Source organism: Poromitra crassiceps, assembly GCF_964638095.1.
Source record: "Poromitra crassiceps genome assembly, chromosome: 9".
NCBI lineage: Eukaryota > Metazoa > Chordata > Actinopteri > Beryciformes > Melamphaidae > Poromitra > Poromitra crassiceps.
In genome coordinates, this window is record NC_139630.1 from 44,010,189 (window position 1) to 44,129,628 (window position 119,440).

Consider the following 119,440-nt stretch of genomic DNA (forward strand, 5'->3'; position numbering starts at 1 on the left):
AGAGGAGAAAAAAGGTAACAGTGGCGGTGCCTTGGTGGTACACTATGTATGTCAGCTGCCTGTTGAGGTAAGGCTCGTGAGTTCAAGCCTGGGATGTGCACACATCCTTAAATCGTAAGGTTTTAGTTTAGGCATACTGTAACAGCATTTTCTTTTACTACACTTCTAATTAATTGAGGATATTAAAGTGTTAAAATAAATGTTCAATAAACTACTGCAAAGGAGGGTTGCCACAGTAGGTTTTGACCCCTGGTCTACCAGAACACAGATGACTGCACTGACCACTCAGCCACACAGACAACCCCACAAACCCACTGTCTGTTTTTGATTGGCTGTTGAATTAAGTAATTACTTTAACATTAAGGTCAGAAGAGGAGTGCATGTGTACCATGTAAGCTATATCCTTAAAATGCCTGAAAAAAATGTCTAAATAAAAAAGCATAAAGCAAAAGCACGTATCTGCACGTAAAAAAAATCTAAACTTTTTTGGGGGTTTTCAGAGACTTTCTGACCCCCGCACAACCACCCCCACCCCACAGATTAATGGTGATTTACAGCTGGATGTAAAAAAAAATTAGCCTGGCTAAACCGGTCTTAAAACGGGTCTCAACACCCCAGTGATTCTTCATTAAAGAAAACACTTGCATGTGTTGAGGAAATTAAATGGCGGTTCACAAACAAGTATAAAAATCAACTTTATTCAAAACAAATGTCCACCAATACAAAAACAAATGAGCATTTTCACAAATGTAAATCATTAGCGCGGTTACATTTTCCTGTAGTGGTAATGACGTGTGCTTTTATAGCTGCAGGGATTCACCAACCATTATATTGTGTGGGTCTTGTTCAGTACACACATTTTAAATGACAACTAGGTGGTGTCTGAGGAGAACGTGCCTACATGTTTATCAGGAATGTGATGGAACACAAAAGCAGGAAAACCTATAGAGAGCCAAAGTCCCTCCCCTTCCGGTCGGGCCCTATGCGAACCAGCCACAAAAAAGAAAAAGGATGGTGGTGAACAGCGAGAAACAATAATTTTTTGATCCCGGTTGAATTGTGCCATGAGGTACACATATTGTAAGTTTGTCAAGTTAAAAGATTAAATTCGCAAGTCAAGAAAGTCACAGTATGTTGTAAAACTGTTGCACTATAACTTATAAATCAGAAAGACTACACGCAGCCAGTGAGTCACATAAGTCTTTCCCACCAGGCCGTGTTGGTGTGATTCAGCGTATTGTGCGAGAAGAGAGATGTAGTTTATCGAGCGTTTTATACATAACTAAACTTAAACAAAATTTAGATGTGGACTTCATGGCACAATTTAAACGGGATCAAAAAAAAACTATCGTCTCTCACCGTTCACCACCATTCATATTGTTTTCGCTGGTGGTTCATAGTTGAAGTAGGAAGTAGGCGGTCACTTTGGCTCTCTATTATCTTGATAGAAATTAATTTTCAATTGGTGTCCAAACACCTGAATAAAATAACTGGGGAAAAACAATCACATCCTATTTTATGGTTGTGACTAACCTAATCATACTCAGTACCTGCAAGTCGGATTCCAAACCTCCAAGGTTTTTCAAGACTAGCTTATTGACTTCATTCAGAGAGGTTTGAAATTATTTAGTGCATGTAGGTAGAACAGCACACTCCACCTGAAAAGGTCATGAAACTGGTGAAATGTTGAGCTGATTACTTAGAGCAACTCTTCAGTCTGTCAAAAGACCTTTTCCTAAAATGCATGTTGGGTCACCATTGGCATGAATATAAACAAGCACAGATCCTGTACAGGCCCACGGCATGTTTTGCCCTCTAGAGGCCATCTGATGAAGTGCGTCACCTCACTAAGCGTTACCTGACTGACAGACCAACCGACGAGAATTTGGCTTGTGATGACCTCGGCTGCACCATGGGAATAAAACTAGAGGCCTAAATTAAAGTGGAGCTGAAACGGCATTTCAAGAGTATGTGACTTCCTTATTGTGCAGGATAGAGTGGCGGGACAAAACGTTTGGAGGAGTTTGATTTGACTGGGACAAAGAACTGACTGAATGCGAGATGAGTTGAGTGCCCTGCAGTGCCTCCGAGCAGAGGAAGACCGCAGTCCCCTAAACAATGTATTTTACCAGATAAATCTGAAACCTCCCAGTCACGTTTCAATAATAGTCTGTCTGAAGATTGATTGACAGCTGTGGATTAGTTGAAATTGGACGTATTTTGTTTTACATGAAGAAAACGTGGTTGAATTTTGATATAAAAATCCAAAGAAATAGAACTTCAGTGAATTTTTGGCATACATTGTTATATACCGTAGGTGCATTCTATGACCAGGGATGTGATCAAAAATAGTTTAAAAGTCATTTTTCATTTCAGCTCGACTTTAAAATGGCTCTCAGCAGCTAATATTGAAATGGTCGAAGAGACCTAATTTGAGACCATAATGGTCCTGGATGTCTGTCAGCAGAGGTTTTCTTGTCAGGATTACACCATCACAATTAAATAGTGACACAAACACAGACACACGGCACCTGCAAACAGAGGCAAGTACAGTCCCGGTCTGTACAGAAAACCACAGACATGAGCTGAACAACTGGTGCAAATGTGAGAATGAGCCTAATCTTCAGTTACAGTCTGCATGGGTGTATGTATGTGTACATACATACATATATATATATATATATATATATATATATATATATATATATATATATATATATATATATATATATATATAATCTTCATTCAGTGCTGGCTTTGCTTATTTCACCAGTCCAATCTTCTTGGCCTCAGTTTCATAAATGAGCAGCCTCCACATCTTCACTATGAACACTTCGGCTTCTTCATCAAGAACCTGGGCAGGGACGAAGCACAGCAGTAATTAGTGCTACATGATGAAGAGCTACAGTACATGAACATGCCAACTATTACATGTTCTACTTTCGTGGACTGGACACAGGGACCATGATGGAATTAAGCGTTTACAGTTTTGCATGTCATGCCTTGGATTTTGTTATTCTTTATCCAAAATAAAATCAATCAATCAGCCCCTTCTAGACATGCAGTGAAGTCCTGAAGACATCCAGACATCACTCGGATGGATGCGTCCACACATTACCCACAATTACCCGTTGTGAGCGCGCTCCTGTGAACACCGATCTGACCTAGCCAAGCTCCTGGTACTCCGTGTCGCTCGCAGAGCGGCTCTTCTTTACAAGGTACAGGCTCATGTCCAGATCATGGACTGAGCGAGTGGGCGTATGCTTACAAGCAAACCATTTGTTGCACTTGTGACAACGAGCATTATCAGCATCAAGTAGGTATAACCATACCGTTTCATTCTCTGGCGTCTCGCTGCGACTTGCTGGCTGTGTGTGTGAGTGTGTGTGTATATGCTGCTGTTTGCCTGCTCTGGGTGAAGCATGTGTCAGTCCCCGCCCCGCCCCCACTTCACTGCGTTCAGAGAAAGAGAGAGAAAGCGAGCGAGACATATATGGATTGGGGGGGCGGGGGGATACTGTATATAGAGGCACGTCTTATGGAGTTGGTAAGACGGGATACAGGATACACCGCAAACAGCTCACTTTTTGGCACATGGCCACCCCACGTTTTCTAACCCGTTATCTAGCCTGGCTAAAACCATCACGGATGCCAATTGCTAGTTTCTATCCCCATCGCCAGACTAATGCATTGAAGGCGTTTTCATGGAGTGGAGAATTGCTTTCTGAAATATATCTCTGATGTCGTCTCCATTGAAAAATGTAATTAAAAGTCGGTCTCGCATTAAGTTAAACACTACGATTCCCGCAGCCCTATGTTATGCGCCCCCTCCCCCCCCCCCCACGTGGGAGATTTTCCCCTCGTGTGGAAACAATGGGAATGCCGGGACCTGATTCAACAGAGACAGAGTTCATGTCTAGAAGTGGCTTATGATTGATTATGATTGGGCTTTTGCATTGAGAATTCTAAAACCCACATTTATCAGAACAAAAACAGAATAGACAGTGTTTCAGTGCACGAAATAAAGCACTGCTGTTATCATTGACAGCCACGGATCAGTGTGGAATTCCAGCAGCCCAAATTGATTTGCAGAAATTACTGTTACTGGCCTGGGCCAATCAGGGACTGCATCGTAGTTGATGGCGTGACCATCCAATCAGGCTGGCAGAACAGTAATGGCTAACGTTACTAAAGCCATAAGTGCAGTTATTGCAGACATAGACTCAATAACAACAATTAAATAAAAACAAGAGTATGTACTAGCGGAGTTTCTCGTCAGAAAATACATTTTCGCCGTTCTTCTGACTGGATTTGGCTACGCTGATTGGCTGAAAGAGTTGTCTGTCAAGGCAAGTAGTCCCGCCCACTGAAATCGATGTGAGCGGCTCAAAGTCCAGACGGATACGTAGAGTGAAACAGAATGTGAGGTCACATGATCAGGATGGTGTTTACCAGGCTAGCAGAAGGCAGCCAATAGTGTGAGGGCTTGTCTGGTTCAAACTCACTCAAGCCAGCATCTAGAGTGTCTCTGCTCTTTGTTACTCACCATAGCAACATCATCCAAGATACCCTGAGCCGTACCGTGAGTCATCACCTGGGGGAAGAAAACAGCTGTTCACATTTCACTGTCTTCCCCTGCGAGGTAAGACTAGAATCCTATCTCCTATCCTAATCTTCACACGATCGATACCTTGGAGCAGACAAAGTCCACTAGTGTCGGCTCTTCCTCTCCGATGTACTCGATGATCTTCTTATTGATCCAGGGGCGGACACGGCGTTCCATTAGTGTCTATGGGACATAGATCAAAGAGAAGACACAGGGTTCTGTTTTAGAAGAGTCACATGACCATTTCTGAATGACAAGCGAGATATAAATGAGACCAGCAGGGAAAATCTAGATGGGAAAAGTGAATGAGTAACTCCTTTTCTCAGAAATACTGTAAAAGAGTAGCCTACGGTCTACGTTGCCTTATTGTCGTGAATGTGCATTTGTTTTCATTCAGCCGGCGTCTCGGCTGGGTGGAGTTTGTTGCGTTTAAGCACTGTGATTGGCACGAAGGTCCAAACAACGCAGCAGTAAAAAAAGACAAAAACCCTGTGAAATACAGCAGAATATGAGCATGTTTTCATTTGGTTCCTCCTCACCGTGTCGACCATGGCCCAGTCCAGCGGGTAGGAGAACAGCTCAGACTTGGCAGTGGGGATCTTCTCGATCAGGCTCTTGATGTGTTTGCGTTTCTCCTCGGTGTTGGCGCCCTTGATGGCCCCATCCACACCCAGGCTCTTGTCGTCGTCATAGTCAAGGGGCACCAGCTTTCTCTTTCGGGGCAGCTCGTCCGCCTCCTCCTCCTCAAACTTGTTGAAGACGCTGTCAACCGTCAGCTTCTTCCGCTTGGTCACGTTGGGTTGGCTGGGGCTGCCTGTGGCACCTAGAGACCAATGGAAATGGCAAGAACATTTTGAGTGTGGAAAGAGAACAATGCTGTGGTGTGTGCCGTCAAGTTGTTAAAACTGGGAGCAAGTGGACAATCTCTGTCTGCAATTTTTGTCCTGGAAGTGATGTCACTCAACTGGAATTGATGTCCTCTGTGATGTCACTTGAGCAATTGTGCAATGTGACATCACTGATGATGTCATAGGCATTGTGACATCCTCAGTGATGTCATAAGAGCAATGGTGATTTCATCAGTGGTGCGAAGTTGTGACATCATCAGTGATGTCATAAGAGCAGGTGAGCCCGCACAGCGGTCGAGCTGCAGGGCGGGGGAATTGAGCGCGCGTAGCGCACGATGTCGAAGTGGGCATTGTATTTCACATGCTACTGATGACAGATCAACAAAGATGCTATTGAAGAGAAGTTGGTCTCTGTGCCTCTTCTAGGATGGATTTCTCCTTGTATGATTGTTGAATGTCAGTGCAGAATAGTGATTAAAAGAAGCTCTTCCTCTTTGAATTGATGGGACTGACACCAAAATCCAGATGTTTACTGTTAATGTTTTAGCTAGATAAATGTTTTCTGCTATTAAATTCCATTATATTGTGGCTGTTAGAAATATCTTGACATGATATCACATCCGTTTGGACATTTATCCCAGAGAATAAGAAAAATACACCAAACCACAACGGGCCCAGACATTGCCAATAGCTAAACTCGTTCTTCGATGGAGATTTTATCCTAAGAAAAACACTCAATCTAAGAATTGAGACATTCAATCTAAGAATTGTGACACCTTGTTTTAGAGCAAACACTGGCAACATCATTCTATTTTAACACATTTTCTCTAGCAGTGGTGGGACTGCTCTTGCTAAGGAACCACTGGATGTAACATAAATGACAACAGTTGCCTGTGAGAGCTGTAGGCATGTATGTCCCTGTTGTAGTGAAAACACTCTCCCGTCACTGACTCACCCAGTTTGAGGCTGAGGCCGATCTTGGGCCGGTGTTCCTCCTGCGGCAGCGCCTCTGGAGGGGAGTTCTCGTGGGGGATGATGATGCCGCAGGGCGAGGCGTCCCCGGGCGTGTTGGGCGAGGCGCCGCCGCTGTCCGACGACACGGAGGGCGCCGTGGTGATGGGTCGCATCATAGGCTTCAGGCTGGGCTTGGCGTCGTGGTCATCTTCGTTGTCATCATAATCCTCCTGCTCGCCCTCCTCCACCTCGTCGTCCGAGGGGGCGCGGCGCGAGCGGGCCTCCGTTCGCTCTCTGTCTCGGTTCCCTCGGTGGTCCCCTCGGTGGTCCCGGGAGCTCCTGTGCCGCTCCCGCTCCACCTCGGGCTCCGGCTCTTGGATGACGACGGGAGGCTGTCTCAGACGCTCCTCCTCCTCCTCCATCTGGACCAATGAGAGGCAGGCGTGCAGAGGATTAACATCCAATCACACAATCTTAGAGAGAAGGCCGACAGACGAGGGACGACAAACACCACAGACGCACAGAGGGGGACTCGGATGATAAAGTGACCTTCATAAAAGACAATAGAAGGCATGCTCACTCACCACAGACACTGGCAAACAACACACCCACTGAAACACAGACACTGAGACACACACACTGAAACACACACACACACACACACACACAGAATCACACGCTGCGTAGTGCGTACCCTGCGTAGCTCAGCGTCGGGGTCTGGATGTCCCTCGTCTAGCAGCCTCTGCCTAATCTCCTCCAGCTCCTCCTTCTCTCTCTTCCTGTCACGCTCGTCCACCTCCACCTCCTTCTCTCGGTCTCTCAGACGCTTCTGCAGTGCACTGCCCCTAGGGGTCACACCAGAAATAACAGCCTTCAGAACAATAGCCATAGCTGCAATATTGCATGCTACAAATAAATCAGATCTGGGTCAAATGGAACTTGCCAGTACTTTGTACTGGTGTTACATATAGAGGTGCAGATGGCAAGGGTTATCAAAATAAAATAAGTGCCAGAAAGTCTAGACATCGAATGTCTGTTATACTCTGAAATTGATAACATTCCTGACACCATCTGAATTCCCTAGATGCAGTAAACCCCACCCATCTGCTATTCCAAGCTGGTCAAAACAAATGCTGAGAATTTTGACGCAAATCCTATTTATTTGCATACTAGCTAAGCATTCTGATTGAGAATATATTTGACCTGCATGAATACATTTGTACTGCAGGAAATATATTGCTGGTGTTCACCTGTAGTATTTGGGGTCATCTCTGTCATCGTCATAGTCTTCAAGAAACTCCTTCAGCCGCTTGGCTTCTTTAGCCTGGAGGACCATAAAGATCAAACCCCACACTGAATTCCCCACAATGTCCATTTCTGTTCACATTGAAGCTTATGAAGGTATTTGTGAAATGTACCTGCCCATTCAGATGTGAAAGCTCTTCCTTGGCAAAACAACATGTGCACATTTGTGGTGCCCTCTAATGGAGAACACTGGTGGCTTGTAAGCTTCAAATCAAATGGGTCCAGCCATGCAGGCTGATGTGCATAGTGGTTTATGGAGAGATGCACCATCTATTTGTGGTCTGTGTAGTTACGCACTGCCCACTACTGGAGGGAGGCACTTTTCATTTCTCACAGCCATGCAGCTACAAGTAAGCTTACGATATTCTATCCACCTCAACAAAATATCCTAGTTCAACGAAAAGTCTTTATTCTGTACATTTATGAGATGCAAAGAACTGTTGGCCCACCCTCTTACCCGAGAGTAAATGCTTTCAGGCAAAGCTTGAATTAATTGTATCTTACCAGTACCACCAAGTTCAAGCTGAAACGTGAAGCTGAAACAGATTTTTGTAGTAGAATGAACACAGATGAATGGACGGGCGCTGCCATCTGATTTGAAGATCAGATGGATTGGCGCTGTGCACTGGCTTGATAAATGAGGAGAGATAGTCGGACACCTCTATGAACATCAGCATGTTCTCCACCTCCTCTCACCGTTTCTCGCCGGCGCTCATCTTCCCTCTCCGCCTCTTTGGTGTAATCCCGTGCCTTCTTCCTCTCCCTGAGCTCCCAGTTTTTCAGACGCTGTAGCCGGGAAAATGCAAATGATAGCCCATCATACCAAGCAAAGAGATCAATTCACATGTTATTTAAATAGAATTTTAATGATGGCTTGGGACTTGATATTTCAGCATTTTTGGCCATTCGGATCCCCCCCACCCCCCACACACATTCAGTCATTTAGGAACCAGGTGCTTTGCCCCCACAGCTAGCAGGAGTTCAGTGTCTCCTGGGTACAGGGCACTCTCCCCCCCTCCTTTCCTACCTCCTGATAGGCTGCCTCTTTGTCTCTGAGCTTCCTCTCCAGTTTCCTGCGTTCGTATGCCTCCTCTTCATCCTCCTGCTCCCGCTTCTTGTCTTTTTCTCGGTCTCGACTCTTCTCCCTGCGCAAACAGTAAAGAAGACATTATTCTTTGATCCGAATCCAAATCAATAAATGTGCAATTATTTGTCTTGAGGACATTGGGGCATGATGACCGGTCCATTTTGCCCACTCTTGCCTTAGACAAGTGGTTCAAAGTGGGGTCTCTGGATTTGAACAGTTCAATACTAAATCAACAGAAACAAAAAATGATATTACATATTTATTACATATTTTCTGGGACAAAAAGCATATATCAAATGGTTTTCCATGGCCTAGTCTGTGACTAGCCTGGTAAAATCATCCTGTTCACAGCAGTTCACATTGCTGTACATATCAGTCTGGACTTGATTTCAGACAAACTCCTTCAGTCAATCAGTGTGGGATCCAGTCAAATCCAAATCCCAGTCGGAAGAGCAGCAAAAACCTCTTTTCCGCTGGGAAACTCCACACGAGCATACTCTTGTTCTGTTTAATTGTTGTTATTGAGTATTTTGTGTTTATGTTAACATTAACCGCTCGTTGCTTTGGGAAACATTACAGTTTTGCCAGCAGCCGGTGTTCCTGATTGGCCGGTTACGTTGTCAACTACGGCGCAGGTCCCTGATTGGCCCAGTTACATTCTCATTTCTGGACATCGCTGGGTGGAAGTCCAGACTGATGCATGTTGGGTGCAGGGGGAAGTCCAGACTGATGCATGTTGGGTGCAGGTGGAAGTCCAGACTGATGCATGCTGTGTGCAGGTGGAAGTCCAGACTGATGCATGCTGTGTGCAGGTGGAAGTCCAGACTGATGCATGCTGGGTGCAGGTGGAAGTCCAGACTGATGCATGCTGTGTGCAGGTGGAAGTCCAGACTGATGCATGCTGTGTGCAGGGGGAAGTCCAGACTGATGCATGCTGTGTGCAGGTGGAAGTCCAGACTGATGCATGCTGGGTGCAGGGGGAAGTCCAGACTGATGCATGTTGGGTGCAGGGGGAAGTCCAGACTGATGCATGCTGTGTGCAGGGAGAAGTCCAGACTGATGCATGCTGTGTGCAGGGGGAAGTCCAGACTGATGCATGCTGTGTGCAGGTGGAAGTCCAGACTGATGCATGCTGTGTGCAGGGGGAAGTCCAGACTGATGCATGCTGGGTGCAGGTGGAAGTCCAGACTGATGCATGCTGGGTGCAGGGGGAAGTCCAGACTGATGCATGTTGGGTGCAGGGGGAAGTCCAGACTGATGCATGCTGTGTGCAGGGAGAAGTCCAGACTGATGCGTGCAGGGGGAAGTCCAGACTGATGCATGCTGGGTGCAGGGGGAAGTCCAGACTGATGCATGCTGGGTGCAGGGGGAAGTCCAGACTGATGCATGCTGTGTGCAGGTGGAAGTCCAGACTGATGCATGCTGGGTGCAGGGGGAAGTCCAGACTGATGCATGCTGTGTGCAGGTGGAAGTCCAGACTGATGCATGCTGGGTGCAGGGGGAAGTCCAGACTGATGCATGCTGGGTGCAGGTGGAAGTCCAGACTGATGCATGTTGGGTGCAGGGGGAAGTCCAGACTGATGCATGCTGGTTGCAGGTGGAAGTCCAGACTGATGCATGCTGGGTGCAGGTGGAAGTCCAGACTGATGCATGCTGAGTGCAGGTGGAGGTCCAGACTGATGCATGCTGTGTGCAGGGGGAAGTCCAGACTGATGCATGCTGTGTGCAGGGGGAAGTCCAGACTGATGCATGCTGTGTGCAGGGGGAAGTCCAGACTGATGCATGCTGGTTGCAGGTGGAAGTCCAGACTGATGCATGCTGGGTGCAGGTGGAAGTCCAGACTGATGCATGCTGGGTGCAGGTGGAAGTCCAGACTGATGCATGCTGTGTGCAGGGGGAAGTCCAGACTGATGCATGCTGGTTGCAGGTGGAAGTCCAGACTGATGCATGCTGGGTGCAGGTGGAAGTCCAGACTGATGCATGCTGAGTGCAGGTGGAAGTCCAGACTGATGCATGCTGGGTGCAGGTGGAAGTCCAGACTGATCCATGCTGAGTGCAGGTGGAGGTCCAGACTGATGCATGCTGGGTGCAGGTGGAAGTCGAGACTGATCCATGGAGCGAAACAGAATGCGAGTTTGTTTCTTTATTTATCGTTTCTGACGCCAAGGCGACAGCTAGTCTTCCTGGGGTCCAAGACAACAATACCTTACATGACAGACAAACAATGAAATAAAATGCAAAAAAACATGTATCACATAAGAATAAAAGAAAAGGAAATATGAAAGCAGAAAAAAATAAAACAAGAGTTCAAAGCAAGTCTAGAACAAGATAAAACATGTAGCATGGTCTGCTAGCCCTCTAGCTGGCCAGTGGACCAAAATGTCAACTTATGATCAGAACATTTTTGTAGTTCACGTGATCAGGATCATTTGACCAGGATAGTATGTGACATGAAACTGTTCGAGACGTCCAGAGACCAGACACTGAGGAGTTTCTCCTTTACCTGGATCGGCTGCGGTCGCTGCTTTTCTCGCGGCTTTTCTCCCTCTCCCTCTCCCTCTCCCAGTCTCTGTCGCGCTCTCGCTCCCTGGTCCTGCTCCGTGGACCGCGCTCTCTCTCACGCTCTCGTTGCGTTCTCGCAACGCTCTCGCGTTCCCGCTCGCGCTCCTTCTCCCTCTCGCGGTCTCGCCGCTCTTTCTCCCGCTCGCGTTCCTTCTCCCTATCCCTCCTCTCCCGCTCAAACTCCGCACGCTCCTTCTCCCGCTTGTCCTTCTCCTCCTCCAGTTTCTGCGGAGGAAAACACAGAGAGGTTGAGCAGGATGGCGCACAGGTCGGGAGCAAAGTGAGTCTTGGCAGACACATTTATAATGTGCACAGATCAAGTGGTTTCCACACTCTTGAGGATAAGCTAAGTCTTATGGTAACATGCTCTAGTTTTCCACATTTTGTGTAAAGCCCGTTAGGGGAAACTGGAATCCTAAAACACAGTTGCGAACAAACAGCTCTCCCTCACATGAAGAGACAGCTTCGTCATGGATCTAAAACAATATTCTGAAGTGACACTTGCAGTAGGGTAACAGAGTTTAGCTAGAGAGTCACTGGAAACCACTTTAACGGTCACAAACATCTCTCAGACATGTTCAAATTGAGGCATTCATAATGAGAAAAAGGCGCTGCTAAAGTCAAGACAATGCTTTTTCTCTCCTTAAGAGTCCTCCTCTCAGTACAAGGAAAACAACAGAAAAAAGGCGTCAGCCTTTTGTTAAACTAGTTATTTGTGACTTACAGGTGTTGAACTACGGATTCAGCCCTTCGCTGCCCCTACAGGCCTTTTAAGTTAGGCCTGGGAGGAAAGCAGGTCACACGGTATACAAGGGAAAAACGTTATGGGATTCTCTCTTTCTTAAGCATCATCATCATCATCAACAACAACAGCAGCAACCTTTACTTCAATGCGTACAGTGGCATTTAGTATAGTGCTAAAACAAGAAAGACATGACATAATGAACATCAGTTACATTTCTGCACAGATAAATTAAATTGTAGAAGCGGTCTTACCCTTGCGGTAGTCTTCAGCAGGTCTTCACGACTCATTACCCAGACACACACACCCACATGCAGCACAACTCTCCCTTCATGGGCACTACACACAAGGCTTTGGCTGTCATTCTGTTACAAAACAGCATCTGACACTGAACACGGGGACCAAGTGAAATGAAATCAAACATCGAGCCCACAGCACTATATTCACTTTAACTGAAGCTTTTATCTAGAGCAATGTAATAAGTAGTGTAATAAGTGCAACCCCCTAATACAAATGGAGAAATTGAATACCCTCATCTGCAGGTAGAGGCAGTCAACAGGCAACACAGACCTTAACCTGAAAGCCTTGGGTTTAATGCAGCTGAAGAAAACAGAAGACGGTGCGATAAAGAGTGAAGAGTGAGATAGAATGAGCAGAAGTCATCAGTGTAGCAGGGCGAGAGTGCCTGTCACATGTTGTTACTAACGGGCAGTGTAGCAGGACGAGGGTGCCTGTCACATGTTGTTACTAACGGGCAGTGTAGCAGGACGAGGGTGCCTGTCACATGTTGTTACTAACGGGCAGTGTAGCAGGGCGAGGGTGTCTGTCACATGTTGTTACTAACGGGCAGTGTAGCAGGGCGAGGGTGCCTGTCACATGTTGTTACTAACGGGCAGTGTAGCAGGGCGAGGGTGTCTGTCACATGTTGTTACTAACGGGCAGTGTAGCAGGACGAGGGTGCCTGTCACATGTTGTTACTAACGGGCAGTGTAGCAGGGCGAGGGTGCCTGTCACATGTTGTTACTAACGGGCAGTGTAGCAGGGCGAGGGTGCCTGTCACATGTTGTTACTAACGGGCAGTGTAGCAGGGCGAGGGTGTCTGTCACATGTTGTTACTAACGGGCAGTGTAGCAGGACGAGGGTGCCTGTCACATGTTGTTACTAACGGGCAGTGTAGCAGGGCGAGGGTGCCTGTCACATGTTGTTACTAACGGGCAGTGTAGCAGGGCGAGGGTGCCGGTCACATGTTGTTACTAACGGGCAGTGTAGCAGGGCGAGGGTGCCTGTCACATGTTGTTACTAACGGGCAGTGTAGCAGGACGAGGGTGCCTGTCACATGTTGTTACTAACGGGCAGTGTAGCAGGACGAGGGTGCCTGTCACATGTTGTTACTAACGGGCAGTGTAGCAGGACGAGGGCGCCTGTCACATGTTGTTACTAACGGGCAGTGTAGCAGGACGAGGGTGCCTGTCACATGTTGTTACTAACGGGCAGTGTAGCAGGACGAGGGTGCCTGTCACATGTTGTTACTAACGGGCAGTGTAACAGGACGAGGGTGCCTGTCACATGTTGTTACTAACGGGCAGTGTAGCAGGGCGAGGGTGCCTGTCACATGTTGTTACTAACGGGCAGTGTAGCAGGGCGAGGGTGCCTGTCACATGTTGTTACTAACGGGCAGTGTAGCAGGACGAGGGTGCCTGTCACATGTTGTTACTAACGGGCAGTGTAGCAGGGCGAGGGTGCCTGTCACATGTTGTTACTAACGGGCAGTGTAGCAGGGCGAGGGTGCCTGTCACATGTTGTTACTAACGGGCAGTGTAGCAGGGCGAGGGTGCCGGTCACATGTTGTTACTAACGGGCAGTGTAGCAGGGCGAGGGTGCCTGTCACATGTTGTTACTAACGGGCAGTGTAACAGGACGAGGGTGCCTGTCACATGTTGTTACTAACGGGCAGTGTAGCAGGACGAGGGTGCCTGTCACATGTTGTTACTAACGGGCAGTGTAGCAGGGCGAGGGTGCCGGTCACATGTTGTTACTAACGGGCAGTGTAGCAGGGCGAGGGTGCCTGTCACATGTTGTTACTAACGGGCAGTGTAGCAGGACGAGGGTGCCTGTCACATGTTGTTACTAACGGGCAGTGTAGCAGGACGAGGGTGCCTGTCACATGTTGTTACTAACGGGCAGTGTAACAGGACGAGGGTGCCTGTCACATGTTGTTACTAACGGGCAGTGTAGCAGGGCGAGGGTGCCTGTCACATGTTGTTACTAACGGGCAGTGTAGCAGGGCGAGGGTGCCTGTCACATGTTGTTACTAACGGGCAGTGTAGCAGGACGAGGGTGCCTGTCACATGTTGTTACTAACGGGCAGTGTAGCAGGGCGAGGGTGCCTGTCACATGTTGTTACTAACGGGCAGTGTAGCAGGGCGAGGGTGCCTGTCACATGTTGTTACTAACGGGCAGTGTAGCAGGACGAGGGTGCCTGTCACATGTTGTTACTAACGGGCAGTGTAGCAGGACGATGGTGCCTGTCACATGTTGTTACTAACGGGCAGTGTAGCAGGGCGAGGGTGCCTGTCACATGTTGTTACTAACGGGCAGTGTAGCAGGGCGAGGGTGCCTGTCACATGTTGTTACTAACGGGCAGTGTAGCAGGACGAGGGTGCCTGTCACATGTTGTTACTAACGGGCAGTGTAGCAGGACGAGGGTGCCTGTCACATGTTGTTACTAACGGGCAGTGTAGCAGGGCGAGGGTGCCTGTCACATGTTGTTACTAACGGGCAGTGTAGCAGGACGAGGGTGCCTGTCACATGTTACTAACGGGCAGTGTAGCAGGGCGAGGGTGCCTGTCACATGTTGTTACTAACGGGCAGTGTAACAGGACGAGGGTGCCTGTCACATATTGTTACTAACGGGCAGTGTAGCAGGACGAGGGTGCCTGTCACATGTTGTTACTAACGGGCAGTGTAGCAGGGCGAGGGTGCCTGTCACATGTTGTTACTAACGGGCAGTGTAGCAGGGCGAGGGTGCCTGTCACATGTTGTTACTAACGGGCAGTGTAACAGGACGAGGGTGCCTGTCACATGTTGTTACTAACGGGCAGTGTAGCAGGGCGAGGGTGCCTGTCACATGTTACTAACGGGCAGTGTAGCAGGGCGAGGGTGCCTGTCACATGTTGTTACTAACGGGCAGTGTAGCAGGACGAGGGTGCCTGTCACATGTTGTTACTAACGGGCAGTGTAGCAGGGCGAGGGTGCCTGTCACATGTTGTTACTAACGGGCAGTGTAGCAGGGCGAGGGTGCCTGTCACATGTTGTTACTAACGGGCAGTGTAGCAGGGCGAGGGTGCCTGTCACATGTTGTTACTTATGGGCAGTGTAGCAGGACGAGGGTGCCTGTCACATGTTGTTACTAACGTGCAGTGTAGCAGGGCGAGGGTGCCTGTCACATGTTGTTACTAACGGGCAGTGTAGCAGGGCGAGGGTGCCGGTCACATGTTACTAACGGCTCAAGTAGCCATCTTTCTTTCTATTATTCAAGTGTTCAATTTCTCGTTGGTCTATGTCCCTTTTTCTTGTCCTTACCTGTGCACAGCATCCAGCGGGGCTTAGTGGTCCGTTCTGAGTTTGAATATGTTTTTGCCTTTCTGTTCTGGCAGTTTATTGAGCAGTCACAACTACCAACTAGACAAATGTATTGTTTGCTGTACTTGATTCTTTTTAAATAGCAGTTGTTCTAACCGCACACCAGAAGACTACAGTACCATTTAGGCAATGAATGGGGACAGGAGAAAAGACATTATTGGTACTACTGACATCATAAAAGATTTTTTTTTTTTTTTTCGATTAAATCGTTATAAATTATCTCCTCATTTATTGCACATGTAAAACTGCTCTTTCAGTTTTTGATTCATTCCTTGAACCGGTTGCAGGCCTTGCTTTCTACAGATATCAGCTCATGTCTTAGATTAAGTGTGTAAATATGAGGCAGAGATAGAGAAAGACACCGATAGAGAGCGAGAGATAGGAGAGAGAGAGAGAGAGACCACCACGACGCATACAGAGAGCACGTACCTTTGCAAGTCTTCAGATCACTGTGCTGCTGTGGAGAGGGCGCCCCCCCACATTACCATGAGAATAGGCTACAGCCAAAGTCACTGCAGTGGTTATTAGAGTCTCAGGCAGCGCATTAACATCAACACCAGTAAGACAGACCATCATTTCTAGAGGACTCGCACAGGTTCACTGACCCCCAGCTTTACCGGGGAGGGGGGGGGGGGGACGGGGGGAGGGGGGGACGGGGACGGGGACGGGGGGGGGGTTCACCAAATGAAGACCACAAGTGTGGGAGGACGCTCTGTAGTGTCAGATGGTTGGCTGAATGAAGAGAGAGCGCCCTAAGAGCCCTGGCCAACATATACCAAAGTGCCTGTTCAGTTGCCCCTATACGAGTCCTCAAGAGGGGGGCGCCCAGTATATGTATATAGTAAATGAAAGCTGATACTTACATCCTATCCTTGCAACTTTTTCCAAAGCTCTGAGATTCATCTTGCTTTAGTCACCATATGATCACTATCATAATGGTGGGGTTTAATGAATAGATTAGCTTTGAAGTAACTTTACATCGTCTCCATGCATTTTTGTGTGATGAATGAAGGATGGATCTATAATATGGTCACACCTAGATAGTGTCACTACGGCGGTCACACGTGTCAAATCAGGGCTGAGAAAGGTGACAGAAATACTAGCTATCAGCCCATTTGTAATGCTGAAACATTGAACATGAAACATTTCAAATATTGTGGGGCGAATTAAGATGTTTGGTGGTGAAAATTTGAAGGATTTCCAATTCATCCAAGGATCCCATTTTGTAGCGCAGTATGCATTTTGAGTGGGATCAACAACAGCTTGGTGTTATGTGTCAACTACTGCTAAATGTGCACAACTATAGGCGTGAACTACTGTGTGTGAGCAGCTGCTGTCCAAAACCTGTAATGTCAGCTACAAGATCAAAGAAGCCACTTTACCTTGTGAGTGTCACGAAATTTACTAATCTCTCTGGAAATCAGGTCTCTCTTGTCATCCTCCATGTCAATGGCGTTGATATCCTCCTATGGAAAAGGGAACACCGACAACAAACTCAATTGGGCTTTTAAAACGAGGCGCCGCTCACTGACGCATTTGAAGTTCCAAGGAAAGAGTTGGAGCAACCAGAATTTGGCATACCTCTTCTTTTTTCTCCTTCCTTCTCCTGCGTCGATGGGAGTCATCATCCTGTGAGGGTGCATTGAGCTCGGAGGCGTGTTCCCGCATCAACCCATCGATAGCACCTTTGACAATCTGATCCTTCTTCTTTGTCTCCTCGTCCAGCACCTCTTCCTCATCCTCTCCTCCATCCTGGGTTTGAGCTGCTTTCTGCAGGAGGGAGAAAAGAATACAAGCTTAGTTTTGAGAGCAACTCGATGAGTCTCACTGCAAATTCTACCAAATATCTCTTATGAGGTGAATTTGAGGCATTTCTGCATTATTAGTAATATAGTGGATAGAGACAGGAAAGCTGGTGGAGAGAATCACTCTCGGGGGTGACATGTGACAAAGGACACCTCCAACAACAGCATCGATCTTACCCCATTAGTCGTCTTCTTCTTGGCCTTCCACTCATCCAGCTGGGCTTTGGTCTTGGCATCTACCTTCACCAGTAGATTCTTCTCTCCAATCTTCAGGTCATGAAGCAGCCGCAGGGCTCGCAGCGTGGAGTCTGGCTCCTTGTACTCACAGAACCCAAAGGCTGCAACAGAAGAAATGGATATTGGGAGCGGTTAATTCAGAGTAATGATTGGGTTGGATGGAGCAGTAAGGAATAGGGATGCACCGATCGATCGGCACGTGACCGGAAATGGCCGATTTTCACGTGATCGGCCTCGATCGGTGATCTGCGCCGGTCACTCTAAATAGCCGATTCTGTGAGCCGATTTTCACATGACGTGCGCGCACCCCAAAGCACCGAGACAGGCACCCAGCCACCACCACACACACGCCAGCATACCTTCCTCGTTGTGGATTTTTTTCACCGTCAGTGAAGTAGACAAATCTCGCAGTTTGTCACACATGCAAGTCGAAAATAAGCCGTGGAGACAGAGATGCGGCCGAGTCCCGCTCGGCTGGAGTCAAGTCTGAGCGGCTCGCTTCGCACCTCACTGGCCCCCCTCTCTCTGCTCTCTCTACCCGGGAAGCAGTGCTGCTGCACCCGGCCACAGTGCACAGCCGACTTGGCGAGGTGAACGCGAGCATTGTGTCCACCATTCCCCGACCTGCCTTTTCCATTCCACATCAGCGCTGGTGCCTCAGCCTGTCAGTCATGTTGTAACGTAGATACAGGAGAGACTATTTGTTTCGTATTGCAAATAGAACGACGGACATAATAATAAAAATGCATCGGACTCACAAGTGTGCAAGGATTTCTGTGCGTGACGAAATTTTTTCGGATGGCAGATAAAAATACGCATATGTGGGATATAGGCTATTGGATTTAATTTAATTTTTGTATTCATTGTATTTGCACAAAAAAGCTCTGTCCAGTAGCCTAACCTGGAACACTTTTATTTTGAGATGTGTTTGAGTGAGATGGTCCTACTTCATGCAAATGATAAGATAAGATAAGATAATTTGGATCCCCATTAGATGTAAGAATTGTTCTATGAATCTTAATTTTCAAACAAAGTTACAAAAACGTTTGTGTAAGCTGTCAATTGTTGTTTTTAGAAAAAAAAATCGGAATCGGCAAAAATCGGTATCGGCAAGTCAGACTATTCAAAAATCGGAAATCGGAATCGGCCAAGAAAATGGCAATCGGTGCATCCCTAGTAAGGAATAAGTACATTTTTCACTTTTTGCAAAAGGCAGGTTGTTCTCCTCTCCCAGACATGATGGCAGGTAACAAGCCATTATCTTTTCTATTGGTCAGCCACTGTGGCTGGTGATTGGTCAGCCACTGTGGCTGCTGGATGCAAGAGTCAGCTGGTCTGGTGGTGATCAATGTGTGTATGTTGTGTGTGATCAATGTGTGTATTTTGTGTTACCTTGAAGCTTGCCAGATGCTCCTTGGACTCTCTTCCAGCTCAGGACAATACCACATTTCTAGAAGAGTACAACAAGAGAAAACAGTTCATGACTCAGGCACAGCTGGTTTGAGTAAGCTGCGACAGTACTACTGCAGTACTGCATACACATGCATACACAGCTGTAACAGGATTTCTTTAACATGACTGTTCTGTTACACAATAGCTCAATTTCCATGGCCAATTTCTGTCAAGAGGATGAAAACATTTCCATGGCCAATGTCTGTTACATTTTCAGTTAGTTTTCAGATGTTATTGTTTTCTGTAGCTTCTAATCTAATATGGATATTGTAATTTGAGTTAGTGTTGCTCTAAGGGAACTAAACTATTAAAAACATTGATTTTAATGATAATTTGACTGCTTGGGGGGAGGATTATGAAAACAAATCTGTCATTGCATAAACCGTTAGATGCATATTATTTAGACATTTACCATAACTGTTATAACTGTTGCAGGTCCAGAAAACAGAATATTCAAATTACATAACTTTTACAAGTTTCATGACTGCAGACACCCTGTGTGAGGTGTTCCACATACAGTATCTGTGCGATCTTCATGAATTTCCCCTTCCCCTTACCGCCAGTAGTTGTCTGACCATCATATCTGAGGCCTTCTCTGAGATGTTCCCCACAAACACTGTGGTGGTAGGGCCACTGCTCTCGTCATTGTCTTTGACTCGCATAAGAATCTCCTTCCTGGGCATTGCAGGCTTACTGACCACTGGCAGAGACGTCTGCAGCAGAACTGGCGCTTGAGTCATGATACCCATGTGAAGTGGAATCATCTGAGCTCCTGCAACAGCCAAATGGAACGTACATCAACCAGCGAACTTATACAGGGAAAGTCAACAGAGTATGCATGTTTTTCAGCATCGCCCTACATACTTTCATACTGACACACAGTCACACTAGGCACTGCCCAGTATGACCAGTCTCCTACTCTTGGCCACTGAGCAGCTCCACTGGTGCAGTAAGAGTAAGGGGTTAATTTCCTTGCTCAACAGTACCTCGGCAGCAGTTGTTTAAGGAGAGGATTTGTCATTCACTTTCCCCACAGATCTGAGTATTTGAACAAGCAACCTTGCGTCTAAACTAAAGGCTACCACAGTGTTGCTCCATTCTGCACACTAGGGTGAATAAACTAAACAAGTGAATGTGTGTGTGATTTGCGTGTGCTTGCCTGAGGGGAAGCCAGCAAACTGATGAGGGGGCATCCCTGGAGCGGGCAACAGTGCCCGGTTTAGATGAGGGGGGAAGGACATCTTGGGTGTGTCGTGTCAGACCAACCTGATGAAGGATTAAGAGCCATTAGCAGACTATGCATATCAGACAGAGCTGAAACAGAGATGCAAACTCGTCTGTCACTGAAACTACAACTGAAGTGCTGGCTACTTCTTTGGCTATATATATATAGTGTGGATAATAAGAATAAGAATCCAAGCTACTTTGGCGTGGAACTTTAGTATTGATTTGTGACTTCTGCTATTCAGATGTAACGGTAACAAAGGGTAACAATGTAACGTTAGTATCATCAGGCTCCATATGATATCACGTACCAACGTTATTCTGCTGCTACATGCATGGTACTTGTTCGCTAGTTCTATACCCCCCAATTAACGTCACGCAAGAACAAGCCACAGCAGCCAGCTAACTCATGGTGGTTAGCTAGTATTAGCTCCTTTTCACCGGTGGGCTACCGTAACGTTAGCTAAGCTAAGCTACCGAACCTTGCCGAACAAGCAACGCTCACATCACATTAGAGTGCAAACCAGGTTTTCGGAACAAATAATTAATTCGTATTTCTTTATATACATACCCCGAAGCAGGTGGTGTATAAATTGATAAAGACCGCTATCAGTGGGTTGCCGTTTTCTGGAACACTTTCTACAACATTAGATTAGCAAGGGCTCACGGGCCTTCATTGACAAAACATTGACGCAGACGTTACGTACTGACGAGTCAACTGCAGTGCTTTGACGTTCGAGGTTCGCTTGTTTTGGATCTCGGACCTGCCCGCCGAAACGGAGGAAACCATCATGATGATGATGATGATGATGATGATGATGATGATGGTGGTGGTGGTTGTTCTTGTTCTTGTTATATTTTAATATTAAATTATTATATAATAACGATTTTTTTTTTTTTTTTTAAATCAAGTACCTCCATTTTATTAGCAACCATTTTATATGATACATACTATTCTTCTTGTCGTTTCCCCATCCCAGTACATTTTGTCATTCTGTATGCCCAGTTGGTCAGTCAAGACTGTAAACAAATACTTGAAACGTTGTTGTCTCAGCAAATGTATTTAAAAGATGATATGTGCTGTCTCTATGACTGTTGTTATTTGACATATAGTCCATGCATAATGCTAGCCTAGAAGATTCTAGAATTATTTCCATCCATCAGTTTATCAGTCCTGACCATAGACTGTATAAATGGTCCTGGCTCCTAATCACACGGATAACACTATGGGTATTCGTATTATAATGACAAAATGTTTGTTTATGTTGGTTTGAAGTTGCCATTGGTGTTTTTGTTGTGGGTACTAGTCTGGGTTTGACAGCTGTGCTGTGCTGCGAGGCCTGCATTTGACAAGTCCGTGACGTCACCTTTAGGCGGGTTTTTCATGGAAAGTGCTGGAAGAAACGAAGCGCACCCAGCTGGCTGAAAATATTCCTCCGTCACGTTAAAAAGACCCACTACTAATTCGTCATAGATTAAACGTGGTTCTTTCAATTCTCATCTTCAGAATGCTCCTTTATTTCTCCATGTTTATAACAAATATCTTGGCTATAAATTAGCGTTGAATTAACAAGTTACACAGAATTCATCGAAATGTGTTAACTATCGCATTTCCTATGCATTTCATTCCTTTGCATTTCCTCACGTATCACGAACTATTTATATGTCGATGATCACGAAAAGATTCATTTGAACACAGCAGTGAATATGTATGCCTAGTTAAAACAGCAATATCTCTTAATACGGGATTGTAAGGGGGCCAGGGTAATTGCAATGCGCGAAACAGACATGTTTTTATATGTAAGCTATATCAATTGTGCAATGTAATGTAAAATATCTAAATAAAACTATATTCCAGAAGTGATGTAGAGTTCTGTCCTCACAGCATGACTGTAGCCATATGGCACTATACTAGTCTGCTACTAAAAACCTAGCCTCTGAGTAAAACATCCCTGTTGCTCAAACTGCCACAAGGTGACAGCACAGCTATGGAGATTGAAGAGAGGTTGTTGTGATGTGATTATTTGTTCTTTTCAGATAATTTCCAATAGCCTATATAAACAAGCCTGAGCTAAACGTGCGTTATGTGATTGTTCGAGTTAACACTGCCTCTGATATTTAGTTAGTGTAATTATTTGCCTATATTCGGTGACAAAAATGTATGTTTAAAGTCCATCCTTTACTCAGAGACTAGTTTTAGTGACAGGCGGGGCTCCGCAGCTGCATCCGAAAACAACCATAGGCTTGTACGGCGGCGGATGGATACAAGCGGACGTTCAGAACGCATGGCTATAAAGATTTCGGTCTTTTAAAAGGAAGTCCCTTTCAATTTCCCCTGCGTCAGAGAGCAGTAGGGACATCAAATTGGTTGCATTTTATTCAAGATAAGTCAACGGAACAAACAAGGTATGTGAATGAATCGCATGCTTGCTCACAGAACAAACGATTCAGCTTCGATATTTGAGTAGGCCTATTTTGTCGGATGCGCACGAAAGTGTTGAATGTTACCCTGATATCGCTGTGGATGAAGACTCACGAGTCACGACGAAAACGTCAGGCTATAGCTAGCTAATGACTTGACGTTATCTACTCTCTATGGGTGCAATTGCACAGAAATTCGGCGAACGGTTAAATTTTCATACATTGACAGAATTGACCGTGTTGTCCGGTGATAATGCGGCACTTTACATAGGCCAGTCTTTGCTTGCGGCAAGGCAGGTGTGGTGAGGACGACAACGCTAACGTTAGCTCGCTTTATTTACCCGTGTTAAATCACATTTGACATGGCTGGCCCACATCACGTTAATGGACGGGGAGCATTCTTGGACGTGTGTTACTACTTATATACTGTTAACGTATTCAGATGATTTGGTTACCGTTTGGTATCGTCTGTAACATTGTTTCTGTCTAGTTTGGGCCTGAGCAGGAGGATGTCCTAGCTGCATTGGTGGTTGTCACCTAGCATGTGCGCATAACATTTGTTTAATAGGTGTCAATCATAATCAGTCTGCGTAATAACATTTCCTCACTGTATTATCGTAATTCGTCGTTAGTCGTTTCCAACACGTGTTTGCAGGATCCATTGTCTGTCGGACGGCGACGCCATGTTGGTTGACTGCTCACTTCCGCCGATATGTGGTGGTTCATAGAGGGCAGATGTACAATGTTACGGAACTGGGTGTGGATGATGTAGCACGTAGAGGTATTATGAATAACGAAACCGACAGGATGAAAGATTTGGAGTAAATGTTTCCCACATTAACAGATGGGCGGGTGGCATTTTACCCCTTTTAAATGCAGATCTATAGTTCTCTGTAGGAGATTTCACTCAGTATCCGCATGTATGATTTATTATAACATCCCCTGTAAATATTGCATACAACATACTGTTGTGAATGTATTATGATTGTATATTTGTACCAAGAAACCCAGACATTTGGCTAACTCGTATCATTTACTTCTCCACAGATGCCTGAAGAAATGCGCCAAGAGGAGGAGGCTGAGACCTTTGCCTTCCAGGCAGAGATTGCTCAGCTCATGTCCCTGATTATCAACACCTTCTATTCCAACAAGGAGATCTTCCTCAGGGAATTGATCTCCAATGCTTCTGATGTAAGTGTAGGGTTTAACATTAAGTGGTTCATCTTCCTGTTCAATTGTTTATGTGTGCATTTTTATTTTGAGAAGGGGGTGTTATGATAGCTGGAATATTAAGAAAATCTAACATGTGAAACATCAGATTTGGAGTAGGGAACAGTGGGTCATTTTGATTTTGTTTATTCATTGAATTCAGGAGCACGTGTTAACATCACCATAAAGTCTTGTCATGTATTCAATCAATAACATTTGATCAATTCAATACATTTTTAGGCTTTGGACAAAATCCGCTATGAAAGCCTGACAGACCCCACCAAACTGGACAATGGCAAGGAGCTGAAGATCGAAATCACCCCCAATGTAGCTGAGCGCACCTTGACCCTCATTGACACCGGAATCGGCATGACCAAAGCCGACCTGATCAACAACCTGGGTACCATCGCTAAGTCTGGCACCAAGGCCTTCATGGAGGCCCTGCAGGTAGTGTCCAGTCTTTGAAAACTAGTTTGCGGCACACATGAAAACCATAGCACACAGTGCATCACGAGACAACCAACTATAGCCTTAAATTACCCTGAGTGAGATGGTTCTGCTGCACTGCATGCATGGACACAGTAAGGCACCAAAGAAGCAATAAATGGAACAAAACTGAACAGATGGTGCGCTGTACAAGCTGGTGTGCACTGTAAGATGAGGAGGCGTTGTACGAGCTCGTGTGCACTGTAAGATGAGGAGGCGTTGTACGAGCTGGTGTGCACTGTAAGATGAGGCGTTGTACGAGCTCGTGTGCACTGTAAGATGAGGAGGCGTTGTACGAGCTCGTGTGCACTGTAAGATGAGGAGGTAGTGTACAAGCTAGTGTGCACTGTAAGATGAGGAGGCGTTGTACAAGCTGGTGTGCACTGTAAGATGAGGAGGCGTTGTACGAGCTCGTGTGCACTGTAAGATGAGGAGGCGTTGTACAAGCTAGTGTGCACTGTAAGATGAGGAGGTAGTGTACAAGCTAGTGTGCACTGTAAGATGAGGAGGCGTTGTACAAGCTGGTGTGCACTGTAAGATGAGGAGGTAGTGTACAAGCTAGTGTGCACTGTAAGATGAGGAGGCGTTGTACAAGCTGGTGTGCACTGTAAGATGAGGAGGCGTTGTACAAGCTGGTGTGCACTGTAAGATGAGGAGGCGTTGTACAAGCTAGTGTGCACTGTAAGATGAGGAGGTAGTGTAAATGGCATCAAATAATTGGGAGACGGAAGCAAACCTGTTGTGCTGCATTGCAACATGGTGTGTAATAACTTGAAGCAATGCCATGTTTGTCTGTTTTAGGCTGGAGCTGACATCTCTATGATCGGTCAGTTTGGTGTGGGGTTCTACTCCGCCTACCTGGTCGCCGAAAGGGTGGTCGTCACCACCAAACACAACGACGACGAGCAGTACATCTGGGAGTCCTCTGCAGGAGGCTCATTCACAGTCAAGGTGGACAGTGGTAGGTGTTCTGCATGAAGGTTTCAAAAAAGCACTTTTCCCTCGTGTGTCAACACAAAATGCAACTTGGTGTCCATGAAGACTACTTTAACCACAAATTGCTGGCTGAGAAGCCATTTTCACAGGATTGACATGGTAGTTCTGTTTGCTGTGTGCTCCCTGTTTGCAACATTCAGCTACTTACAGTGTCTGTTTTGAGAGGCCTTAACACAGGGTCCTACGACATCATCTTTTTCTTTACTCATTCGGTTTTCATGGATTCTAGTTTTCATAATTTAATGCCTTTTTTTTAATGTCGCAATTGCCATATCAAGATGGTGAAATACACATACATTGTTTTTCCTCTCTCCATCATAATGGAAATCAGACCAGGTGTCAAACAATTTGAATAGACGATACTGGGGGGCAATCAGCAGCCGCATGCCTAGTGGAGGGTATTAGAATGACATCCACTGACATGACACAATGTTTTGGACATGGTGTGTTATTGACTGTACAATTTTGATTTCTCAGGGGAACCCATGATCCGTGGAACCAAGGTCGTTCTGCACCTGAAGGAGGACCAGACGGAGTACGTTGAAGAGAAGAGGGTCAAGGAAGTTGTTAAGAAGCACTCCCAGTTCATTGGTTATCCCATCACCCTGTTTGTAAGTATCAACTACTGTACGTGGTGGATTAGCCCTTTCAGTCTTGGCATATCAAACAATTGGCATATCAAAGAATCGATGGAATGTAAAAATCCAGTGATCCTGATGTGTAGGTGGAGAAGGAGCGCGACAAGGAGATCAGCGACGACGAGGCAGAGGAGGAGAAGGCAGAGAAGGAGGAGAAAGAGGAGAAGGAGGAGAAAGAGGAGGCAGAGGACAAGCCAAAGATCGAGGACGTGGGCTCTGACGATGAGGAGGACTCCAAAGATAAGAACGACAAGAAGAAGAAGAAGAAGATCAAGGAGAAGTACATCGACCAGGAGGAGCTGAACAAGACCAAGCCCATCTGGACCAGGAACCCAGATGACATCACAAACGAGGAGTATGGAGAGTTCTACAAGAGTCTGACCAATGACTGGGAGGATCACCTGGCCGTCAAGGTAAACGATGTACACAGGCTGGTGCATGTATGCATCAACTTATCTATAACCAACAAAATGCGTGTGGATGAGGAACTAAAACTGAAGCAAATCATGACTAATAAAATGTGATTCAATGTGTTTTTGAATTAAAAAAAAAATGTAACCACTCCCCTCTGCCCCCTACAGCACTTCTCAGTGGAGGGCCAGCTTGAGTTTAGGGCCTTGCTCTTCATTCCCCGCCGCGCGCCCTTCGACCTCTTTGAGAACAAGAAAAAGAAGAACAACATCAAGCTGTACGTCAGGAGAGTCTTCATCATGGACAGCTGTGAGGAGCTCATCCCAGAGTACCTGAGTAAGTTGACTAGATGGAGGGTGGGGTTCAGCTGCAGGTGGAAACTCCCAAGCCTTTCTGAAATGCTCCTCTCCTAATAAACCATGTTTGGTGTTCCCCACCAGACTTTGTGCGTGGCGTGGTCGACTCTGAGGACCTGCCCCTCAACATCTCCAGAGAGATGCTGCAGCAGAGCAAGATTCTCAAGGTCATCCGCAAGAACATCGTCAAGAAGTGTCTGGAGCTCTTTGCCGAGCTGGCTGAGGACAAGGAGAACTACAAGAAGTTCTACGACGGCTTCTCCAAGAATCTCAAGGTAACCATTGGAAACAAATGAGCGTTGTATTGATGAATATGTCTTTGAAACATACGCTTTTTAATGGAAGCTCTCCTCCCATATTGTCCTCCTTGTCTTCAGTGCATCACTGTGGATACCAAAGGTTTTTTTTTTTAATCTTAGCAGTCCTCCTTACCCCCTTGCTTATAAGGCATATAGCATAGTTTAGATACAAGCCAGTCATACATCTCTACTGTAGTATTGACCCCAATAGCTGAAGAAAATGTATCCTATTGTATTTCATCCTCTTAGTAATATGCTGCACAATCTCTGGCAAATAAATGCTTGCTGTATGAGCTTGCAGAACTGTTTTGCTTATGCTAGGCATTTTAAAATGAATTAGTTGCTGCAGACCAGTCACCTACTGTACTATTGGTAAATATATAAAAAAAAAATGCTTGGAAAGCCAGATAGTATGCCATTACAGAAAGTATTTATATTAATTTCTTAATACCAGTCTGAGGCAACTCTGTCACGCTACCTGCTTTGCCCTGCAGTAGACTCAATCCACCTGATACTCCAAACCAGGTTAAAACTGATGTGAAATTGAAATATTTGCATACAGTAGTAGACTTGGTTGGTGTGTGTATTTTGTGGTTCTGTATGTAACCGTTCCATTATCGGCCGTCTGCAGCTGGGCATCCATGAGGACTCTCAGAACCGTAAGAAGCTGTCTGAGCTGCTGCGCTACCACAGTTCCCAGTCTGGAGACGAGATGACCTCCCTCACAGAGTATCTGACCCGCATGAAGGAAAACCAGAAGTCCATCTACTACATCACTGGTGAGTCACTGCTATGTAAAGAGCGACGCACAATATCGCTTGTAAACATAGTTGTCTCCTCTAATAAATAGCATTTTCTAGTCAATAGTAAATATGTTGAAATTAAGTACAGGATTAATGCGAAGTCCTACTTCCAAAGGCAGCAAATTGTTGCACTGCTCTTTATGGGTGTTGCACTTCTAGCCACATTGTCATGTAAAGATATGTTGCACATTTAAACTGTGATCCTCAACTGTCCCTTTGTTCCCTTCTCAAGGTGAGAGCAAGGATCAGGTGGCCAACTCCGCCTTTGTGGAGCGCGTCCGCAAGCGTGGCTTCGAGGTCCTCTACATGACGGAGCCCATTGACGAGTACTGCGTCCAGCAGCTGAAGGAGTTTGACGGCAAGAGCCTGGTCTCCGTCACCAAAGAGGGCCTGGAGCTCCCTGAGGACGAGGAGGAGAAGAAAAAGATGGAGGAGGACAAGACTAAGTTTGAGAACCTCTGCAAGCTCATGAAGGAGATCCTTGACAAGAAAGTAGAGAAGGTCTGTGATCTGAACCCATTGAAGTCCCTCATCAGGCATTTATTTGTTTTCCTTAATTCCAGCACACATTCTTAGGATTCATCTTCTTGCATTTCAGGACAGCATTTGATGGTTTCATGTTTTTTGGTTTGGTAACAGGTGCCCTAACTGTCCCAAACTTTGTATTCTGGTGAGTTGTAGCCTTAGGGTGGCCCGTTTAGATTCCTGTGGCGTTTTGAGTGTGCCTCGACATTGGTTGTGAATGCCTAACGTGTTGTGACTAGATATTGTTTCCAGCCGGTGGTGTCTCGCACCCAGAGAAGGTGACTGTTTGTGATGCCATTATGCATCGTACTCATTTATCTGTTTTACATTTGGATGGTTTGCAGGATGTGAAACTAATTTGAAATATAAAAAAGGATCTGCATCTTTAGATGCACCTGCCAGGTTCTGGTGGAAACCTAGTGGCTACCAGCATTTATCTGACTTAGCATGTGGCTGGTGTTGACATAACACGTGATGGCGTGTTTAAGAGATGATCTAACATGAGTGCTCTGCATGCTTTAATAACGTGGATTTACACGCCTTGACTAAAATCTTCTTTTTAATACTAGGTCAGCTTGCCTGAAGAATCACTATGCCAAATTGTTTTTTTCCCCCTGTCCTTAACGCGCCCTGCTCGTCTCTCCCCCAGGTGACCGTGTCCAACAGACTGGTGTCCTCCCCCTGCTGCATCGTGACGAGCACTTACGGCTGGACGGCCAACATGGAGAGGATCATGAAGGCCCAAGCACTCAGGGACAACTCCACCATGGGCTACATGATGGCCAAGAAGCACCTGGAGATCAACCCCGACCACCCCATTGTGGAGACGCTCCGACAGAAGGCCGACGTAGACAAGAACGACAAAGCCGTCAAAGACCTGGTCATCCTCCTGTTCGAAACCGCCCTGCTGTCCTCGGGCTTCTCCCTGGACGACCCACAGACCCACTCCAACCGCATCTACAGGATGATCAAACTCGGACTGGGTAAGGCCACATCTGGAGGCGTAGATATTCTAGAAATGTTGAACTTGCAGTAACACTGCGCCAATGAGAGTCCTTCTTCTTCTGTGGTGTTTTATGGCAGTTGGCATCCTTTGTTGCATTACCGCCTCCTGGATTTATCCATCCACGGTTTCCCTACATTCTGTCGCCAATGAGTTTATTTGAGATAAGTTGTGGACCAATGATGTCATTCATGCACAAATTACATCACTGGTCCACAACTCAAATCAACTCTCTTAACTGTCAAACTAACTACAACAAATGTTAAAATTAACTAAATTAATGCGTGCAAAATAAATCAGGATTGTTTTTGATTCTCGTTTAATTATTTGAACTGGAGATACAATGGTATGATTAGCTGAGGAAAGTGTGTAGGCGTCTAACAAATGTCCAAATCCCTCTTGCACCTCAGGTATCGATGATGATGACGTGCCCACAGAGGAGCCTGCCTCCACAGCCGCCCCAGATGTCATTCCTCCACTAGAAGGTGACGATGATGCTTCACGCATGGAAGAAGTGGATTAAAACTCCCTCACATTTAACTCTTTAGCCTAAATTTTTTTCAATTGTACATCTGTAACTAGGGGAACCTGGTCTTGTCATTTGGTTAAGATAAAAAAATAAGTAAGTATAAAATATCCTTCATGTTGTCCGATGGACCAGTGTTGCTCTCGTGTGTAGAGCGTTAACTCTGCAAGGCATAGAGAGAAAAAAGCGGTTTTGATTTTGCTGTATATGATTCAAGATGACCAACACATTTGTTTAAGTACCCTGTTGCACTGAGTTTTAAAAATGTTGGACTGGTAAGATGCGAACACGGGGAATGGTACATTCCATTATCAGATGGTCTGGAGACGGTTTGGGTGGTTCTGCTCATGTGCAACACTGCACGCTGCATGGAGAGGGCTGCAATCCTTTGCCTGAGTCCAGGCTTATCTGTATTCAGTCTTTTGTTTTGCAAAAAATTAAAGATGCAATACCTTAAGTTTGAAGTGGTCTATTTATCAGTGTGACTGTACATGGTTGAGATATTTAGACTAATATCTTCTGGTTTCTTATGGAAGACATTTGAGGATGTGATCTTCGGCTTTGTGGAAAAAGTGACAAGATATTTTTTGATTAGTTGACAATCCAAATAATTATTAGATTAAAATTTGATAGGGTTTTTATGGTAAAATTCGAGGACTATCATGAATCCACATTTAGCATTTGTTTATTGACGTGAATTTATTTTGACGTTAAACCTGCCTCTCACTTGCAGTACCCACACCCAAAAAAGGTAAACCACTGATCTACAGACTGCTGTCAGACAGCCACTAGGTGGAGACATGTTTCATACTAAAGTTACATGTGGTCAAACATTTTTTCATGGAAAGTAGGCCATGGACAAAGCATGTTAATCAGGAGGCCAATAATGTAACTTATATGCACACATACTAATATACATATTGCATAATGTGGCAGGAGGTTGACTGTAGAATGTATTTACAGAAGGCACCAATTGTTGCTTCTGATATTCCCTTTCCTTTAAAAAGCACTTCCACGGCAAGTGACTTAATTTTCTCCGATGTAGGCGCCCCCCTAAAACACCCCAACATATGCATCTGTCTTTTATGAGTTCTCAATATGCAATCCAGCAACACCAAATGTGCTTTGCCTCAGATGAGTGTTATTTAAAATTGGAACACTTACAACAGGATGGAGAGGGGGAGCAGCCGTGCATGTGACCTTTAACCTACTTGCTTTATTTAAATTCAAAATTGCATCGTTTTGCTGTCATGTAGCATAAACGAGACACTGATCTCCAATCAGAAGTGCTTGTTCTTTATGTGTCTGTGATGGTATAGGACCATGTAAAATAGCTTTTGGCACAGAAATGCGCTTTGCATCACTATTTGATCCATTCAACGGCAATGAAAATCATGCACACAGAAGCACGTCACAGTCATGAATTGACTTTGAATGCATGGGCTTGAAAGCATGAGACATCGTCAGCAGAATCCTTTGAAGGAAATGTCAGTATGTGCTCTTCCTTGAAGTCGTGTGTTTTGCTGTAGTTTGAGGGGGCGGCACTTCTGCTCTCGTCAGTCAAAGTAAAATGTGTATTTGTGTGGGCGTCTGTCCCTCCTGCCCACCTCACACACTACACATACATACACAGTACAAAGGCTCGAAGCTGTCATTCAGAAACACTGGAGGCTATTCTTGGAGTGTACAAAATATTACCACCACCTTCCTAACATGACGTTGCACAATCCAAGACTTAAGGCCTTAAAATCCTTTCTTACACTTCAGGCTGGGCGATAAATCAATAGCAATATATATCGACGATAGACAATTCCTCAATACAATAAGGAAATAGTTCAATATATATCGATATGTCCCTTGATAATGGAGCGCTCATTACGTCCAAACAAACAGACAAAGCACCTTGAGATGTCAGTTTTGATTTGAAAGTGTCCTATACAAATAAAATTCATTATTATTAAATCCTAAAGTTTCCACCCGAACATATTCATTATTACATGGCTGCAACACTCAATTTGTGTTTTTAATTGTTGTGTTAACATTAAAAGGATTACCTGTGTGCCTTCATAAATAAGCTGGTTCAAAATAAAGAGGTTAAATTTAACCTTTTTTCTCGTGGTCTTTATTAAAAATAGGCAATTCAAATATCAATAATTACCAATATCGACTGATATGAAATATTTTATATCGATACTTTTTTTGGCTATATCGCCCAGCCCAGCCCTACTTACACTTCAGATAATATTGTTAGAGGTTCACAGTTGGGCTTTTACCTGCTCAGGCTGTTTTAACAGGGTTCCCACAGCCACGGTTCCTTGAAATGCTATAAAGTTTGTGAATTTGAGAAAGGGGGAATCGAGGCCTTGAAAGTATTTGAAAATACAAATAGATATGGGCCATTGAAATGGCTTGAATCTATATTTTGTGCAAGAAATAGAAGTAGATTTTTTTTACAGCATTTAAATGTAAGCGCACAGTTGAGAAGTGTTCACCCTTCATGCCTCTCTTTTTAATTGTCTGTGGGCTTCTGTAAAGCCTGGTACTTCTCATTGTAAAAATTCTCAGTGTTGAAATGAACCTTGATCTGTCTCAAACTGCCATGTTAGGTCTTTGCATTTGAGGGAATTAGGCCTGGGAATTCCTTGAAATGTCCTTGAATTTGATATTTAAGAAGGCGTGGGAACCCGTTTTATGGAAAAAGAAGACACACGTTTGTTTACATCTAACACTATCAGCCCGTGGCAGAGCTCCAGCCGCAGAGTTGAAAGAAAGGTGTATCTGCTCTGGCTTGGCCTTCATTGAACCCATGGCTTCCTGTGGAAACATCTCTGTTATCTCCCTTCTAGCCCACAACACAAGTGTCTTGATTGAGGGTGTTTCCTGGTGGCTCAGTGGGCACAACATGTGCCTTGAGGTTTTCACAGCTTTGAATCTGGCTCGTGACCTTTGGAGCTCGTGACCTTTGAAGCATGTCACCCCCCTTCTTTCAATATTATTTATTGGCCTATCCACTGTGCACTATCTAATAAAACCGAAAGGCCATAAAATAGCCATAAAAAGGGTTGATCGGTACGTGATCCAGGTACAAGGCGTTTGACTCTTCTTCTGCTCCTTGTTCATTTACATCAGTGGTTCTCAACGTGAGGTCCAGGAACCACCAGAGGTCGGTGAGGGAGTTCCAGGGGGTCCCCATCAAAATGATGAATTGTTAAACTTGAATTCAATTGACAAATTATTACAAGTTGAACATGTGGGAGAATGACTTGTGATCACTCTACCTACAGACAGCCATGTAGGATGACTTGTGATCACTCTACCTACAGACAGCCATGTAGGAGAATGACTTGTGATGGCTCTACCTACAGACAGCCATGTAGGAGAATGACTTGTGATGGCTCTACCTACAGACAGCCATGTAGGAGAATGACTTGTGATGGCTCTACCTACAGACAGCCATGTAGGAGAATGACTTGTGATGGCTCTACCTACAGACAGCCATGTAGGAGAATGACTTGTGATGGCTCTACCTACAGACAGACATGTAGGAGAATGACTTGTGATGGCTCTACCTACAGACAGCCATGTAGGAGAATGACTTGTGATGGCTCTACCTACAGACAGCCATGTAGGAGAATGACTTGTGATGGCTCTACCTACAGACAGCCATGTAGGAGAATGACTTGTGATGGCTCTACCTACAGACAGACATGTAGGAGAATGACTTGTGATGGCTCTACCTACAGACAGCCATGTAGGAGAATGACTTGTGATGGCTCTACCTACAGACAGCCATGTAGGAGAATGACTTGTGATGGCTCTACCTACAGACAGACATGTAGGAGAATGACTTGTGATGGCTCTACCTACAGACAGACATGTAGGAGAATGACTTGTGATGGCTCTACCTACAGACAGCCATGTAGGAGAATGACTTGTGATGGCTCTACCTACAGACAGCCATGTAGGAGAATGACTTGTGATGGCTCTACCTACAGACAGCCATGTAGGAGAATGACTTGTGATGGCTCTACCTACAGACAGACATGTAGGAGAATGACTTGTGATGGCTCTACCTACAGACAGACATGTAGGAGAATGACTTGTGATGGCTCTACCTACAGACAGCCATGGGGTTCTGCACAAAATCAAATGGCCTAAATGTGCACTAAAGTAGGGCTGCTTGATGAAAAGGGTTGAGAAACACTATCATTGCACGTGTTCCTTGTGAATATTGGGCAGTTGATCTAATCCAGTTGGATCTGGACCAAGTAAGCCAAATTGTGTGTGTGTGTGTGTGTGTGTGTGTGTGTGTGTGTGTGTGTGTGTGTGTGTGTGTGTGTGTAAATACTTCACAGTGAGTTCACGAAGCACAAATAAAAGGAAGTTCAGAAAATAGCTGCACTTTGACAGGCATCATTTGAGTTTCCATGACATTTGCAAAGTCAGAAAAACGGACTGGTGTGTGCTAATTGCAGTCTGAGACAAGTCGTCAGTACAGGGCAGCCCGTAGCGTTAGTTCTCATATTTGATCATACTGGGTTAAATACTACAGACAGGAACAGGATATCACCCACGCCAAGCAGGGGAGGAAGCTGCAAACTACACTCCACTACAGAAGCATAAGCTACTAGAATGACAAAAGACAGAAAGAAGATCACCATATGACTGGCTGCTATGTTCCACTTGTACAGTAAAGGGGGTGGAGGTGGGTGGCGGTTAAAGGGCAGAGGCGTCCACATCCCAGGAACAAGCTGGGGATGTCTGGGCAGGGACACTATGTTTTTTTTATGAATATCCCACAAAAACCTGATTTCTCTCACATGCTCCGCACAACTCTTTTCTTCCGCCCAGAATTTCTTTCAATTGAATGATTTTCTCATATTCAAATTGTTGCATTTATATTTTCGTTCAGTATACAACGCCCAGGTCTCCTTAGCCCCTTTTCACTCACACACACTCCATTTGCCCTATATTTATGTTAACCCCCTGGGGAATGAGTTGACCCTGGCTTTACTTGATCTTCTCCTCGACATTAAGGCCCCGACTCCCCCAGTTCCTCCAGCAGAGCTGCCCTTTGAGCCACCCAAAAGCATCAAATCTGCACCAGTAAGTTCTCCGCAGCGAATCCCCCGCCACCCTCCCAATCAGAGCGAGAGCCCAGAGTGACTGGTTTGGTCGGGCAGAAAGCGGAGGTCTTCATGTCTGCGGCCTCCATGTCTGACTCCTCACTCCACCTCTCTCCTTCGTCATTTGCATGACGTTGACGAGACGGGCTGTGGGACGTCCTGAGAGGAGAGGCGCGCAGGGAAGTTCCCCCACTGAGCAGCACATCAGTCAAACCCGCGCCCCGGTCTGATGTTGAATCATCTTTAGTGGTCCACTTTATGAATCAGTAGAGAATGGCACTCGGAGAGAAGCTCCTTCCAAGGTATTTTAGAAAGCCTACATGACGTTTGTTAGACTGGACGGACACAGTGAGCGGAGAAAGGAAAGATTGCAACAAAGGGTTTTGCAGATCCAACAATCAATACAGACATGACAGTAAAAGCAACCCACTTCAGTTCATAGTTTTAAGTTAATTTAATGTATTTTATTATTAATCCAGTTGCTAAAGGAAATACTACAATGATAAAAACAAGGTACCAGTTACATCGCATTTCCCTTTTATGCATTCTGTGCTGCACCCACCCCCCAAACAAATATCATTGGCCCGGCTCCAAAGATTCTTATACCAATGAAGCATCAACATAAACCATTCCGTATTCTCCCATACATTCACGTACAACAGTACATGGAACCGATATTTTGCACACACAAAAAAAAACATGCCAGTAAGTAGGTTTGAAAGAACAATGTCTTAAGGTATGATGACATGACTTTTAGCCGCTGATTTTAAAACGAAATAATTAAGATTTGTATGCAATTTGTAGAACAAAGAAAATACAATAAGTTTTCAGTATCTGGTTCTGTGAATAATACATCTTTGTAGTGTCATGTTCTTCCTATTCTAACCATGTCACTAGGTAGCTTTAATGAAGAGCAAAATGCACAGGCTGACCCTGTCAGTTAAATCAAACACTCCCACAGTTCAGATACATCCTGTTCTCTGGGATCCTGCTCTCCAACGTGGAGACTAACATCAGCGCTGTTGAGATGAAAAGGGTATTTGCTTTTCCCTCATAACAAGACAGTCCATTCAGGAGAAACTGTTGTCGTTAGGGGCGGGTGGCAAATAAACGCTTCTTAATTACCGTAATGCAACACGTGTCTCCTCACACGTTTGTGTGAAACAGTGTAGCAGTGAAAACTAAGGGGCGAGTGGATGAGACAGACAATAATATAAGGTCGTGTATTTGTGTCTAAATGTGCTCAATACATTTTATTTGTCAAAATTTAGATTAGTGATTTTAGTCTGTAACTTTTTTTAGACTCTGGAGCATGTATTCGGCTGTGTGGACATTTTAAGGGCCGAAATAGTTTATAATGAATTCTAAATCCTAATAGTGTATAATGCACGTTTGAATTGACAAGATAAAAAATAATATCGCTAAGCTGACGTTAAATGTGGACTAAGTGGATAACTTCCGAGGCTCACTGCTCAGTAACTGTAGCCCTTACAGGAAGTGAACAGAGCATAGATTTGCAATTTAAAACAGTATCGCACAATATTTTACAACACATCAGTTGGCATAACTTAATGCCAAGTGTGTAATAATGAAATAGTAGGAATTGTTCAACTGTGTTTGCTGGTTAACTCTTAGCGCTGGTAAACGGTTTACCCATATACTAAAGCCAACTGTCCCAGTAATCTCTTTTCATCACTTTAAAGACATGGGAAGAAACACAGTAACAAAAATCAGGCTATTGTTGGTCAGTATAACCTGATGGTTAGCTGGTTAATGCATGTATGATGATGCTGGAAATGTATATGCATGTACACACACACACACACACACACACACACACACACACACACACACACACACACACACACACACACACACACACACACTTCACTGTGTGGAGAAACAAGGTTTTAGACAGATGTAGACGGCAATGCTCCTAGTCGACCACAGCTCACTGGGTGTCGAGTCGACAAACGCCAATATTCCATGAATTTCACGGACATCTCTCATTGTCACAGTAACTGTCAATTGGCTGCATAAGCCACATATGGTGCTTTGAGTAAAAATATTCAACTATATGGAGTTGATGGGCAGTTTGCAGAGTTTGTAGTATGGGCCTCATGTGTTAGCCAATTTCACAGCCAGGCACAAAACAAAACAAAAATCCTGTGACCGTTGATCAGAAGAAGTCCCACTTGACCCCTTGGGGGCATCTTGGTGTGATAGCCAAGTCCATGACCTTCAGCAATGCAGAATCTCTTTCCGTACCTTAGTTAAAGAAAATAAAAACCCAAAAACAAGAACGTGTAAAAAAAACAAAAACACGCACACACAAATAGACAAAAAGCACCACAGAAAATGTGGCCTCAGTTCCCAGTTTGGTGCGACGTCTCTCAGGCCCCGCCCCCTACACCTTCTGCGCGAGCGGCAGCCTGGCGCGGCCCTTCATGCGGCTTCGCGCGTACAGCCGCAGGAAGAGTGCCAGGAAGACCACGCCCACGCCCAGGCCGCCCACCATGGTGACGGCGTGGCCGTACAGGAAGCAGCTCAGCAGGATGGCGATGGCCTGCCGCAGGGTCATGATGATGGTGAAGACAGCCGCGCCGAACTGGTTGATGGTGTAGAAGATGAAGAGCTGGCCGCAGGCTGAGCACACCGATAGCAGCACGGCGTGGAAGGCGAACTCCGAGTGGCGCGTCATGAACGCCACCGAGTCGAAGAGGGCGCCCTGCTCCAGCAGGGAGCCCACGGTGAACAGGCAGGAGAACAGGTTGACGCCGAACATCATCTGCACCGATGACATCTTGTACTTGAACAGGTTGTCCTGCCAGTTGGACGTGAAGCTGTCGAAGACGATGTAGCCGACCAAGATGACGACCCCGCTGAACGTGGTGACGGTGGACGGGTGCTTGCCAGCCGCGCTGGACAGCAGGAACATGCTGACGCCCACGGAGATCAGCGCGGCGGTCAGGTACTCCCAGTACTCATAGCTCTTGCGCGACACGATCTTGCCCATGAGCATGACAGGGATGACCTTGGAGTGGAGGTGAAACAGTATGAAAATGTCATATCGTGATTATACAGTAGTAGTGACCAAAATGATCACGGTTATCAGTATTATCGAGGGAATTGTTAAAACGTTCTGAACATTTTCAAAAAGTACTGATCTGATACACTCACTGAAATAATTTCACAAAGTTTTATATTGAAAATGTGCCTGCATCTGGGAGACTGTTGCTAACTTTGGTTGATGATGGACACTGTATTTACAGTGTTTTTTCAAATGGCTGTAATCAAACAGTTTTAATGATGATTCAAATTTGAAATGGTAATACTAACCGAATCAGAATCACTTTTATTGCCACAATATGTAAAGATTACATAAGAGGCAATTGTCTTCGTGTAAGTATGCAGCATAGCTGTCATGTCAATATATTCAGAAGATAAAAGATCAATAAGGAATTGTATCACGGTTTATCATTAAACTGCTAATCGTGTCATCCCTACCTTGGAGGCCTTGGCCAGCACCTGCGTGGGGAAGCTGATGTACTTGAGGGCCTCGTACTGGCACCAGCTGCTCATGATGTTGGAGAGCGAGGCGAAGGAGTACTTGTACATGGGCGCGCCGTGGCGCGGCTGCTTGAACAGCATGCACCACAGGCCCGACACCGTCAGCGCCAGGATGCGGTTCATGAACACCAGGAACTGGGAGTCCTTGAACTTCTCGCCCTCCTCCTCGGGCGTCGAGGCTCCGTAGGATCGCGTCATCACCCTCTCCTGCAGGACGCCCCATGTCAGGTAGGACACCTAAGAATCAAAGAGCACAAGGTTTAAAAGTCTCCATTAAATTAATTCACATGGCTTTGACTTCCTGGGAAACATGATCTTTCATGGGGACCTCATGCTGTACATTAACCCCCCCCCTCCCATTTTTGAACATTCCTCCAGCCCTCCTGTTGCAGAATGGAATTTGTATCAATTACATTCTTCTACCCGCATAACCAGAGCATCTCAAGCCAAAATGAGACGGTGACCAACAGTTAGGCGAGTCACGTATCGCTATTAACCTCGTCCAAATAGGCCAGAAACGGGTCCCAGATAACCGAGAACTTCCCAAGCGAATTGGTCCTCAAGAACCGGAGTCGTATAACCGACGTATAACCGAGACCATGTCCGTCAGCCACATATGAAAGGAGGGTGGGGAGGGGGGGGGTCTTCCACTCCCTCAGAATGAGTCTCTTGGCGACAGTCGTCTCCTGCGTCAGAGACTGTTGAACAGCCGTAGGAAGGAGCAGAGAGGATTCGGAGCAGCTGAAGATGGCGAGTTCGACGGTGACCAACTTTGATAGAAAACCACTTGAGAGATCAAAATAATAATGAAGCCAGGAGTCCAGGAAAGTTTGTCTTATGAAAATGTATTGTAGCCAAACACACTCTGTAAATAGAATGACTGGGAGACTGCATCATCAACATGGATACAGTAAAGATTGAACAGTTGCTCAAAGATCTTATAGGCAGAGGAAGACATCATCAAAGATCTTATAGGCAGAGGAAGACATCACCATGTTTTGTCTAAGAGAGCTGCAGAGAGAGGCTGGAGCCGAGCAAGGTCAGAGAGGGGGCCGTCAGCCACGTGTGAGATGACCCTGTTACTGTAGGCAGAAGGTGGTTGTGTCTGCTTTGACCTATGTGTATGCGATTATGATGAATAACTAATACCAATAACTATGTGTATCTGTTATACCTTATTGTCCAACAACACTTATTGATTATGAAATGAAACCTCAATTTTATATAACACCTCCCAAATAAAACTGTGTTTCTCTCACCCTGACATTAAAGTGCATTTTATTCCCATCTTGTGTTTTTGTAGAGCCTGACAGTTGCATCTTCTAGTACACTGTTATCCAAAGTGGGGGCCACAGGTACTGCAGTCTGCAGGTGGGCCGTGAGGCCCTGCCAACACTCACCATTTTCGCGGGGGCCTCCCTATATTTAAACCTTTCTCCCGAATTCTCCCGTTTGGTAATTTCTCTCGTTACCATCTTGCAGAGGCTTTGAGTGAAGTTTTTCACAGGTGGACGGTTCTTTATATAGAGCGTGATTTCACATGTGGACAGTTCTTTATGTAGAGCATGTCACAGGTGGATGGTTCCTTATGTAGAGCGTGATGTCACATGTGGACAGTTCTTTATGTAGAGCATGATGTCACAGGTGGACGGTTCTTTATGTAGAGCGTGATGTCACAGGTGGACGGTTCTTTATGTAGAGCGTGATGTCACATGTGGACGGTTCTATATGTAGAGCGTGATGTCACAGGTGGACGGTTCTTTATGTAGAGCGTGATGTCACATGTGGACGGTTCTATATGTAGAGCATGATGTCACAGGTGGACGGTTCTTTATGTAGAGCGTGATGTCACAGGTGGACGGTTCCTTATGTAGAGCGTGATGTCACAGGTGGACGGTTCTTTATGTAGAGCGTGATGTCACAGGTGGATGGTTCCTTATGTAGAGCGTGATGTCACGTGGACAGTTCTTTATGTAGAGTGTGATGTCACAGGTGGACGGTTCTTTATGTAGAGCGTGATGTCACAGGTGGACGGTTCCTTATATTGAGTGTGATGTCACAGGTGGACGGGTCTTTATGTAGAGCGTGATGTCACAGGTGGACGGGTCTTTATGTAGAGCGTGATGTCACAGGTGGACGGGTCTTTATGTAGAGCGTGATGTCACAGGTGAACGGTTCCCACCCGGCTCCAGTTAACCGGCTCCTCCCTGCCACTCCCTTTATGCAAACTGCACTGCCATATACTGTATTTTAAAATGGCAGACGAGCAGAAAGCTGCCGCAAACCGCCTCTGTTGCCTTGAACAAACAAAAGTAAAAGCACCCCGCGCTACATCTCATTGAATAGCGGAAACATAATATGGTGGGGCTCAGATGTAGGCTACGTGGATTAAATGACTGTACTTCCTCACCTGAAGCCCCGCAGCACAAAAGACTAACTTGACGGCTTGTCTGACCGGCGATCCCGAATCGGCCTCATTCCTGGGTGCAGTCGACACGTCATCCAACAGGCCCGACTTGGCTTCACTGCCAAACACACAGGACTTAATAATAGGGTAGCAGAACCCATGACCTGAAAGACAGACACACATTAATCAACACCATCATATTCTCTTCTCATTGCTTGGCTTTAATTAGCTTTTGTTTGCCAGCCCGGACCTGTTTCTAGGTAATTGACACGCTTGAAGTAGCTGATGAGGAGGTAGCCAGGGATGATGATGGTGGAGTAGCCCAGCACGTTGACGAAGAAGCGGAACAGCCAGACATCGTGCCAGCCTGCCAGCAGCGACGCCTCGTCATTCGCAGCCACAGCGGAAGGGAAGAGGAGCAGCAGCAGCGCAGGCCAAACCCTACAGAGCAACACAACATGGTTTCAATATCATCACAGACTACATCCTAAGTATGTCAGTAAGACCAGTCATTCTCAACCGGCGGGCTGAGACCTAAAAGCACTGTCGGGTTAACACAGAAAGAACTTAAACAGGTGAATACTGTATCATCAAAATTTGGGTCTTGAAGCAGAGGCCAATTGAGAGGAGTCGCCCTACGACGCCCTAGCAACAAGATACATTTTGCTATAAGCTATCTGATCACTTGGAACTGCACCAATAGACCTTTTTCACAGCAGCCATTTTGACAGTGTTGTAGTCAGGTCAATATATCTCGAGTCCGAGTCAAGTCTCGAGTCCAAGTCAGTCACCAAAAAAAGAGTCAGAGTTGAGTCCCCATTACCTGAGTCCAAGTCCAATTCCAGTACATGAGTGTGAATCCATACGTGCCTGCCCTTGAACAAAATTAAATAATGTCACGGACGGTATGAATATAGCCATCACTATTTTATGCCACATAGGGCCTATTAAAAACAAGGCTAGGTCGGAACCTAGCATATGGCCAGCGCGTATGCATATACCTCAGCACTAGCATTGTGATGATGATGTCATAGGCGCTGTGACAGATATGGGGCCCGCGCTGAAGCTCTTGCCCAAAAAAACTAACAAAAACAAAAATCAGTCTATCAATTAAACAGTCCCAGTCCTCGTCTCCAGGTCAGAATGCATGAGTCCAAGTCAAATTCTGAGTCATCAGTGCTCAAGTCCAACCCGAGTTACAAGTCCTGAAAATGAGTCCAGGTGTAACTAATAACATCAACAATGGTACCATTCCATTTAGGTGTTCCAGTGCCATTCCAATGAATGAGCAAGCATGCGCAACACAGGGCCTTGGCACCTGAACACCTAAATGGAATGGAACCGTCATTAATGTTAGACCTGTGTTTACCCTGCTATGACACATCAAAATGGCTACTGTGAAAAAGGTCTATGTCCGATTAGGCCCTACTACGTATGGCCAGTTTTTCCCTGGTTCTTGTTCACCAGTGGGATGAAGCAATGGGACAGCTTCAACAAGTCCCCCCCCCCACTAATCACTGATGAGTCAAACAGACACCTGTGCTGAAACATACGCTTTCTCTGAAAAGAAAGGTGTGTTCGTTGCTGCCGTGGCACAGTGTGTGTATCCCATCCAGAGGGAGGGCCTCCTCCCAGGGGTCCTGCCTGCCTGCCTCACACACAGAGCCTCTTTTGTGTGGCTCTGTGCTCCGGCCCCGGTCAGCCAGGCCACAGCAGCAGCCCCCTGCAGCAAGACCTGAGCTTTGAACAAGCAGCTTCTTACAAGGAGGAATGCACACAGACTGGCTAGGCAGCCAGCCCACAGGCGTTCACACCACAGACAGTGCTGCCAGTGCCAACATTCACCTGAGGAGAGAATGGCTGCTTATAAAGGACAGCAAAACCATTACAAGACCAAATGAAAAGATGGCACTCCCTTTATTATAACTATTTCCATCCAGTTGCTATGAGTGGCCTAACGTTAGCTAAATTAAGCTTCTTATATTCAGTGAGTGAACATACTGTACTGTACCATTCAATAACCAAGCAAACTGAACAGACAGCTTTTACTTTAACGTTGTTAGCCAGCCTACAGGCTGCAGACTTGAAAATAAATAAATCGGGAAGTGCTGACAACTGTAAGCTAGCGTTACGTGCAGTTTAGCTCACTTGCTCGCACTAAACAGTCGTCTCAAGCACCACAGTAACATAATAATGTGCCAGTTAACGTTAGCTTCTCCTGGTACCTAACATTACCTCCATGAAAAAGATGGCATTTTCTCCACACTGTGGCCCGACACCTGGCGCAGATCCAAACGTGTCCGCTTTAGCAGAGCATGAAGCCGGTCGGCCGGGCGGATCCGACAGACGCAGGACTTTTGACAGAGAGAGCTTGTCTTGTTTGGGCTAGCCGTCTCTCCCGTGTCTTCAACTTATCTTCTATCGCCGATGTGTTCACTTCACTTGAGCAGGAAAGGCCCCCCTCCTCCTCTTCCTCAGACCCCTCACAGACGAAAGGATGTCCACCACCCCCTCCCCCCCAACGACCGTGCCCTCTATCGGTGTGGCAGAACAACTGCACCTTACTGAAACGGGATTCTGCTGCTGCCTTCAAGTGCCTACCTCTCGTAAACTCAAAAGTCGTAATACCAGTTGCCTTGCATTCAATTGCTTTTGACAAAATTGACCCTTTAAGCTAAAATTTAGGTTGTAATTAATTTGTGAACTAAAAGTTGGTGGATATATCTATATGAACAGTGGTGTTAATTTATGATTAGTGTTTTTTTTTGGTCTGTTCAGGAGAAAACTCCCTGTGTGACATTACTGACATGTATGACATCACTGATGAGCAGTGTTGGGCAAGTTACTTTCAAAATGTAATATACTACATATTACTAGTTACTTTAAGTAACACGTTACTTTACAATATTACTTTCTGTGTAGAGTAACTCGTTACTTATTACACTACTTTTGCATTACTTTTACCAAAACAACAGCAGCAGTAGAATGACATCGCCGCCCCGGAACATCCCGAAAAATAATTTCAACCACCTTGAAGTCAGTGTAAACAATCCAAAATTCTAAATGTTATTCTTTTCCTTCGTTATTGTCATCTATAGTGGTTATTTGCATAAAAACACATGGTTTGATTAGGAAATGATTGTATCTTTTTTAAATATGTGCTTTAATTTAATAAAATGTAACTCAATTTGTAACTTGTCTTGAGTTACTTGACAAAGTAACTGGTATAATATTACTGAAATCCTATAAGTAATACGTTATATTACTGAGTTACTGCTAAAAGTAATATATTACATGTAATATGTTACTTTTGTAATGAGTTACCCCCAACACTTTTTTTTTTTTTTTTTTTACCTTTATTTAACCAGGTGAGTCCCGTTGAGATGACAAGATCTCTTTTTCGAGGGAGCCCTGGCCAAGATAGCAGCAATACAGTTTCAACAACACACAATCAAATATTAAAAAGCACATAGGTCAAAGCATACAGTGACAAACTGCAGACTCAAAAGCCTAAAAGGCAGACAGGAACACACAAACAGCACATAAGGAAAGATTAAAACACATAAGTCAAAACATGAAACAAAGCACAATAAAACAAAACAAAAAGTAGCAAAAAGTAGCTTACTTACTTACTTATGCCTGACACCCTTACCAGGGTATAGGCCGTCGACAAGGGACCTCCAGAGTTCTCGGTCACTGGCGTTCTTTTCTATCTGCGACCAGGTGCATCCCAGTCTCTTGTGTCTGCCTGGAGATCCCGCCGCCAGGTGTTTTTAGGCCGACCTCGGTTTCTCTTCCCTTGAGGGTTCCATGTTAGAGCCTGTCTGGTGGTGTTTGCCTGATCCATCTTCATCTTCTTCGTCCAATTTCGTCTGCTGCTGGGAGTTGTTTGGTCTTCATCCATAGGTCCTTATTGCTGATCTTGCAAAAAGTAGCAGCTCGCAGAATCCTATGACTAGAGTTAGAAGGAGACGGGCCTACCTTTGGAAGCACTCACAACCTCCATTTGAATCTATCAAACCCTTCACTAGATTTTTTAAAGTGCTAATGGGGACCAGCTCAGCTAGCTGCAAGTCTCTCTGCAAGTGGTTCCAAGCTGCTGATGGTCACAATTGCTCCCAATTGCTCAAGTGACATCACTGATGACATCACAATTGCTCGAGTGACATCACTGATGACATCACTGATGACATCACTGGTGACATCACTGGTGACATCAAAATTGCTCGAGTGACATCACTGACTGGTGACATCACAACTGCTCAAGTGACAGCTTCATTCACACACCCTTCACACAGGCCTTCAATCACACTGTTTGGGCGGAGCCGATCTTCCCACACAACACACCTGTCAATCAATGTGGGCAGAGCCTCTTCCACACATCACCTGCCAATCACAGTGTGGGCAGGGCCTCTTGCCACACAGCACCTGTCAATCAAACAGTGTAGGCGGAGCCTCTATCAACATGTGGAACTCAGTGAGTGATGTCATCAGTGATGATGTCATGAGTGATGTCACTGTGAAGGCGTAAAATATGTATACTGTAGTATTGCGGCCTTCATTTCGAAGTTGTGAACTTGTGTTTACGAGATCGGAAGTTGTGTGTACGGCATGCTTGACATTCAAGTGGTCACGTCATGAGCATGCACAGTTGACTAGAAGCCACCAAGGCAAACAATTTAGCTAACGCTAGCTAGCGAGTGGCTAACTATGTTAATGCAGGAAATGCAAAGGCATAATGACAGAGGAAAAAGGTTGGGAATATCAAGATGTTCCTCAGACATAATGACTATGAAAAGCTCATATGGCTAAATTTCCATCAATGTCCATGGCATCCGCCATCCCATGACATCATCAGTGTCTATTATGACATGATCAGTGATGTCATAAGATGATTTTGGTCAATAATGATGTCACTGATGACATCACTGATGATGTCACAATATCTATTACATAATCAGTGATGTCATCAGTGACATCATTATTGACCGCACAGCGGCCAAGCTGTGTGCAGCAAGCCCGCGCAGCTCGCGCGGGTGCGGGCCGATACCCTAGTTTTCTGAAAACGTCACAAGTTGTGAACAAGCTTTCAGAAAATGTCCACTTAACATGCAAATTATTTAGCTAAAGCTAATATTTTGAGTTAACCAAACATAGCTACATATTCCTTCACTCTCCTTGTCCTGCAAGGTAGCAATTTTACACTATTATATAGGCTATAGAGAGGATTTAGAAGTGAGTCTCAATGCCAACTGAAAAATTAGTGGGTATACTGCGTATACCTGTGTATACCCTGCACTACACCACTGGATGAGTAAAAAAATAAAGTTAAAGAGGGAATATATAGGCCTATATAAGAATTGTATAGCCTACCAAACAATAACATCAAATATGGCACCTAAAGCACTAAACGTGATCTCTTTCCCTGGTTTGTCTTGTGCTTATGAAGTTTATCTACTCTTGTATATTGTTTCGAATTGTTTGTTTTATTCGACCTGCCATGGGAGCCAGAGGCTTTATTTCCAGATTATTAGCCTCTGGCTCTAATCTGCCATATTTACATGGAAATGTTGTATTGAAAATATGTATTGTCCCTCTTAAATAAATAAATAAATAAATCACTGACTGCGTGTCCTTGCTTCACTGGACATTGTCAATGTGACAATCATCACTGTCCTTCTGTCATGAGTCATGACATCGTATGTGGCTCTGTCCCCACCCCAGTATAATAGATAGGCTACAAAAAATACAAACTAATAAGTCAGTGCAAAGATTTTATTGATGTAGCCTACAGATAATGCTGGGAAAGTGTGTGTGTGTGTGTGTGTGTGTGTGTGTGTGTGTGTGTGTGTGTGTGTGTGTGTGTGTGTGTGTGTGTGTGTGTGTGTGTGTGTGTGTGTGTGTGTGTGTCCTCAAGGTAGCCTAGGTTATCCAGTTTTACGCAAATACACGTCCTTTAATTTTTGGACTTCTTCGCGCAGGCTCTTGTTCTGGTTCTCTACATAGGTCATGTGGACTTCCATGCATTCATAATATTCCTTTTTCTGTCGGTGAGATTCACGGGCTGCTGTGAGGTCTTCACGCAGGGTCTTGTTCTCGTTCTCTACAAAAGCCATGCGGGTTTCCAGACTTGTAACATACTCCTTTTTCTTCTGGCGACAGTCACGGGCTGCCAGTTTGTTTCTTGCCAGCCGGACTTCCCTCATGCTTGGGTCACTCTTGCGAGTCTTGTCCATGGTCGTGTCCCTCTCGCCTTGAGACAGTTCCAGTAGAGTCGCAGAGATCGTCACTCCGGTTTGAGACAGTGAGCTGCATGTGGGCGCTGTGCCGATCATCTGGTACGTTCTCACTTCTCCACCTGCACCAACACCCTGTACGAGCACCTGGTGGCTCTGCTGGCCATCAGACATCTGTTGGGGCAGTTGGGCATGCTGCAGGATGGGGGTGCGTCGCTGACCTGCAGGTTGTGATTTGGCCATGGTGAGAGGTTCTAGTCCCTTAATGCTTTCAGACCCTGGAGTGGCCATTTGGATCGTGTTGGTAATGTACTTGCTGTTGTTGGTCTGGTAGTTTGGGGTGATGGGCACGGTAAAACCTGTCACTCCTTCCATAGTCACTTTCACGTGTTGGATATGGGGGGCAATTGGAGGTGCTCCTAAATGCCCGCCTACTTTAATACTCATATGACGTTATTGGTATGACATCATGTATGATGTCATAGTGGTGTCTGGCCAATATGAAACGGCCGGGCCCCAAGCAGCATTTCCTCGTCCATTTTTTCGCATTGGAAATTGTTATTATTAGCCATAACATTTTTGCAGTAGGCCACCTAAGCCAACCACAAAAAGACTTATTTTGGCAGCCAGCCTTCAAATAAACCAATGAAAGCCCTTAGTTCACCCAAAAATGTACTCACCCCCATGACAGTAGAAATCACATAGCCTAAGTATTAATAATAATAATGATAATAATAATAATAATAATAATAATAATAATAATAATAATAACAATAAAATAATAATAATAACAATAATATACATAAACCTATATATCCTGTCAATCAAATTAGCTATAAGATAACAGTGACTGAAATATGATTTTAATTTCCTGAGTTGTTTTGTAGAATATTACATCAAAGTGTACTTTTACCACTGAGGTTTTGAATCAGATGCCTTCTTTCTGCCTAGCATAAAATTCTCCACTGTTTCTTCTTTCCCACAGTAGTGGCATCTGCCTGTTATGTGAACTAAATTGGGTCCTTGATATGAAAAAGGTTGAGAATCGCTGGTTTAAATATTGCATCTCTGCTACTTTCCCAGATGTATTTCAATTGCGCTCTGGTCTCCCTGCAGCATTTCAATGTAACATTTGATGTAAGCAGCAAATCATAACTTACTTGTAAAAAAAAAAGTGAATATCGATTTGAGATGTTTGAAGATTCCTCATAATGAACATGAATTATGGATGCATATCTATGACTTTAAAGTTCTTATTCCACATATTTATGCCAATAATGAGCAGTTGTATAGGCTCATATTATGGGCCTTAATGTGTAGCCCATCAAGACAATGACTAATTTACAGTAGAAAAGCATAATTCATGCTAGTGTGGACATGAAAAGTGAATTTGGCTTACTTGACTTTTTGACATTTTGTTTTTGACATACAGTAGTAGCCTGTGACAACACCCACATGGCCTGTGCAGAGTTCTCAAGGTTGCATTTGACATTTAGACAAGATATTGTAATTGTCACATGACACAAAGAGCTTTAAAATGGGTCATGGGCTCAATGGGGAAGCAGGCACGGTTTCATACAACACGGTGTCCATGTTGTTGACCACAGAGGTTTGTTGGTTTTAGTCGCTGTCAAATGTATTTGTGCACCTCAGCCTGCCACTGCAGAGCCCAGACTCTTCACAGCACTGTCTAGATAGAGCCTTGTTTACCTGACATAGCCCTTGATGGTTCACCATCTTTCTTTTTTTGTCCCACTGTGTTGGGGGGTCACGGACGACCCTCTGGTGGGGGGTCACGGACGAGTCGACCCTCCTGAGCACATTTGTTGCAGCAAACCTCAACACAGAAGTGCAAAGGTGGGGGAGCTGCGTGGCCTTGCCTGCTCTATTGGCATGCACAGTGCACAATTGATCAACTTCGCATCACTGATGACATCACTGTCACTGATGTCACAATGCCTATGACATCACTGATGTCACAATGTCTATGTGATAAGGGTCAAAGTTTAAATAGATCACCTGGGATGGAAAAACATGGCAATTTGCAGTTTACAGGTGAGAATTATTCTTGTAAATATCCCTTCATGAACATAAAACAAGAACAAGCAATGCATCCCTTGCCAGCTGAAAAGCTTCTTTATTATTCAGCCTGTCTTCACCTTGGCCATGTGCTTATGAGAGGAGGGGGGAGAGAGAGAAAGAGAGATGACTGGAATTTCCAGCCATTCCAGTGTCATTGTAACACAGGGCCATCAGGAAGAAGGTAGTAACTGGAAAACAAAAGATACACCTACAAAAGCAGCTGACGGGAAACGAAAAGAATCAGGTTGTATTCATGAGAATCGTGGAGCCGGCGCGTAACAGTTGTAACTTGTGCGACTTGACTGCACAGTCTGTCCAGCTGAGCAAATCACGTTTATTTATCTGCACATTTCAAATGGAATAAACAGAGGAACATGTACTGGTTGTACACAAGGCAAAAAGATCAATCAAAGAAGCTCATAAAATAATCAGCAGAGAATACTTGTTAGAGAATATTCACTCTATTCACGATACTGGTGTCCATAAACATAAGTCTACATTATCCAAGGATTCCCTCCCCGAAAAAAGACAAGATGCAACCATAATTTATTCATTTTATTACAAAATAAATGAGCTTGGAACCGCTTATATCTAGACAGGCCAGTGTAATTACACACCAAGGAATTTACGGCAGACACAGTTAAGTAGTGAAACATGGTGACATGCTGTGTAGCTGCTGCAGCACGACATTCTACCGCCAATAGACCCATTTCACAGCAACCGTTTTGAGGTGGTAAATCAGGTGTAACCAATACCTAATGATGGTTCCATGTTCCAATGCCAGGGCCCTCGTTAGTTATTCGTTACACCTGCTTTACTTGTTTTACCACCTCAAAACGGTTGCTGTGAAAAGGGCCTATTCAGTTATGCTGGAAGAGCGATGCATCTCAGCTTGAAACCAACAAAACCAACAATCAAAGATCAATCTGCAGGTGTTACATTTGCGGTTTATATCAGATTTCTATATTGACTATCAGTTTACTTGATGTCACCAGTTTTCCATCTCACGGTTTCAGTTTTTGTTTCTAAATGAGAGATTACGGGTTTTCTGCCTTTTTTTGTCTCGCTTATGATCACATCCCTCCAAAAGTATCTCATTGGCCACATTGTGAAAAGAACACGTTTGTAACTTGTGACATGTCAGTTATCTCTTCTTAATGTCCTAATGACTTTGTTAGCCCTTCAAATGTTCACTTGTTATTGTTTCTTGCAGAGTAAAAAGAGTTTCAGAACCTTGCCCTAAAAGGAAAGCTAGAGGTACGGTACAAAATGAAGGCAATCACAGCACTGGTGAGGTTTGGGAAACAGCCAAGCATCTTTAGTTGAAGTTCCATTTCTAACCATCAAAATTGAGTTAATGTGATAAAGAGGTAGATTTCTAGAGCGTTTTTTATGGACATTGAAAACTCTTGACAGAAGTTTGGGTACTCAAGTCAAGTGGATCATGTTGCTAAATGCAAACCCTCTAGACTCGAGGCAACAAGCAGAAAACGAGCAAATAACTTACAAACATTGATTTGTTTTTATCAGTCCAGGTGAGAGTCAATTAAGCAGAATCATATTTGCATTTGTACCTCTTTGTAAGAAGGAAGGAAAATTTACAGAGCGCATATTTGGCCTGGAAAACAGATAAATAACCATAAGGTCAAAACATACTACGAATGGAGAAACTATATCATGGCCTCCTCGGCTGAAGTAAAGCTTTTCTTTTTAAAAAGGTGCCAGCCGCGGCGACGCTCCAGATGAATCCGATTTCATAGTTCAACCTCTGATTCAGCTCAATACTTCACACCCACCACCGACCTCCCCGAAATCTGGATGTCATCAAATGGAAATAGAGCCAGAATCTGAAAGACAAGGATACAATAGAAGGTCACATTTCTGATGACACGTCGGACTCGTTTCTGAATTTACCTCATAGCCTGGTCAAAACCATCCTGATCATGTGACCTCACATTCTGTTTGGCTCTACGTATCAGTCTGGACTTGTGGCCACACATATATATTATATTGCTATAGATGAGTCACCGCAGGCCCCGCTAATTCTAACAAATAGTAGCAGCAAGTCTCCCAAATGGTCACGTGGTCACCTCTTTCCTGAAGTCTTGTGAGAGGACTGTGCCTGGTGACGCGGGGTTTGTGCTGACCTAGCAAGCTAACTTGAAATAGAGATTGTGAGTTCCCAAACTCCACACAAACCACACATATAAACACAAAGCTGCCCCTTGTTAGCTCAATACAGTTGAAACTAAGATATTCCATTAAAAAACAAATTTTTCTATGCACAGATTTAGCTACTACATCAACAAACTTCAGCTTTAGCTTTAGCTAATTGCTCCCTGCTAACATGAGTTCCTGTTGCCAAATCTTGCGAGAGTGTGTTGTCGAGACAGAGACAGGTCTTGAGCAAGTTTAATTTTCTCCTGATCTGTCGGTCTGAAAAATGCCATTTTAGTGTCAGAATATTCAGAAGATATGTGGCTTCGGAGATTGGGCCGAATATTCACTTTAATGAATATGGGGCGAAAGAATCTGTCATAATCTTATATCACGTTGGACTTTTCCCATTGACTCCAATAGTCCCGAAAACCTCCTAAGTGGGCATGTCCGTCGAACACCATGTGCAAAACGCGCGTGCCAAAATGACAGGAAGTGAGTTGAAGTTGGGCCGTCTTGCTTGAAATCCCATCATCTTTGCCGCACATAATTTCAGTGGCAGAAGTCCAGACTGACTAGAACAAAACAGAATGTGAGGTCACATGATCAGGATGGTTTTACCTGGCCACATTCCTCAAGCCAAGCGATGGGAATTGCCAAACATTTGACCCCCAGTATGCATGTGTGGTCGTGTGCATTAAAAACATATGACCCCCCAGTATGCACGCGTGCATTAAAAACATATGACCCCACAGTATGCACGTGTGCATTAAAAACATATGTCCCCACAGTATGCACGTGTGCATTAAAAACATATGTCCCAACAGTATGCACGTGTGCATTAAAAACATATGTCCCCACAGTATGCACATGTGCATTAAAAACATATGTCCCAACAGTATGCACGTGTGCATTAAAAACATATGACCCCCCAGTATGCACGTGTGCATTAAAAACATATGACCCCCCAGTATGCACGCGTGCATTAAAAACATATGACCCCCCAGTATGCACGTGTGCATTAAAAACATAAGACCCTGTCAGAGTAAAATGACTGCATTCTCCTTCCCCACCTTCTACAACAACCCCACAGTATAAAAACGCGTGCATTAAAAACATATGACCCCACAGTATAAAAAGGCATGCATTAAAAACATATGACCCCCCAGTATGCACGCGTGCATTAAAAACATATGACCCCACAGTATGCACGCGTGCATTAAAAACATATGACCCCCCAGTATGCACGCGTGCATTAAAAACATATGATCCCCCAGTATGCACGCGTGCATTAAAAACATGACCCCCCCAGTATGCACGCGTGCAAAAAAATATGACCCCCCCCAGTGTGCATTATTGAAGTTCTGGTACTGCAAGGTGAGCCAAAGCCACTCACATCATCGTTGCCGTCAGCTAGGTCCAGCGCCGTTTCGTCCTCCATGTTTCGCAGCATTTTATCGGCACCCGATTGGCAGAGGAGGTTGGCGGCGTCGGCGTCTTGGCGGCCCACGGCTAGGTGCAGGGGCGTGCAGCCGTTAAACATTGTGCCGTCCACGTCCGCGCCGCTCTTCAGCAGCAGAGTCACCGCCTGGAGGTCGTGCAGCTCGACGGCCAGGTGCAGAGCAGTCTTCCCGCTGGTTCCTTCCTGCCAGGGGGAAAAAGACCAGGTAAGAACAGTCCTTCATGTGTTCGGTACAGTTTGTTTGTTTTTAGCAGGATTATGGAAAAACTACTGGGATGAATTTCATGAAACTTTGTGGAAGGGTGTAGCATGGGCCAAGGGAGAACAGATACAATTTTGGAGCGGATCCGATCCAACTCACGAAATTTGCATATCACTTTCTAACTTAGCTTTAGTTGTACAAGCTTTATTTTTAGAATTTGATTAAGTCTAAAGTTGATGCCTAGTTGTTATTATTATTATTATTATAACAATAAAAACTAAGATTTTCTTCTCAGTTAAAGATGAGCTGAACCCAAAAATGTTTTTTTTATATATATATTTTAGTTCACATACCTGGGTATTCAGTGCACCTATTTAATAATGTATGGCAAAAAAAAAATCACAAAAATCAAATTTCTTTAGTTTTTCACACTTTTTCACATCAAAAGTTCATTTTTCAGGATTTCATTCATAACTGTAATCTACAGTATGCTGACGTAACGAAGAACTATCAAATTTCTACCCCATTTCAACCAATCATATCATGACATGGCAGCTGTCAATCAATCTTCATTTTGAGGAGAAAATTCTGCAGGCAAGATGGCCGCCTAGTGCCTACATGGGCAGACTTTTCTAAGCCCATAAATGTTAATATATTTCGCCAAGAAGTATGTAACATACAAAATAAAACAAACTGTGTCGGCGGTGTGTCACGATTGTGATGTCATCAGTGATGATATCATCAGTGATGTCACTCGAGCAATTGTGATGTCATCAGCCTTCCTGGCTGAGGCTATATAAGCGGTGAGAGTAGACTCATCTCCAGAGTCTCCACCCTAGGAATTGAACACGCATAGCGTGCGAGGTTACTAGTACATACAAAAAATAATAAATAAGGCTGTGGAATAGCAGTGTGATATCTTTGGGGAGTGAGTTAAACTCAGAGGAATGTCTCGGGTAGTTTCGGGACAGACTGGCATGTTCCCTGCCATTGCCATCAATAGCAGGTCAGATGGGCGGGGCTTTTCCCCTGGCAGACAGATGGGCGGGGCTTTTCCCCTGGCAGGCAGATGGGCGGGGCTTTTCCCCTGGCAGACTGGGCACCCAGTGATGGTTGAAAAGCTGCAGCCGGACCGGCCTAATCATATCCCAAATCTAATTACATCTCCATGAATCGTGCAGGAAGCCCTGAGCTCAGCTCGTATCACTGTCAGCATGGCACAGGTGCAGCCAGTGGATAGGCTTACGAGCATTAAACAGAGTTTGGAAGGGATACGTGTCATTATAAATACTGGCACATGATTGGATTGCATCATGTGGTTACACACACTGTGGGGCAGTCCCATTCAGAGACAGACTAAAGCTTGGTTATACATGGGACAAACAAATCCTCTCCATCACCCGCATTTCGTTTTCTTCACATACTCTGAGAAAGACGATACTGTATGTGGGCCAAAGCTTATGATAATGACAATGATAGATTTCAAGCACTTTAAGGACAAATTATTTCAAATTTAAGGGCCAAAGATTCACAGAGATGTTCACATAATATACCAGTCTCGTAAGTAGTCCTCTAATGGAAATTTGTTTCCAGTAATGCTTATACTTCGGAAAGAATTATTAACACTTAACATAAACTCAAAGCAATCTAGACCAGCAATGACACAGCGCAGCACAGAGTGATACTGTAGATAGGACAAAGTGTATCAAAACAAACTCAAACTCAGAGATTCCGGTAGGCTAAATTCAAGCGCTAAGCACTTTCAAGTACTTTTTTTTTTTTTTTTAATTCAAGCACTTTCCAGACTCGTGGCGACCCTGCTTATAAGCGAGTGCAGGTAGATGTTGACGGTCTCTAAATCAAGGACAAATTCAAACCTTTCTTAAAGAGTCTCACTTTGAGCCCGAGTCACACCGTGTTACACTGTGGTCTCTTAACCACAGAGACACCCTCATGTTAAATGTGTGTTTCTCCAATTAAAAGCCATGCAATCCATTGTGCGCTCCATGTCTGGGCTCATCATAATAATTAAATTTGACAGACTAACCTGGATATTCAGGTCTGCTCCCTTTTTCATCAAGACCTTGATAAGATGATGATGCCTGCTCAGTGTCGCCATGTGCAGACAGGTAAGACCTGCAAGTACACATCTTGTTTGTAATGTGGAACGTGATGGTTCATTTTGAGGTAAAAAAAAAAAAAAAAAGAAGAAGAAGAAGCTTTTTTGCATTATAACATTTTTTGGTTTTCCAATAGACAACATCAAACTCTGAGACCAGGGGCCAAATGTATAAATCTCTGTGTATACGGTACTTAGTTAGGTGTGGAAATCTGTGTAGCCCTAAATAAAATGTCACCCAAATTCACACTTACATTATCCTTTTTTGCCACATCATACTAGTGGGACTTGGACATGCATGGTGTGAGAAAGACTGTGTACAGTATGCATGGTGTGAGAAAGACTGTGTACAGTATGCATGGTGTGAGAAAGACTGTGTACAGTATGCATGGTGTGAGAAAGACTGTGTACAGTATGCATGGTGTGAGAAAGACTGTGTACAGTATGCATGGTGTGAGAAAGACTGTACAGTATGCATGGTGTCAGAAAGACTGTGTACAGTATGCATGGTGTGAGAAAGACTGTGTACAGTATGCATGGTGTGAGAAAGACTGTACAGTATGCATGGTGTGAGAAAGACTGTGTACAGTATGCATGGTGTGAGAAAGACTGTGTACAGTATGCATGGTGTGAGAAAGACTGTGTACAGTATGCATGGTGTGAGAAAGACTGTGTACAGTATGCATGGTGTGAGAAAGACTGTGTACAGTATGCATGGTGTCAGAAAGACTGTGTACAGTATGCATGGTGTGAGAAAGACTGTACAGTATGCATGGTGTGAGAAAGACTGTACAGTATGCATGGTGTGAGAAAGACTGTGTACAGTATGCATGGTGTGAGAAAGACTGTGTACAGTATGCATGGTGTGAGAAAGACTGTACAGTATGCATGGTGTGAGAAAGACTGTGTACAGTATGCATGGTGTGAGAAAGACTGTGTACAGTATGCATGGTGTGAGAAAGACTGTGTACAGTATGCATGGTGTCAGAAAGACTGTGTACAGTATGCATGGTGTCAGAAAGACTGTGTACAGTATGCATGGTGTCAGAAAGACTGTGTACAGTATGCATGGTGTGAGAAAGACTGTGTACAGTATGCATGGTGTGAGAAAGACTGTACAGTATGCATGGTGTCAGAAAGACTGTGTACAGTATGCATGGTGTCAGAAAGACTGTGTACAGTATGCATGGTGTCAGAAAGACTGTGTACAGTATGCATGGTGTGAGAAAGACTGTACAGTATGCATGGTGTGAGAAAGACTGTGTACAGTATGCATGGTGTGAGAAAGACTGTGTACAGTATGCATGGTGTCAGAAAGACTGTGTACAGTATGCATGGTGTGAGAAAGACTGTACAGTATGCATGGTGTGAGAAAGACTGTGTACAGTATGCATGATGTGAGAAAGACTGTACAGTATGCATGGTGTGAGAAAGACTGTGTACAGTATGCATGGTGTGAGAAAGACTGTGTACAGTATGCATGGTGTCAGAAAGACTGTGTACAGTATGCATGGTGTGAGAAAGACTGTACAGTATGCATGGTGTGAGAAAGACTGTGTACAGTATGCATGATGTGAGAAAGACTGTACAGTATGCATGGTGTGAGAAAGACTGTGTACAGTATGCATGGTGTGAGAAAGACTGTGTACAGTATGCATGGTGTGAGAAAGACTGTGTACAGTATGCATGTGTGAGAAAGACTGTACAGTATGCATGATGTGAGAAAGACTGTGTACAGTATGCATGATGTGAGAAAGACTGTACAGTATGCATGATGTGAGAAAGACTGTGTACAGTATGCATGGTGTGAGAAAGACTGTACAGTATGCATGATGTGAGAAAGACTGTGTACAGTATGCATGGTGTGAGAGATGTACGCACATTCTCACGGCCGTGGATTTTTATAAATTCAGAAACCTGTGTGGAAAGTGGTGCAGCAGTCTATTCGTGTGTATACATGGTTTATACATTTGGCTCCAGCAGCAAAGATCAACTTAAACAGATTTTTCAAATCAGACAAATGTGCCACCACCTATTTCTGGGGCGAGCAAAATCAAATCTGCCTTAAATCCTGAACTATGCTAAGATTCAGCCTGCATCTCATCCTTACATTTCCATCAACTTTTCCCTAAAGTGATTGAAGCTAGAAGGTCTAGGTCTAAAGTGATTGAAGCTAGAAGGTCTAGGTCTAAAGTGATTGAAGCTAGAAGGTCTAGGTCTATTGTCTATGATTGATCCAGTTCAAATGTGATGTTTCTTTAATGCTGCATGGGAAATGGAAAGCAAGTCAAGTGTTTACTTAAAGGTCCCAATTCGTGCAGCTGTAACCTCTTAAAAACGTGTGTCTCTGGTCCATAAAACATGATTCTGGATTAATTTGTCGAAAATATAGCAACCCCGTTCGTTCTGACGGAGTTCTCACTTCCTCATCTCGTCGCTTCCCAGGAATGGTCTGTTTCTATAATATATTCAGAACTAACAGTTCCCATTGGCCGCTGGGGGAGAGCCCGCCCCAGGCCAATCAGATTAGCGTCCGTGGACCAGCATGCTAGGTTGTGTCCACAACTAACGTTAGCAACGAGCTATCGCTAACTTAACGGTTGCTACGCTAAACAGGACATCTCAAAATGCCTAGACTTACCGAATGCACCTCCGCAGTTGCTGGATCACGTACAGTTGGCGTCGCTCCAGCTAGAAGTGTTCATTTTGTGGCTAAACCTTGATTGTACTGCCCCAGATTGTTGAAACATTCTGGGCTGAAATGGTTAGCACAGACCAACAGGTCATGATGAATCTCGCGCTGAAACAGCTTGCTATGGCAAAGAATAGACAAAATGGCGCAGGTAGGTTGTGTGAGAGACCGCGCGCAGTATGCTTAAGGAGCCGCGTGACGTAACACGAAACCGTCTGGGAGAACAGAGAGTAAGGAGGCGTGGCTTGAAGGAGACAGCAGGAGAGAGCTCGATAGGGACAAATCCAACTCTGGCAGTTCTGAGGTTCTGAGCACTCATTACAGGGAGGGATGACAACAGCATATATGCATTTAGAAGTAAAAACAGCTTTTGCACGGAATGGGACCTTTAAATGTTTTGGCACAGACTCAAGAGCAACTACCAGCTTCATGAAAGGACCAGAAGACACTGAAAAATGTGAGTTGACCAATCTAGGAAATACAATTTCAGACGTAATGCAGACAAGACATCACACCAACGATGCAAACACGTAAACAGGAAATGGCTCTAACAACAACAACAACAAAAAACACCAACACCACATCACTTCTGCAATGGAGACAACAGCACCATGAGAGCTAGTCCATGTTTTCACCTCTCCAGTTCTGGGTCTCGAGGACCGGTGCCAGCTTGCTGGGGGAGATGTCTCTGGTCATCTGGGTGGCACAGTCCATCTGGCCGTGCTGGCAGGCCACGTGCAGTGCCGTGTTCCCATCCTGGTCCTGTAGCTCCAGGCTGACCCCTCTCTCCACCAGGCCATGCACCACGCCGTGCAGGTTCAGGTAGGTGGCCAGGTGCAAAGGAGTCTGGGGATCAACCAAAACAGATAGAACACAGGGGTCAGCAAAGGAGGGTGATGGAATGTGCCATCAAAACTGGATGTCACTAAATTTCAGAACTAAAGTTTTGTCATTTGCTTTTCTGATATACCCACTTCCCTCAATCTTTGTCGTTTACATTTGCTTCAGTTAGTGATTTCCTATATTTCCTAGAATGCTTTTCAACAACAAAGTACGGCTGCACGATTATGGTCAAAATGATAATCACCATTATTTTTGATCAATATTGAGATCACAATTATTCTGACTTTGGGAACATCATGCATTGAACTAAAATAATAATAACACTGGATTTCTTTGAACTGTCATCTTCTACCAAGGAAGGTTTAAAAATAAATGGACAAATGTGCTCTTTGTTTTCGACTGGAGCTGAAACTAAACGCACCACAGCGTGTTTGGGCTTTGGAGGAGGGGCGGGGCTACACGCACCACAGTGTGTTTGGGCTTTGGAGGAGGGGCGGGGCTACACGCACCACAGTGTGTTTGGGCTTTGGAGGAGGGGCGGGGCTACACGCACCACAGCGTTTGGGCTTTGGAGGAGGGGCGGGGCTACACGCACCACAGACCACAGACTGACCTCGCAAGTTCATTCTTCCAAGAACGACTAGCAAGAACGTTCTCCCCAAGAACACAAGAACAAGAATGCATTCTTGGTATTGAGAAACGGCCATGGTCTGCAGCTTGCTGTCAGGTCACATGGTCTGCAGCTTGTCGTCAGGTCACATGGTCTGCAGCTTGTTGTCAGGTCACATGGTGTGCAGCTTGCTGTCAGGTCACATGGTCTGCAGCTTGTTGTCACGTCACATGGTCTGCAGCTTGTTGTCACGTCACATGGTCTGCAGCTTGTTGTCAGGTCACATGGTCTGCAGCTTGTTGTCACGTCACATGGTCTGCAGCTTGCTGTCAGGTCACATGGTCTGCAGCTTGTTGTCACGTCACATGGTCTGTAGCTTGTTGTCACGTCACATGGTCTGCAGCTTGTTGTCACGTCACATGGTCTGCAGCTTGTTGTCACGTCACATGGTCTGCAGCTTGTTGTCACGTCACATGGTCTGCAGCTTGTTGTCACGTCACATGGTCTGCAGCTTGTTGTCACTTCACATGGTCTGCAGCTTGTTGTCACGTCACATGGTCTGCAGCTTGTTGTCACGTCACATGGTCTGCAGCTTGTTGTCACGTCACATGGTCTGCAGCTTGTTGTAAAAAAAGACACCAGCAAACAACACAACGGCTCCGGAAAGGCAACGTGTTGCAAACAGCTGTTGTTCAAGTGTATTTTAGGGTGGATTTAAATCCTATAAAAAACCATAAGGGATAAACAAGGATTATTTGTTAATGTCTCCAAATGTCAGCTCATAGATTGACTGTTGAGGGGAAATGAGCCAATCAAAATGGCCACCGTGTGTGTGGCTTTTTGGTAACCTCTTCTAAGAGAACATGACTGAGTCACTGAGCGAATTGCTGAGTTTCAACTTTGCCTCCTCAGATGTTTCCTCTGAAACAAGGCGGTTGTCATGCAGGCCTGTCTGTCAGCTCACTTTGTCTACACTCAAGTTCTTTACCCTGGCAAGAACCGCGTCTGTCATCTTGAAAGATTTACTCCACAGTTCCCTGTGGTTCTATTTCGACAGGAGGTAGGGGAGGGGAGTTTCCATTCAAAGTCCCTTGTGAGCGAACACTGGAACCACCCACCATGACGTCCCTGAGAGAGGATGTAGTGCAGAGAAAGGGGAACCACATTTCCCTTGAATTCCAGAGGGATATAAATAATAGGGCTTGTTGCCACAATCAAATATTCATTGAGGAAGTAATTGGGTTGAAAAGTTCCAGTAAAACCCTCAAAGAGACGTGTTGCAGTTGCACTTACCTGGTACAAATTGTTTTGGATGTCCAGGACATCTTTTGGGAATAGCTGTATCAACTGGTGAGCGAAGAATTCATCCTCGTGGATGATTGCTAAGTGCAGGATTCTAAAGGAGTGGCAAACAGAAAGGAGACATATTGACTTATGCTTGCCAAAACCTGTGGGCCTACTTTTTCTTATATTGAGCAATCAAGTGTAAGGCAGTGTTCTAGAGAAGTAGGAAAAAAATAACATTTCAGCAAGATACGGAGAAAAAGTTATTGCCACATATGTTTCCTCAGCATTCATCTCAAACTAGCTGGAAATGTCATGCTTAGTGGGCTGAGTGACAAGAATTAATGGTTGAGATATTGAGCAATACAAGACTTTTTCTTTTCTTTTCTTTTCTTAGAAAAGATAGCACGATTCAATGTCAAACTTTTTAAATAGGAAAGATAGCACGATTCAATGTGAAACAATCTGTCAGCAGCTAGAACTTTGTAGGTTTCAGTTAAAATGCTCAAAGGCAAAGCATGTGAAAAAGAACAATAGAGAAACCTCAAAACATGAGTGGGAAGTTGTAGCAAACAAGTGTGCGCAAAAAGCAGGAAATGGAACCAAGTGCTTAATTTTAGACTAACCTATAACACACTGTTGTAAAAAGAAAAAAGATTTTAAGACACTTTTTTTCAGATCAAATCAAAGATAGTTCCAAGTTATGAAAACTGATCTTTATATGTATATTTTCTCCAATTTAAGGTGATACAAGCTGAAACTGATTCCTACCTACACACAAAAAATTAGGTTGAGTGTAAAGCATACATTGTACCAACTACTGTAGGTCACCTAAGAACACTCTACCTTGTTCCCTTTCTTTCCTTGCTTATATACTGTATGATCAGTAGTGAGGTTTGGTGCTTCAGATGACAGCATAAACACTGTTTAACCAAAATGGACCTATTATAAATTGCAGTGCTTAACACACATTTTCTGTCCCCTTGAGTCACATGGGATTTCAGTGTTTGGGCAGTTATGTTATTTTCCATGGGAAAAAGAAAAAAAAAGACATTGAGTACAATAATGATATAAAAATATATCATCACCTATTACCAATATTCTACACAAAAAGACCTGGAATTTCAGCATAATGGATTATTCTTGGACTTTTTAACAGGATAATCAATCAAATGTGCTTTGTCAGAGATTTTCAGTGCGTGTCAAATGCAGTTAACAATGTCTTACTTTGAGCAGACTGGTTGAATGAACTATTCTAATAGTTCTACAAAATGTCGGTTTTATTACATTAACTGGATTCTTTAACTTTTCATAGCCAGATTAATTTAGTCTACAAACAGATATAAATGCAAAATAATCAGATGATTCAGTGATCAGTGATTTATTTAACAAACAGAATCCCTTAAAAATGACTCATCCCTTCACAAAACGTGTTTTTTTGTCCATGCACTGATTTGTATTGCTTTGTCAAGTTGCTTTTGAACGTTTGTAATGAATGACGCAAGCCTTCAGGTCAAACTTGCTGGGGTGTGAAAAGGCCATCGTATCAAAGCGTTTGAATGAAGTCAAATGATGTCATCATCCATTCAAAATGTGTGTGAGAAAACATATTTCGCCGTCTGAGACACAGACGACCTCAATGACCCCGATTCAAATGAGTGCGCTCAGTGCAGACGAATGTCTCCGCCGTGCTGCGAGCAGACAGGGACTTCCTGGTTTGAGTAAGACTTGAATGAATATGAGCTAAAAAAAAAAATCCCACAGAGGGAAAAATTTTGGTTTTTGCATGGTTCTTTCTCAGAGGCTCCGCAGACTTGATGTGGTGTGTTTCAGGTGTTTTCTAGCAGGTATCTAAACTTAGGAGCTAGACATACAAACATGCAGGGAGTGGAAACACAAAGAGGTCAGGGAGACAACAACACAGCCAGGCTCTGACTACATCAGTGGTGTGATTGGCCTGGTAGTCACTGTAGTCATTAGGCTCTGACTACATCAGTGGTGTGATTGGCCTGGTAGTCACTGTAGTCATTAGGCTCTGACTACATCAGTGGTGTGATTGGCCTGGTAGTCACTGTAGTCATTAGGCTCTGACTACATCAGTGGTGTGATTGGCCTGGTAGTCACTGTAGTCATTAGGCTCTGACTACAACAGTGGTGTGATTGGCCTGGTAGTCACAGTAATCAGCAAAATGTCCAAACAGTCTGATGACACAGCAGCACTTGAAAGGATGAGTGGCTGACACAGGGAGGGCTACTGGGGCTGATAACAAGGCTGTGAGAGGCCAGAGTTCCATGCGGACGGAGGAGTCTTTGCCACCAGCCACCAGTCGAAATAGGGCTGCAACGAGCAATTATTTTCATTATGGATGAATCTGTCGATTATTGTTTCTCGACTAATTGATTAGTCGTTTGGTCTATAAAATGTCACAAAGTGGTGAAAAATGTAGATTGCTTTTTCACCAAAGCCCAAGATGACATCCTCAAATGTCTTCTTTTGTCCTGGCCAACAGTCCATAACCCAAAGATAATCAGTTTACTGTCATAGAAGCCTAAAGGAACCAGAACATTTAACACATTTAAGAAGCTGGACTGAGAGAATTTTTGTATTTCTTTCTTAATGTGGTAAAAATGTGTCTAAAAAACGATGAATCGATTGATTTTCTGTCGAATCGTTGCAGGCAGCTCTAGTGGAAAGGCTGAGAGAAACGCTGTCTGCACTACCAAACAACATTTTCTGGGATCATATCTTTCCATTCATCTGGTGAAATAATGAAAGTGGGTGGTGGATGCTGGGTTCCAGCAAACAAAACACACACATTGTCCTAGCCTTACTGGTAAGCTGCTGGCTCAGAAATTAAAGACACCACTGCCTCACAGCATGTGCTTTGTCTGTGCTACATATGGGGAAGTCCAAGCCGATCTCTTTCACTTCTGCTTTCCGACTGAGACGCCCCACAGGAGTCCACACACGGTCACATCTATGACCATGACAAGGCTCATAAATACTCTGCAGTATCGCACCACAATGAAATCCCCTTCAGAACCAATAAAAAAGCAGACACACAGAGACACGCTCTGTATGGCTTCAATCCAGGCTCATTTATACACTCCATAAACAGCACTTTAGTTTCGTCACATCCAATTACCACAGAGTCAAGAAGATGTGTGTGTTGTGGCTGACAGGCAATTAGTTGGTTGAATCATCATGTGATGGCAAGAAAACATCACCTGTGTGCAGAGAGACTGTGTGTAATTTGAGATCATGTTCTCATGACCTGGATGAGCCATTAAAACAATAACATCTTGACTTACACCGACTTCTATCCTGGATTTTATGGAGAGGTGGATTCCACACTATAAGCTGACATTGTGAAAGTCAATTTAATAGAGCGAATATGTATAAAATATTTCCTGGTGTAAATGAAAGAGAAAATGACTTCTTAACCCAAGAGATTATTGAGATAAAGTTACTTTGATCATGCAGGGCAGGCCACTTCATTCAAGACATTAGTGGGGCAAAAGCTGAAATAACAGACTCAAAATACTGAGGGGGTTCCAGGGGGTCCCCAGCAAAAAAGGGGAACAATTGATGTTCACTATAATTCCATCCATAGGTAACACAATGACACAATGTATGACTATTCTGCTCATGGGTCTCATACACTTTCTGTAATAGAACATCTAAAGCAAAAATCTTATAAGATGGGGGACCCTGGGACAAAATCTGATCAAATGGGGGTCTACTTGGTGCCAGTTTAGGGATCCTTGAGGTGGAAAAAGTTTGAGAACCAACTAACTAGCCCAACTAACCATAATAAAACTGCATCAGCTGGCCTTTCAATAAAGCAACTGAATTAATCCAGAACAAGACACAAGACAATACAAATAAATACATACGTGTCTCCATCTTCAGTAATAGTTGTGAGCAGGTTTTCCTCCTGCTCACTGAGTTCTGTGCCCTGTGCTGGCCGCTCCTCTCCGCTGGACAGGCTGACATCTCTGACTATCTCTGACAGGCTCTCCACCGTGAGGGACGACGAGCCATAAGCCGAGTCCAGGCGCTCCTCTACCGAGGAAAACTTGTCCCTGGGCCCGCTGCTGCTGCCCTCAGAGGAGCCACGGGTAGGGTCACTATCCTCGTCCTGCTCCTTCAGTATGGACCTGTACGAGTCGATACCAGAGTCCGTGCGGTTCTCCTCCAGCAAGTCGTCTTTCCTGTAGTCGCCGCTGCTCGCCATGGTGGCCTCCTCCTCGCCGGGCTCTCCACCACCACCTGCGGGTCTAACGCGTGCTGGCTGGTCCCTGATGAGCCAGCCGCTCCTCCACAGAGGAAAGCCCAGAGACACCTGAGGAGGAAACCACCACAGCTCCTTTGTCAAACCCGAGGAATGAGCCGCTGCGTTTCATGCCAACACCAATATACACTAACTTGAATAGCCTTTTTAAGAGTGTTTAAAAATATAGTAAAGTCATTCCAAACTTTATAATACAAATTAAACGAGGCGAAACTGTCCCCCCCCCCCCGTCCGTCGTCTAAATATCCGGTAACAGTGAGCTCCAGGCAGGCTAGGCAGGCAGGCTGGAGGGCATGTGAGCAATGAAAGGCGATAAGGGGGAAGAGCTGACATATGAAATAGCAAGCTGTTTTTGTCTTGGGGAATCCCCAGTGGGCGTGACCCCCTACCCCCCACCCCCTCTGCCCCAGTCCCGCTGCGCTGTAAAGCTAGCCAGGGTTCAACCAAACCAAACAGGGAAGTAGACTGTTTTCAAAATAAAAGTCTACATAATAAAATACATCTACCAATTACTTCATTTACTAATGATTAAGTCTATGATCATTTCATGATTTACTAAAAGTGTATAGATGACTTACAACACATGTGTGATATGTTAACATAACACTTATTAATCATATGATTAGCTCATCATTAACTAAATGCTTATAAATGACAACTGAACATTATAAAGTTTTACAGAAAAGTTTTCATGAGAAATATACTCCTATCTTTTTCTGAATTAGCAAAAATTCAGAATACAGATTTGTTTTCTTGAAAACTTTAACGAGATATCTCGTTAATTCAGAAAAACATCAGCATTTTTGCTTTCATGAGAAAAAATTCTGCTCTGATTTGATTGTTTCAGAAAAACAATTTTTGGGGAATAAGCGTTGTTGGCCGGGTTTCCCAAAAGCTTCTTAGGGCTAAGAAGCTTCTTAAGCAGCCTTAAGAAGGGTCTAAGAAGCTTCTTAGCCTAAGATGATATTTCGTTACGAAGGCATGCGTTTCCCAAAAGCTTCTTAGCGCTAAGAAGCTTCTTTGACCCTTCTTAAGGCTCCCGTAAGAAGCCAACGAAGCCAACACGTTTCCCGATTGCTTCTTAGCCTAAGATGATCTTTCGTTAAGAAGGTTCTTAATGACGAAACACTCGCAGATTCAGCCGCGTCAGGCAAAAGGAAATAATAATAGTGTAGCGGTTCAGGTAATCCAGGTATTACCTGTAATGTGATGTGCAATAGAAGTGTCTAGATTATTAGCTAGGAACTGATGTGTGGGAGTGTTACCGAGGGGGAACACTAGGTTTGTGGGAACGCTTCCGGTGAGAGAGCATGCGGTGGCAGTCTCCGGTTACCACCTAGAGGGAAGCAGCTAGCTAACTATGGCGTAGCAACCGCCTAGAGTTGTAATATGACTAACTATAAATAAAGAACCCTGTACCCGCAAGAAGCCTCTGCCTCTTCAATACCAGGAACGCTACAATTGGTGTCAGAAGTTAAAACGGTGAATATTGCCTCCAGAATCGGCGAGGTGGTGAACAAGTTCCTGAAGAAAAGTGCGGAACGGAGCCGCCGAAGATGAAGAGGGAGATAGGAGAGGCTGAAGCCGCGGTGTGCGCCGAGATGAGGAATACGGTGGAGGGCGTAAGGGGGATATACAGACGGATGAGAGAGGAATACAGACAGATGAGGAAGAGCCTCGGGCGGGAGGAGAACGACGCCGAACAGGACCCCTCTAACAGACAGGGACCCGGGCGCGGAGCAGCGGCAGCCGAACCGGGCCCCGCTAACGGACAGGGACCCGTGAGCGGAGCAGCGAGAGCCGGGGAAGATCCTGTGCAGCTGGCGCCAGTGAGGAGCGGCGGGCGGGGCCCTATCAAGACGCAGAAGTACGACGGTAAACAGAGTTGGGAGGCGTTTCAGGCCCAATTCGAACTGATAGCGGAGAGTGAGGGCTGGACAAAGCAAGAGAAAGGAACAAAGCTAGCTACGTGCCTGGTGGATGACGCGCGGGCATGCTTGCTACTGCTAAGCCCAGGGGAAAGAGGTGACTATGGAGCACTGGTGGGGGCCCTACAGAGGAGATTCGGCCAGTGTGAGCTGCCGAGTATACAACGCGCCGAACTGTGTAACAGGCACCGGCAGCCTGGTGAGTCACTGCGTGTTTTGGCTAATGACATTGAGACTCTATCAAGGAGGGCATATACGGACATGTTGCCAGAGACGCAGAGTGAACTTGCCAGGGATCAGTTTGTTCGAGCTTTGACCCCGTGTTGGCTGCGCAGGCAGACCCAGCTGGCACGCCCAAGGACGCTGCAGGAGGCGCTGGAGCTGGCATCAGAGAGAGAGATCGTGGGGGCGGTGGCCACGGAGGACGGCACGATGGAGGCCGCCCCCGTGGCGAGAATGGCAGGGGAGGCACGGGAGGAGCCAGCGTGGAAGAGTGCGTTGGTGGAGCAAAGCAGCATGGTGCGGGAGCTATCTGAGTCGGTGCGCCAGTTAAAAGAACAGCTGCTCCGAAGCGCGACCCTGCAGCCCACCCTACGAGACAATACCTGGCCCAGGGGGCCCGGGGCCATGCGCTGCTGGACCTGTGGACGCCCCGGACATCGGGCCAGAGAGTGCCGCGGAGGAGCGTGGAACCAGGGAAACGGCGCGGGGCCCGTCTAAGAGGGGCGAGACGGGCCCCCTACGTCATATTCCCTATGGCCACGTCACCGTTGGAGGGGGCCCAGCGGTACAGACGGGGAGGTGGGGCGTCGCCTTCCCCCGAAGCAGACGACATCGCCGGCGCTGTCAACATGCAGAACGGGCCGCACACGATGAACGGCTGCCATGTTCAGGTCCGCCTGCAAGGGAAGCCCTGTGTCGCCCTGGTGGACACGGGGTGTACGGCAACGCTGGTGAACTACAACATGATGCCAGAGGGAGCGCTTCTGGAGCAGCCAGCGGACCAGCTGCTGAGGACAGTATCCGGTGAGTTGATGCCGATGAGGGGAAGGGGGTCCGTGATGATAACTGTGGGGGGACAGACAGTGAACTTTCCGGTATGGGTAGTAGAGATGGCGGGGCCCTGTATCTTGGGGGAGGACTACTTGACGCTAAACCAATGCACAGTAGACCTAGGGAAGAGCACACTGACGTTTGCAGGGGGGCCGGTAGTCCAGATGGGTCACCCTCCCACCGCTCCAGGGGAGCAACCAAACGTCAATAACATCACTGTATACCGCGTCACAGTTGAGCACGGGCCCCACGCGGAGCCGCAAAAGAGACTGTGTTGGACATGTGGAGAGCCGGGCCACGTGGCGAGGTGGTGCAGAAGCGGTCCCGGGAGACGGACCGGGTATGCGGGACAACGACATGGTCAGCAGGGAGCCTGCTGGGCATGCGGCGAGATTGGACACCTGGCTAGAGAGTGTCAAAAGGCTGTCGGGGACCGGAGGGCAGCGGGAGAAGAGAGACGTGCAGGCGGCGGACAGGTGAGACTCTGCTGGACTTGCCGTTCGCCTGGGCACTTAGCCAGAAACTGCACTGCGCCCCCCACGGTTGCTGTGCGGAAAGCCGAGGTGGAGAGCGAGGCCGGTTGTGTTCCCCCTGCTGTCCTGAACACGCCGTCCCCTGGGGAAGGGGGGCGGGAGGACGACCGAGTGCAGGAGGTGGAGGAAGACGAGGAGGACTGTCCAGATGTGGATCTGGAGGACGACAGAGCGACCATCAAGGATGTCGACGTGAGTGAGTGGAAACGCAGGCAGGCGGAGGACGCGGAGATCGGTCCGCTGCTTGCGTGGGTGGCGGCCGGACGCCGGCCCCCTGTGAAGGAGACTCACATGTTTTCCGGTGCCACGAAAGGACTGTGGAACATGTTTTCCGACCTGCGGCTAGATGAAGACGGGCTGTTGGAGAGAACAGAGCACGGGGTAAAAGGGAGGCAGGCGGTTGTACCCGGTTACCTGCGAGAGTTGGCGCTTAAGGGGGCACACAAGGGCCCTGGTTCCAGTCATTTTGGGCCCGAAGAGACACTCACCCGCATCCGTGGACATTTCTACTGGGGCAAACAAAAGGAGGATGTGCGAAGATACTGCGATGCGTGTGAGGACTGTGGGGCACAGAGGGGGGATGGAAATGGGGTTTAAATGAAAAATTAAGAAGTTGCTGGGAAAAGAAAAGTTAAGGAAAATGTGGGGGCTTGTGTTTAATTGAGATGTGGGGGTTATTGTTGAATGGGCTATTGTGTTGAATTGAAATGAATGTGTGAAAAAAGAAGGAAATAATGAAAACTAGACATTACGGAGTGCCTAATGGGAAACTAGACATTATGGGGGTACCTAATGGAAAACTAGACATTACGGAGTACCTAATGCAAAACTAGACATTATGGTGGGTGCTGAAAAGAAAAGACTGTTTGTTGGTGAATTAGAATTTGATGTGGTGATGGGAAAAATGTTGTGTTGGGTGTGTTTTGGTACAGGGGGATATGTGTGTGGGTTGTGCATGTCGCGTGGGAGCGACATTAAAGTTGGGCGGGGAGAATGTAGCGGTTCAGGTAATCCAGGTATTACCTGTAATGTGATGTGCAATAGAAGTGTCTAGATTATTAGCTAGGAACTGATGTGTGGGAGTGTTACCGAGGGGGAACACTAGGTTTGTGGGAACGCTTCCGGTGAGAGAGCATGCGGTGGCAGTCTCCGGTTACCACCTAGAGGGAAGCAGCTAGCTAACTATGGCGTAGCAACCGCCTAGAGTTGTAATATGACTAACTATAAATAAAGAACCCTGTACCCGCAAGAAGCCTCTGCCTCTTCAATACCAGGAACGCTACAATAGGCTATAGTCCACTGTTGTGTTTTTCCCTTTTTCCTTTCTTTCATGCACCCTTTAGTGTTTAAAATTGTGGAACACTTGAAAATCTCTCCTCTATGTAATATGGTTACTTGTGTTTTAAATGTTTTACCGTAGGCTATATTCCTCTAATCAGAATGGATTCCTGGATTCCTTTTATAATAAGAATGTTGTGGATTTATATAGCACCTTTCACAGAACCCTTCTTAAGAACCCTTCTTAAGAGCCTTCTTTAGCTCTTAAGAAGCTCTTAAGAAGGCTGTTAAGAAGGCGTTTGGGAAACACTTCTTTGGAGCCTTCTTAACTCCTTCTTAACTCCTTAAGAAGCTTCTTAACTCCTTAAGAATCTTCTTTGTTGGGAAACGCAGCCGTTATCTGTACTGAGGCTATATAACGTTAGTTATATTTTGAAAGCGATTACCGGAAGTTGATAGTCTTTTATTCTGGTTAGCTTGACACTGATTGTAGCATGAAACTACAGAGGGTGATTATCCAGGGATTTTTCGGCCTTTCCAGAAAGAACCTGCAAAAACTGAAGCTGGAAGATGTTGCTGACCCGCTGAGTTTGACAGCAGCTTCTGAGGAGCTGACATTGAACAAACAGTTAATAGTGCAACGGCAATGGGACGGGACTGTAAAGGCCCACAACTGGAGCACCTACAGCAGTGGTTCTAATCGAGGATCTCCATTTGATCAAATGTTATCCCAGGGTCCCCCACCCATCTGATCAGATTTTTTTCTTTTAGATGTTTTATTACAGAAAGTGTATGAAATCCATGGCCAGAATAGTCATATATTGTCATAAGTTAACACATTGTGTTATTTATGGATTTGCTGGGGACTCCCTGGAACCCCCTCAAGGACCCCTGGGGGTCCCCAGACCACTCCACAGACCCCACTTTTAGAACCACTGGCCTACAGCATAGGCCTATTACATGCATAGTTTGGCAAAGTTCTTCCCAGTGGCACTTTAACCTTTAACATGATTCAATTTGTCTCAGATGTTTTGGTCTGATTCTACATAGAAAAATACACAAAAACAGTATTAAAAGTACCAAATTATTCTATCACCCCCTGTTTGTCTTGTCCACGACTCCAACCTGAACATACTTGTTATACAGCCTTTAGAGGGCACACTTAGACAGCTACTGCTGCTTTTGACTGGACTGCATTCATAGTGCATGCAACACAAACCCTCACCATATAGGCAGTTATAGAGAAGCCCTTACTTCTGCCAAAATCTCTCTCTCTCTTTTTATGTCATCTGCTGTTGTGTTTACTTATTTCATGATGCCTGATTTATGCCCACAGTCCAGTCCAATGTCCATGATATTGTGGGCTATAATCAACACCTTCTGTGCCAACATGACTGTAGGGTCACAAAGAAAATCAGTTATCTCAGGGAAATTAAAACGCAAATGATGTAGGTATAAATTCATTCATTCCACCAGGCAAAGTAGACTCATTCAATTTGTGTTTCTCATAAAAGTTAAGGCAAGTAAATTCAGATTAATAGAATGTGACTACATTTCTGCAGCTTCTTGCATTGAATTAATCTGTGTGAGTCTACTGTTAGTAGGCCTCTTGTGTAGGCCTATTGTGGTGCACAGTGGAATATGGTCAGTTGACTAAATGCCTAAATCAAGCCTTTCTATAAATATGCCCCCCCCCCCCACCCCACAGATGCAAAGAGTGATTATAAAAGGGGACTTCTTGTCTTGTTTTATAGAGGAAAATGAGGTTGTATCTTCTGATGATCTTTTATCAACTTCAGTTGTGGTGGGTGAAAAAAACTTTTGGACTTTTGGATTTTGTTTTGTATCTAATGTGATATCTTCAAAGGAAACTATGAAGTCTGTTGATGGGACACAATCCTAAAGAAGATAAAAACACAAGGGTTGTGTGACAAATTATAAAAAATAAAATAAAAATAAACACACTGATATGGTGAAGCACCTGACAAAACACAGAATCAAAAGCGGTCTAATGACATCTCTCCATATAAAATGCATTTGTAACAATATGAGGTCTGATCTGAAAATCTGTAGCATGTTGATCTTCAACAAGTTTCCCCTAAAGTATCTCAAGAAAAATATGTTTAGCACTGTAACCTGTGACGTAATGCAATGTAAACTGTACTAGGAGCATAACTGAGACCAAAACAAGGAGGACAAATGTGGAAACATAATTAAATTACAGGCACCTCTGCTGCATAGAATTTCAGAGAAAACACTGATTATATGGTTCCTCTTGTTATCTGTCACATATCATGAAAACACTGATTATTCCTCTTGTTATCTGTCACATATCCTGAAAACACTGATTATTCCTCTTGTTATCTGTCACATATCCTGAAAACACTGATTATTCATCTTGTTATCTGTCACATATCCTGAAAACACTGATTATTCCTCTTGTTATCTGTCACATATCATGAAAACACTGATTATTCCTCTTGTTATCTGTCACATATCATGAAAACACTGATTATTCCTCTTGTTATCTGTCACATATCATGAAAACACTGATTATTCCTCTTGTTATCTGTCACATATCCTGAAAACACTGATTATTCCTCTTGTTATCTGTCACATATCCTGAAAACACTGATTATTCCTCTTGTTATCTGTCACATATCATGAAAACACTGATTATTCCTCTTGTTATCTGTCACATATCCTGAAAACACTGATTATTCCTCTTGTTATCTGTCACATATCATGAAAACACTGATTATATGCTTCCTCTTGTTATATCTGTCACATATCATGAAAACACTGATTATTCCTCTTGTTATCTGTCACATATCATGAAAACACTGATTATTCCTCTTGTTATCTGTCACATATCATGAAAACACTGATTATTCCTCTTGTTATCTGTCACATATCATGCACCACAATTCATGGGATGCGGCGACGGTTGTCATGAAATCATTTTTGACTGAGTTAAATATTGAGCACTTCAGAGTTTATTGAGCCTTTTTTCAGTTTTAATACACAGATTTGCTATGCAGTCTCTTCACCTGTATAACATCAAGGCAACATTGTGGTAGTGTTGCTATACAATACAGACTTTTATCTATGTATATTATTTATTTAATAGTAACACCTTTGCTAGGCAGCAACAAAACATTTTCTTGTGTAATTTATGTTACACGATCCCCCCAGCTGCTGATCCTTTTGTAAAGGTCATTAGCTTTTCTTTAGGATCATATGAAAGCACTTGTCATTTGACGGTGGACTAATTGGACTGAAGGTATGTAGGCTACCAGCACTGTACATTATGGAATATTGATTTTTTTTTTAGATGGTAATAATCACTCTTGTCCCATAGAAAGCTGTGTTTGTGTGTCCATTCCTAAATAGATCAACAATTTTTAGTTTAATAAAGGTGTATCAAATATAATCTGAGAAATGTAAAAATGGCTTCAAGGGAAACAAAGACCATTCAAAGTACGGTAGTAAATGTGAAGCAGTGCAAAGCACAAATATGCTGTTGGCTGCATCGCCAATACATTTTCTTTTTCTTTCTTTTTACAAGGGACTGTATTGCCATTTCCTACATATCAAATTTGCCATTTTACATTCGGCACATCAAAAATGTCCCAGTAGTGAAACATTCTACTATTAAAGGACAAAATACACATTGACAGTCATTCTAAGCTCACGCCTCCTCTGCTTTAATTACAGTAGAAAAACGTCCTGACCTACAGTCGTCTAAATCCACAAAATCTGATATTATAAAAAGATGAGCCCCAACCCATTCTTGAGTGAAAGAGTACGACAAGCTAGTCTACTTTGTACACATGGTCATGGGTTCGCTTTTTTGCATGACAAAGCCTCGATGCTTACAGTCACCTAGAAGAAGAATGTCTGGTTATGAACCTTGCGGTCAGTGTCCAGTTCAGTTCATAACCGTTTTGAATACCCCTGGTTGCTTTTTTGACGCTGTTGTTCGGTAAACATTGCACTAGTAAACACGTTTTCCTGCTCTTACACATGATGACGTACATCACAGTGAAGCCACCTGAGTGAGAGGCTTGATCACAATGTACCCATGCTCTCCAAGTAGAAAAGTGATTGTTAATCAGACGAGGCGATGATGACCAAAATCCAGAATTTGTTCATTCAATAGGTTACCTCCTCCTAGACAAACACAGGGCAACTTTTCTTTTTGGCAATGATAATGGGCAACATTGCCCAGTGAGGTGCCTCAGAATTGTTGCATTGATTCCTTAGTTTGGGCTTATCATGCTGCTGGGAAATATTGAATTACATTTTAGCTGAATGTTGAATCTTAGCTCCTCCTGCGTCTCATGTGGTTTCCTGCTGCTGGAAAGATTGCCACTCCATGTTGCCCCAAAAAAGTTGCCTACTGTTCCACCCTTAGACCACAAACACATGTGACTCTCATGAAAGGACAATGAGGACCTTGTGTCCAACATGCATCTGAGTCCTCTCGTCCCCTTCATTCACCATCTCTTATCAGTGAGGTTATGACTTGCATAGATGGACTGAGTTATGACAATGGCTGAAGACGGTCAACAGTCCACAGCTTGTATTCATTTTAAACTGCCATTTGTCATTTGATGAATGAAATGTGAAGTTTGGACAGAATGAGTTTTTCATCATGTCTCGTTCCCTATGAGTATTTTCAATTATCATCATGTCTCGTTCCCTATGAGTATTTTAAATTAATTCTCTGTTATTGCTATCAAGATATACTAACTCTATAGCATACATACACCACACACGGAATGTAATGAGCTTGACTGGTCACAAGCCCATCATTGGTTAAGACAAGTATTAACACAGAGTGTCCTACTATAGATAAGATTGGGATATTTACTGGACATGTAATAGTTCTTGGGGCGTCCCAGTGGCTCACCTGGTAGAGCGTGTACTGTACCACTAAGGCTTAGTCCCTTGCGTGGCCAACCCGGGGTCGAATCCAATCCGTGGTCCCTTGCTGCATGTCATCCTCTCTCTCCCCACCCTCGCTGTCCGTCCACTGTCCTATTCAATAAAGGCAAGAATGTCCCAAAATGCCGCAAAAACAATCTAAAAAAGAAAAGAAAAAAAATACATGTAATGGTTGTGAGGGTGTTACTGTACCTCATGAGATGAAGGTCTGTCCATTGATAACATCTGTCATTATTGTGTAGGGATTATTCACAAATGTTAAGGAATTGTTAGATATTGGAAGATAATTCCTAGTAGTTTCTCAAGTTCAATGAACATTGACTGCACTCAATGTTGATATGTTTATAGCCTTGATTCTCATTGTACTGTTTACAGTACATGTTAGCTATTGTTTATGGCTTGGTTTCAAACAGCAGTAAATCACCTACAACTGGCATGAGGGGTACTCGCTGTATATACTCAGTTGAGAATACGTTTATTTTTTTAGGTCTTTCAAGTAATTCTGTCATATTAAATGTGTCATTATCAGTAGTTGAAACCAGGCCTCTGCCTATTTCTAGTCTCTTTGATGGCCAGCTCTCTGGCTGACTCTCTGATATGCATCAGCAGCAGTAGCAGCAGCACATGGCCGGGTATGTCAGAGCTGTGTTACATTATGAGGAAAAGTCATCTTCAATGTTTTTAGGGCGTGCTTCTTGGAACCTACACCCTAAAATTGAAACCGTGACGAGTAGCACTTTCCACTTGTTTGAATGGGTTGATGCTAAGATGAGATGGCTATACAGTATATTATGCTATTGTAAGTAGCGCTTGACCGTTAGGCACTTAAACAAAGAGGTAGACCGAAGAAATATATTGCCAAATATGAAATAAACTTGATCTTTGAGACTTTGAACTAGCTGTTGACATCGCTATATTAATATTATGGTGAGGTTGTTCATTGTCAGTTGGCTGTTATACAAAATGTCGCCTACAGGCTGGTATTGATTAACAAAGGAAGTGTTGTGGATTCAGTTTGAAGTTGTCCTTTAGTAGCCCTCCTGCACTAAATTATTCATTGAGCATGTTGCTATATTTAGAAATAGAAGGCCAGGGAGTATAATGACATTGCAACCAAGCTGATTTTGAACTAACTGGATATTTCAACCTCTGGATTAGACATTATCTTCACACTATGAAAATGTACTCCATTCTATGAACGGTGAGTTTGAACGAGCAGACTCACATCATATAGCATCAAAATGTTTCAGATGCAAATGTTGAGCTTTTATGATTTACTTCAGCCACACAATCGAGGCATGTTAATGAGACTTTCACAAAGAGGCAGATATCTTCTTACATGTTTCCCTCGTGAATCACATGACTTGTGTGAGTCTATGGTTCCTCATTGTTTGAGAATTTCCCGTTTGGGCATCCACTAGTCTTGGGCTACTGATGAGTCAAACCGCATTTGACACTTCAAATACTATGTTGTGTAGAGAATTTTAGTCATATCCTTGAAAATAGTTTTTCCTGTGACTAAGATCAACAAGCAAATGTAACTACTATGGCATTTACAGTTTCTCCCCTTTGTATTCCCTGGTGAATCCCCTCTGCTCTTTATAGATATTGCAGGACAGAAACATGCCACTTTGGCTACCAAAACTCAAACTGATAAAATATAGAACAGTAGTTTGTCTAGTACATTAAAATAAAGCAACATTGTCCTTGCTGCAAAGTATATTTCAAACAACAGTCCTCAGAGCATCTGTTTTCCCCCGACTTTTTGAGTGTACTAATGATTTTTCCAGACATACTTTAAAATTGTCCCATTATTCACTGTGATACTGAGGTTCTGGAGAATTTGATACTGTTGTGAAGTGAATGAACCACTTTTGATATTAGTTCAGAAATGCTTGTTTGTGATAACTTATGGGTCACTGAGTTATTGTACCTCTGTTGTAAAGGGGCGGGGAACAAGTCCATATTAGCCCAAGCCTGAGGTAAAGAGAAGGTCCCTCTGCCTGTGAGCTTGTTCCAGGGAGAAAGATCATAGGGTACCGCAGGGACAACATTTTTGTAGGCTAACCCAGAAGTTGGCATCACGTTCGGTTCCCTCCTCTGGAAGTCAATGGGATTTTTGTATGTGGATTTTGGTTAGATGCCTGAAATGAGCTCTGTGGTTAACAAAAGTTTATGAAACTGCTAGGTTTGTGTTCAGCGAGATAATCTTCACAAATTAACACCACTTTTATGATTTTTGAAGTGTACATGCGATCGGCAAAAATCGTGATTTTCAGAAAATGATTCCAAAATAATAAAAGTGGTATTAATTTGTGAAGATTATCTTGCTATACATAAAGGTCACAGTTTCAGAAACGTTTGTTAACCACAGACCTTATTTCAGATATCTAACCCAAATCCCCATACAAAAATCCCATTGCCTTCCAGACGAGGGAACCAGGTGATACTGACTTCTTGGTTTTAGGACTCATTCCTGCGGCGCTCTAGTAACATTACATTCCTTGCTCAGGTCAGGGTCTTAGGGAGGTCTCCACGCAAGAGCTGTTTCTGTGTGCAGGGAGCGGTGGTCAGGGTCATAGGGAGGTCCTCACGCAAGAGCCGTTTCTGTGCAGGGAGCGGTGGTCAGGGTCATAGGGAGGTCTCCAGGCAAGAGCCGTTTCTGTGTGCAGGGAGCGGTGGTCAGGGTCTTAGGGAGGTCTCCACGCAAGAGCCGTTTCTGTGTGCAGGGAGCGGTGGTCAGGGTCATAGGGAGGTCTCCACACAAGAGCCGTTTCTGTGTGCAGGGAGCGGTGGTCAGGGTCTTAGGGAGGTCTCCACGCAAGAATCGTTTCTGTGCAGGGAGCGGTGGTCAGGGTCATAGGGAGGTCTCCACACAGGAGCCGTTTCTGTGCAGGGAGCGGTGGTCGTGGTTGAGGCAGCCTTCGTTGCGGTGTACAATGAGCACGGGGAAGTAGCGTGCGTCCTGGTAGTCCGGGGGGTTCTCCTCGCTCGCCTGCTGCTGACCCGACAGACAGCGCGTGCTCTCTGTGGGACAGGACCGCTCGTTCAGGCTCCCGCTGCTCCTCCACAGGCAGCTCCGCCGTGAGCCATACAGGCGGCTCAGGGAGAAGCGGCTGGTGCTGAAGGGGATCCGCGGGTTTGCTCCATTGCAGATGCTGATGGCGCTGCGAGAGAAGATGGAGGAGCTGCTGATGGTGCGGTGGCAGCGCTCACAGTTCTGCCTGTGGCCCCCGTAGCCGCCGCACGCGGAGTAGCTGTTGGGGCTCCCTGAAAGCTGGGCCAGGTCCATGAGAACTGCCTCGGAATAGCTGGGCACCAGCTGTTGGTTGGAGCGGATGTGCCACTCCAGCTCTGTGCTGTCGAAGGTGTTGACCCGCGGGATGTGCCGGCAATAAGGCCGCTCCTCGGATGGCGTTACCGGGGCATAGTCAAAGCCAAATAGCTTCTCGACGTGGTAATGGACGCAGACGGTGCGATACTCTGTCAGCACCCGCAGAGGCCAGGAGAGGGTGAAAGCGGCCGCCACCCAGAACACAGAGTTGGAGGCATACCAGGGAAGGTGAGCAGGGTCAGAAAAGGCAATCATATACTCCTTAAAGTCTACATTCTTGAGGTGCATCCCCTCACGGGCCTCCATGTAGTCGTCCAAGCCCTCGTTCTCTGTGAAGAACCTGGCCCGCTGGGTGAGGTAGGAGTTCTCGGACTCCACGTTGGCAAAGCTGAAGCACTTGGTGAAGCGCAGCCTGGAGATAGGGAAGCCCTCCAGGCCCAGCAGGTTCTTCGAGGCGTCCTTAACCCCACAGTTCCCATAGTCGAACTCCGCCTCGGCCACATGGGTGTTGACTCGCTCGTGGTAGACCTGGGTGGTGCTGTAGGCGTCTCCGTTACGGTAGCGCGTCACCTGCCTTGTCCTCCTGATGTAGTGGTAGCTGATGGCCTTCCACCAGATGCAGGGCGTGGCTTGCTGCATGCGCTGGACGCGCTCCGCCACGCTTTCCGCGTCCACCTTGTACTGCAGCTCGTTCCTGCTGTAGCAGTGCCAGCACTCCACCAGGTGAAGCACATAGAGCATGAGCAGGAAGGCCAGGGGGATGTAGATGTAGCCGTTGGAGCAGGGGCTGTCATGGTACATCATGGACTTGCCCTTGTAGGCGCTGTCGAAGGAGAGGCGTGTGACCGTGGTCACCTGGCACCACGCCATCGCCCCCACACAGCCGCACATGAGCAGGGACAGCAGCAGGCATTTCCAGTGGCTTTCCCGACACAGGGCCTTAGTCAGCGACTGTTTCTGGGGCCGCTGCTGCACAGAACAAGACAAAACACAGGTAAGCCTATGGAGAAGCACCGCAAATTCATTGAGAACAATGATTACGTTCGGGAAGGTCCATGATGACATCTTGATGAGGCAGACTGCACAACTAGCGGCTCCGGCGGGAATCGAACCCAGGACCTTCCCGGGTTGTTGAAAATCAAACATGTACTCCTACCTGGAAGTAATTGCCTGAATGCCTCACACTCAGAGACGCCAGTTATGAGTGGGACAGACTTGTTAAGACAATCCTACTGCACTCTGTTTATTCAAAAACCTGCAAAGACATTTTAGCATTTTGTCTTTTATTCAGTTTTGTGAAGATACATTTTTTTCCCTGTGACAGTGCTTTTATATGAGTATTGACACGAGAATTTCACAGACAAAAATTGTATTATCTTTAGTTTGCTTTATCAGTAACCGCAAAGCAGTTGCTCCACTAGCACTGCAATATTGTGAGTTAATTTCCCAAAACATTGTTACCATAAAATGGTAATTTATTTGACTGATGTGACTGTGGCCTGAATATCGGGTTGGAATATATTTAGAGACGGTATAAAAAAACAGTCACTCTTTGTGGCATATAAAATATTGAGGGAAATATTCAGCGTTCTAAGTGCTTTTACATAGTTTATGCATGAGCTGTAAGCCAATTGCCAAGTCTTGTTATAATCAAAAGACTGACCCATTCCTATCATCAAAAAGTACAATATCAAATATACTGTATACTTACACTATACTAGTCTGTGTAAATTTGAATTTGATGGGGGGGGTTTTTAGGGGGGGGGGTAGAAAATAATAAAAGAACAAAGACAATGAGGGCATAGGAAACCCCACTCTTAATGTCAAACCACCCAGAAAAAAGCAAGCGTTTCCCTGAGGCAGCACAAAGCCGGTGCCATCCTTTATAATTTGTTATAGTGCCTGCATCAAGAGCTAGTCAGGCCTTATGGGAATGCTGCCACACACACTTGGCAGGCATTCAAAAACCCCAGGAAGGATGGATTATAGCCAAATTCATTCAAAAATTAGCATAACAGACATGGCGCAGGGGTGCAGGCTAACATAGACACAAAGCTATAAAACAGGTTACATTCTCTCCTTCTCTCTATTTTCTTCTCAGTCCATAACCGTGCATAGGAAAGGGGGGCGTGACCACAACAATCAAATCAGCCAGCAGACTGCATTGATGTCTTTGACCTAACATGTCTGCTCTGGGCTCTCCGAGCGACACAGGAGAGTAAATAATAGATGTTCTTTCTCCATAATTATCTTCCCCACCTTTGGTCACATGGTCCCCGAGTCCCATACCGACCCAACCCAACCCCCCCCACAGGGCAGAGGGGATTAGCCATGAAATTCCCTATTGAGATGGGCGGGCCCAGTGCAATAGGAATATTTACTGGCTGGTAGCCTGTGCACGCACATCTATAATCAATAGAACATGGCATAATTTCTGGCTCACGTTACACATACTGCCCCCATCTGGCAGTGTCAGGTAAACACATTGTGGCAGCAGAAATAATGATGTGTGGTTGCGCATGGAAGATAATAATGGAATGGACTGGAGAACTGACTACAGTATATGTATCTGAAATCAGTGTTGCCAGATTGGGCGGTTTTCCACCCAGTTGGGCTGTTTTAGATAGCATTGTGCCGGGGTGTAGTGGAGGGTAAACGCAAGTAAACGCAGTTTATCCACCTCTTTGAAATGATGCAGATAGTTTACTCACCTATTTTCAGATCACCTATATAAAACAATGAAGGGACACAAGGTGGGTAAACTACTCACCTGGATAGTTTACCCACCTCTGTATTTACCACTACACCCTGTGCGGGAGGGAAATGGGCTTGGATGGGTTTTGGGAGTCACTTGTTTCCATTGCTTGGGCGGTTTTGTCTGCATTTTGGTGGTTTTTGAACAGTTTTTGGACTGGAAAGAAACCATCAGCTACACTGTCTGTAATGTCTGACTGCCAGTATCTGGTGTAACTATCCTTTATGCCATTATCTAAGCCAGTGGTCCCCAAACTTTGGGTCGCGACCCTAAGTGGGGTCGCCTGGAATTCAAATTGCCTGAAAAAAAAAAAAAAAAAAAAAAAATTACACCACACACAATTTAATATTACCGAAGATGATTAGGGTCACTTGCAATTTTTGTGTGTGATAACGTCTAATATTCCAGTTTTGTTCTCTTGGGTGACACCTATGGCGGTGGGTGGTAATTGCAGGTGAGATCCAAACAGTGTAATGTACTGCAAAGGCTTAATCCAAATGGACATAGCCTCAATCAACATTGTGAGTGTCTTTTTTTTTATGAAAATCTTTTAGATTAAAACTTTAAATCAGGATTCTGAGAATGAAGTCCAAATTTTTAGATTAAAGTCAGAATTCTACGGGGGAAAAGAATCATGATGTGACATCACTGACGATGTCACTGATGATATTATCAATGGTCTACCGGAACTCGGGTCCCTAGATTTTTGTGACGTCAAAATAGGGTCACTAGCCAAAAAAGTTTAGGAACCCCTGATCTAAGCAAACAGTTGAGGGCTTAAAGATGAATATAAATTATGGTGAAGCTCACAAAATACTGTTACAAGCACATTTCACTGCTGACTTAAATGGATCATTTTATATGCGACAGGAAAAAATATATGAGATGGCTCTGTGGTGTGAGCGCAGTCTAAAGAAGCAGGTGAAAGCAGAATACATATATCAGGGCTCAAGGCTGTACAGCTGTGTGCTCACTCTGCTCTTTTGTTGAAATATTTGGGAGTGGGAATTGGCCTATATGTAAATGACTCCCCCCCCCCCCCCTTCCCCCCATATTTAAAAACAGAAACAGACCAAATGAAAACAACAAGATAATGTGTGGGTTTAGAGACAGGAAACCCAGGTGGGCTTATGCAGGGTCTCTACCTCAGAAATAAATTGAATAGGTGCACTCTGCATCCTGCTTTGAATGCCAAGTGGCACATATATGCTCCTTGTCCTTTTCAAATTCAGAGAATTGCCAGTACAGATTCAATTCATAACTGTCCCTTAAAAAGAGAACACAGCTCATTTATTTAAGAATGAGCTTTGTTTTGATTTCTTGCCACAGTCTTATCAGTCTATTTTTAAACATGCATATCAACTCTCTTCCAGAGTTAGAATCCAGAGAATCAGCTCTGATCAGTGATCAGTGTGTACACTACACTAGTATGAAGGGGAGTGACTTTGTGGATTAACTGAACTTCAAAATACAATCTGCAAGTTTTCTATTGGAGATATAAATTATTCTGATACTTTTCCAGAATAAGGGACCTTTCAATTAAAAGGGCCCTGCCTGCCCCAAATCATAGTACAGCTGTCCAATAGGCTTATGGACAGTGTTGGGCAAGTTACTTTCCAAATGTAATATACTACATATTACTAGTTACTTTCATTTGAAAGTAATACTTTACTTTACAAACTTATCTCTGTGTAGAGTAACTCGTTACTTACTTATTACACTACTTTTGCATTACTTTCAACAAAATAAGAGCAGTAGCAGAATGACATTGCCGCCCTGGAACCATCCCGAAAAATAATTGCAACCGTCTTGAAGTCAGTGTAAACCGGCCAAAATTCTAAATGTTATCCTTTTCCTTTGTTATTGTCATCTATAGTGGTTATTTCCATACAAAGTAGAAAGTCAGGTTGCAAGCACACTCGAAAATATTAAAAACTCACTGGGTGCAAGGCAAGCACGAATTATGGACAAGAGAAAAGCCAGCACTCCAAATGTCTTTTTTGTTGATTTATTTCCTCCTCAGTACACCTGGGCAGCAGCAACGAACGTTTCAGTCAGAGACCTTCCTCAGCGTTGGTCAACGCTGAGGAAGGTCTCTGACTGAAACGTTCGTTGCTGCTGCCCAGGTGTACTGAGGAGGAAATAAATCAACAAAAAAGACATTTGGAGTGCTGGCTTTTCTCTTGTCCATATTTCCATACAAACACACAATTTGATTAGGAAATGATTGCAGTATATGTGCTTTGATTTAAAAAAAATGTTTAACTCAATTTATAACTCATGTTACTTGACAAAGTAACTGGTATAATATTACTGAAATCCTATTGGCAATAAGTTATATTACTGAGTTACTGCTAAAAGTAATATATTACATGTAATATGTTACTTTTGTAAAGAGTTACCCCCAACACTGCTTATGGATAGGAGCAATGAAGGAAATTACCCGGAAAATGAAAATAATGCTATTTTCATTTTAGATGCATTTGACAAAACAATTCCTGGCTGACAAGAAGAGCACCTCTACCTGACTTTTTGTATTTGATGATGTATTTTGGTCTGAATCTTGTGAAAAATAGGGGGGGAAATACGGGACACCCAAAATGAGAGGGGAGAATAAGTGAAAACCTAGGAAACCGTGGGTATATTCTAATGACCAACTTGGATTTAATGAAGCATGAAGCAAAATGGAAACTGAGTTACCGGTAATATGAAAGCGTTTTCTTACAGTGTTTGTGATGTTAATGCTGTCCCCATGGATATGATAAGGAACATATAGTAATGAAACGTTATGTAAATTTGGAGCAGCACAGTGTTAATTAAAACAGTTACAGTATATGGTGTCAGGAAAAAAAGCCTCTGAGGTGGAATCAGCTGGAGATATCGGCAATGATGTTTGGTTGAAATTGTGTGGATTTATTTTTCATACTGAAAAAAGTGTTGATTAAACACATAGGGAAGCTGTGAAAGAAGACCCCACTTTCTGCAAATAGCCTAGACTGAATGGTTTTACTGTATCCTGACAAGTAGCCTGGTATCCAGCCCCATATGGATCGCAGTTGGCATCACTCTTCATATGGGTCTAGTCCAGACCCTAATGAAGGATCCATTGGGGCTGGTTACCAGGCTACACAGTTACAGCATCTACTCCAGAATACAAACAACTAATTTAACCATGCAGCATAATAGTAAAAATGTTGAGAATTTAAAACACGTCTAAAATTCAGTGATGAATCAAGTTCAATTATAAACATAATGGTCACTGTATTATGTGAGCAAAATTGTGACATGAAAAATATAATGAATCACAACACATGCATATTTTTGTTTCTGTTGTTTAAAATAGAGGTTAAACATTGATGTCACTACTTTTATGAGATCAATATGGCTTTGATATCACTTTATAGGCTATATGGGCAGTAGGACGACACATTATATAAATCTAAACTCAAAGGGCATTCGGACTCCATTTTGAATGAAGTTGTTTAAAGAGGGGGGAAATCCATAAAATAACAGGATATGGGAAATTCAATCCATAAAGCATTCCAGTCTGAGCCTTCAAGACCTGAGAAGCTGCAGCACTATTAACCAGACTATTATGGTGCCTTTAACTAAGTGCCTTTCACTCATGACACTTTCTCTTGACATCATGAGAGCAGCCAGGTTGTATAAAAGCCTTGTGTAACGGAGATCTCACTTGTCCTGTCCAACATGTGTGGTCATGAAGGTTAGTAGGCTAGCTTTAACTGTAAATTTGAGTATATAAATCAATCACTAAATAAGTGGCAAAGGGCTTATTTCACTCTCTCTCTCTCTGTCTCTCTCTGTCTCTCTCTCTCTCTCTCACACACACACACACACACACACACACACACACACACACACACACACACACACACACACACACACACACACACACACACACACACAATGACTGCTATTAAATTCATCATAGGCAAGGCAATACCTCATCCATAAGGACTTTCCCCATGCAGACACATTTATAGACCTCTCCTGTTTTCAAGTGAGCCTATTTTTAGACCTCTCCTGTTTTCAAGTGAGCTGAAAATCTACACAATCTGTTGTTGGTACCAGTCAACAGTGAGCTGTGCATATTGATATCAGTCCCCACAGCAGCTAATAATAAACTGTCTGGACTGGAGCAAGATTTCCCAGTCATATTCATCAAGAACATTTGCATTTGGAGGATTTTTGTTGGGAGAAATCAGTGAGGAGTGGAAACCTATCACTGTACACTCTGTGCTAATAGTACATACAATAACAGTGCCACTGAAATTAAACTCTCATTTTGCTGATCAGGGCCCGCTTGGACCATTTCCAGGACCCCCTGGTGGGCCCCGGACCCCACTTTGGGAATCACTGTCTAGAAGGGAGTCAGACAGCACACAATATAGTGCATGGTGCATGCAGGCTACTTGGAAGTCCAGGCTGAGCTCATAACAGTAGGATATCATTCGGCCATTTACTATATTAAATCCCATTTATCTGGCGCTCACAGTGATCCGTGTGATGCGTGTATCCAGTGAGTGGCCCTAATTGAGCCCTATAATGACGGACATCTGATTACCGGAGTGTGATTATGGAGATTCCGCTGTGATAGCAGGAATTGTCCCATAAATTAAGAGCAAATAAAATGATCCCAATGGAAAGACTGGTGCTCTGCCGTCTGCTCACCTCTTCTCTGGGGCTCTCCTCTGGGTCCTCATCGGGGACGGTGGTGGCGCTGCTTTCACTGGCCGTTGCAGCCGATGCTGGGGACATATTGACAACAGTGCAAAACACGGGGCATGGATCTCCTGCTGGTAACGGGGGTTTCCAAATCGCGGCGAAAAAACATCAACACACCGACAGAAACGCTCAGATGCCAAAAGACGCATCATCCAACCCACATCTTCCAGGTGAGCTGCAGCCGCGGGGGAAGCCGCTCATTGCATCGGCGCCAGCAGCTCGGAAGACGCACAAATCAAATCAAAAGAGCCCCTTGTCTGCGCGACAGTCATATGTTGAGAGTGCAAAAGGAGACAATAACAGGGACCAGCCAGTCAGCTTCCTGTAGGTGTAGTATCCATGGCAGCCTGGTGCTGAAGCTGAGCAGGAGAGGAGAGGACAGGAGCAGAGCAGAGCAGAGGAGCGGGACAAAGACAGGAGCACGTGTGAACGGCCAGCCCTCCACCACAATGTAAATAACAGACCCATTAAATGTGAGAAACAAACCCACCCCCTGCTTGCAGCCCATGAGGGTGCATGACTGTTTGTGTGGTCCAATCATCACCAGTGTTGGGCAGTAACTTAGTTAGCCTACTGTAATTTTATTAGGCTATTATCACAGTAACTAGTAATGTAAGGGATTACAATGTCCAAAAGGTAATTATATTACAGTTTACCAATGTATAAAGTATAAGTTCAAGTTACTGCATTACTTTCTCTAGCACTGGCACAGCACTCAAACGAAGTTTGCAGATAGGTGACAGGTGTGGCTATGCAAGACTAGCTATATTGTGTCAATAAACTGAATTCAGTCCGAGTAACATCACTAATTACTTTTGCCAAACCAAGTAATAGGCTAATTAAAGTAATTGTATTACTTTTTAAAGGAGTAATCAGTAACTTAGACTTACTGAGTAATTTGCCGTTATATCCCTTAGAAAATAAACTACAACAATTTGGTGTCAAACAAAAAGAAAAGATTCTGCACAAATATCACAGAAAAGCAGGCCCGGTTCTATGAGGGTGCAAGAGCATGCATTGCACCCTCAGTTGAAATTTGAATAATAGTCATCCGCAGCGATATTAGGCTACTGTCTTTCAGTCAGAGGCTGTAGTGGTGCAACCGCTTCTATAGGTAAGGGACTTTGTGCGTCCGTTATAGCTGAAATGTAGCCTGGTAAACCAGCCCATCATGTAACTCACATATCATTTGGTTCTGCGTGACGGTCTGGACCCAAGGCCTGGGAGGGTGTTTAGCAGAAGCTGCAGAGCGGAAGAGCCAATCAGTGACTGCGCTGTGATTGACAGCGCAAGTTGGCCAATCAGGAACGCCACTAACAAAACAATAATGGCCGCCTCCTTCCCTGATCGTCTCGAGGAGTAATGTCAGCGTTTGTCTAGTTTAAACAGCCATAAAGTGCAGTTATTGCAGAAATAGACTCAATAACAACAATTAAACAAGTACAGGAGTATCGCCGCAACCGCAGAGTTTCTCGGCTTTTGTTTTTGCCATTCTCCCGAGTGGATTTGGGTTTGACTGTATCCAACCCTGATTGGCTGAAGGAGTTGTCTGTCAATGTAGTCTGGACACCTTTCACCCCGCTTTTTGTCATGGGGCGTAAACCACGGAACCAGAATGAACACCGGAAGGCAGTGCGCCAAAAAACGTCTTTGTTGCCGTTAGCTTGACGCCTCTTGCCTCGATTAATTGTCTGATGCAAAGCTTCTGTATTGGCTTAAAAGATGTGAGATTGTGAATCCGCAATGTTTCTAAAATAACTTCTTCAAAAACTTTGTTCGGTACGTCCATCTTTTGTTTTGTTGTTTGCCGTTCTGATACTTGTGTCAAATTGTCAAGTTAACGTAAAAGTTGACGAGCTAGAAACGCTGCCCTTCCTGTTTAGGGCGGGCTCTAGGCCGGAACCAGGTAGGGTGACAAAATCAATTGTGAACGGAAGCCAGGCTCTTTCTCGCCGAGAAGAGCCTGGTGACGCGAGGTTACTGTCAAGGCAACTACGCCCGGCCATGCTCGGCCCTGCTAAGGACTGGGTGAAGAGTTGGGGCCAGACCGTCAAGCAGAACCAAATGAAATGTGAGTTCACGTGACGGGCTGGTTTACCAGGCTAATCCATTGGTACCAACAATGTCATTCTATCTCATCAGGAAGGGGGTGAAATAATGCTCCAAATTTAGGCTAAATTTAGGCGAGGGAAAAACTGGCATGGCCATTTTCAAAGGGCTCCCTTGACCTCTCACCTCAAGATATTTGAATGAGAATAGGTTATATGGTTACCCACGACTCTTCCCTTTACAGACATGCGCACCTTATGCTAATCCCATGCCATTTTTGGCAAAAACCATGCAGGTTTTTTTCATGCAGTATAAATTTATTATTTTCGCCTATACCATTTGAATATTTCTGCATACTGAGGTCCCTAAACAGTCTTGGGCTTGCATAAATTGGCTGGAAAGCTGAGACTCTTGTGGATTCAATAAGCCCAATTGTATTCATGTGTTAGTCCTCATAGTAGCATTTCACTGAGACCATTTTCAGAAACTTGACCTCATCTGTTCATCAGGCTCAGTAACACCTACACAAGTTTTCATTGCTGTTGCCAGCCTGAACATTGTTCTGGAACCGGGGTCTGAGGACCACCAGGGGTCCTTGAGGGGGTTCCAGGGGGTCCCCAGCAAATTGATGAATGGACCTTTTTCACAGAGGCCATTTTGTGTCTAAAAGGCAGGAAGTAACACATGTGCAACAAGGCATTAATGAGGGTTTCCAACTTCCAATCCATTTAGGTGTTCCAGTGCTGGGGTCTTCATTAATGTTTTGCTTGCACCTGTATTACTTCCTGCCTTTTAGACACAAAACGGCTGCTGTGAAAAAGGCAGATTGTTAAAGTTGACCGTTATTTAATTTACAAGAAGTTAACACCATTATATAATCAGAATACTCACTGTTATCTCTCTACCTACAATAGGATGCAGAAACATAAATACCTTTAAGTAGAAAAGGTTCCCTGTAAGCTCACTATTGAGTGGAATACCACACTTTAAGTCCCAATGGGAATATTATTGGAATAGTCTACAAATATGATGGTGTTAAGAGACACAAAAATACCACAGATACAGTAGGCCTGGAACACCCAGCACAAAACAATGGTCTACTTTAACAATAACATGGATGTTGTTTCATTTAATAATCAAACAATTGGTCTTTATCCATTCACTCAAGCAAAAACACTTTACATTAAGATCTTCATTGACAAAAATCCACCCTCAGATGCTGTACTGAGATAGTGTATTTTACACTGTTAGATATGATCAATGTGTGATGTTCAATGCATTCCAGGAGTTACAATGTATGTTGTGGTGTGACAGTGAGTGTTGTAAGCTCATCTAAATAGGACTGCATGCAGCATTTTGTCTTTTAGAAGAAATGTGGCTAGTTTAATTTGCCATGTTCTCTTGCTGCAGCGGTAATGCAGCACCGCAGCTGACTGAAGCACTGCAGGAAGCAAGCTGAGGCAGGGAGCAATGACTGATGGCTTTGTATTGGATGCAGGGGTGGAAAGAGTACAGAAATCCTACTCAAGTAGAAGTACTGTTTTGATGAAGTTTTTACTTAAGTAGAAGTACTATTACTGGGTTAAAACATCTTTTAGAGTAAAAGTATATATAAAAAAGTAGCTCAAGAATGTACTTTTTTGTGGGCAGTTGTGGGATCATCTCAAACGAAGTTATTTTTCTCATTTTCTTCAAATTCATCCTCAACTAACCAAATCCGATGGGCTTTCAGTTGGATTTCTGCAAAAGTGTTTTCTAACACATCCGTCATCTCCTTTGTGATTAAGCACCAACAAATTCTCATTGCTGTCTGTCTGTCTGTCTGTCTGCCTGACTGTATCTGTCTGTCTGACTGACCGTCTGTCTGTCTGTCTGTCTGACAGTATCTGTCTGTCTGTCTGACTGTATCTGTCTGTCTGACTGACCGTCTGTCTGTCTGACTGTCTGTCTGTCTGACTGTATCTGTCTGTCTGTCTGACCGTCATGCATCTTCTGGTGAAGTGTTGAATCCCAAAGCATTTGGTTTGTCATCCAGAGAGGTCTGATGATCACAGCGCCTCCCACACACAGCGCAGCCCCCCTCCCTCCGTTGCGAGTGGGGACTGTAGGTTATATAGGTCAGTGGTTCTCAAATGGGGGTCCGGGGACCCCCAGGGGTCCGTGGTACTTTGCAAGGGGGTCCGCGAAAAGTTTTCAGGAAAATAAAAAATAAAAACTTTTTTGTTGTTGCAAAAGCTTCATAGTTCAACAAAAATATTGTATGCTTTAAATGTAAAATGGTTCATGGATTACATTCTAATCTAGCAAACCTATCAATTTAAAAGTCAAGCACGTTACAGTGGTAACGTGCTTTTTACAATTAAGCTTAGCCCAAAATCACAAATCAGAATGAGGGGGTCCCCAGTATATTTTCTGTCTTGTAAGGGGACCTTGGCTGAAAAACATTTGAGAACCTATAGGCTATTGATATGCAAATTAGCATAATTATGATGTCATCTGGCAATGTCTAGAGACTTTTTGAGCAGCCAATAGCTCCTGTCCTTGGCAACAGTTAGCGAGGGCCAATAGATTGGACAGTTTCTGGTGCACATGCAGTTCATAGAAATTGTGTGGAAACTTTGGATTTATTTTACTCTGCAATTGAAGCAATTTAAAATGTAACAAAGTATATTACTTTAAACAAATTTACTTAAGTAAAAGTAAAATTACTGATTTTAAAGTAAGTACACAAAAAAGCTACTCAATTACAATAATTTGAGTACTTAGTGAGTAATTAGTTACTTCCAAATCTGATTAGATGGAGGTGCTGTGGGGTCTATTTGGCGTTACTCTCCTGAGCTGGCTTCTTGCGCGCTCGGCTCTGGTTGTTGCGGACCGCCTGGCTGATGCAGCAGCTGCTCTCCTGACCCACCTCCGTTAGACGCACATCACACTCTGTCACAGTGGTGTTGTGCACCATCCCCTCCACCAGAGCTTTACCTCCATCCTATACACACACACACACACACACACACACACACACACACACATGCGCGCACGTGTGTGCGCACACACACACACACACACACACACACACACACACACACACACACACACACACACACACACACACACACACACACACACACACACACACACACACACACACACACACACACACAGAGGTAGGGAGAAAGAGAGAGAAAATAAGTTAGGGATGCACTAGGGGTGTCACAATATATCGTCCCACGAAATTTCGCGATAGTAAAACGTCACGATATGTATCGTTGAGATGAAATCTCATATTGCAAAAAAAAAAAAAAAAATTTTTTTTTTTTTTTTTTTTTTCAAAAAATAGACTAAGAAACGTCTTTGTTTGTTGAAGTTCAATGTGTGGAAAGTAGTTCAGTTGAACAAGTCTCTGAAGAGACACATGAGAAGTTATACAGGAGAGAAACCATTCAATTGAGTTTCTGGCAAAACTGTTTACTTGACAGGAAAAACTGAAGATGCATAAAAAATAGATTAAGAAAAGTCTTGTTGTTTGAGTTTGAAGAAAAACTGAAGATGCATAATGAGAATTTATACTGCTGAGAAACCTTTTAGTTCAAAGTAAATCTAAGTGATGGTGTAACTCATTCTATTTCAAGATAAGCCTTATCTCCAATCTCATGTTTTTTCTAGTTGTTATTGTAATAACAATTTCCCACAACAGCATGTTTTGTATTTGTGCATTTCAAATAAAATACTACTTTTCCAGTCATATATTGTCATTATTCAAGTTTAAAAAAATATTGTTAAAATCGTATCGTATCGTATCGTTATCGTGAACCCAGTATCGTGATACGTATCGTATCGTGAACTGAGTGTATCGTGACACCCCTAGGATGCACTGATATGAACATTGTGGACGATACCGGTAACCGATATAAACATTGCTGTTATGGCCGAGGCAGCGCTTACTGTACAGTACAATATAGCACTGTGTCCTACACTTTCTACATTGCGTCTTGTCATTGTCAACAGTGTTTTATTGTCATGTCTGAAACAGGCGTTTCTATTTTAGTGAAGATGAGACCAAGGTCAAAGCTATTGATGCCACTGCACATGGCCTTTCTGCTACGTGGGTGATTTTGGATCCTCTGCAGTTAATTCCACACACAGGCAGACAAGGAACTCTCGAAGAGGAGCGAGCAAGAGAAGGGCTACATTCAGATCCACCTCCCATGGGGAAACAACACCTACTCAGCTTTCCATTATTGCATGTTTTCAGCAGATATCTATGAATAATAGAGAATCTGCACGTGTACGTACTTCACGATGCTATGTTTCTATACAGGCAGGAGTGAAATGCACTCTATGCTTCGGCTGTGAAGGGAATACAGTTAGGGATGTCCGATATTATCGGCCTACCGATATTATCGGCCCATATTAGCCTAAAAAATTAATATCGGAAAATATCGGTTTTCATGCTGATATATACTGTATATATATTTTTTTTTATACAGGGGGAGTCTCATTGAGAGCAATGCTGTCTTTTTCAGGAGTGCCCTGTTCACATTCACGCACACATTCATACCTGGAAGCAGACCAGTACAACCACAGTCTGATTAGCCTAGGTAAACCCAGCCACCACGTGACCTGCTCTCTCAGTTCCCAGTCACTAGCGACTGAGAACAGGTCTGAGAGCAGGTCACGTGGGGGATGGGTTTACCCAGGCTACAGTCTGATCTGTTGGCCACTGAGCAGCTCCACTGGAGCGGTTGGGGTTAAGGGCCTTGCTCAAGGGCACCTCAGTGGTGGTAATGAGGGAGGTACAGGCGCTGCCTTTTCACTTTCCCCACCCAGATTTATCCTGCCGGTCCCGGGGATTGAACTGACGACCTTCTGGTCACAAGCTCGCTTCTCTAACCGTTGGGCCACCACTGCCCCAATAACACTTACAACTTTAACACAACATGCATATTATATATTAAACTCTTCAGCTACATTAAGCTACATTATGTAACTTGTTGTTACCTGAAATTTTGGTGAAAAAAAAGCCAGCTTATATCGGTATCGGTTGATATCGGTATCGGAAATTAAGAGTTGGACATTATCGGATATCGGATATCGGTAAAAAAGCCAATATCGAACATCCCTAAATACATTGTTTCAAAATACAGTGCTATCCTCCATAACATTTCACTCAAAGCTTTTACTAAGTTTAATACTGACATTATTACTTGTGTACTAATTGCTGTGTACATTATTAATGTACACAACCATTTTAAAACGATATGCAATAGTTTTTTTTTCTTCCATATTTCACTTTTTCCCCCACATTGAAAATACAAATACAAGGAAGGTCTTACCAAAACGTATGCATTTTTGTAGTAAACTTCTTCAACTTAAGTTCAAGTCATAGCAGTAACAGGCTTGTTTTTCTATTTGTCTAAGGCTAGGCCCAATAGTCCTTTTGCTAACCACAAACAGTGACTTTAGTGCGCAGATAACAGCCTGTCAAACAGCCTGTCAACAGACAGCAACTTATTAAGCAGTTAAAAGAGAAATTCTTACACCATGTACAGGAATGCCATGCTCACCATGCCCAGTCTGTTGCAGGAGAGGTTGATGCTCATCAGGGTGTTGTTCTGACCCAGTACCTTGGACAGGGCAATGGCAGCGGGCTCACCCATCTCGTTGGCTCCCAGATGCAGGTGGAGTAGGGTTCTGTTGTTGAGCAAGGCCCGGCCCACAGCCCGACCCCCCTCGTCTCCCAGGCGGTTGAGACGCAGGTTGAGGGACAACAGGGTGGAGTTCTTGGACAGGGCATGGGCGATAGCCTGTGCTCCCGGGCCTCTGATGCTGTTGTCGTAGAGGTTCAGCGTCTCCAGTTGACTCGTGGTGAGCAGCTTGCCGATGGCGCGGGCTCCTCTGTCTCCTATCACGTTGTGGGAGAGGTCAAGCTGCCTCAGGGAGGGGTGCTCCAGAAGGTGTCTCACCAGCAGACGGCATTTGTCATCATCCACTTTGCTTTGGTGGAGCCTCAGAAGCTGTGGAAACAACACGCTATGGTGGCTTAATACAGACTGTGGTGAGTTAATTCTCCACTCCACAAGTAGCACAGAAAACAGATAGGCTACTTATTCATAATCACTCAGGTAAGAAGTGCAAGAAGAGTATAAAAAAAAATACACAGCAGGTCTTTTTTTTTTTTTAGAAGCAAACAGTAGCACACAACACTGAGGGGCTATATGAGGTCAAATAAAGCGAGAGGAATATCAACTCCATTAACTCTCCTCTCGAAAGTGATGTGTTGTGCCAAGTTCCCATGCAGTAATGAATCCATGTGGCATAACTGTTGCATCAGATAATGACTTATATAGGTTGCAGCCAGCGGCTCTGCTTTGATGTAAGTAGAGCATAGGGTTAATGCTGACTATGCCAACAAGACTATTCCCGTTTCACCACATTTGAAACACTTATATAAAGGATGCTTACTAACTGCAGCGAGGTGTGGAATGCTGAAAAACACGCTCCAGATAATCAAGCTCCTTTCTTTGTGAGAGAGCAGTGCTACAAAGGACAGCACTGAGGAGAGGGGCGTCCAGGTAGATTCCCTGCCTAGCAACACAAGGGTCGCACGTTCGAGGCCTCATGTTACTTTCGGCTTTGTCAGAGGTTCCCAACAGACACAATTGGCCATGTCCGCCTCCTCTGGTCGGTCAGGGCGCCTGTTCGGGGGGAGGGGAACTGGGAGGAATACTGTGATCCTCATATGAGCTACGACCTGCCTTTGAAACTCCTTGCTGTCAGGTGAAAAGAAGCAGCTGGCGACTGCACATGTATCAGAGGAAGCATGTGCTTTTACAACTCTCCCCAGATCGTAGAGGGGGTGGTACAATGACTGGGACAGCAGGGGGAATTGGCCAAGTACAATCGGGAAGAAAATCAGAAAAAGAAAAAAGGCACTGAGGAGAAACCACTATTTACCTTCAAGGTCTTACAGGACTTTAGGGCCTTGGCCAGGGACTCACAGTCTCTGGAGGTGAACTCAAACAGATTCCACTCAAAGTTCATGCCACAGAGCTTGACCCTGTACACCAAATGCAGCTCTTCCAGGTTGGTCAGCTCATTCAGCAGGATGCCGAAGTCAAAGTGGTCCATAGACGGTCCCTCAGAGCCACTGTCACTAACCAAGTCTGAGAGGTCTTCCTCTTCTGTCTTCTGGGGCTCCTTGATGGGCGGCAGCAGCTGGGAGATGTCAAGCCTCTTCACGTCGTTCTTGCAAAACGGGACCATGTCTAGAACCACCTTTGGGTCAGTCACATCTGGGATAAAGAGCTCAATGATGTTCTCCAGGTGCCTCTCAAAGAACATTCGCTTCCAGCTGTGGCCGTACTGAGAGACGTCACAAAGGTCCCACCGCTGGAAGCAGCACCGCTTCCAGTAGCCTTCATCGCTGATCAAGTTGGCTGTGACATGCAGGGGCAGAGCAGGGGACAGTCTCTCCAGCACGTAGTCTTTATCGGCAGGCAGAAGTTCTTCAATTATGGGCTTTTCTGTAACAGGTAGACGTTTTCTGTAATAAATATGCAAGTAAACTCCATGAAATCCAATCAAGACCTTGTTATGTAACTGATGTGTGTATATTGATACCACTGAAAACAACAGTATACCTTCAAAGTTCCTCACAATGGTTTGCAGGCAGAGGTTTGACAAAGGAGGCACTAGAGCAAGGGACCAGTCTGGATCTTCAGCAATGATCCTCCGTATCTTCCTGCACTCGCCAGTCTGGTCGAGTTTTGCCACCGGAGAATGAAGGGACTTGGCCATTGTCCCAGTCGTCATGTAGACATTTTTTGCAGTTTTGATTTTTTTCTGATGAAAGAAAATAAACTTTAAGATAAATATGTTTTTCTTGCCATGTTCCTAGCCATGAAGCATGTAGCGTTATATCTCAGCAATGGTAAATCCTCAATGATTATCTTCATGAACCAGAATAGTATATTTCTGTGTTGATAATTTGTTTATATAACATGTGTTACTGCGGTTACTGCAGATACATCCTACTGTATAATGTAGCAAAATTTGGAAATTTACTGTACATCCTAGCTGTAGGCCAAATTTCTGTGGCAGCTTGCTTACATGAAACAGACATGTTTGGACCCCCCATGTTATGTTAGCTAAACTGCTGCTAGCTTATTGCCACGTTAGCTACACATTTATTTCAAACAATCTTGAAAGTAAACTACACCTATTTATGTTTTATACTAATTTATATACACACAACCAGCTAAATCGCTGTTTTGGGCAAAACTGACTGAGTGCTGTTACTGTACCTGAGGTGCTTGTCTTGGCTCTGTCACCTTGGCAACAGGACGCTTGCTCAGAGTTTTGGTCAAGGGGCAGCACTGCACGCTGCGGGAGGGGCGGTGCCATGGGAAACCTGATCACTCAAATCCGGTCCTTGAGTCCTGCTGGTTTTCTAGTCTGCCAGGAGGAGAGCACCACTGAGCTAACTCCCCACTGTGCACTCTTCAATGTGCCCCAGCCAACACATGACTTCTGAAGAAATGCAGATTCATCGCAAAGTAAAAGCAACATGTACCACGCATTTTTTTTGTTGCTAAAATACCTTAAAGTCGACCTGTACGAAGACTTAACATCCAGCAATGAAAGTAGGCTCCACCATGAAAAACACATGATTTTAGAAGGCTACATAGATCATTTATCATCATATACATGTAAATTAGTATTGTTTGAGTTGAGTATGTAGCCTATCTAGGCCTATATGGTATTAACAATTAACTCTACTCTCTATTAACTGAATAAGTATAACTGTACATTACTTCTTCATTAAATCCTTCTATAAGCATCAAGAAGCTCCTTTTTTCTATTTACTATTAACAATTAACTGACAGGGATATAGCAAGTTATTTATATTTAAATTTATATTGATCATTGGTTACCATTGAGTTGAACTGTAGCCTACTTTTTATTATAATGTCATGCATGAAAAGGAGAGGGCAGAAATTAACAACAGGATCCATTCAAGCCAATTAGCCTACCCTAGTCTATTTCACAACCCACCCAATCAGCAATTTTGTGTCTTAAAAGGCAGGAAGTAAAACAGGTGCAAGCAAGACATTGGTTAGAGCGCCAGGATTGGAACACCTAAATGGGTCCAGACAGTCCCGGGGCTCTAATCATGTCTTGCTTGCACCTGTTTTACTTCCTGCCTTTTAGACACAAAATGGCTGTTTGATTTGGATGGGATGTGAAGTAGGCGGAGCCTACAGTGTTTTTCCAGTCAGATGACACTACTGCATACATGGACATAACATTTGTGTGACCTTGAGTGTGAGTGCTCAATGAGTGTGTTGTGGGCCTGTGTGCATCAGTGTTTAGGAGGCTATATGCCTGGTGCAGCATGGTTAGCGCCTTGATCATGCTGTGAAGAACATTTGGATTGTACAGAGCTGGCAGATGGACCCAGGCCTTTTGGATAAGAGCATTGGAGAGGATCCATCTGCAAGAATGGCACAAACAATGGCACCAAGCAAGCAGTCACAATGTGGAAGCCGGGGAGAAATGAGCAAACACTCAGTGTGCTTTCCTGTGACTGGCAGCAAATGACACAAAATAGCCATGAAAATGAGTCAAATGGCTTCGTCCATCCCCAATCAATCTGCTGTGAACCAATGCTGAGATAAATTCGAATTTTGTATAGAATATTTTGCATAGCAAAAAATTAACTTGAAAGATTTGCACCCAATTTGGGTAAATGGTATATGCCAACTAGGATCATAGATAGCCTACATTAAATGGACACAATAGGCTGGGAAAAACAGTAAAATCCCCCCTAACTACTGTATCTCTGAAATATCTCCTTAATCAAACCACACACATTTATTCTATGTGATCTCATTTTGATAACAAATATCTCTTCACTTCCATTCATTGAGCCTCCCCTGAAACTGCTTGCACCCCCCCCCCCCCCCTCCCCGGGAAGGCACTTATGTAATAAGCTGGGTCACACTTTAATATGAATTTATAGGATCTAGGCAGATGATGCAGCAACAAATTGCTTCTATAGCCCATGCGGAAAGGGAAAGTGAGGTAGAGAGGGAGAGCCCCAAACAATAAATTAAAAGTCAATGAGTGTAATGCAATCACAGTTCACCGTTTATGCAGCATTAACAAAAGGCAGAAATTAGGTGAAAATGCCCACTATCCTTAATTGAATGCCAACAAATAACCAGAACCCGCTGTCCTTTTCATTTATAGTGCACACATCCCCTCTGCAGCTTACAGTGCAGTGGCTATATATCTCTGACTGCCGGCTGTTTTGTACAGATAAGAGATTTGGTATTGGAATATTGAACATATGCCATCATTATTTATGTTAGAATTGAATGTCTTGGAGCGGCGGGCAGAAGCATGTACAGGGAGTTCACACCCGTCTGTCTGTGAGCAGCGTTGTCATATTGCCTGCATCACCATTGGGTATGGTGCTATCACACTTCCATTTGTTCATCAGAGCTCAAGGAGCTGTTGCATTAGTTGCTAGGCGACATTGCCGTATGTGTAAAATCAACAGAAGAAAGATGGATTAAGAGTTTCCTTACTAAATGAAGGCCATTTGAAAAGTGACACCCGCTCTGAAAGTGATGGTTGGCATGGAACTCATTGATTATTCAAATTTTGCACAATTTTAAGATTTCCACTCGCCTGGGTCCAGACTTTAGAATCCGAACACTCCACTGAGTTGGCTGCATCTGAAGGTGGAGATGGAGTGTAAGAAGTTGACAATTGTTTTAAGTGATCAATGAACATTAGTTAGCTAACCTTCCACACCATACATACAACATTTTGGAAGATAACAGTATGCAGTACATTTGTGGATACTTCACATTGGTATTGTTACTGTAGGAAGCAACTGTGACATCAATAACCGGAAAAAAACAAGATATAATTAGACTTTTTCTTCGCATTTTAGTGTAAATGTTTATTCTACCTTGCATATTGTGACAAATTAAAGGCTTGTGGCACAAGTTAAAAGTTCCCAAAATGAATTTGGTGCTTGAAAAAATAGCCTTGCATCACAAAATATTAACAGTACACCATACCTACTAATCTGCTTTTGCTAACTGGCGCCATCTTGTGTCAAACCAACCAAGATCAAATGCGAGAAGAAATCGTTGCATGTTTTTGCTGTAAACTCCATAAACATTACATTTATGTACATTTACTACATTAAACCACCTTAAAGCTACAAGACGAATGCACGCAGGTGCTTGTTAGAACCAACCAGGAGCAAATTAAGTAAGTCAAGTAAAAACGGTAACCTTTGTGGTGATGCATGTGGTTCGATCATGCTTTAGGAATCACAGCATCATCACATCACTGTTTGTTTTAAGTTTCATGCACAAACCCAAAGGTTTTTCACAATTTTTCCACCACAAAAGCCGATAGCTTGTGCCCAGATTAAATGCTCCACCTTTGGAATCCCACCAGAGCATTCTCTTCTGTTTGCCCTCCACTGTCTCTCTGTTGAAAGGTCATTCACATGTCACAACTTGTTATGTCAGCCATCATCAAAGAAAAATGAGGTTACTACTACTAGAAGATGAAGTTTACCAGTTCATAAGAACCAACGTATGAAAGTCAATGTTTGTATCAAAATATGAAGGGAGGTAGTTTGAGTGCGAAAATGCATAGGAAGAAACTTTATTCTCTCTGTTGAAAATGAACAAAAACAATAAGAGAACCAACTTTTAATCATAATAAAATAAAAACATGAATCTTAGCTTGAACGGAGCGCTGGACCAAGCTTTGTCCGCGATTTCTTTACGGAAATACAAACTTAAGACACCAAAATCTTCCACCTCTCACCAATCGTCAAGTTCATCACTACTTGCATCTGAGTATCGCGAAGTGTGGAATGGACTAGGATTGTCCGAGCGGGCGCTGCTGTCTGTGTCCAGAGAGTCCACATCACTATAGTGGCTGCTTATGGACACCATGCTCCCCGCGGTCCCCGCGGTGTCACTGTAGCTTTCCCCGCTGCTGTCATCATCGTGGATCACCATCACCTCTGCGGGGTTTGCTGCTGGTGAAGGCAGACAGACACAGCAGGCAGACAGACTCTTTTTACTACTTTTGGTATGAAATCAGAATGCATTGCAACATGAAGGAAAAAAATATGCCATTTTCCTTTTTCAAACATGTTTCTGAGCAGGCTAAAAATAGATGGATGTGTTATTTTATTTGTTATTTCAACCTTTATTTATCCAGACAAGGGTCATAGCTAAACACATTCTTACCTAAATGTTTTCCTGCTTACCTTGGAGCAGCTTATAATCATATTACGATTATACTGACAGATACTGCGATTGCGATATGCAATACAATTTTAGAGAGAATGGTCATTTTTGTATTACATTTTCACTGAATAAAAATAAAAAAAATATTTTTTTTTACTGGGGTCTGCAACAAACAAGCACCAAACTGCACGAAACACTTACATCTGGAGAATATGATTTGTAGGGCGGGGCATCTCTGTAGCATCACATTGCTTCATTTAATGCTGTGTTGTGACAAATTTAACCTTTATCAAATAATTGCAGGCTCCTGCCATTTGGATTGGATTAATTGTGCAGCCCTACTCAAGACCATCACATCGGGTTGCTATTGAGGGCGGGCTGAACATTACTCATTCATGGTTCCCCTGCTGAAGACTTGTCAAGGCTGTCCCTGACCGTATCAAGTGTGGGATACTAACGAAGGTCCATGGTGACGCACCTCTCACCTTTCCTCTCAGTGATGAGTGTCTGCCGCCTGGCCTTCATATCAAGGCTCAGATTGTCCACCATGCTGTCGATGCAGTTGTCCAGCGCCAGGCAGCGGTTCTGAGACTGAATGACCTGCCGGCAGATGGGACACTCATCTTTCCTTTTACGCCACTCCTTGATGCAGTGAAGGCAGAAGCTGTGAGCGCAGTTCAGGATGACCGCCTGTAGGGAATATCGACTAAGATGAATGCTGCAAAGACGTAAAGGCCTAGGGGAGGGTGAGTGCAGCAGCTGTCACTATTGAGGAGTGCCATGCCCCCCTCCCCGCCAAAAAATAAATAAAAATAAAAAATGTTTTTTTTATCCAAATTAGGCATCCGATTTTTGATGTTACTTTCATTGACAACCTTCAAAAAGTAAACCCAGCCTGACTGCTCACATAGTTGCCCAGAGAAAAGGATTTGTACTTGGGGAAAAAATGCAATAGATGAGAATAACAACAATTTCTAGGTACTACTACTACTACTGTACCTCGATGAAGAGCTCAGAGCAAATGATGCACTGAAGTTCATTCTCCAGCACCTCGGTCACTTGTGTGACTACTTCCTCTTTTTGGGCTCTTGCCTTCTCATTTTCCTCCTACAAACAGCAACAGGGAAATATTTTGGTGTAATTTCCAAGCCTTCAATTATGCTGAGGCCAAAGGTCAAGTTACTGTGAATATAGCAGCATACCTTGGACACTTCCAACTCTTTGTTTTTGGCCAAGAGAATCTCTTCAAAGCCTTTCCGAGAAAGGGCGAGCTCTTCGATAACTTTCTTTTGCTAAGGACATAAACAGATTGACAAAGCAGTCAAATTGACTCATTCACTCACTGATTATCATGCAAAGTTTTGTTATACTTTAGAGCAGTGATACTCAACTTGCAGCCCGCGATGGAATTGCAAAAAAGAAAAAAGAAAAAGAAAATTACAGTGCACCTGAACGCAACATGCTAGATACCCGCTGAATAAGTGTCCAAATGTTCATGTCATTCTGGCCAATACTCCACTTCTGTTATAGCATTTCAGTCTGGAATATGGAATATCTTTCAATAATCTATGATTTAGCTGCTAAATTGTCAAATACCGCCGTCTGCTCGCTACCCAGGCACTTATGTATGTACTTAACCTAACTAGGTGTGCACAACATTGTCAGCCTAAACTCCGGCTGACACCCCAAAAACCCACAATCCACTACAGAAAAATGTATATTGTTTGTTTATTAACTGGCCCCTGGCCTTCTATCATTTCACAAAAGTGGCCCCCGGGCAAAGCAAGTTGAGTATCCCTGCTTTAGAGTCTCATAATTCTAACATATACAAACTATAGCAGAGCAGATTGGCAAATACAGTCAAAATAAACATTCATGTTTGCCATATCCGATCCTGTATATTGATAAATAAAGGCAATGAAGTCAGATCAGATAAATGTGTTGAAAAATGTATATGTTGTACCAAAGTGAAATGTCTGTATATATCCTTATGTAAGACCTACAGCACATATCTGTGCCAGTTACCTCTTGCAAGGCGTCATCCAACTGTTTTTTCAGAAGCTCATCTTGCTGCTGTGTTTTCTGTGCATTTACATGAGAAAAAACATGACATGTTAGTCCCATGTTTAGGAGAGTATTGTGCATATAACACTGACTCACAGAAAGTTATGGTCTTATGGGTTATATGCTTAACTGGCATAACATATTAACAGCAACATTTTCTTAAGACACAACCTGTAAAAAACAAACAAAAGTCAGAGATGTCAATGTGGCAATTAAGATGTGTTTTCCATGTGTGAGATGATCTATTGGGTGTCTCACCTCTTGCTGCGTCTTGGTTTCACTGAAGGACTTTTCTAAAGTTTCCATCCCGTGCATCTTGGCCCTGAGTGTCTCCAGCTGGCTCTGCAGCTCTCGGATGTGCTCCTCTTTGCGCGGGTCAACCTGCATTGGCTCCAGCAACGATACCTGCCTCTGGGTGTCGTGAACCCGCTCCCGCAGCATCAGGATGTTCTGGCTGTACCTGCAAAAAAGCAATGTAATCACAACAGCCGCTCTATGTGGATCTCCAAAAGACTGGGTCTCACTTGCAGTGACACCCCTGAATTAGATGATCTAACATAGCCAATCCCAAAGACGCCCATGAATTAGACGATCTGACATAGCCATTCCCAAAGACGCCCGTGAATTAGATTATCTAACATAGCCATTCCCAAAGACGCCCGTGAATTAGATGATCTAACATAGCCATTCCCAAAGACGCCCGTGAATTAGATTATCTAACATAGCCATTCCCAAAGACGCCCGTGAATTAGATTATCTAACATAGCCATTCCCAAAGACGCCCGTGAATTAGATGATCTAACATAGCCATTCCCAAAGACGCCCGTGAATTAGATTATCTAACATAGCCATTCCCAAAGACGCCCGTGAATTAGATGATCTAACATAGCCATTCCCAAAGACGCCCGTGAATTAGATTATCTAACATAGCCATTCCCAAAGACGCCCGTGAATTAGATTATCTAACATAGCCATTCCCAAAGACGCCCGTGAATTAGATTATCTAACATAGCCATTCCCAAAGACGCCCCTGAATTAGATTATCTAACATAGCCATTCCCAAAGACGCCCGTGAATTAGATTATCTAACATAGCCATTCCCAAAGACGCCCCTGAATTAGATTATCTAACATAGCCATTCCCAAAGACGCCCCTGAATTAGACGATCTAACAGCCATTCCCAAAGACGCCCCTGAATTACATTATCTAGCATAGCCATTCCCAAAGACGCCCCTGAATTAGATTATCTAACATAGCCATTCCCAAAGACGCCCCTGAATTAGATTATCTAACATAGCCATTCCCAAAGACGCCCTGAATTAGATTATCTAACATAGCCATTCCCAAAGACGCCCCTGAATTAGATTATCTAACATAGCCATTCCCAAAGACGCCCCTGAATTAGATTATCTAACATAGCCATTCCCAAAGACGCCCCTGAATTAGATTATCTAACATAGCCATTCCCAAAGACGCCCCTGAATTAGATTATCTAACATAGCCATTCCCAAAGACGCCCGTGAATTAGATTATCTAACATAGCCATTCCCAAAGACGCCCCTGAATTACATTATCTAGCATAGCCATTCCCAAAGACGCCCCTGAATTAGATTATCTAACATAGCCATTCCCAAAGACGCCCTGAATTAGATTATCTAACATAGCCATTCCCAAAGACGCCCCTGAATTAGATTATCTAACATAGCCATTCCCAAAGACGCCCCTGAATTAGATTATCTAACATAGCCATTCCCAAAGACGCCCCTGAATTAGATTATCTAACATAGCCATTCCCAAAGACGCCCCTGAATTAGATTATCTAACATAGCCATTCCCAAAGACGCCCGTGAATTAGATTATCTAACATAGCCATTCCCAAAGACGCCCCTGAATTAGATTATCTAGCATAGCCAATCCCAAAGACGCCCCTGAATTAGACGATCTAACATAGCCAATCCCAAAGACGCCCCTGAATTAGACGATCTAACAGCCATTCCCAAAGATGCCCCTGAATTAGACGATCTAACATAGCCATTCCCAAAGACGCCCCTGAATTAGACGATCTAACAGCCATTCCCAAAGATGCCCCTGAATTAGACGATCTAACATAGCCATTCCCAAAGACGCCCCTGAATTAGACGATCTAACAGCCATTCCCAAAGATGCCCCTGAATTAGATGATCTAACATAGCCATTCCCAAAGATGCCCCTGAATTAGACGATCTAACATAGCCATTCCCAAAGATGCCCCTGAATTAGATTATCTAGCATAGCCATTCCCAAAGACGCCCCTGAATTAGATTATCTAGCATAGCCATTCCCAAAGACGCCCCTGAATTAGATTATCTAACATAGCCATTCCCAAAGATGCCCCTGAATTAGACGATCTAACATAGCCATTCCCAAAGATGCCCCTGAATTAGACGATCTAACATAGCCATTCCCAAAGATGCCCCTGAATTAGATGATCTAACATAGCCATTCCCAAAGATGCCCCTGAATTAGATGATCTAACATAGCCATTCCCAAAGATGCCCCTGAATTAGACGATCTAACAGCCATTCCCAAAGATGCCCCTGAATTAAATGATCTAACAGCCATTCCCAAAGAGATGCCCCTGAATTAGATGATCTAACATAGCCATTCCCAAAGATGCCCCTGAATTAGATGATCTAACATAGCCATTCCCAAAGACACCCCTGAATTAGACGATCTAACAGCCATTCCCAAAGACTGTGCAGGAGATTTTATTTGGGTCACCAGATAAATGTGCAGAATTTCTTCCATAGTCTTATTTAAAATTAGTAGTTTTATTGATGACCGAGAGCCTGTTAACTCCACCAAAATGCACTTATTTATGAAGTTAAAATATGTATATTGTTTTACTGATGAGAGGAAATAAAAACAATGTGATTATTTTACTAGATTAGTATGTGATTTATCAAACGTCTCTTTGGGGTGGTTTACCTAATTCAAGAAAATATAAGGTGATGGGGAAATGGCAATAAAAACAGTCAGGAACGTTCATTTATGTACAAATTTGCTCTTGTCCCGATTTTTTAGATAAGGCCTGTTGTGAATTGGGTCGTGATGGTTTGTCATTTTTTAAAAGTGGGTCCCCAGAAAAAAGTGTGGGAAACACTGGTCTAACATACATCTGCAAGTTGTCCAGGTCTGTGGAACTGCCACAGCCATCTGAGGGGTGGTCTTGGTCTACTCCTTGGATTCGTGCACTAGGACCAGTTTCTTCTGGTTGGCTGGTTCTGGGCCTCAGCTGATGTTCAACTGGGGGGCAAGGCTGTGTAAGGTACTTGTCTGAAGAAGTGCGGCAAAACAGCTTGGGCTTCGATGAGGTAGAAGGCTCAACTTCATCCGTGTTGAATTTCCTCTTTGTCCTTTTGGTTATAACGGCTGTCTTGGCATTCTCACAATATAGGTAGGGTTTAATGTCTTTGAGGGGCCGCTGGACGAGTATGTACTCATACTCAACTTTGTTTCCATCTAAAGGAACCCCAAGTTGTACCGTGTCCCCAAACTTTAGGCGTTTAACGGTATTAACAGGTATGCGCTGTCCATTCACCGACACACCATTGAGACTCTGAGAACAAAAAGAAGTAGTCATCTTTATTAGCTGCACTTGATAATGCCATATTTAAATTTGAGCACACAGAAACTGGGCTAACTGGGTTACCTTATGTCTGTCACACTGACACTGGGTGTCTGTCACACAGAAACTGGGCTAACGTTACTTACCTTTGTGTCTGTCACTGTCCACTGCCCATTTTTAATTTGCTTGAAAATGCAGTGTAGCCTGGAGATCATTAGGGGACAGCTTGGAGACACGAGCTGGTAAGTGACGTCTAAACCACGTCCAATCGTTATCTAGACAATACACAACAAAAACACAACAATGGTAACCAATCAATAAGATTAACCTAATGTTAGCTAGGTTAACATTAATTATCTACATTTTGGTTTGAGCTACTATAGTCTATGGAGGGTAACGTCAATTGGGCACAGACACCCAACCCCCAGGCCAACTTCCATTCACTGAGCCTCCCCTGAAACTGCTTGGAGCCCCCTGGGGAGGCCAGGTCCGCCTCCCACTTTGAAAACCCCTGAATTAGCTTAAATTAACGTTACCACTCTTCGACAAACGAGTAATGACAACAAAAACAAATACAATGGAGTGGCTCATGTAAAATGTCAGGTAACGTAACTAAGTTTAATTTAACGCTATCTTTACTAGCTACGCGAGCTGGAAGTTAAAGTTAGCTAACTTAGGCTAGCGTTAGTTAGCAAACTGCACCTCTGTGTTGTCGAGCAAATGAAGCCAGCCTGAATTTCGTCCGACTCGCATCAGACAACACGCCTCGCTGTTTGCCCCCTGGTCCTCTTCAGCTGAACAAGAATCAGAATCAGATGTTAAAGTGTCCATTTTATCTCATTCTGTCCCGGCTAGCTAACCAAAAACTAAAGAACACAACACTCTCCGTGGGAAGTGAACTCGCTGCGTCAAGTTAGAGAGCTGTAGCCAGAGTAAAACCGGAAGCCATCTGATTTGTCATCAAAATAAAACATATATTCTGTGTTTTTCTCACCGAACCTCCCGCATTTGCGAAATAAATGTACAACATAGCACATACTAGCAGACAGACATAATTATTGTGCTTGCAGATAGGCAAGCACAATCTTAGAATCTCTCATACTTATTCTTTTTATTATTTTTCTTCTATCCAAAAGTTTGCTTCACCATTTCTCCTACAGTTTTCACACTACACAGACATGGGAGACATCAAAACGTGCGGCTCATTGAGGAATCGTGTGCATTTGGATTGCTAAGGGTTTCGTTCGCCGGTTTTCGCGATATTGGCGTTAACGTACGATTTTTTTCCCCATTCACTTGAATGGGGTTTCGAAATCGTTGGCATTAAATTAGCTCTAGCTCAGACACCGTATGACCTGCTATTACCAAACTTTGTAGGTAGGTTTACAGAGTCACCTTTTACTCTGTGCGGGAAAATTCCACTATTTGACCAGATGGTGGCGCTATAACAGCCGTCCTTACGTTTTGGTCCATAACTTTTGAACCGTAAGGGCTACATTCAAAATTCTTTTTTCCCTGGATTCCTTGGGTCATTCCGCATCTGCTGATATAGGCCCCGCCCATTTCCGTCTAACTAGATTTCCCGCCATTTTGAATTTTGTCGAAAAGCGTTTTTTCGCTATTTCTCCTTCAAATTTTGCCCGATCTTCACCAAACCACATCACAGAGCGTGTGTGGACTGTCCCGCACAAAACTTATTTTGCGTTTTTTTGAAATTCCGCACCGTTGCGATATAATCGACCTCCAAAGTTCTGTGGGTGGGGCCTATTTCACAAAGATCGTCCGATGCTAACCAAACTTGGTACAGGTGTGGACGGATGTACTCTGAGCCTATAGGACAAATATTTTGTCATTTCGCCTCTAGGGGGCGCTATAGCAGCATTCAGTACCTGTAGCTTCTAAATTGGTTTATTTTGAAGGGCGGCAGGAAGTGCTGATTCATTGGAATTATGGCCAGCCTTCCTTCTTGTATTGACACTTGACACTTCTGAGCTGATTTCAGAAAAGAAAGTGTCATTTGGCCTGTAGGGGGCGGGGGTGGGTGGGGCCTACTTCACAAAAACCGCCATAACTCTGGACCACATTGTCCGATCCGAACCAAACTTGGTCCAGGTATGCACATATGTACTCTGAGCTGATAAAAATAAAATTGTGTCATTTCGCCTATAGGGGGCGCTATAGCAGCATTCAGTAGCTGTATCTCACAAACTGTAAGAGCGACTGTTCCCAAATTGGGTACATAGGTTCATAGAGTACTCTTCTAATCTGGCCTGAAAAATTATACCAATTGACCTCACGGTGGCGCTATAGCTGCCCTCTTTACGTTTTGGTTTGTAAGTTTGGAACCATAGCTTCTACGATCAAAATTCTTTCTGCCCTGGTTTCCTTGGCTCCTCCCGCTTGTACTCACAAAGGCCCGCCCATTTCCCGCCCACAACTACTTAGTACACCCTAGCAACGATCTACGAATGCCCTATACCGATGAGCCGAAAACACCATAGCATCCAGTTAATACACCCTTGCAACGGCCTAAACACGTCCTAGCTACACATTGCCGATTGGGGCTGTATTGATAGTGGATGGGAGGGCGGGGTCTAAGGCAGGGGCGGTGCAAGGGGGGCGGAGCATCACGGGGGAGCAAGCACAATCAAATTTGCTTCAGCAAATTTGGCCCATTCTAGTATTTATTTACTATCTCTATATTTTCTTCTATCCAAAAGTTTGGTTCGCCATTTCTCCTACAGTTTTCACACTACACAGACATGGGAGACATCAAAACGTGCGGCTCATTGAGGAATCGTGTGCATTTGGATTGCTAAGGGTTTCGTTCGCCGGTTTTCGCGATATTGGCGTTAACGTACGATTTTTTTCCCCATTCACTTGAATGGGGTTTCGAAATCGTTGGCATTAAATTAGCTCTAGCTCAGACACCGTATGACCTGCTATTACCAAACTTTGTAGCTAGGTTTACAGAGTCACCTTTTACTCTGTGCGGGAAAATTACACTAGTTGACCAGATGGTGGCGCTATAACAGCCATCCTTACGTTTTGGTCCATAACTTTTGAACCGTAAGGGCTACATTCAAAATTCTTTTTTCCCTGGATTCCTTGGGTCATTCCGCATCTGCTGATATAGGCCCCGCCCATTTCCGTCTACCTAGATTTTCCGCCATTTTGAATTTTGTCCAAAAGCGTTTTTTCGCTATTTCTCCTTCAAATTTTGCCCGATCTTCACCAAACCACATCACAGAGCGTGTGTGGACTGCCCGCACAAAACTTATTTTGTGTATTTTTGAAATTCCGCACCGTTGCGATATAATCAACTTCCAAAGTTCTGTGGGTGGGGCCTATTTCACAAAGATCGTCCGATGCGAACCAAACTTGGTACAGGTGTGGACCAGCCAAACACACCCTAGCAACCAGTTAAAACACCCTTGCAACCGCCTAAACACGTCTGAGCTACACAGTGCCAATTGAGGCTGTATTTATACTGGATGGGAGGGTGGGGTCTAAGGCAGGGGCGGTGCAAGGGGGGCGGAGCGTCACGCGGGAGCAAGCACAATCAAATTTGCTTCAGCAAATTTAGCCCGTTCTAGTTTCAAGTTGTCGTCTGTTATATGTTAGTGGGTTTTCCCTGGGTATGTTTGAATTTCCTAAAATATGGCTACACGATTTAATACATAGTCACTCACTAGCTATATTATTTATTCTCAATTTTGTTTTACTCTGGTTACTTCCAAAACGTTGTAATATTTATAAAGTCGTAACCGGAAGTCCCTGTCAGGTCAGTACTCCAGGCTTGCAGTTCCTCATCTCGGAGACAGGTGGTGTTAGGGGTATTCACAAAAGACGACATGAAACATTAGTTCATTTGCATTAAATTTTCACCTCACACAAGACAGGACAGGACAGGACAGGACAGGACACTGCTTTCTTTGAAGTCTGAATTTAGAAAGATGAATAACATTTCACCTTTTCGCTAACTAGGGCACTGCTAGCTAGATTTTTTCATAGGTTGATTGTACCGTCCATTCGGGCGACCCCCTATTCTAAAACGCGCGCCCTTTATTCTTCTTCTTCTGATAGCTTTCCGGCAGACTAGATGCCTTACGGCACATTGCTGCCTCTCACTGGTCGGAAATATTACTGTTTATGGTGTTTCCACACGAATCCTGTGGCGGGCGCGCCCTTTATTAGGCGGGACTTCCTTTTTTATCCCGGATGCGATGTTAGGGCGAGCAGACAGACAGAACAGAAAAAGGCTTGGTCGGTCTATGGGTGTCACCGGTTTATCTATGCGCCGTCAGACCAGACAGCAGATATAAACCAGTCTACAGTATGGTGACGACGATGCTGCAGGCTTGTAGATTCATGTAATAATCGGCGATGCTGACCTGAGCGCCCTGTGAAAATGACCGATGTCAACAAGACTATGCAGAAGTGGCATGCCAGTTTTAGGAAAGGCACAGACTTTGATTCGTGGGGACAATTAGTGGAGGCTATAGATGAGTACCAAATGTAAGTTCCAATCAACGTGTTATCGTGACTCTCCACAACTGGTTTATGGTTTATATCCTCGAAACTTGCCTGTTGTTCTGTAGCTCCGCCAAATCCACCCGCATCCGCGGCTGTCTTTTCTCAGTGCAGGCAGGCAAATAGCCCATAGAGGAGAGCTTAATTTGCACGAAGTTAGCTTGTGATCTGTCAGTCAGTTTTCATAACAGTAAACCATAACAGACCCTACCCATTCATGACGTGCATGTGTGGTGGCGGTGTACAAGCCGTGCAAGCTAGCCTACATTGCATCCCAGTCAACTTCAGTCACCACAGTCTGGTTGATGGAGTTATTTAAGTCTGTTTGGGGGAAATACAGCTGCATGTGGCGTAATAATAGTGTGTGTCATGCTGTGCAGGAATGGGCCAACATTTCTCAGAATATTGAGAAATAGTGAGCCACACCCTCATTGTTATGGGTGTGGTTTTCATCTGTTTAGAGAGGAATGGCTGCTGCTTGCAGGCAGGATCAACAGCGAGGGTCTCTACGCTTTGTTGCGCGGCGACCTGCTCGTCAACTTAATGGATTTATTATCGCAAATGAAATGTAATTGTCCAAAATGTAGATGTCCGCACCTATTCTCTTTGGCCAGCAGGGGGCGCAAATGCATTTATTGTTTTCTCCAGCCACGCATCAGTGCAGCCGCCTCACAATACAAGGGAGTTAAGTCAGGGTGTGCATGAACCCCCATTTGATGAGATGTTGTCTCTTGGACCTATAGATATGTTTTTCTTTCTTTTTAAGATATATGACTATCTACTGTATATTGTAGCTAGAGAGATAGTAGTGGAGCTATGATCAAAATAGCCATTCGAATAGCCTACATTCTATGATTGTGTTAACTTTTTGTAAATTGAATAATGCTGAAGTTTAACAGTTCATTAATTTGCTGGGGTCCCCCTGGAACCCAAAGCCCCCCCCCCCCCCAAGGACCCCTAGTGGTCCCCAGACCCTATGTTGAGAACCACTGACGTAAAGCATTCATGCACGTTCTAACTGTGTTCATGTTGGTCCCACTGACAGCTTGGCCCGGCAGCTGCAGAAAGAGGTCCAATCAACAAGTTCACCTGACTTCACAGAAGAGCAAAAGGTAAATGAGAAATTAATGATCTTCTCTCATCTGACCTCAACTCTGAGTTTTTTTGTGTTTATTTATTTTATTTATATTCTAACCTTTCTTTTGTTTTTGACCTTAGAAAACCTTAGGGAAGTTTGCAACATGCTTGGAGATGAGAAGTGCAAGTTTGCAGGTTAGTGTCATATGAGCCTCACCTTTATTTCTTTAAACAAAGTTTTGATTCCTCTGTGCAGCTTTGACTGTCCTTGTCTGTTTCTTTCATTATCAATATGCCGGTATATACACATAGATCATAAGGGCTTGGAAATGACTGCTTTGTTGTTAAATATGCAGAGTAATTGAACTATATGGAACCTATGTCTCCTCTCTTCCTTAGTGCACACAGTCAATGGAGGAGTTCAAGTTAGAAGACCTGAAGAAACTGGAACCCAGTAAGTTTCCCGCCTGGGAAGAAAGTTTCACATTGTTCATCCTCATGCCATCATTGGATTATTCTGACTGTTATTTTACTCATGGCGTCTTCCTTTTGTCAACAGTTATTCAAAATGTACTGACCTACAACAAAGAATTCCCCTTTGATGTCCAGCCAGTTCCCTTGAGGTAAGTCCTTAAATATCATTGTATTACTTTCATTATGAATATCTCCATATCAGAATCTGATCTGTGTTCATGCACACATTTCTGTACATGCACATTTTTGGAAATAGTCATGCATTTATGCTACTTAAATCTAACAATATACTCTGAAAAACTGAGTGGATTACAATACACTTTTGCACATCTTGGGCTGGCACATTTCTGTTGTCTCCATCTGTAATTTTTGATCATGTGAATGGCTTATATTTGCGTGCCAGCAGTGCACACAGTTAAGTATATATACTCCAATCTAAACTCAATTATGGGAACAGCTAATGATGCCACTACTCCTGTTAGTGGAATTAACACATTGTTATTATGCCTACTCTTATCGTGATGGCCCACTGGCAGATGCAGACACAAATACAATATTTTTACAAATACAATGCTTTTACGTGACATTGAGCACTTAGTCAAGCATTTAGTCATGCATTGAGCATTTGGGCATAATTAAATGGTCATTTTATTGGCCTGTCATATCGTCAGAAATGTTTGTTTCGGGCCGATGCCGATATTTCAGTTTAATAAAGGCTTTATCGGCCGATACCGATGGTGTGCCGTGCATCCTACATCCTTCCATGTGCTGCCGTATTGACCTGGTTTTCCACTGATGGAACCTTCCGTCGCCTGTCCATCAGGAAAATCCTGGCTCCAGGCGAGGAGGAAAACTTGGAGCTGGAGGAGGAGGAGGATGCTGCAGCGGGAGCCGGCGGTCCGGAGGCCTTTCCCCCAAGAGTGCCCCCCGGTACTGTACAGTATGACCCCACCCCCACCCGACTGCTGCGTTCTGCCATTTTTGTCACATTGTCCTGTCCTGTGGTCCTGACTGTGTGTATATATGTGTGTGTCTCTTCTGGTCCTTTTGTCGGTGCTGTGCATGGCTTCGTCACTCGCTCTCCTCCCCACCTGCTTCATTTGCAGCTTTGCAAGGTACGGCTTGACCAAAGCATCTTTATATAGAGCTCAACAGTCATGTGATGTTTCTCGCCCCAGAAGTGAATTCCCCATTCATTTTCTCCATAGACATTTAGAAAAATCCTTATAGAACAAGTTTTATGGCTTGAACCAAGCCAACCAGGCTTCCAGAGAATCATGAGTGACCATAAAACATTTCACTTTCAGCAAAAATAAAAAATAAATGCAGGAAAAAACCCAATCGTTTTTGTTTTTTTGTGTGGATATAATGTCCAAGTGGCTAAAGGCAAATAATAGAACAACAGTAAGTTCAGAAAATGACATCACTTTACTGTAATGCAGCATTTAAAACCAGGAAAAGACCAAATCTAGGTGATATCTACAGTAGTCTCATATCACAATATTGATATAAGCCCAGCTGTACTGTGCACAGCTGTCAATGTATGTAATGTTTTTCCTTTACAGGTACATTGTTGCCACGGTTACCTTCTGAACCTGGGATGTCACTACTTACCTTAAAGATTGACAAAATTGGATTGAAGGATGCGGGGCAATGCATCGATCCTTACATGACCATTAGTGTAAAAGGTAAAGTTCCCATCCCACATGACACATTTCACATGAATGTTTACTATTGTAGTGGAAACTTTCCTACTGTCTCATAGAAAATGTCTTTAATGCTAAAAACCCTGTGTCTGTCCCTGCAGATGTGAATGGCGTAGATGTGAACCCAGTGCAGGACACTCCTGTGGCCACCAGGAAGGAAGACACCTACATCCACTTCAGTACTGATGTCGAGATCCAGAGACACGTGGAGAGACTACCGAAAGGTGCCGCTTTACAACACACATTTACACCAAAGAACTTAGATTGCCAAGAAGTTAAAGTTAATAGGTTGTTGCATTGCAACATCAGCACGCAGCAGCAGAGCTACGCCTCCGTCATTTTGAACTGAAGGAGACTACGTAATGACTGCAGTAAAACGTCCCGCCGACAAAGTGCTGTACAAAAGTACCTCTCCCCCGAAATGGCCGGTGTTCTTCCCGCTCATGGTGTGTCTCTGTCATGGTTCTGTGCTGTTGTCCCATTGGCGCAAAGAGGCGTTTTGAGTCCAAAATGGCGACAGCACTGTTTTCAAAAAAGCACCAGAGTTTCGTCTCTTGGCTTCTATACTCTTTGTTTACAGTGTAAGCATGTGGCTGACATGGTTAGCCAAAGTGACATACTGTAAACCTAACAGTGCAATAATCATTTCTGTCTGCAGGGGCAGCTATCTTCTTGGAATTCAAGCACTACAAACCCAAAAAGAGGTTCACCAGCACAAAATGTTTTGCCTTCATGGAAATGGACGAGATCAAGCCTGGTCCCATCGTCATTGAGCTGTAAGTGATCCATAGTGTCTATTTTAGCCTCATAGTATCCATTTTAGTCTGAATATTTCATGGCATTCCTTTGTGCCATAAGGATCGTAAAGCATTTCTATTGTTGAACCTCAGGTACAAGAAGCCCACCGACTTCAAGAGGAAGAAGCTGCAGCTCCTGACGAAGAAACCACTCTATCTGCATCTTCATCAGACGCTGCACAAGGACAGCTAAGTTAGTCAGCTCCTGACGAAGAAACCACTCTATCCGTATCTTCATCAGACGTTGCACAAGGACAGCTAATTTAGTCAGATGGAGCATGCCATCAACCTTGGAGCACCTTCTATTTTTTTTATGCTCATCACGTCATCATCCAGCAGTCAGCAATACTAAAACCAAGTAGAAAGTAAAGGCTGAGCTCAGAACAGCACATTACTTTTGTGCTTTTGTAGTCTCCAGTTTTCTTCGACTGTGCATATCCCGCTACTCATGCTACATCATGCTACTGCTGTGCCAGAAAACCCTTCTAATTATTATGATCATTTTTTAACTTGAACTGAAGGTTTACATCGTCGCTTATAGCTAGAGCAGGTTTAATGATCTTAGGGCCAAACCCATGAGGAAGTTTAAAGAAGGCATGACTGTTTACCTGATCCTAAGGCTGTTAATATGAAGGTTTTTTATCTGACAGCAGCAAGTACTCTGAAAATTCACACCGCCTCATCTCCAGTCTTCGTTTGCTCTTCAGGGAAAAAAGGGGAAGCAGCACGACTTGTGTGAGTCATCACTACAGGTACTTACTTACTGTAACTTGAGCTTGAGTCTTAATGGAATTTGAATCCCGATGTTTGGACTACGGCCCATACCCGAGGAAATCTGGACACGCTCAGCCAGTGTTGTAGTCAAGTCACTATATCTCGAGTCAAAATGGAGTCTCGAGCCCCGAGTGTTCAAGTCTGAGTCACCAAACAAGGGGCCGAGTTGACATGACCGGAGTCCAGAGTTACGAACATGAGCGTGAATCCACATGTAGGTCGAACACACGTGCCCGTCCTGCAGGAAATTTGATAAAGTCATGGTATTAATACAGCTATCAATATCTTATGCCAAATTATTGGGGCATATTACAAAAAATAAAATAAATAGTCTCCAACTTCCGAATCCGAATGCATGAATGCTCGAGTCCAAGTCGAGTCACACGTCCTGAAAATGAGTCCAGGACTCGGACTTGTGGCCGACTCGATGACAACACTGCGCTCCGTTGAAATAAATTGCAAAACTTGACAGTTACACATCTGCTCCATCAAAGCCACCAAAAGTGCATTCCTAAATGGTCCCATAGTCCAGGAGGGGGCACTGTGTTTAGCCGGCAGCGGGCTTTATGAAGCTAAAAGGTGGAGCCATACGTTAGGCTAGGCTACATCAAGGCATCGATGTATAATGCACAGCAGTGCCGTGACCAAATGCCTTTAGCCTACATCCTACTGGACGAGTAGGCGTTTTCCCAATACCAATTCTGAAATTTGTGTATGTCAAAATTTCTCAAATGAGGCCGCTTTCAATGCCAGCTTTTTTTTATACTCAAAAGATTTGTTTAATCACAGAATCGCTGAGAATATGAAAATGTCCCCCCACAATTCCAGGTGAAATCACACCCACACAGACAACAGACCCGTGTCGACTTTGCTTCAGTATGTATTGAATGAAGTGCGTTGAAGTGGCTTTGCTTGTTCTAATGTAGGTACTCAAATGGATTCAGTATGGTCGGCATGCTGTAGACACCGACCCGCATCCAAGCGTTTGGTCATGGCCCAGAAGTTTCAGCACCACTTTAACAGAAAGCCAGAAAATTAAGTGGATGATGTTTATGGGTGTCACAATATATCGTCCCACGAAATTTCGCGATAGTAAAACGTCACGATATGTATCGTTGAGATGAAATCTCATATCGTGAAAAAAAAAAAAAAAAAAAAAAACTTTTTTTTTTTTTTTTTTTTTTCAAAAATAGACAAAGAAACGTCTTTGTTTGTTGAAGTTCAATGTGTGGAAAGTAGATCAGTTGAACAAGTCTCTGAAGAGACACATGATAAGTTATACAGGAGAGAAACCATTTGAGTTTCTGGCAAAACTGTTTACTTGACAGGAAAAACTGAAGATGCATAAAAAATAGACTAAGAAAAGTCTTGTTGTTTGAGTTTGAAGAAAAACTGAAGATGCATAATGAGAATTTATACTGCTGAGAAACCTTTTAGTTCAAAGTAAATCTAAGTGACGGTGTAACTCATTCTATTTCAAGATAAGCCTTATCTCCAATCTCATGTTTTTTCTAGTTGTTATTGTAATAACAATTTCCCACAACAGCATATTTTGTATTTGTGCATTTCAAATAAAATACTACTTTTCCAGTCATATATTGTCATTATTCAAGTTTAAAAAAATATTGTTAAAATCGTATCGTATCGTATCGTTATCGTGAACCCAGTATCGTGATACGTATCGTATCGTGAACTGAGTGTATCGTGACACCCTAATATCTAGTGTTTAGAAAAAGAAGGTTGCGCTTCAACAATGGGCTTCTCAGTGGCGTGCCAAACCCAAAATCCAAAATATGTTCAAAAAAAGCAGAAAGGGTAGCACATCTCAGTTTTCAAAGTCAAGGAGGACAAAATACTCACATTTCACTTGATTTATTGGTTCACATCACAAAAAACAAAACGCTTATGCGTTTCGGCAAAGAGCCTTCTTCAGAGCGTTTCAATAGTACAGATTCAGTTTGTTAATATAACAAGGGCAGAGATTACACACAGCTGGAAGTTGGACCCAATTATTTAGGAGCCAATCACCTTCACCCATGGATCTAGGTATAGGGAGGACAAATCACAGCATGAAGCATCACAGAACATGGTTTCTGCTCATTATACTCTGGATGAAGAAAGAACATAAAAACTGGCCCAGAGAGAAATGTTCTGGATAGACACACTCAATACTATGACACCAAACGGACTCAATGATGACTACAGCTTAAAATGCTTTTTGGGTTAAAACTGTTTAGTTTGTGTCCCCCCCCCCCCTTTTTTTTTCTTTTCTTTTTTCATCCAGAGTATAATGAGCAGAAACCATGTTCTGTGATGCTTCATGCTGTGATTTGTCCTCCCTATACCTAGATCCATGGGTGAAGGTGATTGGCTCCTAAATAATTGGGTCCAACTTCCAGCTGTGTGTAATCTCTGCCCTTGTTATATTAACAAACTGAATCTGTACTATTGAAACGCTCTGAAGAAGGCTCTTTTTGTGATGTGAGCCAATAAATCAAGTGAAATGTGAGTATGTTGTACTCCTTGACTTTGAAAACTGAGATGTGCTACCCTTTCAGCCTTTTTTTGAAGATGTTTATCTAGTGTTACTGTGGAGATCAAAAGAACATCAAAGCAAACATCATCTTTCATGTATCCAGTTATAGACCAGTGTTTGTGTGGGACTGTGTAGAAGATGCATCTAACAGAGGTGCACTCTCAATGTCTGAAGGCTCGTCTTTCTCTGTGGTTGGTACTAAGAGCCCACTACTTTTATTCTGAAATGTTATGTCACCCTGTTATAACGGGCCTAATTTCCCCCCTTTTTATGAGGTTGCATGTAATGTTATCTGTTTCCATTCTGATTCTACACTAAAACATTCTTGTCTACATTGTAATATTTGATTTTAGATTTTATTTTTGTAATGTCACAATATCAGGGCTGTAAATTAATTCTGATAAGATACACTAATCGATGAATAAAATGTATGTGCGCGCTATGACATGGTAGGACTGCCAATTGTTGACAGTATTGTAGTTTTGTTGACAGATTGAGGGAAATTGTATTGAATATTTACACCGCTTTCATTTCTAATAAACTACAAAATGCTGCTGACCAGGTCCTCTTTCTAACAGGTCATGTGGTTGATGATGTCATCCACAGCACCTTACAGTGAATGGATATATATTCACGTAGGATCACTTCTAAATGAAGTGCTAAATTTTCCTTTAAAACAAAAAGCAATAACTTCTAACTCCTATTTGTGGCAAACTGACAGATTAGTTGAATAACCTTCTGACCATCCATGATTACGATTGCAGACTCATTTAAGGAAGAGAAGCAGACTTACACACAGTACTGTGCTGCTTGTTTGTGGCTTGCCGTGTTCGACTCCCTTTCATGGTGTAACCGAATATTTTTCACCAGCAGGCCAGAAACACAGGTGTGCCTTACACTGGGATGGGCCAGCAAGACACAATGTTATCTGGCCAGGAGGTGCTACCTTATACACCTTATTCACTGGGAAAAACCGCACCATAGTCGACTCCTGAGCATTTCTTAACTGAGCAGAACTTGCCTTTAGCATGGGTTTTAAAGTATTTTTCAAATTTCTTCAATTTCCCTCGTCAGAAAAGCTGGTATTAGACCACTCTACTATATCTTCAATGGAACTTTTAGGGTATATGGTAGACCTCAGAATATTTCAGCAGTGTGCGGCACGGTGGCTCAGTGGTAGAGCTGTCGCCTCACAGTCAGAAGGTCCTAAGTTCGATTCTCGCCTGGGACACTGTGGGCGCTGTGGTTGTGTTCCCCCCCATATCTTCAGTGCCTACTGCCCAGGTGGGGTATCTCCTCGTAAGGGCCTTTCTCTCTGTGGAGTTTGCATGTTCTCCCCGTGCTCCCCCAGGGGGTTCCTCCATAACCCCCCCCACTAAAAACATGCAGAACATCAGATCGTCATCGTCATCCGACCAGTGACGACAACACCCGAAGTTGGTCCCCGGGCGCTGTACGAGAAAGCGACCACTGCTCCTGGCCTGCCCCCCGGAGGAAAGGACATGCCTGGATGGGTTAAATGCAGAGGACACTTTTCACCGGCCACCGTCAGCATGAGTGTGTTGTGGTGTTCGTGTGACAATAAAAGACGGGGCTTGTCCCGTTACGAGTTTTTTTTTACGAGAGAGGCATGTGCAGTGCACTTTAGCTGTGGCCAATGATGTATTGAAGGTGCCTGATATCAAGCATTACCTCTGGAGCAATCTGTCCTAATGGACTACTTTTGAGGCAATT

General features: G+C 44.1%; 8 protein-coding genes across 10 annotated transcripts; 2 read left to right on the forward strand and 6 right to left on the reverse strand.

Annotated features, from left to right (window-relative positions):
- Positions 1-2,737: 2,737 nt before the first annotated feature.
- On the reverse strand, positions 2,738-20,004 carry rbm25b (RNA binding motif protein 25b; the record flags this gene model as incomplete). The annotated part of the gene is made up of 15 exons (XM_083642495.1): positions 2,738-2,854; positions 4,547-4,594; positions 4,691-4,789; positions 5,146-5,429; positions 6,410-6,830; positions 7,103-7,253; positions 7,659-7,732; positions 8,410-8,499; positions 8,741-8,858; positions 11,304-11,587; positions 17,129-17,212; positions 17,328-17,516; positions 17,729-17,889; positions 19,181-19,238; positions 19,798-20,004. The coding sequence occupies 15 exons, from the start codon at positions 20,002-20,004 to the stop codon at positions 2,762-2,764; spliced, it is 2,361 nt and encodes a 786-aa protein (XP_083498621.1). The 3' UTR covers positions 2,738-2,761.
- A 2,726-nt stretch (positions 20,005-22,730) lies between these two features.
- On the forward strand, positions 22,731-30,594 carry hsp90ab1 (heat shock protein 90, alpha (cytosolic), class B member 1). Its single transcript, XM_083642520.1, has 12 exons — positions 22,731-22,870; positions 23,933-24,076; positions 24,335-24,541; positions 25,382-25,541; positions 26,054-26,187; positions 26,301-26,627; positions 26,796-26,961; positions 27,066-27,256; positions 27,912-28,059; positions 28,316-28,584; positions 29,258-29,591; positions 30,022-30,594. Exons 2-12 carry the CDS (start codon positions 23,933-23,935, stop codon positions 30,132-30,134), a joined length of 2,193 nt encoding a protein of 730 aa, XP_083498646.1. The 5' UTR covers positions 22,731-22,870; the 3' UTR covers positions 30,135-30,594.
- Positions 30,595-35,746: 5,152 nt separating this feature from the next.
- Positions 35,747-43,703, reverse strand: slc35b2 (solute carrier family 35 member B2). Its single transcript, XM_083642826.1, has 5 exons — positions 43,476-43,703; positions 41,491-41,681; positions 41,244-41,404; positions 38,771-39,070; positions 35,747-38,297 (listed from the first exon to the last, which is right to left on the reverse strand). Exons 1-5 carry the CDS (start codon positions 43,493-43,495, stop codon positions 37,671-37,673), a joined length of 1,299 nt encoding a protein of 432 aa, XP_083498952.1. The 5' UTR covers positions 43,496-43,703; the 3' UTR covers positions 35,747-37,670.
- A 6,402-nt stretch (positions 43,704-50,105) lies between these two features.
- Positions 50,106-65,516, reverse strand: nfkbie (nuclear factor of kappa light polypeptide gene enhancer in B-cells inhibitor, epsilon). Its single transcript, XM_083643289.1, has 6 exons — positions 64,825-65,516; positions 60,937-61,039; positions 58,826-59,036; positions 55,427-55,515; positions 53,112-53,360; positions 50,106-51,405 (listed from the first exon to the last, which is right to left on the reverse strand). Exons 1-6 carry the CDS (start codon positions 65,163-65,165, stop codon positions 51,337-51,339), a joined length of 1,062 nt encoding a protein of 353 aa, XP_083499415.1. The 5' UTR covers positions 65,166-65,516; the 3' UTR covers positions 50,106-51,336.
- Positions 65,517-77,821: 12,305 nt separating this feature from the next.
- Positions 77,822-85,832, reverse strand: tmem151ba (transmembrane protein 151Ba; the record flags this gene model as incomplete). The annotated part of the gene is made up of 2 exons (XM_083642527.1): positions 77,822-79,267; positions 85,746-85,832. 2 exons carry the CDS (start codon positions 85,830-85,832, stop codon positions 77,822-77,824), a joined length of 1,533 nt encoding a protein of 510 aa, XP_083498653.1.
- Positions 85,833-90,663: 4,831 nt separating this feature from the next.
- On the reverse strand, positions 90,664-95,645 carry drc5 (dynein regulatory complex subunit 5; the record flags this gene model as incomplete). Its single annotated transcript, XM_083642993.1, has 4 exons — positions 90,664-90,834; positions 93,413-93,862; positions 94,803-95,371; positions 95,489-95,645. The coding sequence occupies 4 exons, from the start codon at positions 95,643-95,645 to the stop codon at positions 90,664-90,666; spliced, it is 1,347 nt and encodes a 448-aa protein (XP_083499119.1).
- Positions 95,646-98,847: 3,202 nt separating this feature from the next.
- rnf8 (ring finger protein 8, E3 ubiquitin protein ligase) lies at positions 98,848-106,689 on the reverse strand. 3 transcript variants are annotated; one of them, XM_083643122.1, is made up of 9 exons: positions 106,512-106,689; positions 105,956-106,084; positions 105,358-105,800; positions 102,461-102,662; positions 102,164-102,220; positions 101,341-101,430; positions 101,138-101,245; positions 100,624-100,828; positions 98,848-99,921 (listed from the first exon to the last, which is right to left on the reverse strand). In XM_083643122.1, exons 1-9 carry the CDS (start codon positions 106,638-106,640, stop codon positions 99,704-99,706), a joined length of 1,581 nt encoding a protein of 526 aa, XP_083499248.1. In that variant the 5' UTR covers positions 106,641-106,689; the 3' UTR covers positions 98,848-99,703. The 3 variants fall into 3 exon arrangements, with proteins under 3 accessions (XP_083499248.1, XP_083499247.1, XP_083499249.1); XM_083643121.1 differs by having other exon boundaries at positions 98,848-99,924; XM_083643123.1 differs by having other exon boundaries at positions 99,748-99,924; positions 100,617-100,828.
- Positions 106,690-110,109: 3,420 nt separating this feature from the next.
- aida (axin interactor, dorsalization associated) lies at positions 110,110-116,218 on the forward strand. The gene is made up of 10 exons (XM_083642800.1): positions 110,110-110,327; positions 111,388-111,454; positions 111,561-111,614; positions 111,819-111,873; positions 111,979-112,042; positions 112,717-112,823; positions 113,459-113,581; positions 113,701-113,823; positions 114,258-114,375; positions 114,490-116,218. Exons 1-10 carry the CDS (start codon positions 110,221-110,223, stop codon positions 114,587-114,589), a joined length of 918 nt encoding a protein of 305 aa, XP_083498926.1. The 5' UTR covers positions 110,110-110,220; the 3' UTR covers positions 114,590-116,218.
- The last annotated feature ends 3,222 nt before the right edge of the window (positions 116,219-119,440 follow it).

What these genes read in the sequence shown, in the direction of transcription:
- hsp90ab1 (XM_083642520.1), top strand. Translation starts at nt 23,933, where the DNA reads ATGCCTGAAGAAATGCGCCAAGAGGAGGAGGCTGAGACCTTTGCCTTC. An exon ending in CACAGTCAAGGTGGACAGTG is followed by an intron (nt 25,542 to 26,053) that starts GTAGGTGTTCTG and finishes TTGATTTCTCAG; the next exon opens with GGGAACCCATGATCCGTGGA. An exon ending in AGGATCACCTGGCCGTCAAG is followed by an intron (nt 26,628 to 26,795) that starts GTAAACGATGTA and finishes TGCCCCCTACAG; the next exon opens with CACTTCTCAGTGGAGGGCCA.
- slc35b2 (XM_083642826.1), bottom strand. Translation starts at nt 43,495, where the DNA reads ATGCCATCTTTTTCATGGAG. An exon ending in TGTCAATTACCTAGAAACAG is followed by an intron (nt 41,405 to 41,490) that starts GTCCGGGCTGGC and finishes TCTGTCTTTCAG; the next exon opens with GTCATGGGTTCTGCTACCCT. An exon ending in TTTGTGCTGCGGGGCTTCAG is followed by an intron (nt 39,071 to 41,243) that starts GTGAGGAAGTAC and finishes TTTGATTCTTAG; the next exon opens with GTGTCCTACCTGACATGGGG.
- nfkbie (XM_083643289.1), bottom strand. Translation starts at nt 65,165, where the DNA reads ATGGCGAGCAGCGGCGACTACAGGAAAGACGACTTGCTGGAGGAGAAC. An exon ending in ATTACTGAAGATGGAGACAC is followed by an intron (nt 61,040 to 64,824) that starts GTATGTATTTAT and finishes CCACTCCTTTAG; the next exon opens with AATCCTGCACTTAGCAATCA. An exon ending in TCCAAAACAATTTGTACCAG is followed by an intron (nt 59,037 to 60,936) that starts GTAAGTGCAACT and finishes GTTGATCCCCAG; the next exon opens with ACTCCTTTGCACCTGGCCAC.
- rnf8 (XM_083643121.1), bottom strand. Translation starts at nt 106,640, where the DNA reads ATGGACACTTTAACATCTGATTCTGATTCTTGTTCAGCTGAAGAGGAC. An exon ending in ATTTGCTCGACAACACAGAG is followed by an intron (nt 106,085 to 106,511) that starts GTGCAGTTTGCT and finishes TGTATTGTCTAG; the next exon opens with ATAACGATTGGACGTGGTTT. An exon ending in GACCTGGACAACTTGCAGAT is followed by an intron (nt 102,663 to 105,357) that starts GTATGTTAGACC and finishes GCTTTTTTGCAG; the next exon opens with GTACAGCCAGAACATCCTGA.
- aida (XM_083642800.1), top strand. Translation starts at nt 110,221, where the DNA reads ATGACCGATGTCAACAAGACTATGCAGAAGTGGCATGCCAGTTTTAGG. An exon ending in ACTTCACAGAAGAGCAAAAG is followed by an intron (nt 111,455 to 111,560) that starts GTAAATGAGAAA and finishes TTTTGACCTTAG; the next exon opens with AAAACCTTAGGGAAGTTTGC. An exon ending in CCTGAAGAAACTGGAACCCA is followed by an intron (nt 111,874 to 111,978) that starts GTAAGTTTCCCG and finishes TTTTGTCAACAG; the next exon opens with TTATTCAAAATGTACTGACC.